This window comes from Schistocerca serialis, chromosome 2 (assembly GCF_023864345.2).
Source record: "Schistocerca serialis cubense isolate TAMUIC-IGC-003099 chromosome 2, iqSchSeri2.2, whole genome shotgun sequence".
NCBI classification, from domain to species: Eukaryota; Metazoa; Arthropoda; class Insecta; order Orthoptera; family Acrididae; genus Schistocerca; species Schistocerca serialis.
In genome coordinates, this window is record NC_064639.1 from 565,975,692 (window position 1) to 566,119,870 (window position 144,179).

Consider the following 144,179-nt stretch of genomic DNA (forward strand, 5'->3'; position numbering starts at 1 on the left):
GTAATTGTATTTTCATGTTGTAAATTTATAATTGTATAGACACCAGTTCTTCAAATTAAGTTACATTTCACTGCACACGTTTCTGTTGGTCATAGTATATGGACAATATGTGAGAAGTAGGGACTGTTAGTGTTTGCACGTGTGTTAATAATTCAGCAAGGGACTGGATAACAGCATTGCTGGTTCTAAGGACAATTCCAAACACTTTGTGAGTGCACAAGTGGTGGTTTATGGACTTGCTATATTCTCTGCAAGACTCTTCGATGGTGATTGTGCACCTGCACGGTCGCAACAGATGGCTGCTGGCCATTTCTACAAGGACTACAGTGGGTCTACACCTTTGCTGACTCACCAGTACCATTATTTCTACAAGGACTGCAGTGGGTCTGCACCTCTGGTGGCCCACCAGTACCGTAATCTCTACCAGGACTACAGTGGGTCTGCTCTGTGATGATCTAACTACCAATGTTCTTCAAAACTTCGACTGACTCTGCGGTGGGTTTGCTCTGTTGTGGCCCATTACCTGTCAGCATGTCAAGAGTCAGCACTGTCTTTCCGTTGGAAGGACAACACCACTTCTTCAAGATTGCATGGAAATCCACTAATTCGGTGTGCATTTTCTTTTACTGCTCAGACTTTGAGAAAAACACTGCAACATTACTGTGATGAATGATCAGGACTGTCTTTATGGACTGTGAGAAAATTTTAGCTTTTGACCAACAATGTATCAATAAGTGTGTGCAATTGATATCTTTGTTATTGTAATCATGAAAAATTTTATCAAATCATTATTGGCCACTGCCCAAAACAATTTGTAAAATTTTTTGTGGGGAGCTTGGGGGCTATGTAAGTAGGCTGTTAAGGTTTTTTATTGGTAACGCCACCTCTGTATGAAAATCAATGGCTGTGCTGTGTGCAGTCTGTGGCTGCTTTGCATTGTTGTAATACTCGCCATTGTAGTGTTAGGCAGCTGGCTGTGAACAGCGCGTAGCATTGCGCAGTTGGAGGTGAGCCGCCAGCAGTGATGGATGTGGGGAGAGAGATGGCGGAGTTTTGAAATTTGTCATGAACTGCTATATATATATATAGTTCGAGTAATGAAGATTTTTGTGAGGTAAGTGATTTCTGAAAGGTATAGTTTAATGTTACTCAGGGCCATTCTTTCGTAGGGATTTTTTGAAAGTCAGATTGCGTTGCGCTAAAAATATTGTGTGTCAGTTTAAGCACAGTCATGTATAATTGTAAAAAGGGGACGTTTCAATACATCATTTGAAGAGAGCAGGCTTTTTTGTGTACAAAGTCCAGAATCAATATCTATGATAAAGAATGGAATCATGCGTGAATCTACAGCGACAATGTAATATGTAATTATCGCCATTCAACGAGTATTTCTGAATGTGGTACAATTTTTATCATGTTCAATAATTTCCGAAAATTTTATTATTATTATTGTTTTAATTTTTCAAACTACTCCAATAAATTTCACAGTTTCTTAGCAGCAAATTGTGTGCATATACTATGTATTCTATCGTAAATAATTTGTTAGAACGTAGTGATTCAGGTAGTTGAATAACTTTAGTAGCACATCAGTTCTAAGAGAACTGAATGAAAGCTTACAGACTTTATATGCACACTAACAACATTTGTAATGTACACCATTTCATATGTTGTCATAATTTTCACAACATAACACCTCATTAACGAATGCTTTGCTTCCATTGAATATTTTTAAGCATATGTCCTAACTAATCATATTACATGGCAAAGGTGCAACCCCCGCTCTCCCATTTTATTATCGAGTAACTCTGTTTAATTACATTTCATGACCGCCATCAATCAAGAGCATGAAGGAAATGTTCTGAGCATTGCTGGTCCTTTGCCCCATAGTGAGACTAACTTTCGACTGGATATCCACAATCACTGCCATTCCGCACTTGTTAATACGTTTTGTACATTAGATCTGCTGTTATTACTTCATGACAGCTTCAGTACAGTATTAATTTAAATTACTTTAGGTTCTCTCATGTTTGTGTTGAGCTTCACATCCTTTGAAGATTTACCTGGTCATACAACCACACCAATTTTAATGATTTTGTGTGGACAATTTACTCATACTGTTTCGACTTCATAAATTCTGGTTGTTTATGAATTTGTAGAATGGTAATGGATGTAACTCGCAACAAATTGTAAAAAAATTTGTCACCTCAGTCGTATCCTGCTCTATTCTAGTTCAGTATTAATACTTGAAATAATTTCCTACCTTAGTTGATTATTTGAAAACTAGCTGTTTCCTCTGCCTGTGCTTGCAAATCAGTAGTTTTGTTAGGATGAGTGATGGAGAGTAAGCTACTGTACATGAAATGACCTCAGCTGCCCTCACGTGTCTGCTTGTTGGGGTAAGTTTAGCTCAGGATGTGTGCCATACACGCCGCCCCCCCCCCTCCGCCCCCTTCCCCTCCATCACATCCGCTACTCCAGTTCACAACAAGGCTGCACGCATACAACGTTGTTGCTGAGTGGTGCAAGCGTGTTCTATCCGTTATTTCATGATATTAGGTGCAGCCTTTTTAATTTTCTAAAATATCGTATGTTCTTCCTCGTGATTAAAGCTGTCACTATATCACATTTTATGGTTCAGCAGTTTAGTTGTCAAACCATAACTCAGATACTTTCGTGCATATTATGGTACAGCACGGATTAAAAACATTGAGGATTGTGTAAGCACGTTACATTGAATCGTATTTCGTAAAACATACCAACCAAAAAAAGCATTTTCTCAAGTACGATTAAGTTCATAAGTCAAAAAATAAACAGCTTTTTCAAAGAGCAAATATTTTCTCCTAATTCGCTTAATATTCTTCAAATCAATAAATTTCTTAAATTAAACACTTTTTTATAGTATCCTGCGTTCTTCCAAAGCGTTCAAACTATCTCTATACCAAATATCATCAAAATCGATTAATGGAAAAGTAACAGACAAACACCCTTTCGCATTTACAGAACCTTAAATTACGATATTTTTTCTTGATCCGATTTGACAGAACATGGCTGTATGTTGCCGCAGTCTACGCTCAAGTTACCTGTGAAAACCCCACTAAAATTCGTCTTTAAATAGAGAGACAGCCACAACGGTTTTACAGCATCTTTATTAGTATAGATACAGATATTAAATTACGATATTTTTTTTATCCGATTTGACAGAACATGGCCTATATGTTGCCGCAGTCTACGCTCAAGTTACCTGTGAAAACCCCCACTAAAATTCCTCTTAAAATAGAGAGACAGCCACAACGGTTTTACAGCATCATTATTAGTATAGTTACAGATATTAAATTACGATATTTTTTATTGATCCGATTTGACAGAACATAGCCTGTATGTTGCCCCAGTCTACGCTCAAGTTACCTGTGAAAACCCCACTAAAATTCGTCATTAAAATAGACAGACAGTCACAACGGTTTTACAGCATCATTATTAGTATAGATACATATATAGAAGATGACGTATTTTCGACGTATAGTTTTGCTGAACGCGATATCAACACAAATGTATAAAATTCCTTTGTTGACAGACGCTGCCCCAGTATGCGACGCTACAGCGCAATCTTACACCTATGGTGAAGACAAAGCCACTTGTGCGTAAGTATTTCTATAATGTACGAGTACCAGAGAAAAATTATATTTCACAGCAGTATTTAATTCATTCTTACTTAATCCTCGAATCCGTGACATTTTATAACTGGTTGTTTACTTATTGGCGACCTTTAAATCGGCTTATCACAGAATACGCATTTCTCGTAGCAGCAGAGTCATACGTCGCAAATTGTGTGCCATTGCTTATCGCCATAGTTCTGTCTATCACTATTTAGCTCTTGTACATACACTAGTTCAGTACATAAAATCTCCTTTAAGTCTTTTCTGCATGGTCATTCTAGCAAACGTTCTTTGCATATGTGATATTCATGTCCAAGGTATTATATAAAGTGCCCATGAAATAACTGTAGAATCTTTGCATGGTGCTACCTGCCTCTCTACATTCTCGATCAGTTGTTATTTCCGCCAAGTCCTCTGAACGGGAAACACAGTGTGTCAAACGTCTGTGGCACATGTGTAATATCCTGGCGCCTATAGTACTATAAGTAAAAGCTGGGGGCTCTAACTTCACAACAACCGTCATATGGTATGATGACAAGCCCTTGGTGGAAACAAAAGTACAAAAGTGAACACAATGTGGAGCAAGGATTTTCTGCGACATCTGTAAGAAGCAACTGACAAAAAGAAAACAAACTCTGGACAACGCTAACAACGTGATAATATAAGAAGTGAAGGGGACTGGATAAGTGGTACTATTGTTTTACAACGTACTTGACGCTGTGGTATGACGTAGTAAGCGAGTTCGCTTATTGAGAACGGAAAAAATCCGTCTCCTTCAGGAACTAGATCGTCTGATCTCTCAGAGAGTATTGATCAATTATCCACCATAAAGCGAAAACTCTGTGCTTATTTGGCTGTTAGGTTAAATGTTTCTATTAGTTACCGATTAATACAGGTGCCATCTTCGTCAACTCGGAATGCACCCTTCTTACATAACATACTGATAGCCCTGTATGAAGGCAAATGCAGTGTTTCTTGACTTCATAAATGCTTCTTGCTCATTACTACACAAACATTTACTAACGAAATTGCTATTGTGTAGGATATAAAGTGAAACTCGAATCTTGTTTGAGAATTTGTTGGTCTAAGGCGCGGCAGTCATGGACTGTGCGGCTGGTCACGGCGGAGGTTCGAGTCCTCCCTGGGGCATGGGTGTGTGTGTTTGTCCTTAGGATAATGTAGGTTAAGTAGTGTGTAAGCGTAGGGACTAATGAGGTTAGCAGTTAAGTCCCATAAGACTTCACACACATTTGAACATTTTTTGAGAATTTGTTAGTATGGAGGGCACAGCATCTTACCTTAACAGGACAGTCATCTATAGACGTAGAACTCCAAGCATGCCGCAGGGAAGTGCGTGGAGACCATTACTGTAAATATTGTTATATTAATTACCTGGCTGTCAAATTTAATAGTTATCTCAGATTTATGTAGATGATATACTTACCTTTAATGAAGTAAAGTGTTGGAAATGCCGCACAAAATCATGTCAGATATTAGTAAGACTTAAAAGCTGTGCTAAAATCGGATCCTTAAATGTTCAGAACGTTGAAATTGAGAGTTTCACAAAATGGGAACAGGTAGTATAAAAATAGGGTGCGGCAAAAAGACCTCCTGTTTTTGCAGAGGCCACTGTGTGAGTTGTCATGGGGTTACTGATGTGGACGGGGTATTGATCAGTAGCGTACATGCCATTTTCAGCAGGCGCCTTCTCTCTTCTTGAGGAGAAATCGCCTGCCCCCTACGTCACCTGATTTATTACCTCCTGGTTCTTTTTTTTTCTTTGTGGACACTTGGAGGCTGAAGTGCACAAACATATACCCACAACTCTGCAAGCACGGAAGGAGGCAATCACCCAGGAAGTAGCTGCCATTACACGGGAAATGACACGAAAATGGACAGCTCCTTAAGGCTTCCTTAATATGTCAGCAATGGAAGACGATACGTACTAACTTAAAATGGCATAGTATTTGTTGTTCACAAATAAAACTCCGTATCTTTCTATCTTTGTTTGTATCCACATTTGAAATACGGGAGGAGTTTTTACCAGATCCTGTGCAATATCAATGACTCATGATCGGAACCAATAAACTCATACAAATATGTGGGCGTAACAGTTTGCGAGTTGTTAAATAAAATCATCGTATAGGCTCAGTTGTAAGTAAAACAGGTGTCAGACTTCAGTTCATTGATAGAATATAGCGAAACCGCAGTTAGCCAACAAAGTATAGTACTTACAGAACACTCGTAATGCAACCCAACCTGCGATATCACTCATGTGTGTCGGACCAATATCACATAGGATTGAGAAGGAGTTTCTCTCACTTGGAATGCTCTACGGGTCGTATTTCCACAAAGCAACAGGAAGTTGTATACAACTAGAACTAAGTAATCGCCTCAAGATATGTAAGGCAGTTCAAGTAATTTCAATAACTGCTTAAATTAAATGTCATATAAGAAAGAAAAACACACAAAACTCTTAAAGGATGGTCCTTCATTTGTTGAACATATTGCAACAGATGACTTACTGGCAGTTTTTGATCTTTATCCCTAGGACAGCTCAGGGTTAAGGAAGTTTTGTACTTCAGGCAGCCGTTGTCGTGGAATTATATATCTTTGACCTACGGTAGTGAATCGCCACATTGCCAAATCTCTAGGACCGGAGTTCTGGGAAACCCATAGCAGTCCCTAACAATTCCGCATCCACGTGCGTCAGCCATTAGAATGGAGCACGGGCGAACTAGCTCCATGGTCAGCAGTCCCGGCAGAGATTAACCAGTGGGATTTAACGGATCCGCCAGCCCAGTCCCACAGCTTGCTCTTGGTAGGAGACTCATTCATTCTGCTGGTTCTGCCATATATGCCACGTTGTTACTACATATCGACGGTTTGTGGTCGTCTTCTGAGTAGGAATTAATTATTGTGTCAATGAATCAGCACTTGCACGTACACTTGGACATTCTCCTAATGTGTCTCTACAGTGAGGTGACTCATTCGATACCTCCTAATATCGTGTTACCCGGGATAGTGAAGCAACAAATCGTTGTAAGTTCAGTGAAGAAATATTGAGCTATATTGCCTCCATACCCGTTCATAATTGCGAAAGTGTTGACGGTATAGGATTTTATCCACTTACTGACCTCTCGGTTATACCATAAATATTGTATGAGGTTCATGTCGGGTTTTCTAAGTGGCCAAATCATTCGCCCGAGTTGTCCAGAATGTTCTTCACACCAGTCGCGAACAACTGTGGCCCGGTGACGTAGGGCATTGTCGTCCATGAAAATTCCATCGTTCATTGTTACCACTGGGCAGTGTACATTTTGTGTGACTTGTGCAAGTTTTATCTGAATGTAGAGATACGACCAGGACAAAAACTTCTCATATTCCCAAACCCCTCCTTCAGTGTTTAATTAAACTGCCAATCAAGACCAGTTTCCGCCTGTTTCAGCTGGACACCCAAAGGCTGAAAAGGCTGCTGGCCGCATTGTAAATGGCGCCCCAGCCTCACTCAGCCAGTTCCCATACCAGGCGTCCATGGTCATGGACTACTCCTACATGTGTGGTGGGTCGCTGATCTCCGCCTCTGTCGTCCTAACAGCGGGGCACTGCGCCTCCGGGTGAGTAAAACCAATGTACCAACGCCAAGATCCAGAAGGTGGTCTCATGTTTATTCGAAAAAAGACTACGTTCATTTGCTATTGTAAGATTTGACGTCGAATTGCACTGGCGAAATCTTCCTGTGTTACTACCTTAAAACAATAGTGCCTTGAAGCAACGTTTCGACAAGCTTCCTAATTATCAACCTCAGTAGACGGACTGGTATCCTGTATGAAGTCATCTTCAATATACACTCCTGGAAATGGAAAAAAGAACACATTGACACCGGTGTGTCAGACCCACCATACTTGCTCCGGACACTGCGAGAGGGCTGTACAAGCAATGATCACACGCACGGCACAGCGGAACACCAGGAACCGCGGTGTTGGCCGTCGAATGGCGCTAGCTGCGCAGCATTTGTGCACCGCCGCCGTCAGTGTCAGCCAGTTTGCCGTGGCATACGGAGCTCCATCGCAGTCTTTAACACTGGTAGCATGCCGCGACAGCGTGGACGTGAACCGTATGTGCAGTTGACGGACTTTGAGCGAGGGCGTATAGTGGGCATGCGGGAGGCCGGGTGGAGGTACCGCCGAATTGCTCAACACGTGGGGCGTGAGGTCTCCACAGTACATCGATGTTGTCGCCAGTGGTCGGCGGAAGGTGCACGTGCCCGTCGACCTGGGACCGGACCGCAGCGACGCACGGATGCACGCCAAGACCGTAGGATCCTACGCAGTGCCGTAGGGGTCCGCACCGCCACTTCCCAGCAAATTAGGGACACTGTTGCTCCTGGGGTATCGGCGAGGACCATTCGCAACCGTCTCCATGAAGCTGGGCTACGGTCCCGCACACCGTTAGTCCGTCTTCCGCTCACGCCCCAACATCGTGCAGCCCGCCTCCAGTGGTGTCGCGACAGGCGTGAATGGAGGGACGAATGGAGACGTGTCGTCTTCAGCGATGAGAGTCGCTTCTGCCTTGGTGCCAATGATGGTCGTATGCGTGTTTGGCGCCGTGCAGGTGAGCGCCACAATCAGGACTGCATACGACAGAGGCACACAGGGCCAACACCTGGCATCATGGTGTGGGGAGCGATCTCCTACACTGACCGTACACCACTGGTGATCGTCGAGGGGACACTGAATAATGCACGGTACATCCAAACCGTCATCGAACCCATCGTTCTACCATTCCTAGACCGGCAAGGGAACTTGCTGTTCCAACAGGATAATGCACGTCCTCGTGTATCCCGTGCCACCCAACGTGCTCTAGAAGGTGTAAGTCAACTACCCTGGCCAGCAAGATCTCCGGATCTGTCCCCCATTGAGCATGTTTGGGACTGGATGAAGCGTCGTCTCACGCGGTCTGCACGTCCAGCACGAACGCTGGTCCAACTGAGGCGCCAGGTGGAAATGGCATGGCAAGCCGTTCCACAGGACTACATCCAGCATCTCTACGATCGTCTCCATGGGAGAATAGCAGCCTGCATTGCTGCGAAAGGTGGATATACACTGTACTAGTGCGGACATTGTGCATGCTCTGTTGCCTGTGTCTATGTGCCTGTGGTTCTGTCAGTGTAATCATGTGATGTATCTGACCCCAGGAATGTGTCAATAAAGTTTCCCCTTCCTGGGACAATGAATTCACGGTGTTCTTATTTCAATTTCCAGGAGTGTATTATGAATTGCACTCTTCTTGCCTTGAGGGACCGGCAGTTGACCACATCTGACACAGTGCAACACGATCCACCGCGTTAGCCTATTGATCATTTATCTGTCTTCTGCGTTCTAACTTCTCTCTCTCTTCTGTAATCTATCTATCCACTTACAAAATGAAGTGCTTAGTAGCTGATCTATCAGGATCTACTGTAGGGAGGTGGGGGGGATACTGATATAGTTTTCACTGATAGATAGACTGACTTATGAGGAAGGAATGGGTATATAATTTTTAAATACTTCATTCAACAACGACGAATTAAACACCACCGCTGCAATGAAAAGCATGTTGAATGTCATTGACATCTAGTGGTGAATGGAAGAACTCTTTGGAAGCACAGTTCTGCAAAGTGCGAAGCACTCCACTCAAACTGAGTGCATGCGTTCTGCTTTCTTTGATGTGCCACCATGCGGAAAGATTGGCGCAGAATGCTTGGTGTGGATGTGAATTCACGCATTAAGTGAAAGAAAAAGTGATGTAAGTCTCTGACGATCTCTCTCTCTGTCTCTCTGACTCTCTCTCTCTCTCTCTCTCTCTCTCACACACACTCACACTCACACACACACACACACACACACACACACACACACACACACACACGGTATTTTAGCTACATTTTGTGGATCGCCATATGTAATCCAAAGTGCACCAACTGAAAAGTTCATAAACATTGATGGCGCCTTATAGAAGGAAACAGACATGGGCATGATCTTCTTGATACGTTAAACATAGTGGACGGAATAGGATTCAGAAAACCTTGCAGATGATTATACAGGGTGTTACAAAAAGGTACGGCCAAACTTTCAGGAAACATTCCTCACACACAAAGAAAGAAAATATGTTATGTGTCCAGAAACGCTTACTTTCCATGTTAGAGCTCATTTTATTACTTATCTTCAAATCACATTAATCAGAGAATGGAAACACACAGCAACAGTACGTACCAGCGTGACTTCAAACACTTTGTTACAGGAAATGCTGAAAATGTCCTCCGTTAGCGATGATACATGCATCCACCCTCCGTCGCATGGAATCCCTGATGCGCTGATGCAGCCCTGGAGAATGGCGTATGGTATCACAGCCGTCCACAATACGAGCACGAAGAGTCTCTACATTTGGTAGACAAGAGCTTTCAAATGCCCCCATAAATGAAAGTCAAGAGGGTTGATGTCAGGAGAGCGTGGAGGCCATGGAATTGGTCCGCCTCTACCAATCCATCGGTCACCGAATCTGTTGTTGAGAAGCGTACGAACACTTCGACTGAAATGTGCAGGAGCTCCATCGTGCGTGAACCACATGTTGTGTCGTACTTGTAAAGGCACATGTTCTAGCAACACAGGTAGAGTATCCCGTATGAAATCATGATAACGTGCCACTGAGCGTAGGTGGAAGAACACGGGGCCCAATCAAGACATCACCAACAATGCCTGCCCAAACGTTCACAGAAAATCTGTGTTGATGACGTGATTGCACAATTGCGTGCGGATTCTCGTCAGCTCACACATGTTGATTGTGAAAATTTACAATGTGATCACGTTGGAATGAAGCCTCATCCGTAAAGAGAACATTTGCACTGAAATGAGGATTGACACATTGTTGGATGAACCATTCGCAGAAGTGTACCCGTGGAGGCCAATCAGCTGCTGATAGTGCCTGCACACGCTGTACATGGTACGGAAACAACTGGTTCTCCCGTAGCACTCTCCATACAGTGACGTGGTCAACGTTACCTTGTATAGCAGCAACTTCTCTGACGCTGACATTAGGGTTATCGTCAATTGCCTCGTCCATTGGCGGTGTCCTCGTCGTTCTAGGTCTTCCCCAGTCGCGAGTCATAGGCTGAAATGTTCCGTGCTCCCTAAGACGCCGATCAATTGCTTCGAACGTCTTCCTGTAGGGACACCTTCGTTCTGGAAATCTGTCTCGATACAAACGTACGCGCCACGGCTATTGCCCCGTGCTAATCCATACATCAAATGGGCATCTGCCAACTCCGCATTTGTAAATATTGCACTGACTGCAAAACCACGTTCGTGATGAATACTAACCTGTTGATGCTACGTACTGATGTGCTTGATGATGGTACTGTAGAGCAATGAGTAGCATGTCAACACAAGCACCGAAGTCAACATTACCTTCCTTCAATTGGGCCAACTGGCGGTGAATCGAGGAAGTACAGTACATACTGACGAAACTAAAATGAGCTCTATCATGCTAATTAAACGTTTCCGGACACATGTCCACATAATATCTTTTCTCTATTTGTGTGTGAAGAATGTTTCCTGAAAGTTTGGCCGTACCTTTTTGTAACACCCTGTAGAATATTTCTATAGATAGTCGGGGACGCATTTAGTAAAAATGAGAGCAGTTCGAACTGCCAGTTTGTGCTTACCTCAGATTGGCAATCGAAATTCGCTCTTATAGTTCACTGCAGATTCTTTGAAGAACGAACATTGAGTTATATGACTTCAAAGTATCACAATAAACATAGGGAATAACGAAAACAGAATCACTTAACCATCAAGCTACGATGTAAGAATATAAAATGCGGGCGAATCAAATAATTTTACTAAGTAGTTTCCCTGAAATAGTCTGAGAACAATTGCATAGAAAAAAAACCGAGAATCCTAAAAATCTGTTTTTTAATTTTTGGAGCTAAATGTAAAACTTTTCCAAAAAACTACTTCAGCCACAAATTCAGCTTTGGTTCGTTTACTTCGATTGTTTCAGTGGAGCTGTAAACGCGCTTTCAGCCGTTACGGGCTACACATGTACTTTGGGCAAGCTACCTTTTATTTTACTTCATTTGTCGCCTTAAGGCATAATCCGCCCAGCCACATCCAATCACAAACACATACATACATACACACACACACACACACACACACACACACACACACACATATACATATATATATATATATATATATATATATATATATATATATATATCCTATTAGAATTGGTTATAAACATTTCAAACAAACCATGATGTTCTCCCTTCATTTCCCTGAGAAATCACTCCAAACGCCATTAACTACGGAACAGACAATATTCAGGCCTCCTCAGAACTTCCCTGGCGTGCACTGCTTAAATGGTCTAAGTTGTTCTCTGATTTTTATTCATTGTCACGCGCGGTGGCGGCATTACCGCTAACCCCGACAACTCGTCCGTCGTAAATAACCGTATGAAGCCGGAATGTGTCGCTAGTTCACTTATAAAAACAAATCGTTTTCGACACCGTATAAGAACGTGCGAGAAACTGTAGCAAATTCCTGGAACTCTCCACTGAAATCAACACATTACTATTCTGAACAAGCTTCTGGTAGATGTTTTACTCCACTGCTGAAGTCGAGGAATGTTGTGCGCTACACACATCCCTGAACGACAAAGTACCTCATACGGAGACAGTGGACAGCAATATGGCAGGAGTAAGGGTCCGGTCTTTATCCTTAAATCATTACATGTGAATTCTGGAACTAAATCGTTCCTTGACAATGCCATTACACATTTACTGTCTCATTAAAGCTTGTGCTCAGACTCTGACGACATCGCCATAGACGAGATGTCTAGTCTACCTACTTCGTATTTGTTTCTATGTATCTCGCTTTTTATGAGGGGGTGGAAATTGGTGTAACGTATATAAGGTTTATTTCCAAATTATCACACCACAGAGTAATTCTGGAGCTGTAGGACTTTGCCAAATTAAAGCTTCGTGCTACCCATCCTGATGTATAGGTCGAGTATCTGAGAGAAACAGCTATCTATCGAACTACCGAACTATAACTCCACCTCGATACCTCCGGAAAAAAGCCTATCTAGAGGTGTAAACGAACCGTGTTTTCCCTAATAATAGCAGAATTAAAAATATGGTGCCGTCCATTAAAACCGACTAGGCGTTGCAATGTTAGTTGTGGATAGACCAAACACTCTGCATTATCTTGTGGCACTGGGTGCAGCGTACAAAAAGAGTTCCTTTAGATGAAATTTGCAGAACACAAAAACAATGACGGACACACCTTATGACAACTTCGAACAGGTCATAGTGCTGTACTGTACCAAAGGGATCTGAGAGTCTGTAATCAAAGAGGCGGTGGAAATAACGACAGATAATCACGAATTTTGTATTTGAGGGCAGTGTGGAGGGTAAGAGTCGTAGAGGCAGACCAAGACATGAATACACTAAGCAGATTCAGAAGGATTAGGTTGCAGTAGGTGCTGGGAGATGAAGAAGCTTGCACAGGATAGAGTAGCATGGAGAGCTGCATCAAACCAGTCTCAGGACTGAAGACCACAATAACAACAACGCCCTTGTCAAGCGAGACAACAGTTTTCATCCAGGTTTCCCACAGTCATTCAGCAAGAACTGCCTCGACAGAGCGGCGCTGGCAGCAGGCTTCTTGGACTACCAGCCCCTAGCTCTACGTCCAGTCCCCTACTATCTCATTCTAAAAAACCAGTCGCAAGTTTCATTATTTGCTATCCTTCCCGGTGTTGCTATTCTAGTTGCCACTATTTAGATATGGATACGTAGCATTTCAAAGGCGTTGGATTAGGACTGGGGGTTGTGCATGCTTGAGTTCAGCTTAACAAGTATATATAAAATTTCTTGTAATAGATCAATAACAGTTAAACGGAATTTAGTTTTTACCCCATTTTAGTTCTACAAGCAAAGCTCAAACAAGAAATTAACAATTAAAAGCCGGCCGCGGTGGCCGTGCGGTTCTAGGCGCTTCAGTCCGGAACCGCGTGACTGCTACGGTCGCAGGTTCGAATCTTGCCTCAGGCATGAATGTGTGTGATGTACTTAGGTTAGTTAGGTTTAAGTAGTTCTAAGTTCTAGGGCCTCCCTATGAACCATGGACCTTGACGTTGATGGGGAGGCTTACGTGCCTCAGCGATACAGATAGCCGTACCGTAGGTACAACCACAACGGAGGGGTATCTGTTGAGAGGCCAGACAAACGTGTGGTTCCTAAAGAGGGGCAGCAGCCTTTTCAGTAGTTGCAAGGGCAACAGTCTGGATGATTGACTGATCTGGCCTTGTAACAATAACCAAAACGGCCTTGCTGTGCTGGTACTGCGAACGGCTGAAAGCAAGGGGAAACTACGGTCGTAATTTTTCCCGAGGGCATGCAGCTTTACTGTATGATTAAATGATGATGGCGTCCTCTTGGGTAAAATATTCCGGAGGTAAAATAGTCCCCCATTCGGATCTCCGGGCGGGGACTACTCAAGAGGATGTCGTTATCAGGAGAAAGAAAACTGGCGTTCTACGGATCGGAGCGTGGAATATCATATCCCGTAATCGGGCAGGTAGGTTAGAAAATTTTAAAAGGGAAATGGATAGGTTAAAGTTAGATGTAGTGGGAATTAGTGAAGTTCGGTGGCAGGAGGAACAAGACTTCTGGTCAGGTGACTACAGGGTTATAAACACAAAGTCAAATACGGGTAATGCAGGAGTAGGTTTAATAATGAATAGGAAAATAGGAACGCGGGTAAGCTACTACAAACAGCTTAGTGAACGCATTATTGTGGCCAAGATAGATACGAAGCCCACACCTACTACAGTAGTACAAGTTTATATGCCAACTAGCTCTGCAGATGACGAAGAAATTGAAGAAATGTATGATGAAATAAAAGAAATTATTAAGATAGTGAAGGGAGACGAAAATTTAATAGTCATGGGTGACTGGAATTCGAGTGTAGGAAAAGGGAGAGAAGGAAATGTAGTAGGTGAATATGGATTGGGGCTAAGAAATGAAAGAGGAAGCCGCCTGGTAGAATTTTGCACAGAGCACAACTTAATCATAGCTAACACTTGGTTTAAGAATCAAGATAGAAGGTTGTATACATGGAAGAACCCTGGAGATACTAAAAGGTAGCAGATAGATTATATAATGGTAAGACAGATATTTAGGAACCAGGTTTTACATTGTAAGACTTTTCCAGGGGCAGATGCGGACTCTGACCACAATCTATTGGTTATGACCTGTAGATTAAAACTGAAGAAACTGCAAAAAGGTGGGAATTTAAGGAGATGGGACCTGGATAAACTGAAAGAACCAGAGGTTGTACAGAGTTTCAGGGAGAGCATAAGGGAACAATTGACAGGAATGGGGGAAAGGAATACAGTAGAAGAAGAATGGGTAGCTTTGAGGGATGAAGTAGTGAAGGCAGCAGAGGATCAAGTAGGTAAAAAGACGAGGGCTAGTAGAAATCCTTGGGTAACAGAAGAAATATTGAATTTAATTGATGAAAGGAGAAAATATAAAAATGCAGTAAATGAAGCAGGCAAAAAGGAATACAAACGTCTAAAAAATGAGATCGACAGGAAGTGCAAAATGGCTAAGCAGGGATGGCTAGAGGTCAAGTGTAAGGATGTAGAAGCATATCTCACTAGGGGTAAGATAGATACTGCCTACAGGAAAATTAAAGAGACCTTTGGAGATAAGAGAACCACTTGTATGAACATCAAGAGCTCAGATGGAAACCCAGTTCTAAGCAAAGAAGGGAAAGCAGAAAGTTGGAAGGAGTATATAGAGGGTCTATACAAGGGCGATGCACTTGAGGACAATATTATGGAAATGGAAGAGGATGTAGATGAAGATGAAATGGGAGATACGATACTGCGTGAAGAGTTTGACAGAGCACTGAAAGACCTGAGTCGAAACAAGGCCCCCAGAGTAGACAACATTCCATTGGAACTACTGACGGCCTTGGGAGAGCCAGTCCTGACAAAACTCTACCATCTGGTGAGCAAGATGTATGAAACAGACGAAATACCCTCAGATTTCAAGAAGAATATAATAATTCCAGTCCTAAAGAAAGCAGGTGTTGACAGATGTGAGAATTACCGAACAATCAGTTTAATAAGCCACAGCTGCAAAATACCAACACGAATTCTTTACAGACGAATGGAAAAACTAGTAGAACCCGACCTCGGGGAAGATCAGTTTGGATTCCGTAGAAATACTGGAACACGTGAGGCAATACTGACCTTACGACTTATCTTAGAAGAATGATTAAGGAAAGGCAAACCTACGTTTCTAGCATTTGTAGACTTAGAGAAAGCTTTTGACAATGTTGACTGGAATACTCTCTTTCAAATTCTAAAGGTGGCAGGGGTAAAATAGAGGGAACGAAAGGCTATTTACAATTTGTACAGAAACCAGATGGCAGTTATAAGAGTCGAGGGACATGAAAGGGAAGCAGTGGTTGGGAAGGGAGTGAGACAAGGTTGTAGCCTCTCCCTGATGTTATTCAATCTGTATATTGAGCAAGCAGTAAAGGAAACAAAAGAAAAATTCGGAGTAGGTATTAAAATCCATGGAGAAGAAATAAAAACTTTGAGGTTGGCCGATGACATTGTAATTCTGTCAGAGACAGCAAAGGACTTGGAAGAGCAGTTGAACGGAATGGATGGTGTCTTGAAGGGAGGATATAAGATGAACATCAACAAAGGCAAAACGAGGATAATGGAATGTAATCGAATTAAGTCGGGTGATGTTGAGGGTATTAGATTAGGAAATGAGACACTTGAAGTAGTAAAGGAGTTTTGCTATTTGGGGAGCAAAATAACTGATGATGGTCGAAGTAGAGAGGATATAAAATGTAGACTGGCAATGGCAAGGAAAGCGTTTCTGAAGAAGAGAAATTTTTTAACATCGAGTATAGATTTAAGTGTGAGGAAGTCATTTCTGAAGGTATTTGTATGGAGTGTAGCCATGTATGGAAGTGAAACATGGACGGTAAATAGTTTGGACGAGAAGAGAATAGAAGCTTTCGAAATGTGGTGCTACAGAAGAATGCTGAAGATTAGATGGGTAGATCACATAACTAATGAGGAGGTACTGAATAGGATTGGGGAGAAGAGGAGTTTGTGGCACAACTTGACCAGAAGAAGGGATCGGTTGGTAGGACAATTTAGTATTGGAGGGCAGCGTGGAGGGTACAAATCGTAGGGGGAGACCAAGAGATGAATAGACTAAGTAGATTCAGAAGGATGTAGGTTGCAGTAGGTACTGGGAGATGAAGAAGCTTGCACAGGATAGAATAGCATGGAGAGTTGCATCAAACCAGTCTCAGGACTGAAGACCACAACAACAAGAACAACAACAAGTTCTAGGGGACTGATGACCTAAGATGTTAAGTCCCATAGTGCTCAGAGCCATTTGAACCATTTGAACAATTAAATGGTTTCGACACAATCAAACGTAACTAAAATCTGGGAGACACAATAATAATTACAATGCATGGCACTACAGATTTATAGTTTCTGTATAGATTTGTAGCCCCAGGGGCTTCAGCTAGCAGTACGCGGGTGGCGACCGCGGGGACCCGAGCTGAGTCTGACATTGCTTCCACTTACTTGTGTCAGAGTCCTTCTTTCTCCTTCCCTGTCGGCCTCCCTTGGCCAACTCTTGCTTTTTCGACCCCAACGGTATTAGGATTCGAGGCCCGAGGGCGTCTTTCCAATATTCTTATCCCTTCTTATAACCCAACTCCTGAGGGAGGCACACCCCTTAAGAAAAGCCAGCAGTCCTGTGAGCTGTGAGGGTAACACCGCAGGTTGGACGGGAGGCCAGCACCCTCTCTCCGTAAAAAATTAAACACGCTTTCAAGACTACAAGTAAGCCTCGGAACATTAACTGACAAAAATAGACGACGTCAATGGCAAAGAAACGGTATACGATTTGGAACGTGGAATGTAAGGAGTCTGTACAAGACAGGAGCTGCAATCAGTGTGGTCAAGGAAATTCAGAGGTACGAACTAGACCTAGTTGCACTGCAAGAAATCCGGTGGGAAGATGCTGGGAGCACTGATGTTGAAAACTGTACAATTCTGTATGGAGCCTGTGAACGAGGTCATCTGTTAGGCACTGGTTTCTGCGTCAGTAAGACGTTGGCCACTAATGTTTCAGAATTCGTTTCAGTCAACCCAAGAATATCTGTTCTAACACTGGAAGTAAAGCATATTAAGGCGACTTTTGTGAACTGTCATGCTCCCACGGAGGAGAGCGAATGTGAAGTGAAAGGCGAGTTCTATGTACAGCTAGAGACAGTGATGGACGCTATACCAAATGGACACCTGAGGAACCTCCTTGGTGATATGAATGCCAAGGTTGGGAAAGAACAAATATTCCAAGACACGACAGGTAGGCACAGTCTACACAACCTAAGCAATGACAATGGAGTTAGGTTCATCAGCTTCGCCACATCATTAGGGTTGTTCATCTCCAGCACAAACTTCCAGTGGAAAAACATACATAAAGGAACCTGGGTATCACCAGATGGGAGAACTGTAAATCAAATAGACCATGTTGCCATTGATCTCAGAGCCAAGAGATGGATGTTAGACGTTAAGACAGCGCGGGGTGCCGAAAGTGGGAGTGATCATTTCCTGATCAGAGGCCGTTTAAACATACAGTGTAAAGGAAGAACGGGGCCTAAGTTAAAAGGAGTGGAAAGGTACCCTGTGGAGAAACTGAAAGATGAGGCAACGAAGACCAGATACCAGTTGCAACTTAGTAACCGCTTTGAAGCACTCAGTGAAGTGGACGCGAATCAGGACCTCGAACTAATGTGGGGAAACATCCAGAGCTCAGTTAGGGATACAGCAAAGCAAACACTCATGGGAAACCCAGTGGGCAAGAAGACCTGGTTTGGAAAGGAATGTGCAGATGCCCTGGAAAGGAAAAAGGAAGCCGGGAACAAATGGCTGAAGGGGACAAATCTGGCACAGGCCAAAGCACAATTTGAGGAGGTCCGAAAGACTACACAAGCAATCCTGAGAAGAGCAAAGAGGAAATACGTAAGGAATATCATCACTGAAGCAGAAACAGACTTCAGAGGACAAAAGACGGGGGAAATGTTTCAGAGGGTGAAGTACCTCTGCAAAGGTCACCAGGCCAAGCAGAAATTTGTCAAAGATTCCCGTGATAAGACCCTGACGAACGACAGGGACATAGCTGAGAGATGGAAAGAGTACTTTCGACAGCTGCTAAATTGTGATGAACCCGAACTGCAGTATGATTTCCAGTACCCATTTACAGCTGATGCAGACTATCCCCCACCTACCCTGGATGAGATAAAAATCAGAATCAGACACCTTAAACAGAATAAGAGTCCAGGTGAAGATGGAATACATGCTGAAATGATTCTGGCAGGAGGAGAGAAACTTGCAGAAAAAATACACCGACTGATACAGGCAATATGGACCAAAGAAGAACTACCAGGAGAATGGAAAACAGCTCTGATTTGTCCAATACATAAGAAGGGCGACAAACTAAAATGTGACAACTATCGACGAATCGCCCTGCTTAACGTCTGCTATAAGATCCTGTCCAATTGCCTCATACATAGAATTCAGCCAGTGGCAGAATCGGTGATTGGGGAGTACCAGGGAGGTTTCCGGCCAGGACGGTCAACAGTAGATCACATCTTCAGTCTCCGGCAGCTCACTGAGAAACTGGGTGAATATGGTAAAAATTTGCATATTTTATTCGTTGATTTTAAGAAGGCCTATGATTGCATACATCGCAAAAGCCTGCTCAACTGTTAAAGGGAGTTTGGCATAGCAGAGAAACTCATCAATCTGATAAAGATCTGTCTGAACGAAACACATGCAAAGGTCAAGATGGGAAATCGCATAACTAAGGAATTTGAAATTGTGACAGGACTCAGGCAAGGAGATGGATTGTCCCCTATCCTGTTCAACTTTGCCCTCGAGAAGATCGTACGCAAGACCTTCCAAGAGAACGAAGGGATTGAAATCGAAGGAAAGAGACTGGCATACTTAGCCTATGCAGACGACATCTGTTTACTCTCTAGGTCGGAAGAGGAGTTGGAGCAAATGACCAAAGCACTAAAGGAGGCTGCCAGCAAATTTGGGCTAAACGTAAACGAAGCTAAGACAGAGTACCTGGTTATGACGCGTGGTCATTGTCAGACTGCCGATCATCTACAATCACTGCTGGTTGGGGACCATCCCTACAAGAGAGTGCAAGAATTCAAATACCTAGGGCACTTTTCACTGAGAACTCGTCATGTGAAGCAGAGTTCAATGCCAGAATACAAGCAGGAAACCGATCTTACCACAGCCTAGCACAACTGCTCCGGTCCAAATCTCTCTCCAGACAGTTCAAGATTCGACTGTACAAAACCCTGATCCAGCCTGTTGTTCTATATGGCTGTGAGACATGGAGTATCCGGAAACAGGACTTCCATAAGCTCCTTGTTTTTGAGAGAAAAGTGCTTCGGAAGACCTTCGGTCTGGTTCTGGATGCAGATACAGGGGAATGGAGGATCAGATACAACCAAGAGCTTGAGGAACTACACCAGCAGCCCAACATAGCAGGAACTGTCAAAGCCAAACGAATGCAGTGGGCTGGCCAGGTGGCCTGGAGGAGGATCACAGATGGCCTCGGAAGCTCCTGGATTTCACACCTACAGGAAAGAGACCGCCAGGGAGACCCAAGAAGCGTTGGAGGGATGGACTCCATGAAGATTTAAAACAAATGTCAATAGATTTGGACGAATGCGAATAGCAGCTATGGACAGAATACGGTGGAGGAGGAAACTTGTAGATGCCTGCGGTCCACTGGGCCTGATCACGTAGTAGTAGTAGTAGTAGTAGTAGTAGTAATAGATTTGTAGTTTCTGTACATAACCACAGGACACTGCGACAACTTTCAGACTTAATTAAGGTTACTCACCTAGCACGCAGCTCAGCCTTGGTTCACCATTTCCTGTTACCATCATCGAATAATAGCATCGCTCCTATTCGAATGTCGAACAATGCGTCGATTACTCCAACCGTCTTCTTTGAGCCCATCTATCAGCCCTTTTAAAATGGTGACATGTGGCTATGATGTTCTCGTATCTGTGTACGAAGCGTATTTACCATCCAATCGAGTACACTGAATGCAATTCACAAAGCCTTTATGTCCTGGTATCGAAATGTCTCTTGTTTACTACCCTTGCCGCCTGTGCGATGAAATTGCGCTTCAGCGTTGCACATCATCCAAAGTTCACAATTTTAGAGATCCACTGATCCATCTATTTCCTGTCGGTGGCGATAAGCCACGTCTGTCAGTTCTTACAGTGATTTCAACTACCTCAGACATGTCCTCCACTATTTCCGTTTACTTAGATGTTCAGTGCTATTTATAGCGCTCGTTTTGTGTTTTCCTCCACGCTGTCTATACACAGTGTTCAGACTCTGTTCCCCCGACAGATAGCTCACATGTCGAATTTTCATTCCTTCTTCTGGGGTTTGAGGTTGCGGGATTTGTAATCGTCTAGTATAGTTTGTAACAATTTGTGGCGAGTGTGGCGGTTTTGCGGAGGTGTCACCACTGTGCTGATGGAAAAGTGGAGAGGTACGATATTGTTATGCGTGTGACGCTTTTCCTTTTCTTTCTTTTGTAGTTTTAATCGGCAGCCATCACGGCGATGGCATTTTTGCAGTGCTAGTAAGAGCAGTTGCGCCTCCAGGAACAGCAACAAAAGCTGCAGCACGAGCAGATGCAGAAACTGCTCAAACAGAATGCGGAGTAGCTCTGCTCTCACACTCCGCTCTGAAGGCGGACCAAGTGCCTAGGGAGAAGCCTCCCTTCCACACGTGCCCGCCCCCTCCACAGAGCCCTCAACTGCTCTTGCTTCGCATAAATGGGTTTACATGTCAGCAGGGCGACTGCGTCGGTCATGGCATATTTCTACCCGTAGACTAAATTGATACAGCGTGCATACCGCCCTCACCGTTTCCTTTGCCATCCTTTCATCCACAAAATAGGGCAGTGTGGTGTTGATCCCGCGACTCCCACTTCGGACTGCATGGAATTGGAACCAGCGCCTTCCTTTTGCCGCTCGCCCGTGGAGCAGACGGACCGTCCGTCACTCCAGCCTGCACCTTCTCCCGCCGCTCCGTGGATTTTTCAGGGGTGACAGAATTAGCATTCCCGCCTGTGGACATCGATGTGGACGCAGATATGGCGTAGGTTTCACTGCAGAATAGTGCGCCACGCTGCCACTGAAGGCGCACTCAAAGCATTTTATAGGCAGAGTCACTGACCCAGGAGTTTACCTGTCGGCAGCGATAGACCGGCGCTGCGTTTTTAAGCTGATTTACACTTCCTTGGCTGGGGCGTTCACCTCGCACCGTGCTTTGTTTCTGGTGCTTGGTTGTTCAGTTCCTCGCGCTGGAGACGTTTTGTGTTTTTCTCTATGCTTATCTCTACGCATTGTTCAGACTCTTTGCATTACCGGTAGATCGACTCGAATGTCGAGTTTCCTTTCCCTCTTCCGAGGTTCAGCTCCCCGGATATGTAGTCGAGCCACCGCCAGCTACCACAGTTTACATTTGTGCCGACAGTGACGGTTCGCTGCGTTTTTACGCCCTGTGCAGACACAAAATACACGATCCACAGACAAGATGAGCACACGACTCCCTCCCTGAGGTAACAAACAACTTCGGCGACAGGAAGAGTATCTGGCCACAAAAGTAAAACAGACATAAAGTTGCCAAAGTTTGAGTACAGCAGAGCCTGTAATAGTATAGATTAACGCTCTCTAAAAGAAGAAGAAGGAAGAAAATTCTCCTGAATACTACTAAGTCAGCATATTCTTACTTCGTCACGCTAACCTGTGCTGTAACCTTCTTTTGCTGCGACAGGTTCAGCATGTGGGAGGTGAGACTTGGACTCACCAGTCTAAGCATTATTGAGCCTAGCCGCGTGACCACCGTCACCAGGTCGGCGACGGTGCACTCCGAATACAACCCCAACAACCTCTACAACGACATCGCCGTCGTCTTCCTGGGTACCAACGTCCCAATGAACAGTAAGTCTCACACGAATGTGGATACATTATCATATAGACAAATAGTTTCCTACACTATCTAAAAATTTACCATTGTATACACTGTATGAATAGAATAGTCGTGGCGGACTGGAAAAGGAAGAGAAGGAATAGTAGTAGGAGTGAAAGAGGAAGCTGCCTGGTAGAATTTTGCGCAGAGCATAATTGAATCATAGGTAACACATGGTTTAAGAATCGTGAAAGAAGGCTGTATACGTGGAAGAGACCTGTAGACACCGGAAGGGTTCAGACAGATTATGTAATGGTAAGACAGAGATTTAGGAACCAGGTTTTCAATTGTAAGACATTCCCAGGGACAGATGAGCACTCTGACCACAATTTATTGGTCATTAACTGTTGATTAAAAATGAAGAAACTGCAAAAAGGTAGGAATTCAAGGAGATCGGACCTAGATAAACTGAAAGAAGCAGAGGTTGTAAGGAGGTTCAGAGGAAGCATGAGGGAAAGATCGACAAGAACAGGAGAAAGGAATACAATAAAAGAAGAATGGTTAGTTCTGAGAGATTAAATAGTGAAGGCAGCAGAGGATCAAGTAGGTAAAAAAACGAGAGCTAGTAGAAAACCTTCGGTAACAGAAGAGATATTGAATTTAATTGACGAAAGGAGAAAATATAAAAATTCAGTAAATGAACAGGCGAAAAGAAACACAAACGCCTCAAAAATGAGATAGACATGAAGTGCAAAATGCATATGCAGCAATGCTTAGAGGACAAATTTAAGAATGTGGGAGCATATATCATAGGCATAAGGTAGACACCGCATAGAGGAAAATTAAAGAGACCTTTGGAGAAAAGAGAACCACCTATATGAATATCTAGAGATCAGATGGAAAACAAGTCCTAAGTAAAGAAGGGAAAGCAGAAAGGTGGAAGGAGTATGTAGAAAGTCTACACAAGAGAGACGTAAGTGGAGCTGGAACGATGAAAATGACAGAATCGGGGTTTCTTGGTTTTTTCATTATAAAATGATTTGGAGTTTTCTGAATAAAACAAATCAAGTTTCACCCACCTAAGTGAATTCTAAGTGTGTTTTTTATCGCTGCACAGTTGACGAGCCGCGTAAACTGTTGTAGCGACTTGGTGTGTCACCTCCGACGGCGCCGCTCGCTGGCTGCAAGCTGGGTATCTTTGCGGAATTAGACAGTGTTTCGTTTTCCAACGTTGTACGGCTTTATCTCTGTGACAAGTGACTGTTCATATCACTAAATATAAATGCTATACCGTGTGCGTTGACTTGTGGAGATTCCTTCGTGTTGTTTAGCTGTTCAATTTTGCGTATTTGACGAATTTTGCTCGTACCTGTTTTACGTATTTGGTTTGTGGATATCAATATGCCCCGTTTGAGCAATCGAGTGTTTAAGAAAATGAGTGGAAGAAGAAATATTTTGTTGTTTCGAAGGGAGATGCTGCTCAGACTGCTTCACCGACTACTCCAAATGAATGTGACAGAACTTCTTCCAGCAAGAAACTTTGCGACAGCAAAGAAAAATTAGAAAACAATGAAAGTGACAGAAATGATGTGAATGAAATAATTAACATTTCCTTGCTCTCAAATATTTTGAAACGTAACGAATTACGCCAAGTTTGCAAAGAAAGTGGACTGGAATTGAAAATAACTTCACACATTGGCTTGGCATGTAAAATGTTATTGAAGTGTAAGAAATGTGCTGCAAAAGTTTCGTTTTCTAATTCTAACAGTATTCCTCGGAGTGTTAATAGTGGAAAGAAGGTGTATGATATAAATGTTAGGCAAGTGTATGGCTTGCATTGTATTGGCAAGGGCAGTGCTGCAGGTACAATGTTACGTGGAATTATGAACTTGCCACAACCACCAACCAAGTTTGGATTTTATAATGAATTGGTGGAATCTTCTGCTGAAGATATTGCTCAAGCAGCAATGAAGAAAGCAGTTGAAGAAGCTGTGACAGATAATAGGAATTGTAGATGTTTAACTCTTGCTTTAGATGGATCATGGCAATGTAGAGGTCATAAATCTCTAAATGGAGTTGTGACAGCTAGCAGTGGAGACAGTTGCAAAGTAATTGATGTTGCTATTCTCTCAAAACGTTGTAGATGTAAGGGCAATAGCAAGGACGAACATAGTGAAAGTTGTGAAGCAAATTTTCATTGCACAAGTAGTGCAATGGAAGTAGAGAGAGTGAAAGCAAATTTTTCCAGATCACAGGAGTGGTATAATGTATGATTCACTAACTATCTAGGAGATGGTGATTCTCAGGGATGTAAAGCTGTAGAGGAACTCAAACCTTATGGCTATGAAATTCACATTAAAAACAGGAGTGCACTGGACATGTGTAGAAGTGCATGGGGGTTCGCTTGTGCAAGCTAAAGCAGACATTAGGATCCCAGAAGCTTAGTGATGGTAAGACCCTTGGAGGAAAAGGAAGATTGTCAGGTGAAGCAATTTATAAATTGCAGAGGTATAATGGGTGTGCTATTAGACAAAATGCAAGAAGCATTGAGCATATGAGGAGAGCAGTATGGGCGTTATTTTTTCATACTGCATCAACAAATGAGCACCAACAACATGCACTGTGCGCCACCGGTGATGACTCATGGTGTAAGTACCAATCAGGAAAGGAATATGTCAATAAAAACAGTTTGACAAATGCTGTAATTGATGCAATTAAGCCCATATTCAGAGATTTATCGAAGCCAAGATTATTGGAAAAGTGTTTGCAAGGGAAAACACAAAATCCAAATGAAAGTATAAATAATTTAATTTCTATTTGGATTTCCAAAAGAGTGTTTGTTCAGATAAAAACATCGCATTTTGGAGTGTATGATGCAGTGGCAACATACAATGAAGGAAACATTATCAAATATGATGTGCTGACACGTTTAGGTTTCCAACTGCGCCTAATTGATGAAGATATACTAAGAGGTGCAGGAAGACGAGCCACAAGCCTACAACATGAAGCAAAAGGGAAGAAAAGACCAGTGAAAGGAAATTAACACTGGAAAAAGACGAGGGTACTGATAATCCATCATTTGGGGCAGGAATGTATTACAAAACTGTGGAAGCTAGTTCCTGTAACTTACAAATTTTCATCTTTGAGGAACATCTTCTCAAAAACTGCAAACACTATATCAATGAAATTTATAACAATATTGTTTGCTTCCTTTCCTTCATTTTTATATCAAATTGTAAAAAAAATATTGTATAATATAAGAGCTATAGAAGGAAAAGTGCAAAATTTTAGAGAAAAAAATAAGCGTCTGTTAAAAAAATTGTAAAACAAAAAGCAATAAATATTTCTTAACATGGCATTATAACTTTGTAGAGAAACAGTCACTAAACATGTAGTCCAAATTTCAGAGCAATGTGTTTAATGGTTTTAGAAAAAATGTTCCTTCTATTTGATAAAATTAACATGGAGGAAATTGATCGTTCTGGCTCCCCTTAAGTGACGCCAATATTATAGAAATGGAAGAGGACGTAGATAGCGATGAGATGGGAGATAGGATACTGCGTGAACAAATTGATAGAGCACTGAAAGACCCAGGTCGAAACAAAGCTACGGTAGCAGACAACATTCCGCTGGAACTACTGATAGCCTTGGGAGAGCAAGCCATAGCAAAACTCTTCCATATGGCGAGGAAAATGTATGAGACATGTAAAATACCCTCAAACTTCAAGAAAAATATAATAATTCCAATTCCAAAGAAAGGAGTTGCTGACGGGTGTGAAATTACCGAGCTATTAAATTAATAAGTTTACAGAACGATGGAAAAATTGGTAGAAGCGAGAATCAGTTTGGATTCCGTAGAAATACTGGAACATGTGAGGCAGTACTGACCCTACGACTTATCTTAGAAGATAGATTAAGGAAAGGCAAACCTACGTTTCTAGCATTTGTAGACTTATGTTGCCTGGAATACTCTCTTTCAAATTCTGAAGGTGGCTGGGGTAAAATACAGGGAGCGAAAGGCTATTTACTATTTGTTCAGGAACCATATGCCAGTTATAAGAGTCGAGGGGCATGAAAGGGAAGCAGTGGCTGAGAAGGGAGTGAGGCAGGGTTGTAGCTTATCCCCAATGTTACTCAATCTGTATACTTGGGGGGAACCTCCCCCGTCACTTATCGACCTTAATGACAGTGAAAAATTAAACCATGTGTACCTAATGGAAATTTGGGAAAAGCAATCGTCACCAATGTTAATCTGTCGATAAAGAGGGAGGAAGGGTTACATCTAAATGAAAGGAAAAATGCGAATGAAATTGGTGGAAATTAATTTTGAAAAAGGGTAAAGTTAATAAAGAAAGTAAATGTGCGGTCGTTACGTTAACAATTAACTGGCGTTAATGAGTTATTTGAGATTTGGGGGAAATTGCGGTCGCCAGTCCTATGGACAACTACTATAATAACTGAAAAAGAAAGGTTAAGCCACACATAATTAGCACTAAAAGCGTGACAAGTAAAGGTTGACACGTGTCGTGTGAAAACTTAATGTTTGTCAGAAGTAATAAATTTCGCTACACTCTCACTTAATTTAGCAAAAGAATTAATAAAACCGGAAAATTGAAAGCTCATTTAGTGTCTGAAATTAATAGAGAACTTTCTTTCTGAAGCACTACGAAATTACCAGAATGAGATTTTCACTCTGCAGCGGAGTGTGCGCTGATATGGAACTTCCTGGCAGATTAAAACTGTGTGCCCGACCGAGACTCGAACTCGGGACCTTTGCCTTTCGCGGGCAAGTGCTCTACCAACTGAGCTACCGAAGCACGACTCACGTCTGGTACTCACAGCTCTACTTCTGCCAGTACCTCGTCTCCTACCTTCCAAACTTTACAGAAGCTCTCCTGCATGTTTCGCAGGTTAGTGTTAGGAGTGAGAGGGCTGGGGATATACGCATGACTAGCGTCGTATTTGCGCGACTAACAGTAGGAAAACAAGGTCCTCATTGACTGCAACAAATTCGCCCGGTAAAATAAGTATCGTATGCTATTTTTAGTTGTGACATCCCAGGGAGTGGGTAGAGCCGTTGTCGGAAAGGGTGTTCTTCGGCGCACTTTAGCCCCTTCTCTTGAGGAAATGTTGGGGGTGTGTTGTTGTGTATTTATAGAGTATAGGTGAGTGTAATAGTGATTGTGTGTAACCGTCCGATAATGTAAAAACTTTCCCAAACATTTCATTAAATGCCATTGGCGTCACTAACTTCCATACAGATCGCAACGTCCGTAATCTCAACTTATGTAATGCATCTAAAAGACTGGGGAGAAATCCCCGCGTGCTTCTATTTGCTACGATTGCAAGTAAGTTCTTTTGATAGTGAAATTTCAAGCTTTGTGTGATACTTCAATCTCACGGTTGCAATACATTTGTGGTGTTCGTAGGGAAATTTGTATGCTTTATAGATTTTAATTTATTATTGCGGGGTAGCGGAAAACAATCAAGAATAACTACGCTTAATGCTTTTCTCGTAATCTGAATTTGAGAATCCAGTCGGTAAACATATCAGTCAGCAGCCACGTTTATTTCGTGGCCGTACATTTTTAAAACATAATGGCTTTAAATTCGTCCCGATGACAAATAAGGATCGCTCATGAGATCCATCTGACATGTACCCTACCAATGGCATAAATCTTTCCTTAGAGGTTATCCTCCCTGAAAACAATTGACCCCTAAGCGATACAGTTTTATTGGGTATGCAGGCCCAAATTAACGTAGCTTCGTTGGTGCTGAAAGCATCTGCTGCGTCATATCTGTAGTCGTAATCGATAAACCTTGGTTAGCTTCACACCAAACATTTTTTAACTCTATGCTGTTCGTTTTCATGTACGTGATAACCAGCCTTTATTTGTAGAAAATTCGATATTCATTTGTTTTTCTCCAGTTCAACAGTTTTTCCACGCAAAACGCTCCTGGTACAGGAGCATTCTGGGACCTAGCTCATTTGAACCAACAAGCAACGCAGTCTACAATTCATACATGTCTCAGGCTCGAAATTGTGCGCTCAAAAATTGCTGTAATTTGATCTCTATTTTTAATTAACGTCGACAATGTACAGTCAGAAAATCAATCTCTTCACTCATTTGCTTTTTCGATTTCCTTTGTAAAATTGCATAATACACAAATGATGACTTTATTTATATTTTATTCCGACCGGTTTCGGAAAAAAAACCATGTTCATGGTCGTCGAAAATTTTATCTGTAGTCAGCATTACATATTAAAACGGCAGATTAATTTGTCGACGACCGTGAACGTAGTTTATTTCCGAAACCGTTCGGAATAAAATATAAATAAAGTCAACATTTGTGTGTCATGCATTTTATGAAGTTTTTACAAGCTAAGAACTGACTTAACAAGACGTTTTCGATTTCCGTTTTCTTATCAAGTGCCTTAAGCAGCCCCATCTTTATTTTAAGCGAAATATCAATTTATTTCGTCCCGATTTATTTCGAACTGCACGCAGAAAACAAATTTACAGTGCCTGCATCCAAAAACAGAAAGCACAAACGATTTCAAAATCCACCGATTTCGACTCACAATTTACCGACATAAACACAGTAATAGCGAATTTGAAATCAGAGTGAAATGTTTTGATAATGGCGCTAACAGCAAAAACAGATGCGATCATTGTTTACTTTGTTCACCCTTATGAAAAGAAAAAGTCAATCTGGGTCTCACGATTGCAGAAAAAGAGTCTGTCAGCATATCACAAAAATTTCCCTTTCAGAGTTAAGAGAATGTGTGAAATTATTTCGTACTTTGTCGTCAACGCAGTATTAGTTTATGCTAACTAAACTGATTTTCCGGGGTCAGCATTTTCTCATCATTGTATTTTAAACTCTTCAAAGACAGGCCCACTACTGTGAAATGCAGGTGATCTTATTTACAGTCTTAGTCACAACACTACCAGCGCCGCCGTGTGCTATTAATGGCGCTTTCTTAAATCTACAGGGTGTTACAAAAAGGTACGGCCAAACTTTCAGGAAACATTCCTCACACACAAATAAAGGAAAAATGTTATGTGGACATGTGTCCGGAAACGCTTAAGTTCCATGTTAGAGCTCATTTTAGTTTCGTCAGTATGTACTGTACCTCCTCGATTCACCGCCATGATTTCATACGAGTTACTCTACCTGTGCTGCTAGAACATGTACCTTTACAAGTACGACACAACATGTGGTTCATGCACGATGGAGCTCCTGCACATTTCAGTAGAAGTGTTCGTACGCTTCTCAACAACAGATTCGGTGACCGATGGATTGGTAGAAGCGGACCAATTCCATGGCCTCCACGCTCTCCTGACCTCAACCCTCTTGACTTTCATTTATGGGGGCATTTGAAAGCTCTTGTCTACGCAACCCCGGTACCAAATGTAGAGACTCTTCGTGCTCGTATTGTGGACGGCTGTGATACAATACGCCATTCTCCAGGGCTGCATCAGCGCATCATGGATTCCATGCGACGGAGGGTGGATGCATGTATCCTCGCTAACGGAGGACATTTTCAACATTTCCTGTAACAAAGTGTTTGAAGTCACGCTGGTACGTTCTGTTGCTGTGTGTTTCCATTCTTTGATTAATGTGATTTGAAGATAAGTAATAGAATGAGCTCTAACATGGAAAGTAAGCGTTTCCGGACACATGTCCACATAACATATTTTCTTTCTTTGTGTGTGAGGAATGTTTCCTGAAAGTTTGGCCGTACCTTTTTGTAACACCCTGTATAGCGGTAAATTTTATTGTTGTGAGCCTGTTGCTGGATAATGCAAACTCTGCCTGACGACAAAACTTGGATTAAATAAACATCAAGTGGCTCATGTCTGAGAGACAATCACAAACTTAATTGGTGCTCAGTTGACTGCAGACAGATACATATTTCAAGCGTGACATCTTACAGAAAATAGTTACTGCCGTGAGCAGGAAAGAGAAGAAAAGGCTATTCGAATTTACCCAGCAGTCAGGCAGTCACTTAGGTGCGCAGTTCTCGATTCCACCACGATTATATGAAAACCTTTGTTTTTGCATTTAGAGGGAGTTCTCAGCCAAATCGCTGGGGCACCGCCTCCGTGCCGCTCGTACCCAGCCTCGGTAAGCTCCGACATGTCTGTTTCTCTCACTTGGAGTGCTGCTCTCAAGTTTGTACTTGCCGTGCTGCTAGTGTTCTCTAGTTGCGTTAGCATCACCCCTCCTTCTGTTGTGCAAATAAATTCCTCCTTTGCTTTTCTAATCTGTAGAATTAGTCTTCGGTGTAGTAGTTAGTATGATCGCAAATAAACAGTGCTAATAAGACCCCTGAATTCCATGAGTCTCCGGCTGCAAGTATACTGTGAGGCTATAAAATCGGCGTCTCTCGTAGATGCCCTGTGATAATGTTTGGCGCTGATCCAAAGCATCAACCTGCCTTCACTGGGAATTTGTCTTACTGCATACGCTGGGAAATTGCAGACTGACCCTAGACCCCCTGCCTTCCCTCTGTCCTGTGTCAGGACACGACAATTATAAATGAAATAACGCATTACACTGATGTGATATTCTATACTATTTATCACACTGTCTGACGAAAAACTTGAAGCACCCAGAAGGAGAGCAGCAAACGAAATGAAACTTCACGGATCGAGAGAGTATGTGACGGTATTTCGGTGATTACAAAATAGTAAAAAAGTACGAGCCTACGTAACAGTATGACGCTGCACCCACCCTGGCCTGGTTGCACGCACTCATTCATTTGGGAAGCCATTGTACCCTCCCCTGGGGTACGCTGCCCCATAATTGATGTACACTATGTGATCAAAAGTATCCGGACATCTGGCTGAAAATGGCTTCGTGGCGTCTTCCATAGGTAATGCTGGAATCCAATGTGGTGTTCGCCCACACTCAGCCTTGATGACAGCTTCCATTCTCGCAGGCATACGTTCAGTCAGGTACTGGAAGGTATCTTGGAGAATGGCAGCCCATTCTTCACGGAGTGCTGCACTGACTAGAGGTATCGATGTCAGTCGGTGTGGCCTGGCATGAAGTCGGCGTTCCAAAACATCCCCAAGGGTCAGGATCCTGCGCAGGCCTGTCCATTAGAGGGAGGTTATTGTCGTGTAACCACTCTGCCACAGGCCGTGCACTATGAAGAGGTACTCGGTAGTGTTGAAAGATGCAATCGCCATCCCCGAATCGCTCTTCAACAGTGGGAAGCAAGAATGTGAAGGTGCTTAAAACATCAATGTAGGCCTGTGCTGTAATAGTGCCACGCAAAACAAGAAGGGGTGCAAGCCCCTCCATGAAAAACACGACCACGTCATGACAAAACCGCTTCCAAATTTTACTATTGGCACTACACACGGTGGCAGATGACGTTCACCGGGCATTCGCCATTCCCACACCCTGCCATAGGATCGCTACATTGTGTACCGTAGTTCGTCACTCGACACTATGTTTTTACCCCTTGTCAATCGTCCAATGTTTACGCTCCTTACACCAAGTGAGGCGTCGTTTGGCATTTACCGGCGTGATGTGTGGCTTATGAGCAGCCGCTCGACCATCAAATCCAAGTTTTCTCACATCCTGCTTAACTGCCATAGTACTTGCAGTGGATCCTGATGTAGTTTGGAATTCCTATGTGAAGGTCTGGATAGATGTCTGCCTATTACATGTTACTATCCTCTTCGCCGCACGATCTTGTGCTGTACATGTGCCTTCACGTTTCCACTTCACTATCACATCGGAAACCTAGGGATGTTTAGGAGTGTGGAAATCTCCGGTACAGACGTATGACACAAGTGACACCCACATTCGAACTCCGTGAGTTCCGCGGAGCGTCCCATTCTGCTTTCTCACGATGTCTACTAACTACTGAGGTCGCTGATATGGAGTACCTGGCAGTATGTGGCAGCACAATGCATCGGATACTTTTGATCACATAGTGTGACTCGTTCTTGATATCCACTGGGTCGGAGTGGACGTCCGAGATCGTCCCATACCTGTTCTATCGGGGGAAGATCTGGGGATATTGGTGGTCGCAGGAGTACCCCAACATCACTGAGATAGTTCATACAGATACGGGCTATGCATGAACGAGCATTGTCCTGTTGCAAGAAAGGGTATCACGATAAGGTCGCATGAGCGGTAACACATGTCCATGACGTACCGTTGTGCCGCCAGAGTTCCCTCGATCTCTACCATCTGAGTCCTGAAATCATACGTGATTGCTCCCCGCATCATGACGCCAGAAATAAAACCACTGTGTTCCCCAGTATGCTGGAAGAATGGGTCCCCTGCCCAGGTCAAAATCATACTCACCACAAGGCGACGCTGAACATAATGAGGCGTTACTCATCAGCAGTCCATGATACCAGGTCACGTCACCACTCAAAAACTGAGCCGTCTGTATTGTGGTGTTAATGGCAGCCTACACATGGGACAAGAATTCCCTAGTGCGACTGCTGCCAGTCGCCGACCAATGGAGTGGGATGAGACTGAACGTTGCTGCGGGTCCATTGCTTGCTCTCTGATCGCAGTATTTAACGAAAAGTATTCTGAAGTATAAAGTAATTACGGATAATATATTTTGTGCAGCTAATTTTTGTCTTAGAACAATTGTTGTAATTTTTCATGTAGTTTATCATTTCATTTGTCACATATTTTACCTAAGTTAAATAGTTTTACATGGTATTTTACGGAAAAACTTCTCTGTTTTTAGTGCTAAATCACATATTACCAACTGTCATCTTTGAAAACAAACTTAGATACTCGCTAGATACACCACACTTCAAATATTTGACCTTGCACACCACACGTATTTACGCATGTACCTGACAATAGAGTAACAGCCGAAAATCGATTTGTATAACAATAAATACTATGGAATATTACACCATTGTCGTCGATTTCTCATTCATCATGTTTGATAATTATTACCTACAGTTATAGAGAGCATAATGTATATTTCAGCCGATTTTAATGGCTCGTTTTCAGTATAATTGAACAGTACGATTAGTTTCGACTTCCCTACTTCAGCAGTTCCTCCACGGCAATTTTTAGCTTAATGTCTTGCTTGTTGGAATGCTTTTCCATGCATAGATTTCTGCATTATTTGTGTGAGCCAAGTCATTTGTACAAAATTTCTCTAAACATGAAGTTACTTGTTTTAACGAAATATTAATGTTGTTTTTTAGCAGTAAGATCGGTCACAAGGAGTACCAAAACGAATGTCTGTTGGGGGCATCATTTGTCTTTGTTGATAATATTCTGCGATTCACTGATAATATCTGAGTAAATGCCACGGTAAATTTTCGGCAAAAGCAGTTCTCTACAATCAGATAGGGACCACACACGGTGGTTCGCACATAACTGTCTTAATTTTACCGCCAAGTACACTTGGTTTCTCAGAAACCGTAGGTCGAGTGCTCATATTTTCGAAGTCATCTTAATTATCCCGATCAACTATGTTATAGAGATGTCCGTTCATTTTCGTACTAAATGCGTCCATATGTATCTTGATTACTAGAATCGTAGTTCAGAGAGTATTTTCATTGCTTCTGGGGCTTCATTTTTCGAGAGAGTCCTACGTCTTGATTGTTTCAGGGATATAACAAGAAATATGAAAATATATGTTTCTATTTTTACAGATTACATCGGACTGGTGAACCTGCCTTCTCGCTCACAGGCGAGCAACAGCTTCGAGGGCCAGACCGCTACGGTCAGCGGCTGGGGCCTCAATACCGACAGTAAGTACACGCGTTCTACGTAGGTGGTGACTACTTTTTAAACTTTTTATTGATTCCGTCCCATCCTGAAAGTTGGTGTAAGGGAATCGAACGTTGTTAGCGGTAATACGTTTGAAAATGTGAGTCTGCATTTATTGTATAGGTTGTCTCATGTCATACAATACGTCAAATTTTGCACGATCTGAGTAAATTTAATGTAAACTGAGTACTGTCCTCAACGCAACACATTTCATGGAAGTATCTTCTGGATCACTAAAATCAGTGGCGTATGCGATATTAAACGCGCCGTCAGGCTTCCAGGAAAGCAATGTACTCATACTGCGGCAGAAATTAAAAGCAGATAACGCTAATAGCTACCACATGATCAACAAGGCATGGCAATTTCATACGTTGCTCACTGGATGCACCCAGTGAAGAATAGAAAAGAATATCCGTCAGGTAGTGATAGATAGTCACGAGCTATTCGAAATTTACATTTGAATATCTATCTTTAAAAAATCGTCATATGTGTCAGCTGGAATATGACCTTCAGAATTATGTAGATAACCAAATGTAATACAGGAGAGACGCTTTAGTGTAATATCTATCGAAACCGCATAAAGCTAACTGAAGTTAGTTTGTAAAAGAGTGCTACAGCTCATTAACATTGCAGCATAAATTTTTTGTGGATAAGGGAAAGACGAATCTCAATGCAAGTTCCAATTAAGAATATATAGGTGTCATTTATGAGGTTCGTGGATGAAAGTCTAGTCCTACGTGCGTATGTATCCTGTTCGAGCATAGCTCTGGAAGGCCTGCTGTGCTTTATAAAGACTTGATACATATCAGTTAGTACAACGGGACAACTACCGTCTGAATATGAAGACACATGCTTAGCACTGGATCGCCTGCAAAAAGTTCGAACCAGATTTGCTACGTGTGATTTATCATTTAGTTGAATTTGCTGTGGGGTAAGACACCCCTAGGGCAGAGCCGTAGGTGGTTGAGGGAAGGACGTTAAAAGTCCCGAAAATGATCTATATTATTATCAAGTCCATAGTTTTCGGGATTTCCGAATGGTGACACTTCCAGTGACAGTTGACTCCTAGAGGTAGAGGTGGCACTAGGCAAAATTGACATGTAATGCTTAACTTCGAAACGCTTCGAGAAAATTCCAGAAAATGTGACTTATTGTTGTTGTAATCTTCAGTGGCAACACTGCTTTGATGCAGCTCTCCATGCTGCTCTATACTCTGCAAGAATCTTCTTCTCGGAATAACTGCTGCAACCTACATCCTTCTGAATGTGCTTACTCTATCCATCATTTGGTCTCTCTCTACGATTTTTATCCTCTACACTCCCCTGCAATAAGAAACTAGTGATCCCTTGATGTCTCAGAACCTGTACTCTCAACCGATCTCGTCTATTAGTCAAGTTGTGTCAAAAATTTCTCGTCTCCCCAGTTATATTCAGTATCTACTCATTAGCTACGTTATCTACCCATCCAATATCCAATAATTTTCTGTAGCGCCACATTTAGAAAACTTCTATTCTTTCTTTGTCTAAACTGCTTATCGTCCATGATTCACTTCCACACATGGCAACACTCAAGGCAAATACTTTCAGAAAAGGCTTCCTGATGTTTAAATCTATACTCGATGTTAATAAACTTCTCTTCTTCAGAAATCCTGTCCTTGGTATTTCCAGGCTATACTTTATATCCTCTCTACTCCTGCATTCCTCAGTTATTTTGCTTCCCAAATAGCAAAACTCATCTACTAGTCTAATTTCCTTAGCATTACGTGATTTAGTTCGACTACATTTCATTAACCTTGTTTTGCTTTTCTTGATGTTCATTTCATATTCTCCTTTCAAGACCATGTCCACTCCATTCAACTGGTCAAGTAATTTGCTGTCTCTGACAGAATTACAACATTAATGGCAGACTTCAAGGTTTTTATTTCTGCTGCCTGGATATTAATTCCTACTCCAAATTTTTCTTTTATTTCCTTTACTGCTTGCTCAATATACAAATTGAATAACGTCGGGGATAGGCTAAAAATCTGTCTCACTCCCTTCTCAACCACTGCTACCCTTTCATGCTCCTCTACTCTTATTACTGCCTTCTGTTTTCTTTTGTAAATAGCCTTTCGCTACCAGTATTTTGTCCCTGCTACCTTCAGAATTTTAGGGAGACTATTCCAGTCAATATCGTCAAAAACTTTGCCTTAGTCTACAAATACTATAATCGTAGGTTCGTCTTTCCTTAACCTTTCTTGTAAGTCATAGGGTCAGCACTGCCTCGCGTGTTCCTACATTTCTCCAGGATCCAAACTGATCTTTACCGAGGTCGGTTTCTTCCAGTTTTTCCATTATTGTGTAAGGAATTCGTGTTAGTATTCTGCAGCCATGACATGAAACTGATAGGTCGGTTATTTTCACGCCTGTCAGTGACTGCTTTCTTTCAAATTATTACATTCTTCTTGAAGTCTGACGGTATTTCATCTGTCTCATGCATCTTTAACACTAGATGGAAGAGTTTTTTAATGGATGACTGTCCCAAGGCTATCAGAAGTTCTGACGGAATATCCTCTACTCCCGGGGTCTTGTTTCGACTTACATCTTTCAGAGCTGTGTCAAATTCTCGCAGTATCATATCTCCCATCTCAACTTCAACTACGTCCACTTCCATTTCTGTAACATTGCTTTCACGTTTATCTCCCTTGACCTTCTATGTACCCCATCAAACTTCCAGCTTTCCCTTTTACGCTTAGCACTGGTTTCGCATCTGAGCTCTTTATATTCGTACAGATGCTTCTTTTTATCTGTAATGGCCTCTTTAACTTTCCTGTAGACGGTATCTATTATTCCCGTAATGAAATAGGCTTCTAAATACTTACATTTGTCCTCTAGCCATACCTGCTTAGCCATTTTGCACTTCTTGCCAATCTGATATGTTAGACTTTTGTATTCCCTTTCGCCTTCTGCATTTTCCGTATTTTTATATTTTCTTCTTCATTAATTATATTCAATATCTCTTGTGTTATCCATGGATTTCACTAGGGTTTGTCTTTTTACGCATTTGATTCTCTGCTGCTATTTCATCTCTTAAAGTTATCCATTCGTCTTCTACTGTATTCCTTTCCCTTGATCTAGTCATCCGTCGCCTAATACTCCCTCTGAAACTCTCAGCAACCTTTGGTTTTTTCAACTTATTCAGGTCCCATATCCTTACTTTCCTACCTTTTTCCAATACCTTCAGTTTTAATCTACAGTTCGTAGCCAATAAATTGTGGTCAGAGTCTACATCTACGCCTGGAAATGTTTTACAGATTAAAACCTGATTCCTAAATCTGTCTTGTCATTACATACTCAATCTGAAACCTCCCGGTGTCTCCAGGGCTCTTCCACGTAAGCACTCTTCTTTTGTGATTCTTAAACCAAGTGTTAGCGACGAATAAATTATGCTCTGTACAAAACTCCACCAAACGGCTTCCTCTTTCATTCCTTTTCCCCAGTCCATATTCACCTGCTGTTTTTCCTTCTCTTCCTGCTTTCGAATTCAAGTACCTCAACACTATTAAATTTTCGTCTGAATTTTCGTCTGAATAACTTCTTTTATCTCGTCATACATTTCTTCAATTTCTCCTTCTTCTGCTGAGCTAGTCGATATATAAACAACTTCTACAGTGGTGGGTGTGGGCTTCGTGTCTATCTTGGATACAATAATGCGTTCACTATGCTGCTCATAGGAGCTTACCCGAATTCCTACTATCTTATTCACTGTGAAACCCACTCCTGCATTCCCCTTATTTCACTTTTTATTTATAACCCCGTATACAACGCACCAGAATTCTTGTGCCTCCTGTCACTGTACTTCACTATTTTCCGGTATATCTAACTTCAACCGATCCATTTCCCTTTTTAAATTTTCTAACATACCTGACCGATTCAGCGCTCTGACATTCCACGCACCGATTCGTACAATATTCTCCTGATGGTGACATCCTCCTGAGTAGTCTTCGCCCGGAGATCTGAATGGCGGACTATTTTACCTCCGAAATATTTTACCGAAGCTGTATGAGCACGGGAAAAATTACAGCACGACTGTTTAGGTTGATGTTACAATGCCAGATCGGCCAATCATCCAGACTGTTGCCCCTCCAACTACTGAAAAGGCTACTGCCACTCTTCAGGAACCAAACATTTATGTGGCCTCTCAACAGATACCCCTCCGTTGTGGTCTCACCTGCGCTACGGCTTTCTGAATCGCTGAGGCATGCAAGCCTCCCCACCGATGCCAAGGTCCATGGGTGATATGACTTATTATCCCGATAAAACTGTGGAACCAGGACGCTTCTAGTGATCCTTTGGGTGGGGTGACACGCTTTTTCCTACCTTTTTTAGGGTTTCATTCATCAGTCCGTAAAAGTGGAGCCCTTATAGCATTGTTTTCTTGTCCGTCTGTCGTTCCGACTCCTAAGACACCTTTTTGTCTGGAATGGATAGATGTACCAAGTTGAAATTTATGTCACATACTAAGATCTACGGTCCGTCGGCGGTGTAAAATATTTACACTTGCAAGTTAAAGAAATCAGAATATGCGGCCATTTATGTCATAGATTTAATATTCGTAGACTCACTCATCAAAACCTTAGGGCTACTTCCCGTTGACCTAGAAACATGAAATTTGGCAAGAAGCAAGGTTTCACAGTACAAATAAAGGAAAAATCCTAAAATTGTTAAACTGTAGTTATATCACATACAAAATATCTTTTTGTCCTTAGAACTTACATTGTATTCATCATCCTTTGAAAATATAATAGAAAAATATTACTGCATTCAATATAAGATGTGGGTCGTTTGTTTTCTTTCTGAAAAGTTGTTACAAGTTGACCTCTTGTGTAGGTTATTTTGCAAGATGCCATCAATGGCGTTAGTAGTGCATTCATAGCTATCTGACTCTGGCTTTGTTTTTCGCGACAACACTGAGGTATTCTTGGCATGAAAAATTAATTTAATCGACCGTTCCATTTATATCTATTCCTTGTCTAGTGTATTCAGAGTGAGAATAAGGACAAAATCCAGTTTAAGAGAATTCTATTAATGAATGTTTAACTGTAAAATAAAAATGAAAGTGCAAAACACACAACATGAAATCCTAACAAATATACAATTATAAATCCTACTATTTACCCTATCCAAGACTGGCACAACACCTAGCGGTCAATACGCGTCCCCTGTTATGTTCGTTAAGAACACTGCAAAGGTTGATATTGTAACCCTTTTGTTAGTTCTAACCACCACCTAAGCTGGCGTAGACAACGAATTAGTGGGACTGCATGTATGTGAATTTACTCTTCTCTCTTGTTCGATGCGCAAATGTTACCCGAGTGATCAGCAAAGTGTCGATCTTCCGCGTCGTAGAAGACTGGTGGCGCCTTGGAGATTCAGTGTGACGTCCAGAAAATAGATACGGCTACACTATAGACGTATTATTGAGTCGGAAAACTCCTATGATTGAAGATACTCAGTTATCGCAAACGTTTACGAGACTCTGCAGTCTGCTTGCCTACTCTGGCCAGGAACAGAAGTATGTCTCTAGTGCTCGAACATAAATGAACACTTCTCAATACGAACAGCGCCGCAATAAAGTACCAAACCGTTCCTCTGTTAACACATTAAGAACATCTCCCTAAAATCTGGGGAAACAAGGTGGACAGATTACAAAACCTTAGAACTCTAACCAAATTCGTTTCAATGTCACTTAAAACAGAGGGCAGAACTACTGGTAAATTTTCCGTTGCCCTCTGTCCCGAAGATAAAACACAGTCTAACAGAATGTGGCGTACAGTGATCTGTACAGGAGAAGCTCACCCCGTCTTCGTGGCTGAAACGCTGCCGCGTAGTGCGCTTTACTAGATGCAGCATATTAGCTGTCACATCCAGTTACTCCCATCGCGGCATGACTCTGTACCTCAACAGCGAGGCGACAGTGTGCAAGGGGACGGCACAGTGAAATAACTGAGGATCACGACATGCCTCTTTCGCTGCTACATCTGCGCTTTCGTTGCCCGCAATATTCATGTGCCTTGGTACCAAGAAAAAAGACCTCCCGCCACAGCCATTGTACTTAGAGGTAGGAGTCTTGTATATTCTGTCCTACTTTCTCTGCTGGGTACAAGCATTATAGAGAATGACGATCGCTCAGAGAAACTGAATAGACAAGGAATTTTGCACTTGAAGCAACACCTCATCTGCTCCAGTGCCCGCAAGATCGTATGAAATTCCACGTCGAAGGCAGTTAAGTCCCGAGGCTGCCGGACGTAGAGAACTCGATCAACAGGGCAACCAACGGAGTCCTGTTTCGACGAATCCGCAAAGACAGCTGTAGAGTTGCGTTGCCCAGTTGCAATGTCATAAAATAATGTGGTTAAAAACATAAGCAGTAATGCAAACAGTCCTGTATGGCACTAAATCTAATATTGTTGTGGGCCTCTGCAGTAACCGTGGTGGCAATCGGTTAAAATCCTGGATTTGTGGTTGTACATGCTCCATACTTATTGACTGCAGCACAAGCCGTGCACGGATGCCAAATGGTCATTGCGCTTGTGGGCGATGGGAGAGAAGGTGTAATCAGTAACCAAAAGTCGCCAAAACATCACTACAATTGCAAAGGCAATCATGTTCTGTATATCTGGTTCCAAACTTCCTGCACGTTTGACCCACATGTGCAGATTGATTGTAATTGTAATCGATACATACTAGACCGACTATATTTATCAGCGTCGGTATTATGTCTTCCAAGTCTCTTCTGTATTGTGTTGTTTTTACGGTATCTTTAGCATACTGCCTAGTCAATTGCTGTAAGACATTAAGTGCCTTTTGTTACTTAATATTTGCTGACAGTATGTGAGTAATGTTGCCTATCTCCCTCTCCCCCTCCCCCCACACCCTCCCTCTCTCTCTCTCTCTCTCTCTCTCTCTCTCTCTCTCCCTCTCTCTCTTTGTCTTTCTCTGTTTGCGTTTGTGTGTGTGTTTTACGTCTGTTGTGTTACGTGTTCGCTGTTTTTGTATTTTCTTGTTTATTTTTTCTGCTGGCTTTGCATCGTACCGATTCTCCTGTGCAGTTCATTTTATCACGTTCAGTTCTTCTGTGTAGTCACGTTTGTTCGTAGATGTACTGTTCAGTCTGTGTAATAATTATTTGAAACTGGCTTCTTTGTAAGTTATGGAGTGATTCGATTGGTTTTGAAGGCTTGCGCTGGTGCTTATAGATTTCATATAAATATCGACCTCAGCCTTATTGTTTCTCTTGTGTATGGAGAGGTTTAAGACATTAAGCTTTTGATTTGTTTGCGTTTCAATGGTGATTCGCATTTGTGGGTGGATAGTGTTTATGTCATTATAAAGTTCTTTCCTACGAGAGTGTGATTCATCTTGTAGGCAAATTATATCATACATAAACGCTCACCCTGTAAAATTAAATTCTCTTCCCCACACTCAAGACCATTCACTCTACTAGCTACCCATAACTCTCTCACTTCCACCTCGCTCTCTCTCTCTCTCTCTCTCTCTCTCTGTCTGTCTTTGTGTCTGTCTCTGTCTCGTTTCGCACGCGCGTGCTCACACGCACACACACACACACACACACACACACACACACACACACACACACACACACACATGACATAAGAATCACGAACGTCAACGAAGCACGTCACGCCCAAATAAATGAGCACTACACAGCCACAAAACGTGAAATGGCGGTAGAAACTCTGAGCTTGGCAAACGAATCATACAAAACGCATGTGTAACGACAGCAGCAAAGAACATCACGCAGAATCCGTAGTTTTGAAGCATTATATCAAAATAAAGGGGGATCAGTGGATCACTGTTGTCAGCTGCAGCGGGATGTTAGCGGAATCAGCGCCGACGAGCGAAAGTAAAACGACACTTATCGCCGCTGATTCCGCGCAACGTCTCGCTGCAACTGACAACAGTGATCCCCCTTTAATTTAAGAAATAACTTCGTTTATACGACACAAACGAGATACAAAACTCTTTAACATTAAAAACCGTAACACGCCAAATAACTCGATATATATCGATTTCCCAGTCGGAATAAACAACAAACAAAGAAAATAAAAAGCCGTTTCGTTGTTTGCAGATGAAAGTTGTAGATTCTATAGTAGATTTAAAGCTACCGCCATACGCAATTAATAGCTTCGCGTGAGGTATGTAAACACATGTACATATTTATGTTATTTCCAAATTTACTGTCCACAGCTCGTGGTCGTGCGGTAGCGTTCTCGCTTCCCGCGCCCGGGTTCCCGGGTTCGATTCCCGGCGGGGTCAGGGATTTTCTCTGCCTCGTGATGACTGGGTGTTGTGTGCTGTCCTTAGGTTAGTTGGGTTGAAGTTGTTCTAAGTTCTAGGGCACTGATGGCCATAGCTGTGAAGTCCCATAGTGCTCAGAGCCATTTGAACCAAATTTACTACAAAACTAAAATCTTTATGCATACGGTAAATGAACAACTCCTAAAGTCTCAATTCTGTGATATACACACATCAAAAAAAAAAGTTTTGCATCACCTCGATTCCGAGAGTTCCGGAACCTGTACAGAAGACTGGAATAGTGCTCGACATAAACAACATTTCTGACCTTGTTATTGTTCATGAAAATCACACACTGCATGTTGTACCACCATGCAGCGCGACCTGCAGAGGTGGTGGTCCAGATTCCTGCACACACCAGTACCTATAATACATAGTAGGACGACCACTTGCATTGATGCGTGCCAGTATTCGTTATGGCATACTATCGACATGTTCATCAAGGCACTGTTGGTCCAGATTGTCCCACTCCTCAACGGCGATTCGGCGTAGATCCCTTAGAGCGGTTGGTGGGTCACGTCGTCCATAAACAGCCATTTTTAATCTATACCTGGCATGTTCGATAGGTTTCATACCTGGAGAACATGCTGGCCACTCTACTCGAGCGATGTCGTTAACGCGAAGGAAGTTATTCACAAGATGTGCATGATGCGGGCGCCAATTGTCGTCCATGAAGACGAATGCCTCGCCAATATGCTGCCGATGTGGTTGCACTATCTGAGGATGGCATTCACGTAACGTACAAACCGTTACGGCACTTTCCATGACCACCAGCGGCGTACGTCGACCCCACATAATGCCACCCCAAAACAGCAGCGAAATTCCACCTTGCATGCACTCGCTAGATAGTGTGTCTAAGGCATTCAGCCTGACCGCGTTGTCTCCAAACGCGTCTCCGACGATTGTCTGGCTGAAGGCATTTGCGACAGTCATCGATGAAGAGAACGTGATGCCTATCCTGAGCGGTCCATTCGGCATGTTGCTGAGCCCATCTGTACCGCGCTGTATGGTGTCGTGGTTACAAAGATGGACATCACCACGGACGTCGGGAGTGAAGCTGTGCATCATGCAGCCATTTGCGCAAAGTTTGAGTCTAACATTACGTCCTGTGGCTGCACAAAAAGCATTATTCAACTAGGTGGCGTTGCTGTCAGGGTTTCTCAAAGCCATAATCCGTAGGTAGCGGTCATCCACTGCAGTAGTAGGCCTTGGGCGACCTGAGCGAGGCATGTCATCAACAGTTCCTGTCTCTCTGCATCTCCTCCATGTCCGAACAACATCGTTTTCGTTCACTCTGAGACGCCTGGACACTTCCCTTGTTGAGGCCCCTTCCTGGCACAAAGTAACAATGCGGACCCGATCGAACTACGGTATTGACCGACTAGCCATGGTTGAACTACAGACAACACGCGCCGTGTACCTCCTTCCTGGTGGAATGACTGGAACATATCGGCTGTCGAGCCTCCTCCGTCTTATAGGTGCTGCTGATGCATGGTTGTTTACATCTTTGGGTGGGTTTAGAGCCGTCTCTGAACAGTTAAAGGGACTGTGTCTGTGATACAATATCCACAGTCAACGTCTGCCTTCAGGAGTTCTATGAACCGGGGTGATGCAAAAATTTTTCGATGTGTGTATGTCTCAACTCTGTGCTGTATGCAAACTAATGAAAAACGATTGACACTTAACAATCGCTCCTTTTACAAATCTAAATACATTTGTACCAGAAGTTCAAATAATCCACTTGAGAGGTTAATATGAAACAATACTTTTTCAGAAAGAAAATTAACAATAACCCACTGAAGATATTACAAAAGTGCTGAAACATTTTTGGGTAAAAAAACTATAAAGCAGTGTCTTGAATAACGCGGAATTCGTCTCCAGTTTTTCGTCCAGCACCCAAATAACAACTGCAACATCCACAAGATCACTACACAGCCAACGTCTTACAGTTTTCTTAATTCTTCACTGCCACATTAACATTGCCCTCTTGAACTTTTGGCTTTACGGAGGATTTTTGCTGTCCGCTTCAGCATTTCTTCGTATTCTGAGAGCTTATCTCTTGTTTTGTCAATGTACAATGTCTTACAAGCTACTTTTATTCGGCAGACTGCCTTATCACAGTCTTCAGTCCACCAAGCATGTTTACATCTCCTTTGTAACGCTGTTATTTCCTTTTCTGTAGGTACGTATTTTTTCAGGTATCTAGCGCTGTTTCAGTTAACTTGTGATATTTGTCTCAATATTATTACAAGTTAAAATCAGGTTACACTTTTAAGGACACCCTGTATTTATATGGTTAGAAACGTTATCGTGGACTGTCATAAGAGTGCGTATATTAATCTGCAAAAGCAATCCAGCGGTGGCAAAACTCATTGTGAACGTGCACTAACTTCAAATGTTAATTCGAACTTGGTTGGCTCCACACAAACTTAGGAAATGTATTACTTGCGAAACCAATAAATGAAGGAAAATGGTGTATACCGTTATCCTCTGAAAGCATCATTTTTCCACTTTACTATGCAGCCACAGTTACAGTATGTGCTGAAGAGCCGGCCGCCGTGGCCGAGCGGTTCTAGGCGCTACAGTCTGGAACCGCGTGACCGTTACGGTCGCAGGTTCGAATCCTGCCTCGGGCATGGATGTGTCTGATGTCCTTAGGTTTAAGTAGTTCTAAGTTCTAGGGGACTGATGACCTCAGACGTTAAGTCCCATACTGCTCAGAGCCATTTGAACCATTTTTTTTTGTGCTGTAATTGTTTCCACGTGCCTCAACGTATGCGTCTACGTGTCGTAGCATGTTCTGTCTGACACGTTCTCATCGGCCAGGCTGCATCTGAACAGTCCCAGGCAGCATGAATACGCTACTCCATTGTATCCACATCTGAAATGGGCTCTGCATACAGGATACTTTTGAGATGGCCCGATAACCAGAAATCGCACGGGTTGTGAATGAGCAGGCCATGCCTGGACCCCCTCGCCCTACCCATCGGCCAGGGAAGACACGACTGAGATGCGTCTAGGCGTTAACGGCGAAGTGGGTTGGACCACCACCATGCAGCAGTTCCACATCCCTTCGAATCATCAGTGGCACATCTTTCAGCAGGAGAGGCAAAGTCACCCGCCAGGAACACCGATATTTCCGGCCTGTTAGGAAACTTAAAAGGAAGTCTTGTCCCAAAATACGACCGCCAGTCATCCCAGTCCACACATTCCGGCTGGACTGATGCTGTTTCACTGTCACCATACCATGAGAGTTCTGCATACTATCCCACCGATGACTGTTATGAAAGTTGAAGATACTTCTCCGCGTAAAGGAGGCCTCATCTGTGACTAGGATGGATGACACCAATCCAGGAATCGCCTGGTGAAGAAACCAGTGACGAAACTGCTTCCCATATGGAAATTCTGTCACTAGTAAACTCTGTACACGCTGTAACTGATAAGGGTAGTAACAACTATCACGTACAGTGTTCCACACGGTCGTCTGGATTGCCCTGTACAGGTGGTCCAACTGCCTGGTATTGACAAGGCGGTCGCACGTCCACAATGTTAATCCATTTTCCTAGAAGTCTGGTGGCCGAACTTTTGGGGTACGTCCTTTATGATTTCCTGCTTCCTGAAACGACCCTATCTCAGACGAACGGCGAAACACTAGTGCGAACATGAATGCTTTCGTTGTTGTCGGCGGGGATAGATCTCCTGATACAATCCTGCTGCCCGCCGCCCGCTGCCATTTGCCTTTCCGTAAGTATACTTCAAGTCGGCAAGCTCTCGATTAGAATAGGGAGCCATTGTGTGTAACGCTGTATCACATCCACAAGGTGAATCAGAAAGAGAAGTGAACGGGACACACCGCTTGGCAGCTAGCGGAGTATATATGTAGATGTAAAACATTGCTAATTACTAAGCAGGAGAGGGCGCTAGGGCATGAAGAATAAGGAACAGTACCGCCCTCTAGAAGGAAACCGTGCATACTATAACTGCGGGTGCATGGCACAGCGCATATTAGACCGCAGTCTGTGTAACAAAGTATGATTGAATAAATGGTCTCTAGCGTGGAAACTATGCATTTCCAGTCGTAAGTTCATTAGACCTTTTTTGTTCCGTAACCTTTCATCGATCAACCCCTAGAGTTTGTGGAAAAAATCACCCTGTATATTAAACATGGAAAGCTGAAAATTTGTATGGAGCCTCAGTTTCATGTAAAGACATTAAATATGTGTCACCAATGAGCTACCTCTATTAGTTTTCAAGTTATTTACTAAAAACCAAGCTTGGAACGTAAAAGAGGTTGGTGATGGGTAGATTAGTTACCATTTGCATTTGTAATAGAATGTTCTATGTACAGCAGTCGATTACATTCATGCAATAACACAGCTGTACCAAGGTTCAAGACTGTATTGTAAATAACAATGTTTACAAGGATCGTTACACGGGCAGTTCAGAGGTCATGTTCTATTACCGTTTCCATTCTAAAAATTGTAGCCGGCAATGCTGCCAAGCAACAGCTTTTTCAGTAACTAGGGCAAACGTAGGTCTATTTACATAAATATTAAGAAGATTGCAAATTGCTAAATGATAGAGCTATTAATTAATGTGTCCGAGAAAGGGGCATTTAGATAATGCTGCCTGTGTCTAGGGTGGTTAACAGCAGATGTTCCATTTGGCGGTCCGCTGCGTATGAACTTTTGCATATTATATACATTAATAAGTTAAATCTAAACTTTTATTTATAGTCATGATTCTTGATCCTTCATAGTAAATAGCTAGTAGGACCATTTTCTTTCGGTGAGCACAAAGAGTAATGTGGAATTCCTGAATGGAAATTATCGTCAGTTAGTTCTCCATCGCTTTCTAGCTGCAGCAAAAACAATCTAAAGTTCTCGTATTTGTCGAAGTTTGGTGGAAAGCTGACACAGTCTTTTCATTATAACATAATGAAGTAATGATCATTTAGTTATGACGCACATCCCCACAATCCATTACTCACGTCCGATCGCCACAAGCAACTGCTGAAATGAAGCAAGAGTAAAAACCATAGGCGAAGGGAGGCTGCAACATGTCTCATCGATTGGAAACATCATGTCATACACTGAGGTGATGAAAGTCGTGGGATACCTCGCAGTATCGTGTCGGACCACCTTTTGCTGGCGTAGTACAACAAATCGACCTGGCGAGGACTCGACAAGTCCCCTACGGAAATACTGAGCCATGCCGTCTCTGTATCCTTCCACAATTGCATATGTGTTGCCAGTGCATGGTTTTCGGCACAAACTGACCTCTCAATTATGTCCCGTGAATGTTCGATGGGAGACATGTCGGTCGATCCAGGTGGCCAGATCATTCACTAGAACTACCCAGAATGTTCTTCAAACAAACGGGGAACAATTGTGACCCGGTGACATGGCGTATTGTCATCCATAAATATTCCATCGTTGTTTGGCTGCAAATGGCTTCCAAGTAGTCAAACATAATCTTTTCCAGTCAATGATCGGTTCGGTTGGACCAGAAGACCCATTCCGTTCCACGCAAACACACCCCACACCGTTATGGAGCCACCACCACCAGCTTGCACATTGCCTTGTTGACAACTTGGGTCCATAGCTTGCACCACACTCAGAACCTTCCATCATCTCTTACCAATTGAAATTGGCACTCATCTAATCACACCACGGTTTCCCAGTGGTGTAGGGTCAAACCAATATCGTGACGAGCCCAAGAGATACGCTGCATGCGATGTCGTGCTGTTAGCAAAGGCCCTCGCGTCGGTCCTCTGCTGCCATAGCCCATTAACGCAAATTTCGCCGCTCTGCCCTAAAGGATAAGTTCCTCTTACGTGCCACATTAATTTTTGTGGTTATTTCATACAGTTTTCCTTGTCTGCTAGCTCTGATAACTCTACGCAAACACCGCTGCTCTCGGTCGTTAATTGATGGCCGTCGGCCAATGGATTGTCCGTGGTGAGAGGTAATGTCTGAAATTTGGCACTCTCGGCACACTCTTGAGGCTGTGGATCTCAGAATATTGAATTCCCAAATGCGTCTAGCTCCAACTACCATTCCGCGGTTAAAGTCAGTTAATTCCTGTCGTACGTGTATAATCACGTCGGAAACCTATTCACATGAATCACCTGTGTACAAATAACAGCTCCACCAATGCTGCCCTTTTATACCTTGTGTACGCGATACCGCCGCCATCTGTAGAAGCGCGTATCGCTATCCCACGACTTCTGTCGCCTCAGTGCACATCGCCGACAGAGCGGCATGCCACCACTCGCCAGTCACCATGAGACATGGACTCTCTAGCACAGATTTCAAGCAGCACGGATTGATGGACCAGTATATGTACTCCCGATGTTAGTAAAGCCTTCGGGCTTATTTATCATGACGTTTACTTGCGTAAGTTAAATAAATATGGAATAGAGCCCAACGAAAAGGGTTGACCTGCATATACCTTGACGGGCGCCAACAGGTCACAGAAGTAAAATACAAAGACAGTGAAACACAGAATTTCTAGATATACAATAATGAGAAAAAAAAGTGTGGCGGTCCATAAGTGTCACTTCTGATGTCAGCCATTTTTACTATGTGTAAAATAGTTGTGCGAAAATCTAACTGACGGAACCAAGGTACTATTTGCAGATGTCACTAATTATCAAATTATATCAAACAGTGAAGGAAATCTGCAGGAAATTTCAGCATCGGTAAAGCATAGTTTAGCTCAGAACCAACGGCCTCATCACAAAATTTGAAAAAAAAAATACGACACTTAACTTCCGCACCACGTAAAACCTCCATCCTGCAGATCCTGTTATCGTTGAGGAAGAAATTGCCTCAAATGTGAGTGCATATAATTTAACACGATTTGCGGTGGGAGATGCAGCTTAACAATCCAGGTGGAAAGCTCAATAAACTTAGGTACGGTGTTAGAAATATCATTGAAAGTACAAGCTACTCTTCACTAGTGAAAATATACGGTGGCAGTGAACAGACGCAACTGATGTGCGGAAATATTACTTTGGGGAATCCTACAATTAAAAAAAATCTCTTCATATTATAACCTGTCGTTGAGAACAAATGGCACATCAACAAAACGTTAACATTAGTGCTACGAAACTGATGTAGGTACCATAAGTCATTATTGGTTCTGAGCATGAAAGATATCAAATTAATATCAAATTAATTCTAAGCTGAGAGTGTAAGGGTAACATTTATCATTTATCGAAAGAAACTGTCGAGATATTAACAGGCTTTTCAGTCGTATTATTTCGCAGACATTCACACACTTGTCACATCAAAATTAAATTAATTTATTGTCAAATGGGGTTATGTAGTTTGCTGGGCAGTTGTGAGTTACTAGAATTTCAAGCTGAGCTGCTGTAGTGATTTAATTGCGTTTTTACTTTCCCTGTAATACATTTTTCAATTCATCTAACCAACAATGTCTTAAATTCTGACTGTAAACATTATCTGTCACAAAGCAAAATAAGTGGTCCAACTAAAACATTCATATTTCCTTACTTACTACACAAATATGTAATAAAAAATGGGGGTTCCTATTTAAAAAAGCGCAGTTGATATCCGTTTGACATATGGCAGTGTCATCTAGTGGGCCAACCATAGCACCATCAGATTTCCCCCTTCAAGCTAGACAAGTTTCGTTCTTTGTAGTTCGTTCGTTTGATGCTTATTTCGTGAGATATTTGGCCCGATCACTATCAATATATATATGGTATCTGTTCTAAGAGTTGTTTGCTTGCTCTCGTGTTTCGCCAGATATCTGCAGTTTCGTTTTTTACAACGTCTAACTGGAGTCAGCCCAACAAATGCTGCTCATCACGTCTCTCTTACGACGCCCAGCTTCGACAAAATGCGTCGGCTTTTTTAAACTGGAATTGTACGTGCTCATTCGATAGTGCGCTACTAGATTAGTCTAGTGCAATATTCGTTTTGCTGGTTAAGTATTAACAGGAACAGTTCCACACGAAGAATAATCAGTACTCTAGCAGCAACTGAGCAGCGCGCTTCTGCATGGCCGTGGTAACCAGCGCCGGCCAGGGCGGTGCAGTTCAAATGGTTCAAATGGCTCTGAGCACTACGGGACTTAACTTCTTAGGTCATCAGTCCCCTAACTAACCTAAAGACATCACACACATCCATGCCCCAGGCAGGATTCGAACCTGCGACCGTAGCAGTCGCGCGGTTCCGGACTGCGGTGCAGTTGCTGCTAGAGTTCTGGTTGTTCTTTGTGTAGAACTGTTCTTGTTAATACTTACCGGTAAAACAAATATAGCGCTAGACTAATGCAATAGCGCACTATCGAATGAGCACGTAAAATTCCAGTTTAAAAATCGCTTTGTTTGTCACTGGAAACAAACAGACGCTTTCCGTCAACGCTGGACGTTACATGAAATGCGTGATGGGCAGCACTTGTTTGGGCTGACTCCAGCTGCACTATGAAAAAACAAAATGGCAAATATCTGCCGAAATACCAGTGAAAGTGCTCCTGACGGCTCTTAGGAGAGACACCCTACTCATACAATCTCGTGTGTAACGTTGGAAGTTGCATGTTGCTATTCGCAGGTGGCGCAATAGCTCACGTGAATACTAAAATGCCGCAAAACGGTAGCAGATTTCATAAAGACTTTCGGGGGACCGACGACTGGTGCACAGACTGGCCGTTGATCGTGGACGTAAATAAAAGTAACGTGTTGCGCCCAAAGAGGAGAATCGCGCAAACGAAGTAGACACTTGGCGCAGTGGCTGATGGGAGCAACTGTAAATGGGAAACGACGTTACGGTCGCTCCCATCAGGCACCGCGCCGAGTGTCACCTTTGTTTGCGTGTGTGCAGTTACTGTACCATAACGTTGTTGTCGATAAACCACTGGAACAGTATCAACTGTAAACAGTGTCCTGTTCCGCCCCTTTGCTCTTGCATGCGAATAGATTTCAAACTATATATTTCTTTTTCTTCTTCTTGTGTTTCCAGAAGATGCGGACTTACATTACAAAAACTTATATACAGCAATGGGATGTCAGATTAATGGAAATGTCAGATTCAGCAATTTCATCTTCTGAAATGGAATTTTTAGAACCATCTAAGGAGTTTGTTGACGTAACCAAATCTGTAGTGGAAAGATATGTTCTTAAATTTAAGAATAATCCTGACTACAGGCCTAACTAATCAGATGGGAAATTGAAAAATGTCTTCACTGTAGACTGCAGAACTGGTCACAAAAGCTGGCAACGGCCAGCAGAGCGGTGTGATTACCACATGGCCCTCCAGATCTGCATCCTGTGATGCCTATAACTGGGATGTCGGTTGGTACTGTTGAGCCTTCCGAATTCTGTTCGGACGGAATTTAGCTTTTAGTTCACTGCAGAAGATATGTCTTATTAACAGATTCTCGTTATACGAATGAACTACAGAATGCTGTTGCAAACACAGAAAAGAAAGAAAGAATATGCATAAAAGGTCAAAAATTCCAATACTGAGAAATCAGCTACAAAGAACTCTTTGAGAAAATTAGAGCTTAATGATCAAGATGAACACAAAAACCAGTATAGTGCAGACTAAATGACGTATTAACACATTCTCGTCACGATAATAAAGCACGGAAAAGAAATAAAGAGGGCAAAAAGAGGTGAAAAATACCAGGACAGGGAAGTCAGACGAGAAAAAACCTTTAAGACAGTTAAAGCTTGTAATTTCAACGTTTATGCAGTATTTTCGACGTTTACGATACAATTTAACAAAAAATTTCCTTATCCCACTCTGCCCTGTAAGTGCAGCATGTAGCCTGTCGTTACATATCTGGTCTTTTTTTAAATTAAACTTTATCCCAACTGGCTTGAACAATTCCCAAAATTCATTCAAAATAATGAATTCCAGTATAAACGTAGGAAAAATTAAATAAAAGAACGATAAGAGCCAACTGAAAAGAGTATTACGCGCAAAGTAACAAGGGGCTCTATTCACAGAGTTTCTAATGAACGTCCCTTTTGTTTCACAACTACTACATAAACCCCACGCACGTACTGTTAACATCTTTAGCATCTGGGAGTCTTAAGCGTCTGAGGATCTTTAGAATTTGGGGGTCTTTAGAATCTGAGAGTCTTTGTGTTCGAGATTTTAGTGTCCGAGCTTCTAGCATCAGTATTCGTGTCTCTTATGTTCATGCGCCACTGTGTGAGATAGCTAACACTATTGGAAGCCAGGTTAATTAAAAGTAAGCCGGCCGGAGTGCCCGTGCGGTTCTAGGCGCTGCAGTCTGGAACCGCTAGACCGCTACGGTCGCCGGTTCGAATCCTGCCTCGGGCATGCATGTGTGTGATGTCCTTACACTAGTTAGGTTTAACTAGTTCTAAATTCTAGGGGACTAATGACCTCAGAAGTTGAGTCCCATAGTGCTCAGAGCCATTTTTTAATTAAAAGTAAACGACGTTTGTCATATCGAAGGAACTATGTTAATAAAAGCCAAGTTAAGGAAAAACTACAGTCTGCTACGATTTCGAAGAGAGTATCAAGAGAATTGATTCCTGTATTGGATTATCTCTGGACAACAATAATAATAATAATACTTAATTCTACATTAATATTAAGGAGAATAAAATTCAACGGATAAAACATCGTGCTTTGTTAAATGAAATCTGTGTCTTTCGTAGGAATTAATTCGGTGTACATCTGCTAAGCTAATCAAAGATATCAGTTCATCTGGAAACGCGAATCGGCTGCCTAGTAACTGTTAATGTGCATCTTTGGTGGCAACCGCTAAACAACATAGCTAGACGACAGTGACAATTAGAATCTAAGTTTATTAACGAAAGAGACTTTAAAAGATTTGTGCAACCCCGAATATAGATTCCAGTTGGTACAAAAAGCGGACGTTACCAACAAATATTGACTGCAATAACATATAGCATTGTGTCACTTCGCTTTCACGTATCTCGATGAAGTGAAGAACACTGGCTGGGCACAGAAAATGGACATTCACTTCCGCTGATAGTGGAAGGGCCAGTAGGTAACAATGGGAGACGTCACAAATACTAGGTTCTTCAATACGGACTAAAGTATTTCAAAGTATTATCTCAATCTCAGATATTTCTATTTTTCCTAACATTAATTAAATATTTCATTCATTTAATGTCCATACTGAATGCGTCTGTTCAAAGGAAGCTATAAATTTCATTTTAGATACTAGACACAAGTTAAATATTCACTCTATGTCTGTTACTGGAATATGTCCTCCTGCCTCAATCGTTTTCGCCTGACTCATTAAATAATCTTCAATATACTTTTAACTTCTTAAATGTAGGCTTCTTATTTGATCGGCAGATCATCTATTCATCCGACACGATAGATTGCTCTTAACGTATCTATTCCACATCCTTCTGTAAAGTACTAATCGATCCTTGTAAAGTAGCACGTTTACTATTTGCTGAATTTAAGTCCAGTCTCAGTTTCTCGAGTTCCTTAGCCAGTCTATCTTCTCTTTCCTTAGTTTGAGCCTCTAACGATTCAATCGCTTGTTTGATTTTCCCCTTAAATTCTAGGTCTTTCTGATACCTTTCTTCCCTGTATTCTCGGTCTTTTTGATCCCGTTGAAGATTAGCTTCTAATATTTCCTCCTAGAATTTAATTAAATAGTCAAACAATACACCCGCACCCATTTCATTTGTAGGTTTAACCATTCTACTAGGTCCTACAGTTGTGTTGGAATTGTGTGAACAATACATTTCGCGTGTGACGGCGCAAAGTGCACTGTGTAAAATAGACCTCTTTGGCATTGTCTAACACTCTTTGTGTGCGCTAATTATTCTGTTGTGTTCGCTGCAAATTCTTATTTATTCTTGAATGTGCAAATATAGTTATTAGTAAAATGTCCTTTTTTCTCCTTAATACTTATTCAGCTGCGCAAATTCCAATAGGTTATGGGCCCAGGCTGCGTTTGGAATAAGTATATCAATAAAATAGTAGGGAGAAAGTATTGGAAAAGTTCCAATTTACGTGAAGTGCGAGTTATCCTTACAAGACGATCGCAATTTTTTTTCCGCATTATTTTTCGGTGTTCTTTACGGCAATAAAAAGCAAGTTACCGTTAAGAATGAGTGCGGCACAAATTCCAATAGGTTATGGGCCCAGAGAGAAGGACCAATAACAAAGGTAAGGCACTCTCATGTTTTTATTCTTTTGGTGGGATGAGTAATCGTGTTATGGAATGGATTTTAGACTCAGGTGCATCTGTGCGTATTGTTAAAGATAAATCACTTCTTTATGACATTAAAGATAAGACTCATATGGGAATATCTACTGTTGATGGCAACAAGCTCCAGTGTCACCTGGCTGGGAAACTAGATCCATATGTAAGTGTAAATGGTGAATCAGATATGGTTACAGCACACAATGTTCATTATGTGATAAATGTGGCAACTAACCTGCTGTCTGTAGGGGAAATTGTCAAGAAAGGAAATACAGTCACTTTTGACATGCAGGGTGCAAGAGTAATCAGTGAAAGTGGTGAAGTTATAGCTACAGCAAGTAACGAATGGGGCATTTTTAAGTAGGATAGCATTGACAGTAAACATAAAAATGTTAGTGATTCAGTATATTCAGCAGAAGGTTTTTTATGGCACCGGAGGCTTGGACATCTAAATAGAAAGAGTATGTCTATAATAAAGGATATGGTAAAAGGAATACAGAATTTTAGTGTGTCCAAGGATCCTTGTGAGACATGTATAAAGGGAAAACAAGCAAGGTTACCCTTCAAGACTAGTAAGAGTAAATCCACAGAAGTCTTACAGTTAATCCACACAGATGGAGTGTGAATTCGTAGGTGGGAGTAATTATTTTCTTACGTTTATTGATGATTACTCACGATATACCCATGTTTATTTTCTTAGTTCTAAAGACAAAGTGAGAGATATCTTTGAGGAATATTGCAATATGGTTGAAAGGTGGACGGGAAAGAAGATCAAGATCATCAGGTCTGATAATGGGAGAGAATATATTAACCAGAAATTGAAGAAACTTCTGGCAGAAAAGGGAATCAGGCATCAAACTACCATAAGGTACAGCCCATCTCAAAATGGGGTTGCTGAGAGGGCTAATAGGACCATTGTTGAGAAAGCAAGGAGCATGATTACTGACGCTGAATTATCCAAAGATTTTTGGGCAGAGGCAGTGTCAACAGCTGTATATTTGAACAATAGATCACCTACAAAAGCATTAAAGAATAGAATCCCTTATGAGATATGGATAGGAAAGAAACCTGATCTAAGCAATATAAGGGTTTTTGGGTGAGATGCAATGGCACATATTCCAAAACAGCTAAGAGGAAAATGGGATCCGAAAGCTAAAAAGTATATTTTTGTAGGCTATTGTGAAAATTCAAAGGGCTACCGATTAATGAATCTATTGACTAAAAAGATTGTCATAAGTAGAGATGTAATATTCTTTGAAAATAGAAAGGACTCAAAAGAGAGCAAAACCACTAAGGCAACTGCACCTAGTTCAGAAGGTGAAACCTTGAGTGAGGAAATAGAAAGTGAAGAAGAGGAAGACGACAGCCAAGGACAAATGGATACAATTTATGACGACAATGAGTTAGAGGATGAAAAAAATGAAGAAAACAATGTAAGGCGTTCTTCTCGTGTACCATAACCGAAGGAATATCCGGATTTTGAGATGTATACAGCACAGTCTTTTAATGATGAGCCAAGAACAGCAGAAGAAGCAATGAGTGGGCCAAATTCTCAAGAATGTAAAGAAGCGATGAAGAGAGAATTAGAATCTTTATATCAGAACGAAACCTTTGAATGGGTAGATATGCCAGGAGATAAGAAACCACTGCAGGCAAGATGGGTTTTCAATTTGAAGAACCCTGAAAGGTCAACACCAAAATACAAAGCAAGACTTGTGGTAAAAGGATATTCACAAAAATAAGGGGTAGATTACGAAGAAACTTTTTCACCTGTAGTCAAGTATGCATCATTGAGATATCTTTTAGCCTTGGCAGTAAAACGAAATTTAATAATTCATCATATGGATGTTAAAACGGCATATTTAAATGGGAAATTGGAGGAGGAGATATATGTCATTCCACCAAGGGAAGCCATAAAAACCAGATCAGAAAGTAAAAAGATTTGGCGTTTCAGAAAAGTATTTATGGACTTAAACAAAGTGGACGTTGCTGGAATCGATGTCTACATGAAACTCTAATAAATACGAATATGAAGCAATCCAAGGCAGATCCCAGCATTTACTATAAGGGGAGAAAAGAAGAAATAATAATAATGGCGATATGGGTGGACGATTTCTTTATCCTGACTGAAAGTGAAGGCCAAATGGGAATTTTCAAGAAACAGCTGCAAACCAAGTTTAAGGTGCATGATTTGGGAGAAGTCAAACGTTATTTAGGTATGCAGATTACTAAGGATGAAGAAAGACAAAAATTGAGCATAAGTCAATCATCATACACGGAAAAATATTAAAGAAATTTGGCATGAGTGATTGAAATCCCATAAGTACTCCAATGGAAGTAGGAGTGAAGTTAAGTGTAAATGAGACTGATGTGGAATGTGACAAGAATGTTCCTTATTTAGAAGCAGTAGGGAGTCTGTTATATTTGTCTCAAACGTCACGACCCGACATTGCTTTTGCCGCCAATGCAGTGAGCAGATATTGCAGAGACCCAAAGGAAAAGCACTGGAAAGCTGTAAAGAGGATATTCCGATACCTAAGAGGAACCTCAAACTATGAGTTAAAGTACCATAGAGATGGTAACGCAAAACTAGAGGGATATAGCGATGCGGACTGGGGGAGTGAATTTGGAGACAGATACTCCACCACTGGCTGCTGTTTTAAATTAATGGGGGGCCTCACATCATGGTCCTGTCAAAAGCAAAAAAAATGTTGCATTGAGCACCGTAGAGGCCGAGTATATGGCACTATCTTACACCACACAGGAAGCATTATGGCTACGAACATTAATAAGTGAAATAGAAGACATGTTAGCTGGCCTTCTGACCAAACCCTTGGAAAGGGAGAAGTTTGAGAAGATTGTGGGACTATTTGCTTTATCTTGTGGAAGCAACACACAAAATATAAGTTCAAGGAGGGGTGTTGGAATTGTGTGAACAATACATTTCGTGTGTGACGGCGCAAAGTGCACTGCGTAAAATAGACCTCTTTGGCATTGTCTAACACTCTTTGTGTGCGCTAATTATTCTGTTGTGTTCGCTGTAAATTCTTATTTGTTCTTGAATGTGCAAACATAGTAATTAGTAAAATGTCCTTTTTTTATCCTTAATACTTATTCAGCTGCGCGAATTCCAATAAGTTGAATCACTATTGGGTATCGACATTCCGACATTATTACTTTCAGTCGTTTCTGTCGCAAAGAGTCGCGTACGATAATTCTAATTCTCCTACCCTACTATCATCCATTTCTGTTCCCTCCTCCCTATTCATGTCTTCGTTCACATCCTCTACATTAGATCTCAACCTTAGGACTTCTTTGAGATGGTCAAATACTACAAATTACAACTAACCAACACTAACACAACTACAGATACACAACACACAAATACTGTCTAAGCTACGAAATCAATTCAACAACGCGACGAACTTGCCGCAGTGGTTCGCCAGCTACAATATATTTAACTGAAGCACAATGAGCTATGACTCAAACTTTAAATATCGTCGTATCAATTATTTCTATAGGTACTTCGGTTTTCTGTCTTTTATAACACCTGTATGTGTGCCTCCCACAGGCACGACGTCTATCGCTTTCAGTTTGTTGTAGTACTTCCTTCCTGTCACTCCTGGCGTAGTTTGTCGAAGACAGTGAACGTGTAACACGAGCAAGTTAACACGAGGGGTTATTTCGTTCGTATACAGTCAGTAAATAATTCACAAATTAGCATGAATGAAGTATATATTGTTAATTTATTACCTTCGAAACCCACGTTGGGCGCCATTTGTGACGCCTCCTATTTCTGCCTACTGGCACTTCCACGACCATCGGAAGTATAACGTCCTTCTTCTACGCCCAGCCATTATTCTTCAGCTCGTCGATATATGTGAAAGCGAGGTGACACAACACTATCTGTTAGCAGTCAATATTTGTTGCTAATGTCCGATCTTTGCGCTAACTGAGGTTTCACAAAATCTTTTAATGTCTCTTTCGTTGATAAACTTACTGTCGCCTAGCTACGTTGTTTAGCGGTTGCCACCAAAGATCCTTATTAACTGTTACAAGGCGACCGATTCGCGTTTCCAGATGAACTGATATCTTCGATTAGCGTAGCGCATGTACACCGAATTAATTCCTTCAAAAGACACAGGTTTCATTTAACAAAGCACAACGTTTTATCTGTTTAAAATTATTCCGTTTTATATGAATGTGGAATAAACTATTGTTATTATTATTATTGTCCAGAGATAATCCAATACACGGATCAATTCTCTTGATACTCTGTTCGAAATGGTAGCAGACTGTAGTTTTTCCTTAAATTGGCTTTTATTAACATAATTCCTTCGATATTATTCGCTACTATGAATGGTCACACTTCAGGTCGATAATAAATGTCAAAACAGGTTGTACAATGAAAACTCAAGTTTCGACGCGCTGTTTGAATAGTAGCTTCGGCAACAACTGATGTTCTTAAACTGAGGTTAATGATATCGGCTGGTTCGAATGGCTCTGAGCACTATGGGACTTATCATCTGAGGTCACCAGTCCCCTAGAACGTAGAACTACCTAAACCTAACTAACCTAAGGACATCACACAGATCCATGCCCAAGGCAGGATTCAAACCTGCGACGGAGGCGGTCACGCGGTTCCAAACTGAAGCGCCTAGAACCGCACGGCCACATCGGCCGGCAATGACATCGATCTTTTATCGACTGAGATGTTCGCTGTATGTTAGCTTTATCTCATTTCTGTCAGTTTTCGTACCTTTGACAATAAATTAAACGAACAGACATTTACTTTCAATTAGCCCGGATTCCAATAAACTTAGCTATCTGACACAGTGGCGCACGAACATGAGAGCCACGAATACTCAGGACTCAAATGCTAGAAGCTCGGACACTAAAATCTCGAACACAAAGACTTTCAGATTCAAAAGACCCCCAAACGCCAGAGACCCTCAGACGCTTAAGACTCGCAGACGCTAAAGACGTTAACGATAAGTGCGCTGGGTTTATGTAGTAATTGTAAAACCAAAGGGACGTTCATTAGAAACTCTTTCAATAGAGCCCCTTGCTATTTTGCGTGTAATACTCAATTCAATTGGCTCTTATTATTCGTTTGTTTAATTTTCTCTATGTTAAAACTGGAATTCATGATTTTGTATGAAATTTTGGAATTGTTCATGCCAGTTCGAATAAATTTTAGTTTAAAAAAAGACCGGTTATTATAGCGAGTGGTTATAGGAAGAACGGGAAATGTGTAAGCATTCCTTGGAAAACATGTTAAAATTAGGAAACGTAGAGTTTTACGTATGTGTCGTGTAAGGTACGCTGGGTTATACTACAAGCTGTTATTATACCTTAAAGTAGTGTTTTCTTACGTCCCCTTATTTAGAAAAACTTTAAACAGTTAGGATCCCTTTCCGTGTCGAGTTCACATACAAATTCCTTCGACCTATCCCACTGACACACTGTTCGTTGACAGTCAAACGGACGAGTGCTGACAGATGTTGCACTTCATGTAGAGAATACAGTGTCCACGGGAGAGGATACTTGGAGTATCTTTGGTACACGTATGTCGCTAGCCATCCCATTACGCCCTGTCACTGCGTATGCTGATCGATTGACAGCAATCAGAGCTATATTCAGCAACTTACCAACTGTGAGTCACATTCTTTTCTACGTACAAAAATCTGTCACTTCGTTTCTTTATAGAATCTCCTGTGTCTTGTTTCAAGAATGTGGTCTACTTGCGTCTGCAACAGTAGAGAATTAAAAGCATGCGCTTCAGGTCTATGTTTGTAGGCAGACGGTGCAGGTCAGAGTGAGTTCCTCTCGTCACTAGGTTCACAGCCCAAAAAACATAGATAACATTCAGAGAAAAGATGGAGACTCTAGAGCAAATCCTACTTGATCGAAACGACGCTGCTCGAACTATCTCATGCACCATATAGCGCACAAGTAGAGTTCAAGGTCGAAGTTAACATGCTGTGGCTGTGGCCCCAGTTCTACATTTCTCTCTCGTTATCCCTCAGGACTACAGCAAGGCAATTCTTTCTGTTTCATTTGCCGATCCGTTTTCTAACCTAAATAAGATTGATCTAGAGAGCTAATAAAGAACACACAAATGACAAATTTTCTTAATATCGGAATCAGGGTCTCTTTCACCTGATCTAATCCACGACTAAGCTGCAGCGTTGCTCGCGGAACGCAGGGTCCTTTGGAACCGAGACAGAAGGAGCTGTTAGTTTGACCGAGAAAAGCACTCTTAAATACAATCCAAGACGAAAAGAATAGAGGCACCACAAAGTAGTTATGCAAATTGCTCATAAACTGATGTTCATACACGTATGTTGTAAACTTTGGTGGTCGATGGATGAATGTGTGAGCTCAGTTTCACCGTACAGCTGGCAAAGATAGTAAACAGGGGACATGTCGATACCATGCCATAAAGTCTCGGTAAACATCGTTCCTTGTACTCGGTTGGTCAGTAACTATGCCTCGCAGACGGTCTGATGTCAGAATTTGAGAAACGATGTGTAGTTGGACTCATAGAAGCCGGGTGGAGTAATCAGCGAATCGCTCGACATTTGAATGGGAGCGATGCCAATATTCGATGATGTTGGAAGTAGTTGGTAAACCATGGCCGAACACGGTGCAAGAAGGAAGCAATCGACTTAGACAGACGACTGAACATGAAGATCGAGAAATCATCATCTCAGCTGAGCGTTCATTTGTGGCAAGTAGTAAACAACTGTTTATCACAAGAGATTAGGAGTTTGGTGATGGAGGAGAGCCGCCGGCGTCAGTGTGAATCACTTAAACGGCTTGCTTATCCCACGGTGGGAGCCAGCAGCAGGACATATAACGCCTTTAGCTATAGGTGTCGTCCACTTTAGATTAGATTACATTTGCAGACTAATCAAGATTACTTAGGTTGTTCAGTTTATCTGTGAGATCGAAATAAATTTGTTGTAAAGAAAAGCAGTGAAGCGAGTGACAGCTATTTAATTACTTGCTGATTATACGTATTATCTGAGAAAAACAATGACGCACTTCGAAGACAAGGACAAAGAGTGTAATTTTTACATTTGCACACCATCTGCTGATATGTAAATAATTAGAGCTGCAACTCTTCGTACAGGAGAACTGCTGCCAGAAGGAGTGTTGTATGAGTTTAGCGTTGTAGCCAGGCCTGGTAGCGCACATAAGAGGCGTGAACAGAGTCAGACGTTGGTTGACAACTACGAAGAACGTGGAGGTGCAGCGTGCTCATTTGAGACAAAGTTAACAGCACCTGACAGAGTCTGAAAGGGACCTGATTGCAGTGCCGCGATCGGGAAGAATGGACTGCTAATGACTGGCGCAACTGCATTGCGCGGCTCCAAAGCGTTCGGCGACGAATCACTGCTCTGCACATCCGTGGACGAACATTCGAGGAGGTCCCATTCTTGCGATGCTTTGGAAAAGCACAGCGGTGTTACACCTGGTGTCACGGTGTGAGGAGGCATCGGGTATGACTTCACGTTGCAGCTGGTATTGATTGAGAGAACTCTGAAGACAAAATAGTATATCACACGGACATACTGCGCCCTCAGGTGTTACCTCCCACGCAATAGTACTGCCACACAATTTTTTAACTCGACAATGCTCGTCCACACATATTATAACACGCCCGTGGGTACAATGGCGGAGGGGTCTCCTTACCTGGTAGTCGTTTTTCGTTTTGTGACCGCGCGCCCTGTCCTCACCACGTACCTGATAATCCCGCGACGGTCGTATTGTTCTGCTCCACACTGCCGCTGGCTTGCCTGACATTATGTATTTAAATATGCAAGCGGATTTAGGAGAGCCACTTAACGTTAAGCACAACACTGTCCTACGTGTGGTATGAACATCTACACTGCTGGCCATTAAAATTTCTACACCATGAAGATGACGTGCTACAGACGCGAAATGTAACCGACAGGAAGCAGATGCTGTGATATGCAAATGATTTGCGTTTTAAAGCACTCACACAAGGTTGGCGCCGGTGGCGACACCTACAACGTGCTGACAAGAGGAAAGCTTCCAAACGATTTTTCATGCACAAAACAGCAGTTGACCGGCGTTGCCTGGTGAAACGTTGTTGTGATGCTTCGTGTAAGGAGGAGAGATGCGTACCATCACGTTTCCGACTTTCATAAAGGTCGGATTGTAGCCTATCGCGATTGCGGTTTATCGTATCGCGACATTGCTGATCGCGTTGGTCGAGATCCAATGACTGTTAGCAGAATATGGAATCGGTGGGTTCAGGAGGGTAATACAGAACACCGTGCTGGACCCCAACGGCCTTGTATCGCTAACAGTGGAGATGACAGGCATCTTATCCGCATGGCTGTAACGGATCGTGCAGCCACGTCTCGATCCCTGAGTCAACAGATGGGGACGTTTGCAAGACAACAACCATCTGCACGAACAGTTCGACAACGTTTGCAGCAGCATGGACTATCAGCTTGGAGACCATGGCTGCGATTACCCTTGACGCTACATCACAGACAGGAGCGCCTTCGATGGTGTACTCAACGGCGCACCTGGGTGCACGAATGGCAAAACTTCATTTTTTCGGATGAATCCAGGTTCTGTTTACAGCATTGTGATGGTCGCATCCGTGTATGGCGACATCGAGATGAACGCACATTGGAAGCGTGTATACGCCCTCGCCATACTGGCGCATCACCCGGCGTGATGGTATGGGGTGCCATTGGTTACACGTCTCGGTCACCTCTACTTCGCATTGACGGCACTTTGAACAGTGGACGTTACATTTCAGAAGTGTTACCACCCGTGGCTCTACTCTTTATTCGATCCGTGCGAAACCCTACATTTCAGCAGGATAATGCACGACCGCAAGATGCAGGTCCTAGACGGGCCTTTCTGGATACAGAAAATCCTCGACCGCTGCCCTGGCCACCACATTCTCCAAATCTCTCACCAATTGAAAAGTGTGGTCAATGGCGGTCGAGCAACTGGCTCTTCATAATAAGCCAGTCAATACACTTGAAGAACTGTGGTATCGTGTTGAAGCTGCATGGGCAGCTGTACCTGTACACGCCACCCAAGCTCTGTTTGACTCAATGCCCAGGTGTATCAAGGCCGTTATTACGGCCAGAGGTGGTTGTTCTGGGTACTGATTTCTCAGTATCTATGCACCCAAATTGCGTGAAAATGTAATCACCTGTCAGTTTTAGAATAATATTATTGTCCAATGAATACCCGTTTATCATCTGCATTTCTTCTTGATGTAGTAATTTTAATGGCCAGTAGTGTATATTCTGAGACGATATGAAAATCACAGGTTGCACTGTTTACATTCTGAGTCATAACTGCTTAACCCAATTAACGGTCTTGATGTTTATCTGTCCACAATATCACTTGGACGAGCGTACGCGAAACCGACGGGAAGCGTGTGACTGTTAATGATGCGGAAGCCTTATGATCGAACGTTAGTTCTTACGCTCGTCACGCACTTTCGGTTCCAGTCTTCCTTGTCACTAGTAATGATATAACACTGCTCATAAAGTTAAACTACTGTTCACAGTTCACAATCGTACGAGCGTGAGCGTAACCGTCGCGGCGCGGCTGATTGTTGGTTCAAATGGCTCTGAGCACTATGGGACTTAACATCTATGGTCATCAGTCCCCTAGAACTTAGAACTACTTAAACCTAACTAACCTAAGGACATCACACAACACCCAGCCATCACGAGGCAGAGAAAATCCCTGACCCCGCCGGGAATCGAACCCGGGAACCCGGGCGTAGGAAGCGAGAACGCTACCGCACGACCACGAGATGCGGGCAGGGCTGATTGTTGATGATGCGGAAACGCGATGACCGAACCCACGTTGTCACACTCGCTGCAAGACACTGGCACTTGATTGCACTCTTTTATGGTAACTAATTTTTACAGATTCACATTAGATCATTGTCAGAGCCCGGAAACGGCGCGGATGATTGATGCTGTGCGACACGCAACGGGAGGATACTCAAATACGTTATCGGCTGCACTGCTCATTTTGTATTACGTCATTACGCACTTTCCTCTGAGTCACATCCATATTTCATCACCTTACTGTAATAGCACTTGTAGTAACACTTGAACTCCCATAATGACTATGCCTCTCACATGCAGAGTTACCCCAACACAACAGTTCCGTGTCCCGTGCTCGACTCTGCAATCGCGCTGCCCGCAAAGATACTCCGCAACTAAGCCAGCAATATGACAATACGCCTACAGTGTCATGTGTCTCTTTTTTTTTTAAAAAAAAAAATCTTTATTTCATCATTATCATGTTACAATGTAACCTACTACCTAATACATTAGTAGGTCCTATATTTAACTATTTCTAAGTTCTATCTGCAGCTATAATATTTAACACTACAGGTTTATTTACTACACTCCATCACCACTATGGGGTTAATCTACCTACTCACTATTCTATGTTACTGTTAGTCTAATATTCCTAGATTTTAGCTTGTTTTCCTAGTTTGTTATGTTACTACTTGCTAATAGTTGTTGTTTATTACGACTACTCTACCTGCAGCGTAACAAGTGTGCCAGAATAGATACAAACCTACTTGTTGGCCTTTCCCACTGAGCTAATCCCAGTGGGAGTGCCCCTGGCACTGGGCTGGCCGGTGACATGTTCGCTGCAGTTCTATACTATTTCTATTACCCTAGTTTGATCTTATAACTAACCTTATGTCTAATGTCATGTTCGGTGCATAGTCAAGTCCGATTTAGATGTACTACCCCCCAACCTATTCCGAAAACCTGGCGGATTCCAGCCGTGAGGCGGCTGGCCTAGTCCACGTCCCGGCGGAACAGGGGGGCGTACGCGACAAATCCGGTGTGTGTTTATTTATCTATTATTACCAAGATATTCTCTGAGGACTTTGCTCGAGATTTTGTTTGTCAAGTGGTTCAGGACGTTAAATGTATTTTCGTGCCTGAGCAAGTGGTACGTGTCGTTGTTCGGCAATTGTTCCCTAAGTTGTTGTGCATCATCGTCGAAGAGGGGACACTCGTACACCACATGGTCTGGAGTGCCCAGCACTGCTCCACAGTCACACGCTGGTGTTGCCCTTTTCCCGAACCGACAAAGATATGTCGGGTAGGGTCCGTGCCCAGTAAGAAAGTGCAGCAATCCCCTTGTTGGTTTGAAGTAGGTGAGTTCTAGCCGTTCCTTTATGTCGGGTAGCAATTCATATGTTCTTCGGCCAGTTTCGTCGCTGTCGCAGAGATTTTGCCATAATTCCATGCCTCTTCTTTTGATACTTTGTTTGTCCCCCACATATATCCCCATAATTTCTTCTATTTTTTCCCTTCGATTTTTCTTTATCCAGTACCAGGCGGCCTGTTCCCTGATTTTTATGTCCAGTGGACATAGCCCCATCAGTACTGAAAGTGCCCCTCCTGGAGTTGTTCTATATGCGCCCACTGAACGTAGGAGCATGTTACGCTGCACTCTTCTTACGGCCACGGCAGGCATGACCCTCGTGAGCCTGTGTGCCCAGACCGCTGACCCGTAACCTACTATGGATGTGAGGATGCTATTATGGTATAATTTAATAAGATCAGGTGGGAGGTGGAATCTTTTATGTCCTATTCCTATTAGGTTGTGTAATACTGTGAGAGATCTTTGTGTTGCTGTATCTATGTGCGATGCATAGTTCCACCTCTCGTCGACGATGACACCAAGGTACCGGGCTTCACGGCGCCTAAGGACTGGTAGACCATTTATTCTTACAGTTGGATTTCTTGTGAGTTGGTCTTTGAGCAGCAGGTAAGTTGACTTACTGGGTGCGATAGTCATTTTAGTTTTGTGACACCATGTGGTCAGTATTGTAATAGCTCTTTCTATTTTTGGTTCCAGATCTTCGCGGCTGCGGCCGCCGACCAGCAGGAGGAGGTCATCTGCGTAGGCTATGACCTCTAGCACATCTTCACTGTTCTTCAGTTCTTCCAAGAGTGGTTCCATGTTTATATCCCAAAAGAGTGGCCCCAGGACAGATCCCTGAGGACACCCCTTGGTGATTTTCTTACTGACTTTACCGCTAGGGGCCGATAGCCAGACCTCCCTGTCATCACAATAGCTCCTCAGACAGCCATATAGCGGCCCTGGGCATTCTTTCTCCCGCAAGCAGGAGAAGAGCGAAGGCCACCACAGGTTGTCAAAGGCGCCACTAATGTCCACCATGATGCCGACTATGTACTTGTGCGAGGCAGAGTCACAGACATCCGCAGCCAGGGCGATTGCGTCAGACGCCGATCGCCCCGCCCGAAAACCGAACTGCCTGTCACTCATCCCGCACAGGACTCGGTGTGCAGCCAACCTGTCTGCTAGCAGCCTCTCAAAGAGCTTGCCCAGCAAGTCCAGCAGACATATAGGTCTGTATGACTTGGCTTCTTTGGGGTCTTTATCCGGGCCTTTCTTGATTATGACAACATTCGCCCGCTTCCATATGGAGGGGAAGGTTCGAAGCCGTAAGCACTCATTGTACAGCTGAGTGAGAGGTGCCACCAGCTGGGGGGCGAGGTACTGTATCACCTCCGCAGTAATACCGTCTGGGCCGGGAGCTTTGCCTTTTTTGAGCGCTTTTATTTGGGAGTTTACCTCTTCTTCAGAGAAGGGGTAGACCGCACGATTGTTTTCATAGACCCGTTGGTTCTCTCTTCTTATTCTCTGTTGTTCTTCTGTATCATCTTCCTCTCTATCGTCCGGCAGTAGGGCATGGAGTAGGACACCCGCAGTTTCCTGCCAGGTCTCCGTCATCCGGTCCCCACTCCTTACGGTAGACAGCACCATGGGTGATTTAATTTTTTCCCTTACTATTTTGTAAGGTAGTCCCCAAGGGTCTGTAGCCAATTGGCTATGCACATACTTCTCCCAGCTCCTCATCCTGACAGCCTTAAGTTCCTGTTGGAACTGTTCCTTGGCTTCTCTGTATATCTGCAGCCATCGCTGCTTCTCGTGCCAGACGACACACCGCTGGTAATACTTCCTCGCCCTCCGTACTGCTAGGCGCATTTGCCCCAGTTCGGCTGACCATGGTGAAGGGGAGGCCGCGACAGCCCTCCTCCTGGTTGGTACGGCTGCCTTAACTGCTCTGGTTATCGCACTTGTGAGATCTCGGGCGTATTCTTCTACGTTGACATCACCCTCCAGCAATGCAGGGATGTCACACTCCCTAGCCAGCCGGTCCCAGTCGGTTTTGTTGTAATTAAGTTGCGTCTCCCACCCTATGTCCCAGTGGCACTCTCTGTCTCCAATAGTGAATGTTATGAGGTTATGGTCACTTGTGGTAATCTGGTCCCAAACTGTCCAGCAATATGACAATACGCCTACAGTGTCATGTGTCTCTTTGAACTATCTGTTTGTTGTTGAGGTATTACTATGGCCAGCGAGTTCCGAAAATCCGTCCCCGATAGAACATGTGGGAGACCGCCTTGCGGGTCTACATTGTCCTAGTGCCAAGAACCTCCATATCAAGAAGAAGTTACAACAGTTGAGGGCCAACTTGTCTCAGGAAAGGATAAAAAGGCTTTATGACACTTTCCCCAGTCGAATCTTTTTCTTACATCCAGGCAAGAGAGAGGTCCAGTGTCAAGCTGATTATTAGTCTCACACTCCCACATGTTTTGTAAACTTCTCTAGCGTTTGTAATCACTAACATAACATCACATACTCTGTCACATACCCTCATTCTTATGCTCCTGCCACTCTTGCCAACTTCACTTCATTGTTAGGTAATGTAAATGGTTTCTACACGTAGATTCGGCTGCTTAATGCATTGTTTTCTTATTAGGGAGGAGCCGGTTTCAAGTCCCCATCGGGCTGCCCCGATCAGGATGCTCCACGGTTTCTCTCAATCATAGCAAATGCATATCAAATAACAATGCTGTCGACTGTGTGCTAAACCAGTAAATCACTCCTTGTTCTTTCGATCCTGTACCACGACCTGTTATTTGGAAATCACTGTTATCTTTCCAATTTTACAGATATCAGAGCTCTCTGAGCGTTTCAAAGTCCGTTTTGTTAGCTTTATCTTGAATTCTGAATCTGAATTTGATAACTCATTTGTCAACAAGTCTGCACAATATCGAGTATAAAACGGAGCGACGCGTCTGATACTCATAGGTGCGGGTGGAAGACAACAATGAACGCGTTGGCTATATTGCTTTTTGCCGTGGCCGCTGCCGTTCAGGTAAAATGTGTTGCAGTCACGTTAGCACATATACTATAAGTGCAGCAAACAGACTGAGTCATTAAATGGCGATTTTGAACATTGTGTAGATTATTCTGAGGCTACCGTCAATGCATTCACTACGTTTAAGCAATCTTACCACCCGACTTACATCAGAGCTTATGTAGACTGGTTCAAACAATTACACAATAGAACATTGCACTTCTAAGGGATGTCAGTGTGCATCGTAGAGCGGAACTGTAGTCGAAAAGCCAGTTGTGTACTGATCAGCTGTGCTGAAATACGTCGATTTGACTATGGTTAAGGTTATACCTGGTATATTTTTTATAACAGGGTTTGATTTATACTGCCAAGTTATTTAGTAGCTATCCTAATTGATAATCTCATGGAATTTTAATAGAACTACATTGAGGTTCATTGGTTAATATCACATAAATCATACTTACATGATAATCATAATAAGAATCTCCAGAATGAGATTTTCACTCTGCAGCGGAGTGTGCGCTGATATGAAACTTCCTGCCAGATTAAAACTGTGCGCCCGACCGAGACTCGAACTCGGGACCTTTGCCTTTCGCGGGCAAGTGCTCTACCAACTGAGCTACCGAAGCACGACTCACGCCCGGTACTCACAGCTTTACTTCTGTCAAAAATCTGCAAAATACGCAGTTCCATAGAAACACAGAGTTCAAAGAGACACAGAGCATCAAATGATATAAATTTGTCAAATGCTAGTGTGCTTGCTAGGAAACATCTATGACTATAGAATTTTGTTCATCTAAGCCGGAACTACAAATTCTGATCTATACTTTACGAATTTAATCCACGAGTAAGAGAAAATGTAGCTTATCTTACGAAAGTATTGTCTTTTTTCTAGTTTGGTGACATATAATGCAATTTTTTTATCTTTTTTCTCCAACTTCCTGAAGTAACTCACATTCTAAATATTAAAATACCACATCATATGAAGAGAGCAGACTTTGTTGTGTACAAAGTCCAGAATCAATATCTATGATAAAGAATGGAAACAAGGGTGAATCTGCAGCGGCAATGTAATATGTAATTATCGCCATTCAACGAGTTTTTCTGAATGTGGTACAATTTTTAACATGTTCAATAATTTCCGAAAATTTTATTATTATTATTGTTTCAATTTTTCAAATTTCTCCAATAAATTTCACTGTTTCTTAGGAGCAAATTGTGTGAATACACTATGTATTCTATCTTAAATAATTTGTTAGAATATAGTGATTCAGGTAGTTGAATAACTTTAGTAGCACATCAGTTCTAAGAGAACTGAATGAAAGCTTACAGACTTTATATGCATACTAACAACATTTGTAATGTAAACCATTTCATATATTGCCATAATTTTCACAACAGAACACCTGATTAACGAATGCTTTGTTTCTATTGAAGCATGTGTCCTAACTGGCAAAAGTGCAACCCCCACTCTCCCATTTTATTATCGAGTAATTCTGTTTAATTACATTTCATGACCGCCATCAATCAAGAGCCTGAAGGAAATGATCTGAGCATTGCAGATCCTTTGCACCATAGTGAGACAAAGTTTCGACTGGATATCCACAGTCACTGCGATTCCGCACTTGTTAATACCTTTTGTACATTAGATCTGCTGTTATTACTTCAAGACAGGTTCAGTACGGTATTAATTTCACTTAATTTAGGTTCCCTCATGTTTGTGTTGAGCTTCACATCCTTTAAAGATTTACCTGGTCATACAACCACATCAATTTTAATGATTTTGCGTAAACAATTTACTCATAGTGTTTTGACTTCATAAATTCTGGTTGTTTATGAATATGTAGAGTGGTAATGCATGTAACTCGCAACAATTTGTAAAACAATTTGTCACCACAGACGCTATCCTGCTCTATTCTAGTTCAGTATTAATATACCAAATAATTTTCTACCTTAGTTGATTGTTTGTAAACTAGCTGTTTCCTCTGCCCGTGCTTGCATATCAGTAGTTCTGTTAGGATGAGTGATGGAGAGTAAGCTACTGTACATGAAATAACCTCAGTTGCCCTCACGTGTCTGCTTGTTTGGGTAAGTTTAGCTCAGGATGTGTGCCATACACGCCGCACACCCTCCCCCTCCCTCCATCACATCCCCTACTCCAGTTCACAACAAGGCTGCACGCACACAACGTTGATGCTAAGTGGTGCAAGCGTGTTCCATCTGTTATTTCCCGTTATTTCATGATTTTAGGTGCAGAAAATTTTTTAATTCCTTAAATATCCTATGTTCTTCCTCGGAATTAAAGCTATCTCTATATCACATTTTATGGTTCAGCAGTTTAGTCGTAAAACCATAACTCAGACACTTTTGCTCATATTATGGTACAGCACGGATTAAAAACATTGAGGATTCTGTAAGCATTGTCTACGTTATATTGAATCGTATTTCGTAAAACATACCAACCAAAAAAACATTTTCTCTAGTACGATGAAGTTCATAAGTCAAAGAATAAACAGCTTTTTCAAAGAGCAAATATTTTCTCCTAATTTGCTTAATATTTTTCAAATCAATAAATTTCTTAAATTACACAGTTTTTATAGTATCCTGCGTTCTTCCATAGCGTTCAAGCTATCTCTATACCAAATATCATCAAAATCGATTCAGCGCTTAAGTTGTGGAAAAGTAACAGACAAACACCCTTTCGCATTTACAGAACCTTAAATTACGATATTTTTTATTGATCCGATTTGACAGAACACAGCCTGTATGTTGCCACAGTCTACGCTCAAGTTACCTGTGAAAACCCCACTAAAATTCGTCTTTGAAGTAGAGAGACAACCACAACGGTCTTACAGCGTCATTATTAGTATAGACAAAGATATAGAAGATGACGTATTTTCGTCGTATGGTTTTGCTGAACACGATATCAACAAAAATGTATAAAATTCCTTTGTTGACAGGCGCTGCCCCAGTATGCGACGCTACACCGCAATCTTACACCTATGGTGAAGACAAAGCCACTTGTGCGTAAGTATTTCTATAATGTACGAGTACCAGAGAAAACTTATGTTTCACAGCAGTATTTAAATCACTCTTACTTAATCCTCGAATCCGTGACATTTTATAACTAGTTGCTTGCTTATTGGCGACCTTTAAATCGGCTTATCACAGAATACGCATTTCTAGTAGCAGCAGAGTCATACGTCGCAAATTGTGTGCCATTGCGTATCGCCATAGTTCTGTCTATCACTATTTAGCTCTTGTACATCTTTCTGTTCTGAAATGATACGTTGTTCTAAATCATATTTATTGAAACTAACATAAATTTTGAAATTAACTGCACATACACTAGTTCAGTACATAAAATCTCCTTTAAGTCTTTTCTGCCTGGTCATTCTAGCAAACATTCTTTGCATATGTGATATTCATGTCCAAGGTATTATACAAAGTACCCGTGAAATAACTGTAGAATCTTCGCATGGTGCTACCTACCTCCCTACGTTATCGATCAATTGTTATTTCCGCCAAGTCCTCTGAGCGGGAAACACAGTGTGTCATACCTCTGTGGCATGTGTGTAGTATCCTGGTGCCTATAGTACTATAAGTAAAAGCTGGGGGCTCTAACCTCACAACAACAGTCATATGGTATGATGACAGGCCCTTGATGGAAACAAAAGTACAAAAGTGAACACAATGTGGAGCAAGGATTTTCTGCGACATATGTAAGAAGCATCTGACAAAAAGAAAACAAACTCTGGACAACGCTAACAACATGATAATGTAAGAAGTGAAGGGGACTGGATAAGTGGTACTATTGTTTTACAACGTACTTGACGCTGTGGTATGACGTAGTAAGCGAGTTCGCTTATTGATAACGGAAAAAATCCATCTCCATCAGGAACTAGATCGTCTGATCCCTCCGAGAGTATTGATCTATTATCCACCACAAAGCGAAAACTCTGTGCTTATTTGGCTGTTAGGTTAAATGTTTCTATTAGTTACCGATTAATACAGGTGCCATCTTCGTCAACTCGGAGTGCGCTCTTCTTACATAACACACTGATAGCCATGTATGGAGGCAAATGCAGTGTTTCTTGACTTCAGAAATGGTTCTTGCTCATTACTACACAAACAGTTACTAACGAAATTGCTATTGTATAGGATATAAAGTGAAACTCGTATCTTGTTTGAGAATTTGTTGGTCTAAGGCGCGGCAGTCATGGACTGTGCGGCTGGTCACGGCGGAGGTTCGAGTCCTCCCTGGGGCATGGGTGTATGTGTTTGTGTATTTGTCCTTAGGATAATGTAGGTTAAGTAGTGTGTAAGCGTAGGGACTAATGACGTTAGCAGTTAAGTCCCATAAGACTTCACACACATTTGAACATTTTTTGAGAATTTGTTAGTATGGAGGGCACAGCATCTTACCTTAACAGGACAGTCATTAATAGGCGTAGAACTCCAAGCATGCCGCAGGGAAGTGCGTGGAGACCATTACTGTTAATATTGTTATATTAATTACCTGGCTGTCAAATTTAATAGTTATCTCAGATTTCTGTAGATGATATACTTACCTTTAATGAAGTACAGTGTGGAAAATGTCGCACACAATCATGTCAGATATTAATAAGACTCCAAAGCTGTGCTAAAATCGGAACCTTAAATGTTCAGAACGTTGAAATTGGGAATTTCACAAAATGGGAACAGGTAGTATAAATATAGAGTGCGGCAAAAAGACCTCCTGTTTTTTCAGAGGCCACTGTGTGAGTTGTCATGGGGTTACTGATGTGGACGAGGTATCGATCAGTAGCGTACATGCCATTTTCAGCAGGCGCCTTCTCTCTTCTTGAGGAGAAATCGCCTGCCCCCAACGTCACCTGATTTATTACGTTCTGATTCTTTTTTTTTTTCTTTGTGGACAAACATATACCCACAACTCTGCAAGCACAGTAGGAGGCAATAACCCAGGAAGTGGCTACCATTACACCGGAAATGACACGAAAACGGACAGCTCCTGAAAAAGGCTTCCTCAATGTGTCAGCAATGGAAGACAACACGTACTAACTTCTTTCTTTATTTGTAGCTACCTTTTAAAATACGGGAGGACTTTTTAACAGATCCTGTACAATGGCTCATGATCGGAACCAATAAACTCATGCAAATATATGGGCGTAACAGTTTGCGAATTGTTAAATAAAATCATCGTATAGGCTCAGTTGTAAGTAAAACAGGTATCAGACTTTAGTTCATTGATAGAATATAGGGAAACTGCAATTAGCCCACGAAGTATATTACTTGCAGAACACCCGTAATGCAACCCATCCTGCGATATCACTCATGTGTGTCGGACCAATATCAGATAGGATTGAGAAGGAGTATCTGCCACTTGTAATGCACTGCGGGTCGTATTTTCACAAAGCAACAGGAAGCTGTATTCAACTGGAACTAAGTATTGGCCTCAAGATATGTAAGGCAGTTCAAGTATTTTCAATAACTGCTTAAATTAAATGTCATATAAGAAAGAAAAACACTCAAAACTCTTACAGGATGGTCCTTCATTTGTTGATCATCTACACTAGTCTCGCAACAGATGACTTATTGGCAGTTTTTGATCTTTACCACTAGGGCAGCTAAGGGTTAAGGAAGTTATGTACTTCTGGCTGGCCCTGTCGCAGAATTATAGGTCTATGACCTACGGTAGTGAAGCGCGACACCGCCACTTCTCTAGGACCGGAGTTCTAGGCAACCCATAGCAGCCCCTAACTATTCCGCATCCACGTGCGTCAGCCATTAGAATGGATGACGGGCGAGCTAGCGCCATCATCAGCAACCCCTCTGAGATTATCCAGTGGGATTCAACGGATCCGCCAGCCCAGTCCCATAGCTTGCTCTTGGTGGGAGACTCACATTGTTCTCAAAGCTATCATTCATTCTGCTGGTTCTGCCATAGATGCCACGTTGTTACTACATATCGACGGTTTGTGGTCGTCTTCTGAGCAGGAATTAATTATTGTGTCGATGAATCAGCACATGCACGTACAACACTTGGACATTCTCTTAATGTGTCTCTACAGTGAGGTGACTCATTCGGTACCTCCTAATATCGTGTTACCCGGGATAGTGAAGCAACAAATCGTTGTAAGTCCAATGAATAAATATTGAGCTATACTGCCTCTATAGCCATTCATAATTGCGAAAGAGTTGACAGTGTAGGATTTTGTCCGCGTACTGACCTCTCTATTATGGTATAAATATTCTATGGGGTTCATGTCGGGAATTCTAAGTGGCCAAATCATTCGCCCGAGTTGTCCAGAATGTTCTTCACACCAGTCGTGAACAACTGTGGCCCAGTGACGTAGGGCATTGTCGTCCATGAAAATTCCATCGTTCTTTGGGAACGTGAAGTATATGTATGGCTGCAAGTGGTCTCCAAGTAGGGGAATATAACCATTTATAGTCAATGATAGATTCAGTTGCGGCAGAGGACGCAGTCCACTCCATGCAAACACAGCCTATACCACTATGGAACCACCATCGCTTCCACTGTGCCTTACTGACAACCTGGGTCCATGGTTTCGTCGAGCCTGTACCATACTCGAACCGCACCAACCTATATGATGACGAGCCCATGAGAGGCGCTGCAGGCGATGTCACACTGTTGGAGAAGGCACTCGAATCGGTCGACTGCTGCCATAACCCAATGACGCCATTTTTCGCCGCACTGTACTAACAGACACGTTCTTCGTGCGCCCCACATTGATTTCTGCGCTTATTTCACACATTGTTGCTTGTCTGCTAGCACTGACCACTCTATGCAAACGCTACTGCTCTCGGTCCTTAAGTGAAGGCCGTCAGCCACTGCGCTGTCAGTGGTGAGAGCCAATGCCTGAAGTTTGGTATTCTCGTCACACTTTAACACTGTGGATCTCGGAATATTTACTTCCCTGACGTTTTCAGGAATGGAAAGTCCGATGCGTCTAGCTGCAACTAACATTCCTCTTTCGAAGTTTGTTACTTCTGTCATGCGGCCATAATCACGTCGGGAGCCTTTTCACATGAATCGCTTGAGTGTAAATGACATCTCCCCCAATACCTTCTGCACGCTGTACTACCGCCATCTGTATATATGTGCACATCGCTGTCGCATGACTTGTATCACCTCGCTGCACTTCCTAATGGCCGAGTGGTTGTAGGTGCTTCAATCCGGAACCGCGCTGCTGCTACGGTCGCAGGTTCGAATCCTGCCTCTGGCATTAATGTACGAATGCCTGTTGGTTGTGTCGGATAGAGAATCAAGTCTGTATTGGATTTGTTTGACGACTAAAAGCACATCTGCAGTTGCATGGTTGCCTTACTTCAAATGCACGACCAGTTTCATAACGTTAGTTACATCATCAGGTGTAACGCCTATACTGCGTTCACCTTGATTGAACCTGATGCAAACATTGCAGTATGTATTCTTCCGAGTTTGCCGGCATCTCATTAGATTTCATTTCACGTGGAGGGGAAGCCAAGCTGTCTGCAGTACAGTCAGACACGATAATAAGGATATGTACGCTTTATGCTGTACATTATGCGAACATCGACTCAGCGATAAAACGGGACATCAGTTTTGCCTGTACATTTAAAGCCGGCCGAAGTGGCCGTGCAGTTCTGGCGCTGCAGTCTGGAACCGCGAGACCGCTACGGTCACAGGTTCGAATCCTGCCTGGGGCATGGGTGTATGTGATGTCCTTAGGTTAGTTAGGTTTAAGTTGTTCTAAGTTCTAGGGGACTGGTGACCTCAGAAGATAAGTCCCATAGTGCTTAGGGCCATTTGAACCATTTTGAACGAAGTGGTGTTCCTGGGCATGGTTCGCCTCCAGACGCAAATGACTATGTTGTGGTCATCGCTGGTCACTGACCAAACCTCTGGGATGACACAGAATGTTGGAGGAGGTCTATTACCTGTGCTTGGATGGCAGGCGCTGATACGAAGGCGTTTCAATAAGCTCGGTTCACAAGTTGGTCCTCGCTTGAGATGGTCAGATGTCGTCGACCAGAGGACTGAAGACAAGTATGCCTACCCTTACATTTCCTTTGCAGGCCAATTTCGGGTCACTGTCATACCTCAATGCCCCACAAATTTAGACATTACACGATTCGACCAGCCGGCCAAATGGAGACCAACAATGACGCCCCTTTCAAACTCTTTCAGCTGTTCATAATGGCGTCTCACGCGAGTAGACAGCATCTCAGTGTTCTTCTTAGTGATCACTCAGCATCTGATGCTGATCCCGATTCTTGTATACCCTACCAACAATACCAAACACGAAGAATATTAATTCACTTCATTCCACTTGTCATTTACATACATGCCGATAGTTTCTATGTGTATGAAGCTATATTGTCATCCCACCACCTCTTCATGATATTTCATTTTTTAAGTTGGGCAATGTACATTTTGTGTGACTTGTGTAAGTTTGATCTGAATATATAGATACGACCAGGACAAAAATTTGTCATATTCCCAAATCCCTCCTTCAGTGTTTAACTAAACTGCCAATCAATGACCAGTTTCCGCCTGTTTCAGCTGGACACCCAAAGGTTGAAAAGGCTGCTGGCCGCATTGTAAATGGCGCCCCAGCCTCACTCGGCCAGTTCCCACACCAGGCGTCCTTGATCATTGACTACGGCGCCATGTGTGGTGGGTCGCTGATCTCCGCCTCTGTCGTCCTAACAGCGGGGCACTGCGCCTCCGGGTGAGTAAAACCAATATACCAACACCAAGATCCAGAAAGTGGTCTCATGCTTATTCGAAAAAAGACTACGTTTATTTACTATTGTAAGACTTGAAGTCGAATTGCACTGACGAAATATTCCTGTGTTATTATCTAAAAAACAATACTGCCTTGAAGCTATGTTTCGACAAGCTTCCTACTTATCAACTTCAGGACAGGGACTGGTATCCTGTATGAAGTCATCTTCAATATACTATTAATTGCACTCTTCCTGCCTTGAGGGACCGGCAGTTGTCCTCATCTGACACAGCGCAACACGATCTACCGTATTAGCCTACTTATCATTTATCCGTCTTCTGCGTTCTATCTTCTCTCTCTCTTCTGCCTATCGACATACAAAATGAAGTGCTTAGTCGCTGTTCTATCAGGATCTACTGTAGGGGAGGGAGGATATTGATATGGTTTTCACTGATAGATAGACTGACTTATGAGGAAGGAATGCGTATATAATTTTTAAATACTTCATTCAACTACGACGAATTAAATACCTCCGCTGCTGTGAAAAGCATGTTGAATGTCATTGACATCTAGTGGTGAATGGAAGAACTCTTTGGAAGCACAGTTCTGCAAAGTGCGAAGCACTGCACTCAAACAGAGTGCATGCGTTCCCCTCTCTTTGATGTACCACCATGCGGAGAGATTAGCGCAGAATGCTTAGTGTGGATGTGCATTAACGCAATAAGAGAAAGAAAAAGAGATGTAAGTCTCTGACGATCTCTCTCTCTCTCTCTCTCTCTCTCTCTCTCTCTCTTTCAGGTAGATCCTATTACATTGGTTATAAACATTTTAATTAAACCATGATGTTCTCTCTTCATTACCCTGAGAAATCACTCCAAACGCCATTAACTACGGAACAGACAACATTCAGGCCTCCCGAGAACTTCCCCGCTTAAATCGTCAAAGTTGTTCTCTGATTTTTATTCATCGTCATGCGCGGTGGCGGCATTACCGCTAACCCCGACAACTCGTCCGTCGTAAATAACCGTATGAAGCCGGAATGTGTCGCTAGTTCACTTATAAAAACAAATCGTTTTCGACACCGTATAAGAACGTGCGAGAAACTGTAGCAAATTCCTAGAACTCTCCACTGAAATCAACACATTACTATTCTGAACAAGCTTCTGGTAGATGTTTTACTCCACTGCTGAAGTCGAGGAATGTTGTGCGCTACACACATCCCTGATCGAGAAAGTACCTCATACGGAGACAGTGGACAGCAATTTGGCAGGAGTAAGGGTCTGGTCTTTATCCTTAAGTCGTTACATGTCAAGTCTGGAACTAAATCGTTCCTTCACAATGCCATTACACATTTACTGTCTCATCAAAGCTTGTGTTCAGACTCTGACGACATCGCCATAGACGAGATGTCTAGTCTACCTACTTCGTATTTGTTTCTACGTATCTCGCATTTTGGGAGGGATGGAACTTGGGGTAACGTATATAACGTTTATTTCCAAATTATCACACCACAGAGTAATTCTGGAGCTGTAGGACTTTGCCAAATTAAAGCTTCGTGCTACCCATCCTGATGTACAGGTCGAGTATCTGAGAGAAACAGCCTATCTATTGAACTACCGAACTATAACTCCTGCTCGATACCTCCGGAAAAAAGGCTATCTAGAGGGGTAAATGAACCATGTTTTTCCGAATAATAGCAGAATTAAAATTACGGTGCCGTCCATTAAAACCGACTAGGCGTTGCAGTGTCAGTTGTAGATAGACCAAACACTCTGCATTATCATGCGGCACTGGGTGCAACGTACAAAAAGAGTTCCTTTAAATGAAATTTGCAGAACAGAGAAACAATGACGGACACACCTTACGACAACTTCGAACAGGTCATAGTGCAGTACAGTGCCAAAGGGATCTGAGAGTCTGTGATCAAAGAGGCGGTGGAAATAACGACAGATAATCACGAATTTATTATTGGAGGGCAGCGTAGAGGGTAAAAATTTTAGAGGCAGACCAAGACATGAATACACTAAGCAGATTCAGAAGGATGTAGGTTGCAGTAGGTACTGGGAGATGAAGAAGCTTTCACAGGATAGAGTAGCATGGAGAGCTGCATCAAACCAGTCTCAGGACTGAACACCACAATAACTAGAATGCTCTTGTCAAGCGAGACAACAGTTTTCATCCAGGTTTCCCACAGTCATTCGGCAAGAACTGCCTCGACAGAGCGGCGATGGCAGCAGGCTTCTTGGACTACCAGCCCATAGCTCTACATCCAGTCCCCTACTATCTCATACTCGAAAACCTGTCGGAAGTTTCATTATTTTCTATCCTTCCCGGTGTTGCTATTCTAGTTGCCACTATTTATATATGGATACATAGCATTTCAGTGTCATTGGATTAGGACTGGGGGTTGTGCATTCATGAGTTCAGCTTAACAAATATACATAAAATTTCTTGCAATAGGTCAAGAACAGTTAAACAGAACTTAGTTTTTACCCCAATTTAGTTCTACAAGCAGAGCTCAAACAAGAAATTAACAATTAAATGATTTCGACACAAACAAACATAAATCAATCTGGGAGATACAATAATAATTACAATACACGGCACTATAGTTTTATAGTTTCTGTACTTAACCACAGGACACTAAGACAACTTACAGACTTAAGGTTACCCACCTAGCATGCAGTTCAACCTTGGTTCACCAATTCCTGTTACCATCATCGAATAATAGCATCGCTCCTACTCAAATGTCGAACAATGCTTCGATTGGGTTAGATAGAGCAGCAATCAGCCGTGGAATTAAGTTGTTTTAATATGACATTTATAGTCACAACGCAGATCAGATTTTGACCTATGTCAGGTCATTATCAATGCAGTGCGGAATTGTAGCAGTTGTTCGTACTCAAGTGAATTCTTACACAGTTAAACACATGGTTGAACTGTGTAAGCATTCACTTGAGCACGAACAACTGCTACAATTCCGCACTGCATTGATAATGACCTGACACAGGTCGAAATCTGATCTGCGTTGTGACTATAAATGTTATATTAAAACAACTTAATTCCACGACTGATTGCTGCTCTATCTAACACAATATAACCACAGTCGTTGCGTGCACCCACCCCATGGAGGGCAACCTGCTGAATGCTTCGATTACTCCAACCGTCTTTTTTGAGCCCATCTACGCGCCCTTTCTCAAATGCTGACATGTGGATATGATGTTCTCGTGTCTGTGTGCGAGGCGTATTTACGGTCCAATTGAGTACACGGAATGAAATTCACAAAGACCTTTATGTCCTGGTAACGAAATGTCTCATGTTTACTACCCTTGCCGTTTGTAAGATGAAACTGCGCTTCAGCGATGCCTGAGCTCCCAGTTCGTGCACATCAACAGCGCAGAAATATACGTATATAGCTTCTTTTCTGCGTTTACTTCGTATATTATTATTTAAATTGCGTGTGAGTTTCATATAGGAGGTGTAATTTCGAGTTTTAGTTACTGTAATCGTAAATTCAGGCAGATTGTAGCACAGTCGTTAGGCATTTATTTGTTTTGGTACGTCAGTGGCACTTGTCTGTCTAGTAGGCTTTCAGAGACCAGTGTGGCCTGAGCTCCCAGTTGGTGCACATCGACAGCGCAGAAAGATACGTATATAGCTTCTTTTCTGTGTTTACTTCGTAGATTCTTACTTAAATTGCGTGTGAGTTTGGTATAGGAGGTATAATTTCGAGTTTTAGTTACTGTAATCGTAAATTCAGGCAGATTGTAGCGCAGTCGTTAGGCATTTGTACAGGTTAGTTCATACATTCTTTGGGTGTTTCCCTTGCGTTATTTAGGCACGGACTCGTGTTTCAGTAACTGTTGTTCAACATCGATTAGAATGGACGTCCCTGTCCATTCTGTGTTCGGATGAGGGCTCAGTTGGCATCCCTTCGCTCACAGCTGCAGGCGGCGCTGACTTCGGTCGCGCAGCTTGAGGCTATTGCCAATGGGCACCACTGTGGGGAGCCAGACTTGGGTATCATGGGGATGTCAAACTTGTCCCTTCTGTCCCCAGATTGGTCTGCTGCTGTGGTTGCGCCGGTTGCTGCCCGCAGTGGGGCTGAGCCCTCGTCTGTGGTTGATTGGGAGGTTGTTCCAAGGTGTGGCAGGCAGCGAAAGACGTCCCCGCAGGCTGATCAGAAAGCCTCCCCGGTGCGTCTGACAAACAGGTTTCAGGTACTGTCTCTGGCTGAGCCAGATGCACCTGCCTGCCCTGTTTCACAGGACGATTCTCAGCCTTCAAGGTCTGGGCAATCGCAGAGGGTGGGCTTATTGGTAGTTGGGAGCTCCAATGTCAGGCGTGTAATGGGGCCCCTTAGGGATATGGCGGCTAAGGAGGGGAATAATCCAGTGTGCACTCCATGTGCATTCCATGTGGAGTCATTCCTGATGTGGAAAGGGTCCTTCCGGACGCCATGAAGAGCACAGGCTGCAGCCAGCTGCAGGTGGTGGCTCATGTCGGCACTAATGACGTGTGTCGCTTTGGATCTGACGAAATTCTCTCTGGATTCCAGCGGCTATCTGATTTGGTGAAGGCTGCCGGTCTTGCTTACGAGATGAAGGCAGAGCTCACTACCTGCAGCATCGCTGACAGAACCGACTGCGGACCTTTGGTGCAGAGCCAGGTGGAGGGTCTGAATCAGAGGCTCAGACGGTTTTGCGACCGTGTTGGCTGCAGATTCCTAGACTTGCGCCATAGGGTGGTGGGGTTTCGGGTTCCGCTGAATAGGTCAGGAGTTCACTACACTCAGCTGGCGGCTACATGGGTAGCGGAGGCTGTGTGGCGTGGACTGGGCGGTTTTTTAGTTTAGAAGGCCTCGGGAAAGTACAGGGTGAGCTGCAATCTCAAAGGGTGCATGGCAAATACAGGACGTGCTTGGATCAAGGAACAGTCGGAATTGTAGTTGTAAATTGTTGTAGTTGTGCTGGGAAAGTCCCTGAGCTTCAAGCGCTAATAGAAAGCACAGTAGCTGAAATCGTTATAGGTACAGAAAGCTGAAATAAGTTCTGCCGAAATTTTTACGAAGTCTCAGACGGTGTTCAGGAAAGATGGATTAGGCAGAATTGGTGGTGGAGTGTTTGTGTCTGTCAGTAGGGGTTTATCTTGTAGTGAAGCCTAAGTAGATACTCCATGCGAATTGGTATGGGGGAGGTTATACTTACCAGCTGAACTAAGTTAATAATTGGCTCCTTCTACCGACACCCAGACTCCGATGATATAGTTGGTGAACAGTTCAGAGAAAATTTGAGTCTCGTAACAAATAAATACCCCACTCATACGGTTATAGTTGGCGGGGACTTCAACCTTCCCTCGATATGTTGGCAAAAATACTCGTTCAAAACCGGTGGTAGGCAGAAAACACCATCCTAGATTGTCCTAAATGCTTTCTCCGAAAATTATTTCGAGCAGTTAGTCCACGAACCCACGCGAATTGTATATGGTTGTGAAAACACACATGACCTCTTAGCCACAAACAATCCAGAGCTAATATATGCCGGCCGAAGTGGCCGTGCGGTTAAAGGTGCTGCAGTCTGGAACCGCAAGACCGCTACAGTCGCAGGTTCGAATCCTGCCTCGGGCATGAATGTTTGTGATGTCCTTAGGTTAGTTAGGTTTAACTAGTTCTAAGTTCTAGGGGACTAATGACCTCAGCAGTTGAGTCCCATAGTGCTCAGAGCCAATCCAGAGCTAATAGAAAGCATCATTGACTGATACAGGGATTAGTGATCACAAGGTCGTTGTAGCTAGGCTCAATACCGTTTCTTCCAAATCCACCAGAAACAAACGCAAAATAATTTTATTTAAAAAAGTGGATAAAGTGTCACTAGAAGCCTTCCTAAGAGACAATCTCCATTCCTTCCGAACCGACTATGCAAATGTAGACGAGATGTGGCTCAAATTCAAAGATATAGTAGCAACCGCAATTGAGAGATTCATACCTCATAAATTGGTAAGAGATAGAACTGATCCCCCATGGAACACAAAACAGACCCGAACACTGTTGCAGAGGCAACGGAAAAAGCATGCGAAGTTCAGAAGAACACGAAATCCCGAAGATTGGCTAAAATTTACAGACGCGCGTGATTTGGCACGGACTTCAATGCGAGATGCCTTTAATAGGTTACACAACGAAACATTGTCTCGAAATTTGGTAGAAAATCCGAAAAAATTCTGGTAACATGTAAAGTACACAAGCGGCAAGACGCAGTCAATACCTTCGCTGCGCAGTGCCGATGGTACTGTTACCGACGGCTGTGGCGCTAAAGCAGAGTTATTGAACGCAGTTTACCGAAATTCCTTCACCAGGGAAGACGAATGGAATATTCCAGAATTTGAAACATGAACAGCTGCTGGCATGAGTTTCTTAGAAGTAGATACCTTAGGGGTTGCGAAGCAACTCAAATCAAATGGGCAAATCTTCAGGTCCAGATTGTATACCGATTAGGTTCCTTTCAGATTACGCTGATACAATAGCTCCCTACTTAGCAATCATATACAACCGCTCGCTCACCGATAGATCTGTACCTACAGATTGGAAAATTGCGCAGGTCGCACCAGTGTTTAAGAAGGGTAGTAGGAGTAATCCATCGAACTACAGACCTATATCATTGACGTCGGTTTGCAGTAGGGTTTTGCAGCATATACTGTATTCAAACATTATGAATCACCTCGAAGGGAACGACCTATTGATACGTAATCAGCATGGTTTCAGAAAACATCGTTCTTGTGCAATGCAGCTAGCTCTTTATTCGCACGAAGTAATGGCCGCTATCGACAGGGGATCTCAAGTTGATTCCATATTTCCAGATTTCCGGAAAGCTTTTGACACCGTTCCTCACAAGCGACTTCTAATCAAGCTGCGGGCCTATGGGGTATCGTCTCAGTTGTGCGACTGGATTCGTGATTTCCTGTCAGGAAGGTCGCAGTTCGTAGTAATAGACGGCAGATCATCGAGTAAAACTGAAGTGATATCAGGTGTTCCCCAGGGAAGCCTCCTGGGACCTCTGCTGTTCCTGATCTATGTAAATGACCTGGGTGACAATCTGAGCAGTTCTCTTAGGTTGTTCGCAGATGATGCTGTAATTTACCGTCTAGTAAGGTCATCCGAAGACCAATATCAGTTGCAAAGCGATTTAGAAAAGATTGATGTATGGTGTGGCAGGTGGCAGTTGACGCTAAATAACGAAAAGAGTGAGGTTATCCACATGAGTTCCAAAAGAAATCCGTTGGAATTCGATTACTCGATAAATAGTACAATTCTCAAGGCTGTCAACTCAACTAAGTACCTGGGTGTTAAAATTACGAACAACTTCAGTTGGAAAGACCACATAGATAATATTGTGGGGAAGGTGAGCCAAAGGTTGCGTTTCATTGGCAGCACACTTAGAAGATGCAACAAGTCTACTAACGAGACAGCTTACACTACACTCGTTCGTCCTCTGTTAGGATATTGCTGCGCAGTGTGGGATCCTTACCAGGTGGGATTGACAGAGAACATGGAAAGGGTGCAAAAAAAGGGCAGCTCGTTTTGTATTATCACGTAATAGGGGGGAGAGTGTGGCAGATATGATACACGAGTTGGGATGGAAGTCATTAAAGCAAAGACGTTTTTCGTCGCGGCGAGATATATTTACGAAATTTCAGTCACCAACTTTCTCTTCCGAATGCAAAAATATTTTGTTGAGCCCAACCTACATAGGTAGGAATGATCATCGAAATAAAATAAGAGAAATCAGAGCTCGAACAGAAAGGTTTAGGTGTTCATTTTTCCTGCACGCTGTCCGGGAGTGGAATGGTAGAGATAGTATGATTGTGGTTCGATGAACCCTCTGCCAAGCACTTAAATGTGAATTGAAGAGTAATCATGTAGATGTAGATGTAGATCATCCAAAGTTCACAATTTTACAGATACACTGATCCATGTGTTTTCCTGTCGGTGGCGATAAGCCATGTCCGTCAGTTCTTACAGTGATATCAACTACCTTGGACCTGTCCTCCATTATTTCCGTTTACTTATATGTTCAGTGCTATTTACATCACGCGCTTTGTGTTTTCCTCCACGCTTGTCTATACGCAGTGTTCAGACTCTGTTCACCCAATAGATCAACTCACATGTCAAATTTTCATTCCTTCTCTTGGGGATTCAGGTCAAGGGCTTTCTAGTCGGCTAGTGTAGTTTGCAACAATTTGTGCTGTGCGTGGTGGTTTTGCAGATCTGTCACCCCTGTGCAGATGCAAAAGTGGAGAGGTACGATATTGTTATGCATGTGACGCTCTTCCATTTCTTTCTTTTGTAGTTTTAATTGGTGGCCATCATGGAGATGGCATTTTTGCAGTGCTAGTAGGAGCAGTTGCGCCTCCAGGAACAGCAGCAAAAGCTGCAGCACGAGCAGACGCAAAAACTGCTCAAACAGAATGCGCAGTAACTCTGCTCTCACACTCTGCTCTGAAGACGGCCCAAGTGCCTAGGGAGAAGCCTCCCCTCCACCTTTGCCCGCCCACTCCACAGAGCCCTCAAAAGCTCTTGCTTCGCATAAATCAGTTTACGTGTCAGCAGGGCGACGGTGTCAGTCATGGCATATTCCTACCAGTAGACTAAATTGTTACAGTGTGCATACCGCCCTCACCGTTTCCTTTGCCATCCTTTCACCCACAGAATAGGGTAGTGTGGTGTTGCTCCCGTGACTCCCACTTCGGACTACATGGAATTGGAACCAGCGCCTTCCTTTTGCCGCTCTCCCGTGGATTTGTTCTCATCCCCACTGATGCAGACGGACCATCCGTTACTCCAGCCTACACTTCTCCCGCCGCTCCGTGGCCTTTTCAGGGGTGACGGAATTAGTATTCCCGCCTGTGGACATCGATGTGGTCGCAGATATGGCGTAGGTTTCGCTACAGAATAGTGCACCACACTGCCACTGAAGGCGCGCTCAAAGCATTTTATAGGCAGAGTCACTGACCCAGGAGTTTACCTGTCGGCAGCGATAGACCGGCGCTGCGTTTTTAAGCTGATTTACACTTCCTTGACTGGGGCGTTCACCTCGCAATGTGCTTTGTTTCTGGTGCTTGGTTGTTCAGTACCTCGTGCTGGTCACGTTTTGTGTTTTTTCCTATGCTTATCTCTACGCATTGTTCAGACTCTTTGCATCCCCAGTAGATCCACACGAATGTCGAGTTTCCTTTCCCTCTTCCGAGGTTCAGCTCCCCGGATATGTAGTCGAGCCACCGCCAGCTAGCACAGTTTACATTTGTGCCGACAGTGACGGTTCGCTGCGTTTTTACGCCCTGTGCAGATACAAAATACATGATCCATAGACAAGTTGGGCACACGTCTTCCCTCCCTGAGGTAACAAACAACTTCGGCGACAGGAAGAGTATCTGGCCACAAAAGTAAAACAGACATAAAGTTGCCAAAGTTTGGGTACAGCAGAGCCTATAATAGTATAGATTAACGCTGTCTAAAAGAAGAATAAGGAAGAAAATTCTCCTGAATGCTATTAAGTCAGCATATTCTTACTTCGTCACGCTAACCTGTGCTGTAACCTTCTTTTGCTGCGACAGGTTCAGCACGTGGGAGGTGAGGCTTGGACTCACCAGTCTCAGCATTATTGAGCCTAGCCGCGTGACCATCTACACCACGTCTGCGACGGTGCACCCTGAATACGACGTCGCCGTCCTCTTCCTGGGTACCAACGTCCCGCTAAACAGTAAGTCCAACACATATGTGGATACATTATCATATAGACAAATAGTTTCCAACACTACCTAAAAATTTACCACTGTATACACTGCATAAATAGAATAGTCGTGGCGGACTTGAATTCGACATTAGGAATAGGAAGACAAGGAAAAATAGTAGGTGTATATGGACTGGAGGTAAGGAATTAAATAGGAAGCCACCTGGTAGAATTTTGCGCAGAGCATAACTGAATCATAGCTAACAATTGGTTTAATAATCATGCAAGAAGGCTGTATACGTGGAAGAGACCTGTAAACAACAGAAGGCTTCAGACAGAGTATATAATGGTAAGACAGAGATTTAGGAACCAGGTTTTAAATTGTAAGACATTCCGAGGGACAGATGGGCATTCTGACCACAATTTATTGGTCATCAACTGTTGATTAAAAATGAAGGAACTGCAAAAAGATAGTAATTCAAGGAGATCGGACCTAGATAAACTGAAAGAAGCAGAGGTTGTAAGGAGGTTCAGAGGAAGCATGAGGGAATGATCGACAAGAACAGGGGAAAGGAATTCAGTAAAAGAAGAATGGGGAGCTCTGAGAGATTAAATAGTGATGGCAGCAGAGGATCAGGTAGGTAAAAAGACGAGAGCTAGTAGAGAACCTTCGGTAACAGAAGAGATATTAAATTTAATTGACGAAAGGAGAAAATATAAAAATTCAGTGAATGAACAGGCGAAAAGAAACACAAAACCCTAAAAAATGAGATCGACATAAAGTGCAAAATGGATATGCAGCAATGCTTAGAGGATATATTTAAGAATGTAGGAGCATGTATCATAGGGATAAAGTAGATACCGCATACAAGAAAACTAAAGAGACCTTTGGAGAAAAGAGAACCACCTATATGAATATCTAGAGATCAGATGGAAAACAAGTCATAAGTAAAGAAGGGAAAGCAGAAAGCTGGAAGGCGTATGTAGAAGATCTACACGAGGGAGACGTAAGGGGAGCCGGAACGTTGAAAATGACAAAACTGACGTTTTTTGGTTTTTTCATTATAAAATGATTTGGAGTTTTCTGAATAAAACAAATCAAGTTTCACCCTTATAAGTGAATTCTAAGTGTGTTTTTTATAGCTGGAAAGTTGACGCGCCGCGTAAACGGTTGTAGCGACTTGGTGTGCCACCTCTGACGGCGCCGCTCGCTGGCTGCAAGCAGGGTAACTTTGCGGAATTAGACAGTGTTTTGTTTTCCAACGTTGTATGGATTTGTCTCTGTGACAAGTGACTCTTCATATCACCAAACATAAACGCTATACTGTGTGCATTGACTTGTGGAGTTTGCTTCTTGTTGTTTAGCTGTTCAATTTTGCGTATTTGATGAATTTTGCTCGTACTTGTTTTACGTATTTGGATTGTGGATATCAATATGCCACGTTTCAGCAATCGAGTGTTGTTGTTTCGAAGGGAGATGCTGCTCAGACTGCTTCACCGACTACTCCAAATGAATGTGATATAACTTCTTCCAGAAAGAACTTTGTGACAGTAAAGAAAAATTTGAGAACTATGAAAGTGACAGTAATGATGTGAATGAAATAATTTACAATTTCTTGCTCTCTAATTTTTGAAACATAACTTATTATGCCAAGTTTGCAAAGAAAGAGGACTGGAATTGAAAATAACTTCACACATTGGTTTTGCATGTAAAATGTTATTGAAGTGTAACGAATGTGCTGCAGAAGTTTCGTTTTCTAATTCTAACAGTATTCCTCGGAGTGGTAATAGTGGAAAGAAGGTGTATGATATAAATGTTAAGCTAGTGCATGGCTTGCGTTGCATTGGTAAGGGCAGTGCTGCAGGTACAATGTTATGTGGAATTATGAACTTGCCAAAATCCCCAACCAAGTGTCGATTTTCTAATGAATTGATAGAATCTTCTGCTGAAGATATTGCTCAGGCAACAATAAAGAAAGCAGTTGAAGAAGTTGTGACAGACAATGGGAATTGCAGAGATTTAACTGTTGCTTTAGCTGGATCATGGCAATGTAGATGTCATAAATTTCTAAATAGAGTTGTGACAGCTACCAGTGGAGACAGCTGCAAAGTAATTGATGTTGCTGTTCTCTCAAAACATTGTAGATGTAAGGGCAATACCAAGGCCGAAGAGAGTGAATGTCGTGAAGCAAATTTTCATGGCACAAGTGGTGCAATGGAAGTGGAGGGAGTGAAAGCAATTTTTTCCAGATCACAGGAGAGGTACAATGTATGATACAGTAACTATCTAGGAGATGGTGATTCTAAGGGATATAAAGCTGTAGAGGAACTCAAACCTTATGGCAATGAAATTCACGTTAAAAAACAGGAGTGCACTCGACATGTGCAGAAGTGCCTGGGGGTTCACTTGTTCAAACTAAAGCAGACATTAGGATCCCAGAAGCTTAGTGATGGTAAGACCCTTGGAGGAAGAGGAAGATTGACAGATGAAGCAATTGATAGATTGCAGAGGTATTATGAGTGTCCTATTAGGAAAATACAAGAAGCATTGAGCATATGAGGAGAGCAGTATGGGCATTATTTTTTCGTACTGCATCAACAAATGAGCACCCATAACATGCACTGTGCCCCACAGGTGATGACTCATGGTGTAAGTACCAATCAGGAAAGGAATATGCCCATAAAAACAGTTTCACAAATGCTGTAATTGATGTAATTAAGCCCATATTCAGAGATTTATCACAGCCGAGTTTATTGGAAAAGTGTTTGCAAGGGAAAACACAAAATCCAAATGAAAGGGTAAGTAATTTAATTTCTATTTGGACTCCCAAAAAGTGTTTCTACAGATAAAAACATTGCCCTTTGGAGTGTATGATGCAGTGACAACATACAATGAATGAAACATTGTCAAATGTGATGTGTTGAAACATTCAGATTTACAACCATGACACAACACCATTTACACAATGCGCCTAATTGATGAAGAAAGACTAAGAGGTGGAGGAAGAAGAGACAAAAGCCCACAACATGAAGCAAAAGGGAAGAAAGGCCCAATGAAAGGAAATTAACACTGGAAAAAGACGAGGATACTGATAATCCATCATATGGGGCAGGAATGTATTAAAAAACTTTGGAAGCCATTTCCTGTAACTTTAAAATTTTCATCTTTGAGGAACATTTTCTCAAAAACTGCAAACACTATATCAATAAAATATATAACAATAATGTTTGCTTCCTTTACTTCATTTTTATATCAAATTGTAAAAAAATATTGTATAATTCAAGAGTTATAGAAGAAAAAGTGCAAAATTTTAGAGAAAAAATAAGCATCTGCTTAAAAAATTGTAAAACAAAAACCAATAAATATTTCTTAACATGGCATTACAAGTTTGTAGAGAAATAGTCACTGAACATGTAGTCCAAATTTCAGAGCAATATGTTTAATGGTTTTAGAAAAAATGTTCCTTCTATTTGCTAAAATTAACATGGAGGAGATGCATCGTTCCGGCTCCCTGTAAGTGATGGCAATATTACAGAAATAGAAGAGGACGCAGATAACGATGAGATGGGAGATATGATACCGCGTGAAGAATTTGATAGAACACTGAAAGGCCTGAGTCGAAACAAAGCCATGGGAGCAGACAACATCCTGTTAGAACTACTGATAGCCTCGGGAGAGCAAGCCATAGCAAAACTCTTCCATATGGCGAGCATGATGTATGAGACAGGCAAAATACCATCATACATCAAGTAAAATATGATAATTCCAATTCCAAAGGAAGGAGGATCTGACGGGTGTGAAATCACCGAACTATTAGTTTAATAAGTCACAGTTGCAAAATACTAACACGAATTCTTTAGAGAACAATGGTAAAATTGTTAGAAGGGAAAATCAGTTTGGATTCCGTAGAAATGCTTGAACACCTGAGGCAATACTGACCCTACGACTTATCTTACAAGATAGATTAAGGAAAGGCCAACCTATGTTTCTAGCATTTGTAGACTTATGGAAGGTTTTTAACAATGTTGCCTGGAATACTCTCTTTCAAATTCTGAATGTGGCTGGGGTAAAATACAGGCAGCGAAAGGCTATTTTCTATTTGTTCAGGAACCATATGCCAGTTATAAGAGTCGAGGGGCATGAAAGGGAAGCAGTGGCTGAGAAGGGAGTGAGGCAGGGTTGTAGCTTATCCCCAATGTTACTCAATCTGTGTACTTGTAACCTCCCCCGTCACTTATCGACCTTAATGACAGTGAAAAATTAAACCATGTGTACCTAATGGAAATTTGGGAAAAGCAATCGTCACCAATGTTAATCTGTCGATAAAGAGGGAGGAAGGGTTACATCTAAATGAAATGAAAAATGCGAATGAAATTGGTGGAAATTAATTTTGAAAAAGGGTAAAGTTAATAAAGAAAGTAAATGTGCGGTCGTTACGTTAACAATTAACTGGCGTTAATGAGATATTTGAGATTTGGGGAAAATTGCGGTCGCCAGTCCTATGGACAACTACTATAATAACTGAAAAAGAAGGGTTAAGCCACACATAATTAGCACTAAAAGCGTGGCAAGTAAAGGTTGACACGTGTCGTGTGAAAACTTGATGTTTGTCAGAAGTAATAAATTTCGCTACACTCTCACTTAATTTAGCAAAAGAATTAATAAAACCGGAAAATTGAAAGTTCATTTAGTGTCTGAAATTAATAGATAACTTTCTTTCTCAAGCACTACGAAATTAAATAAAATAAAGGTTAGTCTTGGGCTACCTCAACAATCATCTCAAAATCAACTTGAATCTACACAATTTAGAAATAAGAGATTTAACTTTGAGCTTGAATTAAATGATTTTGAACAATTAACAATAATAAAATTTAGTATGCACCAAGCTGAGCTGCAGTCACAGGTAAGCTAAAACATGGTAACAAAATCCGCACTCTTAATTTGTGCTTGTGTAATCTAAATATAGTTCTGTTTGGTTATTGTAGCCAGCTATGAGTACCTTAACTGATCTTTGAAATTAAAACAGTGAAATGGAATGATATTACTTTAATGCTGGCGTTTGAATTTCAACGACACTCGGGTTCATTTCGGAAAAGAAAGGGACCCTGCTTGGTAATGCAGTTGGGACAGTGAGCAACAAAGGTTCACGCTAAGTTGCTGTATTTTAGTGATGCAATGGAACAGTTTCAAAAGCTGAGGTCTGCCATACAGTTCTAAAACTTTACGTGCTTTCAGTCTTCTTTGTTGGTTGATTGAATGTTTGAAGTCGTCAATCGAGGAGGTGGCGACGATCACTTATTGTCGTCCGTCGCTGTTGCAGAAGCTGGATGTTGGCGCGCCTTCTTATCGACACGGTAACCAGGCGAAACGGGCTCTTGATGTGTGCCAGCTAATGTGTTCCGTCCGCGACACCGTACCAGAAACTATCATAGCAAGTCGAGCGCAATTACGTGCTGCCAAACCCCGAAAGCGCGGGAACTCGCGCGAGCGTCACTCAACACACCTGCTCCAACCGCCCTACTCCAACCAGACTCTGCTCTGCCCGCGCTCCACGCGCCAGAGATAACACTCTCCAAAATCCTAAACACTTTGGTTCTCCACCCGACCTATCGATGTAATCATTCGATAGCATAGTTTTCCCTAGGCAAGATCCAGCGTAAAAATACAAATAATATTTACAAACCAAACCAATTATACATCGACATCAATGCATAAGTATATATATACAAATTTTAAAACAATTACAATATGTAAAAACACAGAAATGTCTTATCCTCAGATAACAAAATAAGGAAAAAATTTACAGTACAATAGATGGAAATAGGAGGATATGCATTCCCGGCATTACATACTGAGCAAGCAGTAAAGGAAACAAAGTGGGAATTAAAATCCAGGCAGAAGAAATAAAATCTTTGAGATTTGCTGACGACACTGTAATTCTGTCAGAGACAGCAAAGGACATGGAAGAGCAGTTGAACGGAATGGACAGTGTCTTGAAGGTAGGATACTAGATGAAGATCAACGAAAGCAAGATGAGGATAATGGAATGTAGTCGAATTAAATCAGGTGATGCTGGGGGAATTAGATTAAGAAATGAGACACTTTTAAAATAGTAGATGAGTTTTGCTATTTGGACAGAAAAATAATTGATGATGGTCGAAGTAGAGAGGATACAAAACGTAGACTGGCGATGGCAAGTTAAGCGTTTCTGAAGAAGAGAAATTTGTAAACATCGAGTACAGATTTAAGTGTGGGGAGGTTTTTTGTGCTAGTATTTGTATCGAGTGCATCCACGTATGGAAGTGAAAGATGGACGATAAAAATAGTGACTGCGACTCAAATTCACGAATCATGTCTGAGCCACTACCTCCCCTATTTCGCGATAATACAAAACGAGCTGCCCTTCTTTGAGGTTTTTCGATGTCATCCGTCAGTGCCACCCGATGCGGATCCCACACCGTACAGCATACTCCAAAATAAGGTGGACGAGCATGGTGTAAACAGTCTCTTTAGTAGACCTGTTGCACCTTCTAAGTGTTCTGCCATGGAATCGCAGTCTTTGGTTTGCTCTACCCACAACATTATCTATGTGATCGTTCCAATTTAGTTTACTTGTAATTGTAATCCCTAAGAATTTAACTGAATTTACAGCCTTCAGATTTGTGTGGCTTATCGCGTAATCGAAATTTAGCTGATTTCTTTTAGCACTCTTCGCACCATAAAAATATCTAAACAACAGAGGGCCTATAACACTTCCTTGATTAAAGCCGGATATTACTTCTCTTTTACTTGATGACTTTCCGTCTATTACTACGAACTGTGACCTTTCTGACAGGAAACAACGGATCCAGCCGCACAAGAGGCATTATTCCATAGGCACGCAATTTGGTTAGAAGACGCTTGTGAGGAACGGTGTCCGAAGCCTTATGGAAATCTAAAAATATAGAATCAGTTTGACATCTCCTGTCGATAGTACTCATTACTTCATGAGTATGAAGAGCTAGTTGTGTTTCACAAGAATAATGTTTTCTGAATCCGTGCTTTGTGTCAATAAATCGTTTTCTTCGAGATACTTCATAATGTTCGAACACAGTATATGTTCTAAAACCCTACTGCGAATCGACGTTAGTGATATGGTCCTGTAATTCAGTGGATTATTCCTTCTTCCTTTTTTCTTGTTGGTGTGACTTGAGAATTTTCTAGTCTTTAGATACGGATTTTTCTGTGAGCCAGCGGTTGTATATAATTTCTAAATATGGAGATATTGCATCAGCATACTCTGAAAGGAACCTGACTGGCATACAATTTGGAACGGAGGCCTTGCCTTTATTAAGTGATTTAAGCAGTTTTTCTACACCGAGGATATCTACTTCTATGTTTCTCATCTTGGCAGCTGTTCTTGATTATAATCTTTGGACTGAGGACCACAAAAGCAACAATAAATACAACGTCCGAAAAACATTAACGCATTCCAGTCAAAAAATCTCCGGTTACTGATCTGAAGAAGCTATTGGCGGTGTTTCAGTTCACTCATGGAATCAAGGAATGTTGATTAGTGCACACATCTTTCAGCGAGGAAGATTCTCATATGGAGGCAATGGACGGGCAAGTTCCTCCTATGGAGGCAATGGCCTGGGATTCGGGAGGATCGAGGATCTAACCTCAATCCTTTAATCAAATCATTAAACGCTAACTTGGGAATGTTATGAATCATTGACAATGCCATTGCAGGTTTTCTGAGATATCGGAGCTTGTGTTCCGACTAACGCCATCATACGAGGAGAGATTGAGGGGGGGGGGGGGTTCGGTGGTTGCGGTGTGTGGAGGGGGGGGGGTGAGGGTGAATAGTGAGTCTTTGCAAATTAACACATCAGGACGTAACTTCACAACCTGGACTGTATGACATTGCCAAAATAACGCCTTATGCGCTAATTGTATGTCATTGGAAAAGAGGATACATGGGGTGTTAAAAATATTTTGAGAGGTGGTATATGAACGAAAACAAGACAAAAAGTCCACCAAATACAGGCTCCAAAATGCGTACCTTAAGAGCTATGACCATTTGCTTTTCTTCGCTAGTGCGAAACACATCTCTTGTATTGCAAGCTCTTTGTTACTACGAATAATGTATAGAACGCAGTGAACAAATGAGGAGACGCTCCTATGTTACTGTCCTGGATACAGTGTGCAGTAAACATTTGTTAGTGTTGTTACTGTAAACAGTATTCAGGGTTCTGGGTAAATGCAGAGCATAGATTAGTTCTGCTGGAACCAGGCTGTGTTGTGATTAGACTGTCAAATACTTTTATTACATTGCAGTTTTACCTTTAATTTCCTTTTCCATCATTCTGTATATTATCATATGGGACGACATACGTGTCGGTGATAAAACGTGAGGATGTGTTAGATGACGACCAGTTTGGCTTTAGGAAAGATAAAGGCATGAGAGAAGCAGTTCTGACGTTGCAGTTGATCATGAAAGCAAGACTAAAGAAAAATCAAGAAACCTACATAGGATTTTTCAACCTGTAAAAAGCTTTCAACAATATGAAATGGTGCAAGATGTTCGAAATTAAGAAAAAAATAGTGATAAGCTATAGAGAAAAACGAGTAATGTACAACTTGTACAACAGCCAAGAGAGAATAATAAGAATCGAGGACCAAGAACGAGGTGCTCGGATTAAAAAGGGTGTATCCTAGGGATCTAGTCTTTCGCCCTACTGTTCAATCTATACATCGAAGAAGCAGTGATGGAAAGAAAAGAAAGTTTCAAGAGTGGAACTGAAATTCAAGGTGAAAGGATATGATGATACGATTTGCTGATGACATTGTAATCCTGTGTGAAAGTGAAGAAGAATTACATGATCTGTTGAATGGAATCACAGTCTAACGAGTACAGAATATGGATTGCGAGTAAATCGAAGAAAGTAGCAAAAATAAGAACTGCAAGAAACTAAGCATGATAATTGATGGTCACGAAGTAGATGGGGTAAAGGAATTCTGCTATCTAGGCAGCAAAACAGCCCATGACGGACGGAGCAAGGAGAATATCAAAACAGATTTACAATGGCGAAAATAGCATTCCAGGCCAACAGAAGTTTGCTAGTATCTACCATTAGCCTTACTTTTAGGAAGAAATTTGTGAGAATGTACGTTTGGAGCACAGCATAGTGTGGTAGTGAAACATGGGCTGTAGGAAAACTGGAACAGAAGAAAATCGAAGCATTAGACATGTGGTGCTACAGACGAATGTTGGTAATTAGGTGCACCGATGAAATGAGGGATGAAGAGATTCTGCGCAGAATCGGAGAGGAAAGGAATATGTGGAAAACACTGGCAAGGAGAAGGGGTAGGATGATAGAACATCTGTTAAGACATCTGGGAATGACTTCCATGGTACTAGAGGAAGCTGTAGAGGGTAAAAACTGTAGAGGAAGACAGAGATTGGAAACATCCAGCAAATAATTAAGAACGTAGGTTGCATGTGCTACGCTAAGATGAAGAGTTTGGGACAGGAGAGGATTTCGTTGCGGGCAGCATCAAACCAGTTAAAAGACTGATGACTAAGAAAAAAGAAAAAAAAGTTTCATTTTCGCACTTGCCATCACAATGTAAGCTTGCACCCTCAACAGCACATACAAAAATTATTTTCCCAGTGAGCTAATATTTTAAATGGTGCGAAAATAGAGCTGTGACCAAGTGCTGAAAACAGAAAGTAACTGCTAAACTGAACTTTTACGAATAAAACAAAAAATTAAACTTCAAACCAAAAATTGATTTCTCGGTTGAAATGCGCATTCACACAATACACATTATGCGCTGAATGAGTGTCGGTAAACGAAAATTATTTACTTGTGCCAGGCAACGTATGATAAATGCAACTAGTTCTGTGCATTTTAGAAAGCACAAGGACACTTTCTAAGAAGAGTATGATGATAAATTCATACCACGAAACTGAGAGGACCGAAATTGTTTTTAGTGTTAATAGAATTCCGTGTCAATGGTGCACGCAGAAAAGTCCAATAATGCTGTAGTTTCGATCTCGTCAAATTTTGTTAGAGAATTCGATCTCCTGCTGACATTTATCCTTGTACATAAAAACTGAAGACCGGAAGTCCGTAAGCAATATGTTTTCGTTCTTTTTCAGAAAAAATCTGTTGTTGTATTTTGCAAAGTCTTTCTAAACAAATAATTTTCGACCAACTGCTCGATATCGTCCACCATTTTATTCACGTCACCACTCGAATGAGCATTTCAATAGCTGCGAGTGTTTTGAATGGTGTTTCGCATCTAGGGACAGAAACTGCAGTGTCTATTCAATCGCCATATTCGTCGTCGCCCATTTAAAATCCATTTTGTTTGCACTGCCGCGTTGTATTATAAAATTCTTAAAGAATACTAAATGTGGGAGGTGTGTCGTGTATTTATAGAGTGTAGGTGAGTGTAATAATGACGGTGTAAAACCACCCAATAATGTAAAAACTTTCCAAACATTTCATTAAATGTCACTGGCGTCACTAACTTCCATGGAGATCGCAACGTCCGTAATCTCAACATATGTAATGCATCCAAAAGACTGGGGAGAAATCCCCGCGTGCTTCTATTTGCTACGATTGCAAGTAAGTTCTTTTGATAGTGAAATTTCAAGCTTTGTGTGATACTTCAATCTCACGGTTGCAATACATTTGTGGTGTTCGTATGGAAATTTGTATGCTTTATAGATTTTAATTTATTATTGCGGGGTAGCGGAAAACTATCAAGAATAACAACGCTTAATGCTTTTCTCGTAATCTGAATTTGAGAATCCAGTCGGTAAACATATCAGTCATCAACCACGTTTATTTCGTGGCCGTATATTTTTAAAACATAATGGCTTTAAACTTGTCCCGATGACAAATAAGGATCGTTAATGAGATCCATCTGACATGTACGTTGCCATTGACGTAAATCTCTCCTAACAGGTTAGCCTACCTGAAAATGATTGACCCCTAAGCGATACAGTTTTATTGGGTATGCAGGCGCAAATTGACGTAGTTTCGTTGGTGTTGAAAACATCTGCCGCGTCATATCTGTAGTCGTAGTCGATAAACCTTGGTTAGCTTCACTCCAGACATTGTAAACTCTATGCTGTTCGTTTTCATGAACGTTATAATCAGACTTTATTCGCGGAAAATTCGATATCCATTTGTTTTTCTCCAGTTCAACAGTTTTTCCACTCAAAACGATCCTGGTACAGGAGCATTCTGCGACCTAGCTTATTTGAACCAACAAGCAACGCAGTCTACACTTCATACATGTCTCTGACTCGAAATTGTGCGCTCAACCGGAAAAAAACCAAGTTCATGGTCGTCGAAAAATTAATCTGTACTCAATATTACATATAAAAACTGCAGATTAATTTTTCGACGACTGTGAACGTAGTTTATGTTCGAAACCGTTGGAGTAAAATATAAATAAGCCAACATTTGTGTGTCATGCATTTTATTAAGGTTTTACAAGCTGATAACTACCTTAACAAGACGTTTTCGAATTCCGTTCTTCATCAACTGCCTTAAGCAGCCCCATCTTTATTTTAAGAGTCAATTAATTTGGGTCTCATGATTGCAGGAAGACAGTCTGTCAGCATATCATAAAAATTTAACTTTTCGAGTTAAGAAAGTGTATGAAATTATTTCGTACTTTGTCGCCAACTCAGTGTCAGTTTATGCTACCTAAGCTGATTTTCCGGTTTAAGCATTTTCGCATCATTGTATCTGAACTTTTCAAATACATTCACACTACTGTGAAATGCAGCTGATCGTATTTGCAGTCTTCCAAATAATTTTTCATAGTCACAACACTACCAGCGACGCCGTGTGCTTTTAATGGCGCTGTGTCAAGTCTATAGCGGTAAATTTTATTATTGTGAGACTGTTGATGGATTATGCAAACTCTGACTGATGACAAAACAAGGATTTCATAAACAACAAGTGGTTCATATCTGAAAGATAATCACAGAAGTAATAGGTGCTCGGATGACTGCAAACAGATACATATTTCCAGATGACTAAAAGCGTGACATTTTACAGAAAATGGCTACTAAGCAGCAAAGAGAAGAAAAGGCTATTTTGAATTTTTACAGATGTCAGGCAGTTACATCGGCGCTCAGTTCTCGATTCGCGCTTTTCGGCGCTCATCGTTTGCCTGTACCGGAGCACATATGATTTACACATCCACGTCTCCCTTTCTCGAACGTTAACACAACAGTTCTGCCACTCTGGCAGCGTCCACAGTTGGATGAAACTTAAGCGTACTCCCATTTCCGTTTTGTAAGTATCAGCAGGACATGTAGCTTTCGTGTATAATTTCCCAGTGTTTAAAACGTGAAGATTGTTAAAGACAGAGGTTATTGTGTTTTTACTGTGTAAAAATTCCAAAAGCACTCTTTGAAGAAAAATTCTGGCATTTTTGTTCCCGTCGTTCTGTATAACCAGTGAAATGCAACGTTTGAGGTATAATCCTTTTATTTTTGATGGTCTGGTAATGCATTGGCTTGGACAACATTTATAGTTTCTGAGAAATTGCATTAACTGACCGTTCTTTGTTCTCGGTAGACTATTTTGCCATATATTGACGACATAATGACTTGTACACTGTTACGCTTAAGGCTGTATGGAGACATCAAGGGCATTCTAAGATAGGAAATCAAAGATACAAAGTGGAGAACAATCAAAAGTGGTAGCATTTAGGTTTCCGGAGATAAATAGTAACACTATGGCAAATTGCAACTGTTTCAGGGGAGAAGTTTCACTTCAGAGAATTAAGAGGTAACTTCATCCACGACCTCAAGGTCGCTGTCGTAAGGCGCCACTGTAGCAGATCGCCACGAAAAGGCACTGAGCCGTGCGTGGCTGGTGTTCGTGCCGTTTCTTATTTTACATCTTGTTTTTTCCGTACTGCCACCTCGTTATGTTACTTTTCAATTACTGGTGTCACCGAGGTGCTGTCTTGCTTGCCCGTGAGCGGCAGCAGCAGCGCTTATCAATATAGGCCCTGCCGTATTATCTTTGCTGGACTGCTATTACTTCCCGGTCGTCGTGTGTTTTGAGTTAGTTCGGACATGGCAGTGTTTGAGTTGGCACGCGGCACAAGTTCAGTCGGGGTGCGGCAGCAGTGAGGTCCGGACCACCAGGACTCGACCGACATTTGCCAACACACATGATTGGAGTGGGGACGACTTTGGTGGGTCGACGGTGGGTCGTCTTGCCGGACGACGTGTATTTGGCCGGCGATAGCTTATTGGTTGGCTGTGTGTGCCGACTCGTGTTTCGTCCATGTTACTGTACAGTCACTGCCGTTAGCATTGTCTAGTTCATCGTGCAAGTGTTCGTGAAACCGTGTGTAGTTGGTGTGATTTTGACTGACAAGTTACTTTAAATGCTTTCAACGTACTGGCTCTGAGGAGTCGGTCGCTTTGCGTGGACCATGTGAGGAATTCTCGGCGGGGCGTAGTTTGGCCGGGGCCCGCTGGCGGTCTCTACGCGGTGTCGGAGAGTGTGGCGCGGTTCCCATTGCTACGAGGTCCGTGGCTCATCGAACCTAAACACGGAAGTTGAGTTTTGATTTAACGTACTAGCAAGTCAAGATTGTCCACATTGTGTCGTTTGGAGGTCGTTGTCGGCTGTTGGGATATTCCCGCGAGCAACAACGTGGTTTTCAAGTAGGAGAATTCTAGCCACCTTCCTGTGGAGTTTCACTGTATTCGGTTATTTGAACTGAAGTGCACCAGCGGTTACCTGCCCTGGGCGTTGACATAAATTTCAAGCAGTTTAGTTTCCTCATCGTGTTATTGCTGTCCAGCACGTGAGTAGTTTGTAGCTCTGTGGATGATTGGTTGTGGGCGTCAATATCTTCCACGTTGTTCCGTTCAACTCCCTGTTGTGCCCTGGTCGGGTGAAGTGGAAGTTATCTTGTCGTTGGGCCCGCTGACTTTCAGTCTTGTAATGTTTGATCAAATAATATAGTTGTATGTTCGAGTGTAACTGACAGCTCCTTAGTTTGGCCCCTTTCCACAATTTATTGTATATATCCTTTCCTGCGGGTTAAGCAGGGCATTTCAGGCACATCTTACCAGAGGCAGCAAGCTTGATATTTTCTCCTGAGAACTGCAACGTCAGAGGGTTTACACAGGTTAGATAGCTACTACAGCAGTCACCACCCAAAGAATGGCGGGGGGCGGGGCCAAGTAACGTAAAACAGCGTAGTTGCTGGATTTAATAGGGTGGCAATGACGTTTAGCTGTCAGCTGAACGCTGTTGACACCAAACTTGGAGTATGTTAATGTAAAATCCAGAAGCATCCCTACCTACCGAGTAGGAGAAAGGGAGGAATCTAAAAGTGGTTGGCCAGAGGCATCCTGGAGGTGCCGAACGACTCACCAGACTGACCAAAGCTTGTTAAGTGCTGGTGAACTGGTAGGTCGACTACAGGAAGGAAGAAATGCGCTCCTCCACGATTCTTTTAAAAGCTTCGTTTTTGTATTTAGAGGGAGTTCTCAGTCAAATCGCTGGGGCGCCGACTCCGTGCCACTCGAGGCCAGCCTCGGTAAGCTCTGACATGTCTTTCTCTCACTTGTAGTGCTGCTCTCGAGTTTGTACTTGCCGTGCTGCTACTATTCCATAGCTGTGTTAGTACTCTCCCCTCCCCCACACCCCCACCCCACGTTTCACCCCCGTGAGCTTCAGACACTGACTGTGCTGTGCAACAAATTTCCTTCTTCGCTTTTTCTAATCTTTGGAATTAGTCTTCGGTGAAGTAGTTAGTATGACAGCAAATAAATAGTGGTAATAAGACCCCTGAATTCCATGAGTCTCCCGCTGTAAGTATCCTGTCGAGCTACAACACAAGCGTCTCTCGTAGATACTCTGCGATAGTGTTTGGCGCTGATCCAAGGCATCAACCTGCCTTCACAGGTAATTTGTCTTACTGCATTAGCTCGGAAATTGCAGACCGACCTCAAACCCCCGCCTTCCCACTATCCTGTATCAGGACACGACAATTTTACACATTATAAATGGAATAACGCACTACAGTGATGTGATGTTCTATAGCATTTATTACAATGTCTGACAAAAAAAGTGATGCATCCAGAAGGGGAGCATCAAACGAAATGAATCATCACGGGTCGAGAGAGTGTGTGACGTTATTTCGGTGATTACAAAATAGTCATGACTTCAAGAAACTTAGAAGTGCGAGGCTACGCAACAGTATGACGCTGCACCTACTTTGTCCTTGTTGCACACATTCATTCATTTGGGAAGTCGTTGTATCCCCCCGTGGGGTAAGCTGGCCCATAACTGATGTACACTATGTGATAATAAGTATCCGGACACCTGGCTGAAAATGACTTAAAAGTTCGTGGCGCCCTCCATCGGTAATGCTGGAATTCAGTATGGTGTTGGCCCACTCTTAGCCTTGATGACAGCTTCCATTCTCGTAGGCATACGTTCAGTCAGGTGCTGGAGGGTTTCTTGGGGAATGGCAGCCCATTCCTCACTGAGTGCTGCACTGACTAGAGGTATCGATGTCGGTCGGTATGGCATGGCAGGAAGTCGGCGTTCCAAAACATCCCCAAGGGTCAGGATCCTGCGCAGGCCTGTCCATTACAGGGAGGTTATTGTCGTGTAACCACTCTGCCACAGGCCGTGCACTATGAAGAGGTACTCGGTAGTGTTGAAAGATGCAATCGCCATCCCCGAAACGCTCTTCAACAGTGGGAAGCAAGAATGTGAAGGTGCTCAAAACATCAATGTAGGCCTGTGCTGTGATAGTGCCACGCAAAACAAGAAGGGGTGCAAGCCCCCTCCATGAAAAACACGACCACGTCATGACAAAACCGCCTCCAAATTTTACTATTGGCACTACACACGTTGGCAGATGACGTTCACCGGGCATTCGCCATACCCACACCCTGCCATAGGATCGCTACATTGTGTACCGTAGTTCGTCACTCGACACTATGTTTTTACCCCTTGTCAATCGTCCAATGTTTACGCTCCTTACACCAAGTGAGGCGTCGTTTGGCATTTACCGGCGTGATGTGTGGCTTATGAGCAGCCGCTCGACCATCAAATGCAAGTTTTCTCACTTCCTGCCTAACTGCCATAGTACTTGCAGTGGATCCTGATGTAGTTTGGAATTCCTGTGTGAAGGTCTGGATAGATGTCTGCCTATTACACGTTACTATCCTCTTCGCCCGCACGATCTTGTGCTGTACATGTGCCTTCACGTTTCCACTTCACTATCACATCGGAAACCTAGGGATGTTTAGGAGTGTGGAAATCTCCGGTACAGACGTATGACACAAGTGACACCCACATTCGAACTCCGTGAGTTCCGCGGAGCGTCCCATTCTGCTTTCTCACGATGTCTACTAACTACTGAGGTCGCTGATATGGAGTACCTGGCAGTATGTGGCAGCACAATGCATCGGATACTTTTGATCACATAGTGTGACTCGTTCTTGATATCCACTGGGTCGGAGTGGACGTCCGAGCTGGTCCCATACCCGTTCTATCGGGGGAAGATCTGGGGATATTGCTTGTCGCGGTAGTACCTCAACATCACGGAGATAGTTCATAGAGATACGGGCTATGCATGAACGAGCATTGTCCTGTTGCAGGAAAGGGTATCACGATAAGGTCGCATGAGCGGTAACACATGTCCATGACGTACCGTTGTGCCGCCAGAGTTCCCTCGATCTGTACCATCTGAGTCCTGAAATCATACGTGATTGCTCCCCGCATCATGACGCCAGAAATAAAACCACTGTGTTCCCCAGTATGCTGGAAGAATGGGTCCCCTGCCCAGGTCAAAATCATACTCACCACAAGGCGACGCTGAACATAATGAGGCGTTACTCATCAGCAGTCCATGATACCAGGTCACGTCACCACTCAAAAACTGAGCCGTCTGTATTGTGGTGTTAATGGCAGCCTACACATGGGACAAGAATTCCCTAGTGCGACTGCTGCCAGTCGCCGACCAATGGAGTGGGATGAGACTGAACGTTGCTGCGGGTCCATTGCTTGCTCTCTGATCGCAGTATTTAACGAAAAGTATTCTGAAGTATAAAGTAATTACGGATAATATATTTTGTGCAGCTAATTTTTGTCTTAGAACAATTGTTGTAATTTATCGTGTAGTTTATCATTTCATTTGTCACATATTTTACCTAAGCTAAATAGTTTTACATTGCATTTTACTGAAAAACTCTGTTTTTAGTGATAAAGCACATATTACCAACTGTCATCTTTGAAAACAAACTTAGATACTCGCTAGATACACCAAGCTTCAAATATTTGACCGCGCAGTAATTTCACAACCACACGTATTTACGCGTGTACCTGGCGTTAGAGTAACAGCCGAAAATCGATTTCACTACAATCTTGTGGAATATTGAACCAATGTCGTGAATTGCTCATTCATCATGTTCTGATAATTATTAACTACAGTTACAGAGAGCATAATGTATATTTCAGACGATTTTAACGGCTCGTTTTCAATATAATTGAACAGTACGATTAGTTTCGGCTTCCCTGCTTGAGCACTTCCTCCACGGCTATTTTTAGCATAATGTCTTGCTTATTGGAATTCTTTTCTATGCGCAGATTTCTGAATTATTTGACTGACCAAAGTCATTTATACAAAATTTCTCTAAACATGAAGCTACTTTTTAGAACAGAATATTCATGTTGATTTTGAGCAGTGAGATCGGTCATATGGAATACCAAAACGAATGTCCCTTGGGGGCATCATTTGTCTTTGTTGATAATATTCTGTGATTCACTGATAATATCTGAGTAAATGCCTTGGTAAATTTTCGGCAAAAGCAGTTCTCTACAAACGGATAGGGACCGCACAGAGTGGTTCGCACGTAACTGTCTTAATTTTACCTCCAAGTACACTTGGTTTCTCAGAAACCGTAGGTCGAGTGCTCATATTTTCGAAGTCATCTTAATTATCCCGATCAACTATGTTATAGAGACGTCCGTTCATTTACGTACTAAATGCGTCCATATGTATCTTGATTACTAGAATCGTAGTTCAGAGAGTATTTTCATTGCTTCTGTGACTTCATTCTTCGAGAGAGTCCCACGTCTTGATTGTTCCCGGGATATAACGAGAAATATAAAAATATATGTTTCTATTTTTACAGATTACATCGGACTGGTGAACCTGCCTTCTCGCTCACAGGCGAGCAACAGCTTCGAAGGCCAGACCGCTACGGTCAGCGGCTGGGGCCTCAATACCGACAGTAAGTACACGCGTTCTACGTAGGTGGTGACTACTTTTTATGCTTTTTATTGATTCCGTCCCATCCTGAAAGTTGGTGTAAGGGAATCGAATGTTGTTAGCGGTAATACGTTTGAAAATGTGAGTCTGCATTTATTGTATAGGTTGTCTCGTCATACAAATTTTGCACGATCTGAATAAATTTAATGCAAACTGAGTAATCTTCTCAACGCAACAGTTTTATGGAAGTATCTTCTGGATCACTAAAATCAGTGGCGTATGAGATATGAAACGCGCCGTCAGGCTTCCAGGAAAGCAATGTACTCATACTGCGGCAGAAATTAAAAGCAGATAACGCTAAGAGCTATCACATGATCAACAAGGCATGGGAAACTTATAAATTGCTCACTGGATGCACCCAGTGAAGAATAGAAAAGAATGTCCATCACGTAGCGCTAGATAGTCACGAGCTATTCGGAATTTACATTTGAATATCTATCTTTAAAAAATCGTCATATGTGTCAGCTGGAATATGACCTTGAGAATTATATAGATAACCAAATGTAATACAGGAGAGACGCTTTAGTGTAATATTTATCGAAACCGCATAAAGCTAACTGAAGTTAGTTTGTAAAAGAGTGCTACAGCTCATTAACATTGCAGCATAAATTTTTTGTGGATAAGGGAAAGACGAACCTCAATGCAAGTTCCAATTAAGAATATATAGGTGTCATTTATGAGGTTCGTGGATGACAGTCTTGTCCTACGAGATATTTCACATACTGCGTCTGTGTCCTGTTCGAGCATAGCTCTGGAAGGCCTGCAGTGCTTTATAAAGACTTAATACATATGAGTTAGTATAACGGGACAACTACCGTCTGAATATGAAGACATATGCTTAGCACTGGATCTTCTGCAAAAAGTTCGAACCAGATTTGCTACATGTGATTTATCATTTAGAAGAATTTGCTGTGGGGTAAGACACCCCTAGGGCAGAGCCGTAGGTGGTTAACGGAAGGACATTAAAAAAAACCCGAAAATGATCTATATTAGTATCTAGTCCATACTTTTCGGGATTTCCGAACTTCACTAATTTCCACTGTATCTAACTTTAACCTATCCATTTCCCTTTTTTAATTTTCTAACCTACCTGCCCGATTAAGGGATCTGACATTCCACGCTCCGATCCGTAGAAGGCCAGTTTTCTTTCTCCTGATAACAACGTCCTCCCGAGTAGTCCCCGCCCGGAGATTCGAATATGGGACTATTTTAACTCTGGAATATTTTACCCAAGAGGACGCCATCATCATTGAACCACACAGTAAAGCTGCATGCCCTCGGGAAAAATTACGGCTGTAGTTTCCCCTTGCTTTCAGCCGTTCGCAGTACCAGCACAGCAAGGCCGTTTTGGTTAGTGTTAAAAGGCCAGATGAGTCAATCATCCAGACTTGCCTCTGCTACTACAGAAAAGATTGCTGCCCCTCTTCAGAAACCACACGTTTGCATGGCCTCTCAACAAATACCCTTCCGTTGTGGTTGCACCTACGGTACAGCTATCTGTATCACTGAGGCACGCAAGCCACCCTGCCCACGGGAAGGTCAATGGGACATGGTTTCTTTCATATAGTTCAATAACTGTCACCCTGTACATGCCTCAATAAAAGCACATATTATGTGGCACTTGTTACCCTAATAAAAGTTTACAACGAAGAGAGAAGAGAAACATGTAATACAAAATACACAGAATATGTTTAATGTTCGGCCTACTAGTTGCATTACATTATCTGTGTAATTCCGCAACATATCATGATAAAGAACATTATTGGAAACTGAATATCAGCACATCTAGTAAAGCTGTCACTCATGGAAGTATTGAGGGGTACACGAGGCCGTGTTGCTTGTTTCCAGACGGTGTCATCCCAGACACGCTGCAGTACACGACACTGAACGTCATGTCCAACACGCAGTGCAGCCAGTACTTCGGCGGTCCCATCTACGACTTCACACTCTGCGCCATCGGATCCAGCGGACAGAGCACCTGCGGCGTAAGTACCTACCGTCATTTTCGCTGCTACAGATTTTGATTCCACACGGTAACTGAAGTGACGGAGTAGTCTGACCACCAAGAGTACCATGTCCAGTCGGGACAGTGCGTGGATTCTGGGACAGAAATCAAAAGAACTAGTGAACACCATCACTCAGCGTAATATTGTAATGCACTTAACTTTGGAACAAAGTGTCCTTGTTGAAATCCATATAAAAGTCTTTAGCAAAGCAGGGACAAGTTATCACGTTAATAGTTCACTACACAGAAACATACGTACTGAAAGTCTTGGTGCCAGTTTGATGCACTACTTTCGTAGAGAAAGTTACGACTGCATTGTAACTGTCCTCGACAGCTGCTAACCCGAGCTATTCGACAACTGGGTGACAACTATGCCAGAACTGGACTACAACCCAGCAGGAAGTGGCTAGAGCTACGGTCGGGCAGTCTCTCACTAAGGTGATCTTCGGCGCCGGTGCCGCCTAAGCTCAGGGTGCGTGGCACTCGTGCGTCCGGTGGCTGGGCGGCGAAGGTTGCGTCGCTGTCGCTGCCAGCAACCTCGATGCCTCTCTTTGTGAGGGCGCATGCTTCAATGGCGAAATTTTTATTGTTGGTAGAACTCAGCACCGTTTCGAACTTTGTTCGTAGTCTTCTATCCATCGAATTATCCCTGGACATTATGCTATATAGGTGCGGGAAACCGTCCACAAACTGTAGCTGATGATGTCCTAGTCTCACAATCGCGTGATGCTCGTCTACATTGAATGCTGTCGCCTCTGCCTTGATCTCGCTGATATGAGGGTATTCTAGGAGCTGATTTCCACACGTTGAATCTGTTCTGAACTCCTTCTTCTGATTTGCCTCAGATCATGATATCATCTACAAACCCAATTGCATTAATTTCAATAAAACTTTTCTGGTTGTTCATTATTCCATCGCCCATAAAAGTGATGAACAGTAGTGGAGACAGTGCACTGCGTATCTGTACTATACTCATGGTCTGAAATCATGAAGATCGTTCCTCTCCACCGAATGATTCACAATACCGAATTACTAACGATCCTCGGAATACTTCACAACATTCATCGTTCATGAAAAGCTGATGCTGCGCCCTCGGTGTCCAAAGATATTAACAACATTTCCGAATCTGATACACTTTTGTTCGCATGATGCCGAGCTAATATTACTCACGGTAGGAGTTTGCCCTGCCTTATGGGCTACACTGTGTGTGAAGCTAAACGTACTGCAGATCTTCCATAATAATAAGCTCATCTAAGGGTTAACGATAGGGAAGGTTGTATTTCTTTGATGAGGATGCGTACTGTTAGCTGTGGTAAAGAAAGAGAAATGTATCAATTTCAGGTATTGGAGTTCGGTACGGAAACAACTAAGGAAAAAGGCGTAAGTGTAAATGCCAAATTTCATTTTACCGATTATGGTCTGCTGACGATGATAACAATTTGGGGTCTCCCAGATTCTGTGCTGGCATCACTTTGTTGCACAAAGAAGCGAGTATTCTTACATATCCTCTTCACAGGTAATCTGTACCATCATCACAGTCAGAACCTGTAGAGGGTATTTACAGACTTCCAAAACACTTCACAATAAGGAATGAGTATCTAGCACAAGCAAAGGCATTCAGGTACAAGGAGACAAACGATTGTCATTGTGAACGCGGTTTGATATGACAGCGGTGCGAAAAGGGAAATGAGATATTTGCTTGGGCAACCTTGACTCGGCGCAGTTCCACATCATCAGATGACAATTATCCGGACACCCCTCCGTAATGCGGGACTGACTGCTGGATGTCAGGTGGATGCGAGTGTATAAAAGGAGGTGGAGAGTATCGTGTTGCCAGCAGAGAAACAATGACAGACGAATGGGTTAGTCAGAATACCTCTGTTACATCGAGCATGGAATAGTCATTGGATGTTGCCTGAGAAGATCCATTGGAGATACTGAACGCTTCTCCAGTTGCCCAAGTCGAGTTTCGTTGACGTCATTGTAAAGTGGAAGCGTGACGGTAGATCCACAACTGAACTAAACCAGGTAGATCTACTGAACTGACGGACAGGAACGGTCGAGCATTGTGGAGGATGTAAAAAATTGCACGAACTCAGAGCACACAATTATCGAGCAGCTCCTCAGAAGCGACACATTTCTGTAGTTATTGCTAACCAACGCTTGTGGAGGTGCATACAGCGATGCCACTGGGCAGTGTACGAGTGGAAACGAGTGCTTGAATCACTTTGTACCCTGGAGCAAACAGATGAAAGAGGATTTTAGTTTGAGAAATGCGTGGAGAATGTTACCTGTCTGCGCCGACAGTGGGAGTGCGGAGAAGGTGGCGTTATGGTATTGGAGTCTTGTTAGGGTGTGATGCCCGTATTGTGCTTAAGGAAACACTAGATAGGAAGGATATGAACATAGGCTGACAAGAAAAAAATCGCAACACCAACAAATAATGTAGTGTACTGAAATTTTTCTAGTACACTTGTCTAGGTAGTATATGTAAGAGATTAATACTGCAAGATTGCAGGTTAATGTAAGCACAAGATAAGCCATTGTAAATGTGAAATTCTGGAGCATTAATAACCGGTCTAACTGCCACAATGTTGAATGCAAGCATGGAAACGTGTATGCGTTGTGTTGTACTGGTGCTGCACGTCAGATTGTGGGATGGAGTTCCATGCCTGCTGCACTTGTTCGTCCAATTCCAGGATGTTAGTGCTGTTAGTAGATGTCGCTGGAGTTGTCGTCTGATGATGTTCCACATGTGCACTATTGGAAACAGATCTATTGATCCAGTAGACCAAGGTAGCATGTCGACACTCTGCAGAGCGTGTTCAGTTTCAACGCCGGAATGTGCGTGATGGTTATCTTGTCGGGAAACACACTCTGGAATGCTGTTCTTGAATGACAGCACAACAGGCCAAATCACCAAACTAATCTTCAAATTTGCAGTCAGGGAGCTTGGGATAACGACTGTCATACGAAATCGTACCCCAGACCATAATTCTAAGTGTAGGTCCAGTGTATCTAGCACACAGACAGGTTGGTTGCAGGCACTTAACACGCCTCCTCCAATCCAACACAGGGCCATCACCGGCACCAAGGCAGAACTGGCTTTCACCAGAAAACACAACATACCTCACCCTGCCTTCCAATGAGCTCTCGCTTGATACCAATGAAGTTGCAAATGGCAGCGGTTTGTGGTCAGTGGAACGCACGCTACAAGGCGTCTTGCTCGGGGCTGTTCTTGAAGTAACTGATGTGTAACAGTTCGTAGAGTCACTGTGGTGCCAACTGCTGCTCAGTTTGCTGCTGTATGAGCAGTACGATGAGCCAGAGCAATACGCCGAAGACGATGGTCTTCCTTCCCGGTAGTGCCACGTGGCCGTCCCAAGTCCGGTCTTCTCGCGACTGTACATTCTCGTGATCACCGCTGACAGGAATCATGCACAGTGGCTACATTTTTACCAACTCTTTCTACAGTATCGCAGAAGCAACGTTCAGCTTATCGCAGCCCTATTATACGACCCTGTTCAATATGGCGTCTTTATCGCCTTAAAGGCATCCCTGACTGCAATCAACTCACATTCAATCTCAAAGGTAACTAAGTCTCACGACCTTTACAGCGTGTAATTAAAGCAAACCTGAATTGCATGCTCACAGTGACGCTACTAGCGGCGCTCTTATACGAATAGATCGAAATTTGAGTAGACATCGTTTTTCAGATGTAGAAACACGACTACCAGTTTTCGTGTATGTCGCAGGACACCTTCGTGTTGCAGTATTTCTTTCGTCAGTGTATTTTATAGCATCGTGTACTTCATAGAGTAGAAGAACAGTTAGCTGACGATGAGTGTCTCAGCATGACGATGGACCTTATAATAAAGGTGTATCTGTGAGGCAATAGATTGTGGACAGTAGCATTCCTGAAACTGATTAGCCTGCACAGAGTCCCGACCTAAACACAATGGAACACTTATTGGTCGACTTCCATTACTTCAAACTGCAGCGTCCTACAGCACAATCTACTATAGTTATGGGCTAGCATTCCTCCACATACGTTCAGACACCTGACTGAAAGTGTGCCAGCACAGTTTCAAGCCATGGCGGACACGCTCGGGTACTTTTGAACAGATAGCGAATATCCGCCACAATGGCAGTTGCATTCGAGGAAAAGGATTTCAAGAACTTATGGAGTTACTATTTTAGAATGTATGTGTTTACCTTCAGCGCTACATCTTGTGTGAGTGACACTTTACTATGTTGGGGAATACCTGATTGGGGCTCCCACCAGCCAGAGATTATACTGTGGTAACGTTTCAGGGCGACAGCGGCGGCGCGCTGGTGGTCGGCTCACAGGGAAGCTACACACAGATCGGGATCGTCAGCTGGGGTTCGGGCAATGGCTGTGCGAGCGGAGACCCGGCCGGCTTCACCAGGGTCACCTACTTCCTCGACTGGATCTCAAGTACCGCTGGCATTACCATTCCGTAAAGGCAGCACATTCATCGCCAGCTATTTCCAAATTCCTCGACAGAAGAAACTGTGAACAATACAGAGCCCCAAATAAATAATTCAGTATATGAAGTGCCTTATTTATTAATTTCTTGATCCTTAATTAACCAGAGTGTGAATGCGTCAATTACACACACAGTTCATCTGTAAACTTCTTTATGAGTTCCATTATTTCAGTTACATGTACGAAACATATAGATAACGGCACTTAAGAAGGCAGCCATGTTGTTTCAAAGCTGCAAATTATGCCAAAAAAAATGAGTCCTTACGCTATTCGTCATTACCAATCACACACAGCTAATCTTGGAAGCAGGCAGAAGTAACTCGATTGTAATACTTCCCTGCTAGTTTCGTAAATGAAGTACGTACTGTGAAACTGTTTTGTTTGTTGCTGTTGTACGAGAGCATTTCGAAAAGTAAAGATTCAATGACTCGCAGTCCTTAAATAGAAAATTTATTTAGAAAACGTCAGTGACATCTTATTAACTGGATTATTTGTTATTTTTCGACATAATCACCCCCGTTATCCAAACATTTGTTAAGTCGGTGCACAAGCTTTTGTATCCCACAGTCATAGAAGGTTGTCGCCTGTTGTCGGAACCACATTTCAACTTCACCTTTGATCTCTTCATCGTCGTGGAATGATTTTCCACCAGGATGTGACTTCAGGTAACGGAAGACATGGAAGTTGGAGAGCGTAAGGTTCGGGCTGTATGGCAGATGGTCCAATACGTCCCATTTGAATTGTTTGAGTAGTGCTTTGGTTACGAGCGCTGTGTGAGGCCGAGCGTTATCATGAAGCAAGCGCACTGCACATGTCAGCATTTCCCTGCATTTGTTTTGAATTGCCCTTCGAAGACGTTTCAAAGCCTGGCAATATGCAGCGGCATTAATTGTCGTTCCATGAGGCATAATTTCCAACAGAAGAATGCCTTGTCTGTCCCAAAAAACAGAAGCCATGACTTTCTTCGCTGAAATCGACGTTTTGCATTTCTTGGCTTTTGGTGAACTCGAAGGGCGCCATTGCATTGATTGTTGCTTGGCTTAAGGTGTATGGTGATAAACCCACGCCTCGTCACCTGTCACAATGTGATCAAGGAACTCGTCACCTGCTTCAGCATAGCGTGTGAGGAAGTCGAGTGCAAATCCCATCCTTTTCTTTTTGTGTTCTTCCGTTAAAAGTTTGGAACCCAGCGGGCACACAATTTCCTGTACTCTAACTTGACAGTCACAACGTCATAAAGAGTTGTCATTGACACATCTGGTATGATCTGATGCTATTCTTTCAATGTGAGACGTCCATTCGCACGAATTGCTTCCTTCGTTCTCCAAAGAACGGTATCAGGTATCACAGATGGCCGACTTGTTCTTTGTTCGTCATGAACATTGGTCCTACCTTCAGAGAAATGACGACACCTTTTCGTTACATTTTGTCGATCCATAATGTTCCCATAAACAGAAACAATTTCTTTGTGAATATCCACTGGTCGCTAACCTTTTGCATGAAGAAAACATATGACGGAGCGCACTTTGCATTTGGCGGGATTCTGAATCGGCGCAGCCATTTTAAACACCACGTACTCTAACCAGAAGAAAACGTTCAACTGCCAAACGACCGCGAGGAGAAAGCTAACGGTTCAAGGTTAACACCAGAGTTGCCAACTTGCTCGCCAAAACTCTTCTTTTCCTCTGGTGTACGGTGTATCTTTACTTTCTGAAATACCCTCGTATATGTTGTAACGTCCCCTTAGAAAAATTATACATGACTGTGCTTAAACTGACACACAATATTTTGAGCGCAACGCAATCTGACTTTCAAAAATCTCTACAAAAGAATGGCCCTGACTAACATTAACCTATACCTTTCACAATTCACTTACCACACCAAAAATTTTTGTTACTAGAACTACTGCAATACAGTGAGCGCCACTATTGCCAGCTTAATAGTGTTCAAAAGTCATAAATATATAGCAGTTCATGACATCCAGTCTTACAAATTTCAAAACTCCGCCATTTCTCTCCCCACATCCAGCAGTGCTGGTGGCTCACCTCCAACCGTGCAATGCTACGCGCTGTTAACATCCAGCTGCCCAACACTACAATAGCCAACAACAACGCAAACCAGCCACAGACAGCACACAGCACAGCCAGTGATTTTCATACAGAGCGCTATGTGGCATTACCAATATAAAAACCTAAACAGCCTACTTACATAGCCCCCATGCTCCCCACAAAAAATTTTACAAATTGTTTTGGGCAGTGGCCAATAATGATTTGATAAAATTTTTCATAATTACAATAACAAAGAAATCAAATGCACACACTTATTGATACAATGTTGGTCAAAAGCTAAAATTTTCTTACAGTCCATAAAGACAGTGCTGATCATTCATCACAGTAAAATTGCAGTGTTTTTTTTTCTCAAAGTCTGAGCAGTAAAAGAAAATACACACAGAAGTAGTGGATTTCCATGCAGTCTTGAAGAAGTAGTGTTGTCCTTCAAACGGAAAGACAGTGCTGACTCTTGACATGCAGACAGGTAATGGGCCACAACAGAGCAAACCCACAGCAGAGTCAGTCGAAGTTTTGAAGAATATTGGTAGGTAGGTCATCAAAGAGCAGACCGACTGTAGTTCTGGTAGAGAGTATGGTATTGGTGAGTCATCAAAGGTGCAGCCCCAGTGCAGTCCTTGTAGAAATAATGGTATTGGTGAGTCATCAAAGACGCAGACTCACTGTAGTCCTTGTAGAGACGGCCAGCAGCTAACTGTTGCGACTGTGCAGCTGCACAATCACCATCAAAGAGTCTTGCAGAGAATATAGTAAGTCCATAAACCACCACTTGTGTACTCACAAAGTTTTTGGAATTGTCCTTAGAACCAGCAATGCTGTCAACCAGTCCCTTGCTGACTTATCAACACACATGGGAGCACTAACAGTCCTCTTTTTTTTTTTTTTTTTTTACATATTGTGCATATACTATGACCAACAGAAATGTGTGCAGTGAAATGAATGCTTACAAGTTACTTAATTTGCTGAACTGGTGTCAATTACAATATTATAACATGAGAATACAATAACAAAGGTACAAAATATATCATTAAAGAACATAACCATACAGATAACATTTGTGGTAATACGGGCTCTACAAAAGAATTGAACTAACATATACATCAGTGTTACAGGAATTATGACATAAGTACATACATAAAGATCAGAATAACTTTTGAAACATCACCTTCACATATGAGCAACAAAACAGAATAAATAATGTCTAAACATCTTGACAAAGTAAATAACATATTATCAGAAAAATTCCACAATGTAGCTCTCATCAGATAAACACATAAAGACAGGAAGAACACAAATACCTAATGGTACACAAACACATAGTGGGATAACACAAGAGGAAAGGGCAGGGTTTGTTTTCAGTGTAACATTTGGTACTGCAGTCCACCCCAAAACTCCATTCCATATATCTTTCCTCTTATTTCGTCATTTGTTTCCACCAAAAAAATTCTATCTAAGCGTGCTTTCTGTATTAACATGTTCACACATTTCTTACCTCATTATTTATTTTCCATTATCTTACCTCATCATTTATTTCCAAGAAAATCCTACCTAAACCTGTTGTCCCTAAACCCTACTTTTTTGTTCATATCCTCTTTTAAATTCTTCTTTGGCCAAACCATTTTCTTATAGCTTCTCAATGCATTTCTTTCCATTCATCACAACTCTTTCTCTTATATAGCCTACCCCATCTTAGGCTAACTTAAAACTACTGAGCTCAGATGCTAAACTAAGGAACGAGGTAATGCAGCAGTGCAAAACAATTCACACAAACAGCAATGATAAAAAATGCAAATTGGCAAAGCAAGCAGCATAAATTAGCAAAGCAAATGCAATATTACAACTAATCTAAGGCAATGTTCAGCAAAGAAGGAAAATAAATCCGTAGTAAAACTGGCTTAACAGAGTAATACAAAGTCAAATTCAGTAACATTATGCCTGGCAAACAGCAGCAGCAAATGCAATAACTTATATCTAAACATGACAAAGCTCAAGCAGAAAAAATATTACAGTAAAAATTACCATGTTTAATACCTATGTCACATCTTAACACTAGGGTGATGCATCACAAAAACTTACTCTGCAAAAAAGTTACCAAGTCATTAAAAAAATTAATTATGCAATTCCTGTGAAGGGAATTGTCTATTTGTGCTCTCTTTTCTGCGAAAGTACATCATAAAATTATTCTTTACTGGGTCTGTAGACAGAAAATAGTGATTTTAGTACATCTATTAAATTTCATTTTAACCAATGCTGCAGTACAGCTAGAAACTAGATATTAAAGAAAATGAGCAATTATGTACAAAGGAAGGCATGAAACATCATTCATTAGCCATATGGCATTTCATAAGGTTGCAAAAAAATCTCTCAACTAGAAAGACAGTAGTCATAATCAGGTGTATAGACATAAAAATATTTCTCGTCATTTCAATGGCATTTCAGTAAATATCATAAATTAAGAGCTCCACAGTGTAATCATGTGTTTTCAAGTTTCATCATGTCGTATTTATGATGCTTTCTACAAAGAAATGTCAATAGCGAGGAAAATGGCCTCTTTTTTTTCTCCACCTGTGCCTCTGAAAGGCACACACTAATGGCTTTTTTCCGAGGCGACTGTCGTGCAGCTGGGTGCTTACAGTGACCTACCTTCCTTACCGAAATATTTACGACATCAGTTTCCACTACAGTGACAGTCTCATATAAAAAATTTCACAGGTAGAGAATTTGCGTTGCAAATGTGTAGAAACAAAATCCTATAAATATAACAGCATCCAAAAAAATTTCGACAGCATTGTAATACATTCATGCATGTACACACACTTCATAATTCTTAAAGTACGATTCTTGGTTTCCAACATCTTTTTCGACAAATCAGTGTCCCTAACCACTACTCATTATTCCTTACCTTATTATTCATATACATATTCGTCGACACTTCTTCAATATTTCATCATAAGAAATACGTAGCATAATCAAATTCCTCATATATAGTTGCATCATCTTATTGATCATAAACATATCTCAACAGCATAATACACATTGCCGTTGTAATAATATCATAACATCTCAGTCAATTCTCAAAATCGTCGTAGCTTCCTCCAACAATTTTAAAACTAAAAAAAATTCTCTGCTCATTTCAATATTGTTATCTACCTCAAACGTACTTTAAAAATCATGATCCCATACCAAATACATCATTCAAAGCTCTCATAGTGTCACAATGGTTCCGTAAAATATGAAGGGTTCACACAGTACAGACAAAATACAATTTCATAAGTGTGAAGTTATCCAGCTGTGTAATTACGTAAACATTTGTCACTGATGTAGTAAAAAAAAATGTTTGTCTCTCTCAGTTAAATGATCAGATAGCTGTGTAATTTATGTGATAGAGAAATATGGTACCGATGTGTAAAGTTGTATAAGCAAATACCATATTAGCTAGGGCTCCTTGTGTTTGCCAGACACATGGTACACAAAGTAAACTTGTACCCCCCTGAGGATTAATGTAATTATACCCTCAGGTGTTACAGATTACAGCAATGGAATGAAATGTATCACGGAAAACCTTTGTATCATTGTACTTCAAATATCTTTAAAAATAAATGTTTTAAGTACAAAATTAATCACTCATATACGCGTACTGTAGCGCTAAACTGTGCGTCTTGTTGTAAGATAATCTCTGTCAATACTTAACGATAAAAATGTGCCAAGTGCAGTAATTATTGTCGTCCGTAACCAAAGTTCTGTAGAAGTCAATGTACTTACATCGTAATAACCAAAAGTGAAATGCTATGCGTAGAGATATCTTAGTTATTACGTGATCAAGAAAGTACTATACTGTAACTTATTGCTGTGCTAGGAAAAAGGCTGTCTCATTGTAGCTATACCATAAAAGTTACTACTAAAACATGTTTTACTTTCCAGAAGAATTGAGAAAAACTGTGCCGATATGAAACAGAAACACCGCAAAAGCAACATTGTAAATTGTCGCTCATTAGTAGCATCGTGATAAAATCGTGTAGCTGTCACATAAACTAACCACTGTGTCATCTGGTATCTCACAGAAAGTACTTTAAATCCAGAATGTATTTTCAAGTAAACCAAAATGTTGCATTAAAATCTCATTAGCAGTACTGGTAAATGTTCTAAGTATGTGAGCCTTATAGTCGTTACGTAATCGTGCAACTAACAAGTAAGAATGTACACACACAATAACACTGTGTGGTCTGTTCACAATAACAATGCATTCGTAATTTCTGTTTAAATAAGTTCTCTTGGTTCTTGACTGGATATTTAACTTCAAACATTGTTGCATGTTAACAGATTCTAAGTCTGACAAAGCATACTAGTAATGTAAAGTGAAAAGTTATATGGCAAAGACAAAGTTAAAAATCAGATTACCTTCAATAAACGGTTTTACATGTGAAATGTGGTGCAATCCTTTACTCTTCATAGTACTCACAGTTTGAACTTGAATGCAATTATCATGCGGTATACATCGGTAAGGAATGCTAAAATTTTTCTCAGGGTTAGCATCTATGTTATTTTTCTCTGAGCCAGCCGGAGCACGTGGCTGCCTGTGGTGTGAGTCATTGTCTGTCTCTTTGTTGGCGCGCATCGTTACTGGGATTAGAAGACCTAACTTCTACAAATTCACCTTGTCGAGAGGGCCCTGCCCTGTCTGAATTCCGCCAGTTATGATAAATTTCCGGTCTGTCGTTACGATTATATCGTCTGTCGTCATGTCGGTAGATTCCACAGTTTCTTTCTTGTCGGTCACGTGGTGGAGAATTTCTCCCTGAATCGTAACTGCATGGTAGACTGTTGCGTCTGAAGTTATTCTGTCTCCCTTGATAATAATAGTTTTGGTTCCCATATTGTCTGTTTCTATGGTTGTCTCTGTCACATTCATTACTACGGAAATGCGATCTTTCTCTGTAACTATTTTTTCTCTGCCAACGGTTGTCATACGTGTGGTGTCTGTTTTGGTCACGATTTGCGTTGTAAGAATAGCCTTGTCGTGTCCATTTATTATTTCTGTCATCACGGAACTGTGACGGATGTGACCTGTAATTGTTATGTTCCTGTTTTCGCGTTCCACGATTGTCAGTGTCAATTTCTAATTCTTGTAAGAGTCCCTGAAAAGCTTCAATGTCGTCTTTGCAACGTCCTGCCAAAATAATATGTCGTAAATATTCAGGTAATTTGATTAAGCAAATGCGGATGAGTTCTGAGGGGCTGTATGGGTTTGACAGGTACTGATTCTTGTGCAACATGTCTTCAAAATATTTCACAAGACTGGAAAATACAGATTGTTCGAAATGTTTCATCATTATGATGCTATGTTTTACTCGGTCTTGTGTAGCTTGAGACCAATATGCTGAGAGGAAGGCATGATAAAATTCTCCTTCACTGTGACAATCGTGAATGACCGATTGCATTCTTTAAGCTGGTTCATTCTCTAAATAGCCACACATAAATTCTAATCTGTGCTCTAATGACAAGTTGGGAGGAAAACAATGAGAGAATTGATGGAGCCACGCTTGTGGATGAATGTCGTTGCCAGAATTATTAAATGTTTTGAATTTACATGTAGTAATGAACAGCTTATAGTCAAAATCATCATGTCAGCAAGTCGCATATCGGTCATTGTTACTTCGTTTCGTCGGTTCCATCTCAAAATTCGGTGTACCTTGCCAATTTCTTTCATAATTTCCGAAGTGACTCGTGTTATTATTTTGTGGCTGTTCCGTATTTCTATGTCCCTCTTCCTGTATTGGAGCGCGAGACTCCTCTGAAATATGTAATTCTTTTATTACCTGCGTCAACTGATCTTGTACTTCCCGGATTTCTCTTTTGTACTGTGTATTGATTTGATTTTGATTTTGTTTGAATTTTCTAATTTGTTCATACTCTTCTGTGTCAGTGAAGGTTACGGGTCTTGTGTCATTCAGATCATCATCTACCTTTGTAGATAAGTTAGTGAACTGATCCGAAAGTTCGACTACTTTCCCCGATAGTGAACACATTTCCTCAGTGTGTTTTTCTGAACCAAGTTTCAGAGTGTCCATTTGTGTTGAAATCGAATCTACTGTGTCCTTTAAGTTTTCCTGAGTTTTTGCAAGTTGCGTAACCGAATCGGTAGATGCAACTGAGTCAATTTTAGCCCACAAGGTCTCATGATTTTCATGGACAATGGTTTGCAGTTCTTTTATGGCTGCTTCGTGATTCTGTAATGCATTTTCATGCCGCGAAAAAATTGGTTGAAAATGCTCACAAATTTGTGTTTTTACACCATTACAGACTTATTGACATTTCGATTCAATGTTATGTAACTCAGTAGTTAAATCTTTACGTGTTTGTTCAAGTGTGGTGTCTAACTTCCGAAGATTTTGTTCCACTGTGTCTAACTTTTGAAGCTTTTGCTGTGTTTGTCTCTGATTTTGTTCCATTGTGTCTAACTGTTGCTGTGTTTGTCTCTGGTGTTGTTCCATTGTGTCTAACTTTTGAAGCTTTTGTCCCATTTGTTGCATTAATTGTAATAACAATGCACTGGTGTCTGAAACATGTTCCTCAGTGCTATTCGGCAATACATTTGAACCGGCAATATTCGCATTTTGAAAAGCAGAAAATGTGTCTTGACTTATTTGAGAAAACGGCGAGGACGCAAAACCTGAGTCTACAGTATTTGCAAGATTGTGACCTGTCATTTCGGATTCCTGAGGCGAGCTGTTGCCAACCGATCGATCGATAATGCTTCCCTGTCCACTAATTGTTTCACTGCCTACACCATTATTTGCAGCCCGCTCCATTTCCCTATGCACAATTACCAAATTACTACTTTGAGCATTAGTTAATTCATTACTCGGCGGCGCTAACACACTGCTTTCGTCTTCGCTGTCATTTCTCAGTTTACTTTGGAGCCTAGTATTACGTTTTTCACACGTCATTATTGTCACAATATTTCACACGACAACACAGAAAAGCACAATTTGAAGAGCAAAATAAGAAAAAACATTAACATAGCATTGAAAATAACATCTCGTTAATCGCAAGCGCAGCTGCGAAATACTTGGTGCAAATCTACATACATGCCACAACTGTTTTACTATACAAGAATGAAAAACCACAACTACAAAGGAAATTCTCTCTACAATTACGCGCTAGCAATAAACAAAGGCTGCACTAATTACACAAACTACAAGAAAAAATCAGAAGATTCCAGTGAGATATCCTCGGCTAAGGGTCGACGTATGAAACGTCCCCTTAGAACAATTATACATGATTGTGCTTAAACTGACACACAATATTTTTAGCGCAACGCAATCTGACTTTCAAGAATCCCTACAAAAGAATGGCCCTGACTAACATTAACCTATACCTTTCACAAATCACTTACCTCACCAAAAATCTTCGTTACTCGAACTACTGCAATACAGCGAGCGCCACTACTGCCAGCTAAATAAAAGATTCAAACTACTGAAGGCCCTAACTACTGATAGGCATAGTTAGCAAATGAAAGATTTTGATAGAGAACAAACAATGTATTTACCTTAATAGTGTTCAAAGGTCATAATATATATAGCAGTTCATGACATCCAGTCTTACAAATTTACTGTCTCTGTCCAGATCATCCGCTCTCAAAAATCCGCCATCTCACTTCCCCACATCCACCACTGCTGGCGGCTCACCTCCAACTGCGCAACGCTACGCGCTGTTAACATTCAGCTGCCCAACACTACAATGGCAGACAACAATGCAAACTAGCCACAGACTGCACACAGCACAGCCAGTGATTTTCATACAGAACGCTACGTGGCGTTACCAATAAGAAAACCTAAACAGCCTACTTACACTGTTCTTTATGTCTGATGAAGCCTGGTCTCACCCGAGTGATTATAACTCACAGAATCAGAGATTCCGGGCAGCAGAGTATCCACGTAACTTCCACGATACGCCACTGCATAACCAGAAGGTTGGAGTTTAGAGTGCAGTGTCTGCACGTCGCATTTTTGGTCCCATCATCTTTCATCAGACGTCAGCGCTTTGCACTGCCAACATTTTGAAACCATTTGTGGCAGTGTTAACGGAGGAGAAAACACCTACAGTTACTTCCAACAGGATGGAGCAACTGCCCATACAGCCAGCCAATTTTTTGAGAACATTTACACAATCGTCACGCCTGACAGAGTCTTTAGCAGAGGGCAGTCTGATCTCGGCCGTAGCTGGCCACCCAGGTCACCTGATCTGTCAGTGTGCTATTATTTTGTGTGGGGAGCCCTCAAATCTAGGGTCACAGCAAGAACCCTCGGTCTTCAAGAACTGCTGCAGAATATTTCGGATGAGACTGCAGCAATTCCACCAGTCCATCTTCGATCCGCCTGCAGCAACTTGCTGACTAGGGCCTAAAAGAGCTAAGAGATGAATGGTGATCACTTTCAGCATCTGCTATAGTCAGTTTAGTACTGTATTTCCTTTGTACCTTGGAATTCTGTGCTTCGGGCCACTTTTATTTGCCCCACCCTGTACTAAGAAAGTGAAAATGGAGCAAATTGGCGCTCAACAATGACTTCGTTAAAATTACGAATTGATACCGTTTATGAAAACGGCCTCATGTACATTTATTCAGAAAATCATTCTAGTGACGTGGAGGGTAACTTTAAATCAGTAACACGATACATATTTAACAAGTCGATTATTATTTCAATAGTATTAATTACTTGCACAAAGTACAACGCCAAAGACAATACAGGAGGCCAATCAGCTTCAGACTTAGGATTGGCTCAATGTTAATAATGTTATCGCTTTCATAGACCAAAAACAAACCTCACTTGTCGCGTTTTAGTCACATGTACTTTGCTTTTCTGTTATCACCTTGAGTTTATTATACTGATTACTGACGTATGATATTGCAAAATGTATACGTTCTGTTCGAAAAAAGGAAAACTAGGCATACCTGAAAAGTTGGCGTTTGAAAATTATCTATCAGCTGACAAACTACATGTTGTAACCTATTCGATCTTCTCTCTCGTATTTTACGTGATTGTTTTCTTTTTCGTGAAACGAAACATCAACTTGTGGTGGGAGGAAACAGTGACGAAGCAAACTCTAACTAGCCACACGTTTCACGTCGACTGCCTGTATCAGGACGCTATAGTCTAACACAGCTTCTTGGATGAACTACTTAGCAGACTTACCGATGTCGTCCTGCAAATTTTAAGTCCAAAAGCACCATCTACAGGGGTCAAACGTACCTGCATTAGCCACAGGCTAACTGCACGTTGCACACCAGCCTGTGAATTCTGAATACGAATGTACAACGAGAATAATACTCTGGGGATGTAGTTAACCTCGTAAATAAACGACGGGCAAATTTGGTAAAGTCTTGATATTATGTCGGGGTCCAGTGTCATCCAATTTCGCATGGGTACATACGCAAAAGCGGTGGAACTCAGTTCCAGCTGCTTCTATCAGAATTCACCGTACTGTTGCAAAGGTAGCTTTTGCCTGTAGGCAGACATTACCGATACACAAGAGAAGTTACCGAAACCACAACACACAGTAACTGCCTCCCACCCATTCTACTCTGTTTGGAAAAACGCGAGTCTTGCCATCTGATACACACCTCCAGCACAGTTTTGGTAATGCTGGCACTTTCACAACGAACACAAAGTGACTGAAATATCTTCCTGCCACAACCAAATGGTCATCAGCGATAAGAATTTCACCACACTAAGATGGCACTCATCGGAACAGTAAGGACAACGAATTTAGATTGTAGCAACTCACTGTCTCGACTGGCATAAGCTTTCCACATAGTCTGACTTTTCTAGGTCTGTCCATGTCACGAAGCGGAAACACTTGTAATCAGCAAACAAATTCAGTCCCTACGCGACTTGACTTTCGACAACATTCTTTATGTAATGTGTGCCAAAACAAAGCTTATTTTGCCATAACTGCGGAACCGGCTCTATACGTATATGAGCTCCAGGCTCGAGTCACGTTCTCCTGGAACAATGGCGCGTCCTCCTCTCTGCTGCCCAACTGGGTTGATATTAGAATACATCCCATCGATACCCCAAGTTAGATGCTTGCAGAATGATATCCACAAGAATTTTACCTCTCTCCTAACTATTACGCTCCACAACATTTTCAAACATTCCTTTTACAAAGAATTGCCTCAATTTAATCTTCGTACCAATAAAAATATGACTGAAACAAGTATTAATGTCAGTGGTGTTGAGAACCAACTGAATTTGTTAAAATTGAACAAAGCTACAGGGTCCGATTGCATCGCTATCAGATTCAGAACTGAACTTGCGGCTGAGTTAGTCCCTCTTGTAGCCATAATCTATCGCAGATCGCTCGAACAAAAACCTATGCCCAGTTGTTGGGAAAAAGTACAGGTAGCAGTCGCCTACAAGATTGTTAGTAGAAGTGACCCACAAAACTACCGTCCAATGTTCCTGACGTGAACTCGTAGAATCTTAGAATTGATTCTGAGATCAAACATAATGAGGTATGTCGATCAGAACGACCTCCTCCATGTCAACAAGCATGGATTCCGAAAACAACGACCGTATGAAACCCAACTCGTATTTCTCTCACATGACATACTGAAAGCTTTGGATCAAGGCAGTAAGTCAGATGCAGTCTTTCTTGATTTCCGGAACGTGTCAGAGACTCAGTACCACCTTTACGCTTATTGTCAAAAATAAGACCATTGGACTATCAAGAGAAATTTGCGTCTGGATTGAGGATTTTTGATATGGCGGATGCAGCGTGTTATCTTGGATGGAGATTTAACGTCAGATGGAGAGGTAACTTCTTGTGTGCCCGAGGGAAGTGTGTGGGACGCTTACTGTTCATGTTGTAGCCTATGCTAATGACCTTGCAGAATGTATTAACAATAAACTCAGTCTTGGAAGATGATGCAATTATCTATAATGAACTACTGCCTGAAAGAAACTGCATAAATATTCAGTCAGATTTTGAGAAGATTTCCAAATGGTGAAAAGTTTGGTAACTTGCTTTAAATGTTCATAAAATAGACTTGCGCACTTCGCCAAACGAAAAAACACAGCATCCTATGATTACAGTATTAATGAGTCACAGCTGGATTCGGTTAGCAAACTTCTTGGTGCAACACTTTGTAGGGGTATGAAATGGAATGACCAGATTGTTTCAGTTGTGGGTACAAAAGGTGGTAGACCTTGGTTTATAGGTAGAATACTGCCGGAATGAAATCAGTCTTCAAAAGAGATTGCCTGCAAAGCACTTATGCAACCCGTCCTAGAAAACTGCTCAACTGTGTCAGACATGTACCAAATAGGACTAACAGGTGATGTTGAACGTATACAGAGAATGGCAGCAGGAATTGTCATAGGTTTGTGTGATCCATGCGAGAGCGTCACAGAGATAATGAAGAAACTGAACTCGCAGATTCTTGATGATAGACGTAAACTAATGGCAAAGTTCCAAGAACCGGGTTTAGACAATGACTCTAGGAATGTACTGCAACCCTCTACGATCCGCTCACATACGAACTGTGAGAATAAGATTAGAGTAATTACAGAGGCATTCAACGAAGCATTCTACCCTGATCCATACGTGAATGGAACGCAAATAAACCCAAATAGCTGGCGCAGTGGGATGTACCCTCTGCCGTGCACATCACGGTGGTTTGCAGAGTACAGATGTGTAGATCATCAGGTGCTACTTTGTCTCTGACATTTTATGTTACTCTGAACTCGTCCAACCGTTGAGGAAGAAGGGGAGTCCACTGCTGTAAACTACGCAGTATTTTAGTTTGGGACACGTCTCTATCCATCCGCCATCCGCCAGACCCATGCAGAAGCCCTTTGGCTGCGACCGCGCCCACGCGACTTGCGATGGTCAGCCAACACTGGCCCGCTTTGCGACACTGCCGGAGCCTGCTTGCGTCGGCCACTCGTGAAAGATAGACCAGTTGCACTGAAACCTAAACATCTCACGATCCGTTACTTGGATCACGTTGCGGCTTTCGCCAGCTTTAACAAAGTTTTCTATAGTGCTAGGTATGCTTCTACCTGCTCAGCTCTTTATTTTGATGCCGGACGGTGTGGCCAAGCGGTTCTAGGCGCTTCAATCTGGAACTGCGGGACCACTGTGGCCACAGGTTCGAATCCTGCCTCAGGCATGGATGTGTGTGACGTCCTTAGGTTAGTTAGGTTTAAGTAGTTCTAAGTTCTAGGGCACTGATGACCTCAGATATTAAGTCCCATAGTGGTCAGAGCCATTTGGACCATTTATTTTAATTTACCCAGTGATAGACGATGAGCCCAAAGAGTGTGGACGGTGGAGAAGCATGCAATTGCCAGATCTCGAAGTAATACATATAAAACGTTTTTGGTGGTTGTCATTACCACTGCCAGAGAGCGTAGGCGAATGTAATATGTGCGACCTGACACATGATGAAGTGATCATGAATATGTAAATAGTTCATAACACCAGTTCAAAATTTGTATTTAAAATCAGACTTAACCAGCTTTGGTTATTTCAAAGAATCGTATTTAAATCCCTTATTATTTCACAAGTGTATGCTATATATTGCATTGTCAGAATTGGAGATGATATATCTACCTTTTGAAAAAGACATTATAAAACGTTAGTCTCGATGTTTAAAAGTACAAAATTAGATATACTGACAATCTTTAAGTGTTGTTTAAACTTATTTGTAGTATTCATGTCCAAAATTAGTTACATTTACAGAAAAACAAATTCATTTATTGTCCCAAAATAAATAAATAATCGTAAAACAATGAATGACATTAAACACCCCTTGCCAGCGCCATCAGCTTCGTAGAGATAGAAATTTCAAATAAAGTGAGTTTCACTAACACACGCCCTCGGTCTCTTTACTGTTGATACTGCGAATGAAAGTACGTTATTACCACTACTTAAAATTTAAACAACATTGTTAGTAGGAAAACAGCCATGGTAACGTAGAAACCAATATGGGAGCTCAGAAACCAAAGAAGTACGCATGGGGACGCCGACTGTAGTCATGGTAACGATCCAGGTCGATGTCTTCAACGACGATTGTGCGGACAACTCATAATATAGGTAGCTGGAAGAGCTGGAAATTATCGTTACCACATGGCGGCGTATGGCTGAAGAGTTGACGTAATAATGCGCATAAAATATAATGATAAAATAAGTACTAAAACGGAAATATACATATTACAGAACGCCGTGGAACTGGTACATACCATGTTGTAGTGATACTTGGAGCACTAGTCGGGATGCTGTTCCTGGGTTGCCACGGTGACAAAAAATGGCCGGTAGGAAGAAAAATAGAAAACTGCACTTAGTAATGCCGATTTTGGCCATGTTAACGACAGACAGTCGATATTCTCAATTACTTCTGAGTGGACGTTTTCATGGCATAGCTTGCTGGGAACCTAAATTCGGGTATGACGACGTGCCAGTAATCCATCTGATGATAAAAATAGCATAAAAATACAAAGACGAAACTAGTCTTAGTAGCATTAAGATATACTAACATTTTTAGTAGCTTACAGGAATGAAAAGACAAAAATTAAAACATTTAATATATGTACCAGTATATATCACTCTGGATGGTCCTAAGCCTAATCGTTTTGTTGGAACTTCCAGTAACTCATAAGTTGTGATAACGAAATTGGCCTTCACTGTGAAGTGGATGTGGCCTTCAGTGTGAAGTGGATGCGAGAGAGATATTTCGAGATAACACAAATAGAAACTCAGTGGTGCTCGAGATTACACAATCTTGCATTCGGAAAGAAAATTATAGAGTTGTATATGCATGGAGTAGGTTACCGATGCTCCTTGCTTTCGAATCCTTTTATGGGAAAGATATGTGAAACTGGACCACGAATTAGGATGTTACAGCTTGCATTGCTCATGCTCAGGCTTAGATATGAATGGATACTAGCGTGACAAGACCCACAAAAATTAATATTCATTGTAGGTTGTAGTTAGCAAAGTATTATAGATAGTTATCTTTTGATTTAAGGATTCATCTATTGATTTAAGGACAAATGAACAATTGCTTTTAATTTTAAGTTTTTTTTACAATATGTTACACATGTGTAACATTTTGATTCGAGGTAACAGTATCAGCATGGCAACAAACGTATAATAATATTTCTGCGTCCTGAATCAGTTTCTTACAAAAGTAAATTTAATAATGTGACAATTTCTTCGCAAACATTTCTTTTAATAGTGGAATCTTCTGAAGCACAGATAAAACAAGAGTGTTCTGTTTCTGCAAATTTTGCATATTTCTCTAGTCTTATTCCACTGAGGAAAGTGGTCAGTTTTGTCCTTTTGCCACTAGCAGTTACTTTGCCAGCAGGTTACTTGAATTTCTCGCAAACATCGTCAGTGCCTGGACGTCTCCCCTTTAATTTTTCACCAGTATCAATGTAATGCATAAGAGAAACGAGTCTGAGAGAAAGACCTTGCAGTCTTCGCTATATTTCATCCAGCGTCAACGTGTCTTTGAGTGCGAGAGTTCCCAGTAGTAGACACCTCAAGCAAGACATGAGCTGAGGAACTGTATTCTGCCTGTCACTAGTCTGACATTGATTTGGGAACATTCTAGAATAAGCTTGGCAGCTATGACTGTTGTTTTACTTCTAGGAGCGGTTCAGAATTATCCTGGCCAATTCCCTCAGTTTTGTTTTGTCATTTGAATTAAGTAACCTGAATGAGTCTTACTAAATGGTTGACGCAGATGTAGCATCTTCATGTTTTTGAATCCAACAAGTTTGATGCAATAGAATCTGCAGCTTACTTCATCATATACGAGCCCACCGTATTAGCCATTGTTTGATAACAAGGGAGTGATGTCGGCTATAGTTGTACGATAACTTAGCGATAAAGTGTTCGCTCTTCAAGGGAAACGTTGCGTTCGATTTCGGTTCTAGTCTCGCTGGTGACAAGATTTTTACCTCTTCTGTGAAAGAACTACCAGCAGGCAGATCGACTATCAGGAGAAAAATCTTAAAACAACTTCTTCTCTATAAGTTCCGACGCTACTTTGATTCTGAAACGGCAAGATCTACAGGTGAGAAAACTTGCAGGACAGCACACTTGTTAATGCCTGCCTTTTCTGCTTCTTGTCAGTTGTATTGACTTTATTGTGACTGTGAATGATTTTTTAACTATTTTGATATGTATCTACTCCTACTGCTACATTTTTCATACCTTTTGGCAGTTCTTCCTGTAACACTGCTTCAAACTGAACATATACACACCGTTTCATAGCGGAAAGTGTGTATTATCCTGCTAACTTGTAATAATTTGTTTTATTAAGAAACATTGTTTTTGTAGTGGTACGGAGCGGGCAGGGAGTGGTAAGATGGTGAGCCGAAATTAAATGATTCGTTTTGACAAAGATTTTATTACATTCAGTTTCCAAGTACAACAAAGAAATTACGGAAACTTATAAGGTGAGAGGTCTAAACATATGCATAAAATGATCAAAGACTTTGAAACCACTGACCTCAACATTAAAGTTATTTTCCGTACAAAGTTAAACTTGGACACTATTCTTAAGTAAGTAAGTTTTATAATTTTGAGCTTTTTCTCATTGTAGAGGCACATCTCCAACATAACAATTTACTTGGAAATTACAATACAAACAATCAACGTTCGTAAACTATATTTTCAAAATATTCTCCAGCTGTTTCGATCTTGTGTGTCCTCTTCCTCTGCGCCCATTCTCCTCATTGTGTGCTGTACATTTCGGAGCCAGGTGGTCATAGGTCGTCCTCTTCTTCTTCTCCCCTCCGGTTCCCACTCCAGTATCAGTTTTGGTATCCTGGTTTTCTCCATTCGTCGTACATGCCCGTACCACTGTAATTTCTTCCTATCCATTACGTCATATATTCTTTCTTTTATTTCCATCCTCCTTATTATTTCGGTGTTCCTTATCTTTTCTTTCCTGGAGATTCTTGCCGATCTTCTCCAGAAGTCCATCTCTAGAACTTGTAATTTTTTAATGTGGTTCATGTTAATTGTCCAGGTCTCCGTTCCATACAGAACCACACTCTCTAATATATATTTGTATATTAAATTTTTGGTTGTGCTCATTACATTCCTGCTCCATAAGACTGAGTTAAGCATCCCAATGACCCTCCGTCCGCTACTAATTCTTTTATTGATTTCTAACTCTGATTTTCCCTCGATTTCTAAAATGGATCCGAAATAACAGAAAGTGTTTATCTTTTTGATTTTCTTTCCTTCATTGTATAGCTCATCTGAATCATTAGTCAAGTATTCTGTTTTTTGGTAATTAATCTTCAAACTCCAAGTTTTGTATGCTGTTGCTAGTTGATTGCACATATAGTTAGCATCCTCCCCATCTTTTGCTACGACTACTTGATCATCAGCAAACAATAAATGATATAGGTAAACTCCATTTCTTATTTCTAATCCCATACTATGATATTTACGAGACCATGTTATAAGGCTAATATCTATATAGATTTTAAATAATGATGGTGACATGGGACAACCCTGTGAAAGGCCTTTACTTGTTCTAAATTTCTGTGAAAATTTATTACCAACTTTCACTTGGCAAATGCTATCTTTATACATCTGTTGTATTATTTTAATCAAGGAAGGGTTTATGTTTGCCATATGTAGTGCTCTCCAAAGTAATTTTCTTGGAACAGTATCATAAGCTTTTTCTAGATCTATGAAAATTAATTCTATATTTTCTTGATTTTTCCCTATGTTTCTCCAAAAGCTGCCGTAATGTGAAAATATGGTCTACACATGATGTCCCAGCTGTGAATCCACATTGTTCTTCTTGGGTTCTAAATTTTTTTTCCAGTTTTTTAATTACTTTCGCAAAAATTCTCATTAATGTGTTTGTAACACAAATTCCTCGATAGTTTGAACAAATTTTGCGATCCCCTTTCTTAAATATTGTATGTAACCTAGCTTTATCTCGTTGGGTATTGAATCTCTATGTATCATTTTGTTGAAGAGCTGTGTTATCAGTTTCACAATTTTGTCACCACCTTATTTCAGACACTCCAGATTGATATTGCCTGGTGCTGGTGATTTACCATTCTTTCCTGTTCTCAACGCCTGAAGTACTTCACTTTCTAAAATCTGGATCTGATCACCTTCATGTCCTTTTTCTTCCACTTTTCCTTGTTCTAGATATTCTTCTCTGTCCTCATTTAATAATTTTTGGAAATACTCTTCCCATTCCTTTCGTGTTATCAGTTGAAGATTAGTTTTGCTTCTTGTATCCTATCGAAGCCCTTTTAATACTGACCATGCTTCGTTTGCTCTCCCAAATCCTAATTTGCTATTCACCTTGGCACGTGTTCTTTCCCATGCTTCATTTTTTGCCATCCTTATTTTTTTCATCACTTCATTCTTCTTTTCCTTGTATATTGATCTTGTTTCGTCTGATTTATCATTCAACCACTCAAGGAACGCATTTCGTTTTTCTCTAATGAGGACCTCTAGTTCCTCTGACCATCACTCTGCTGCACCGATGTGGTAGCTATGTTTTTTACCCAACACCTCTGTTGCTATGATTTTCACATTAGTTTTTATGTAGTCATATATTTCCTCTGTACTTCCTTCAAATGATTCATCATTTTCCTTTCCATCATGGCCGCAAAGAGTGTTCTGATACTTTCGTCTTGTAGGCTGTCAATATTAAAAGGTAAATTTTCATCTTTCTCAGTCTGGTTCGTTTTATTTATGTTACTTGTATCATTCCTTGTATTCTTCCATGGCCAGAAAGACTTCAATTTTACTAGATAGTAGTCTGATCCACACTGGGATCCTCTATAAGATCTGACGTCTACTGCCTTGAAACTAATTGTTTGTCTAGTGATAATATACTCTATTATAGAACGAAGTTCTTCAGTGTTCTGTTGCCAAGTATATTTATGAATGTCCTTATGTTTGAAAAATGTGTTGGTAATTTTTACATCAAATTGTTCACAAATTGCAATCAATCGTTCCCCATTGTCATTATATTCGTCCTCTCCATGTTTTCCTACTATTCTACAGGATTCTCTAATTTCTACCCTTCCATTCAGATCTCCCATGATGATCAGCTCCTTTCTTCTTCGGTTTTTTTCAATAGTCTCCCTTAGGGTGGCCCAGAATGTATCTTTCTCCTTACCTTTTGTGTCGTTCGTGGGTGCATATATGCCAATAATCACAACTTCCCTAGCAAGTAATGTCATTTCAACAGTTATAATACGTTGATTGATGAATGTCCAATTTGTGATTCTTTCTTTCCATGTTTTCTTTATCATAATGGAGACTCGTGCTTTGGCTCTTACTGCTTTTGATACATCACTCCAGATATGTGCATAATTATCCAGTTCCTCTTTTCCTTGGCTTCTACTTTGTTTCAGAGAGTACGACAGCATCCATGTTGAACATGTCAAGTTCTGCAGGTAGTAAATCTCTTTTAGTGGAAATACCTTGCACATTCCAGCATCCAAACATCACATTCCGTTTCTCGTCGCCAGTTCGTCGTCCAAAGTTCCCAATTTTCCGAGGCATATTATTAGGTTTTCTAGCATTTTTATGTTTTTATGTGAGTGGGGAGCTAGCCCACTGCACAACCCCCAACCCGGAGGATCAGGTAATTTTTACTGAAAGTTTTCTTTTTTTAGCCTTTGATAAGCCAATATCATACTACAAGGCAGCAGTTGCTAGTTTTGGTCCACCCCAGGTATTTTATTTCCTCAGTACCCACCATATCTGCTGAGCATTCCCCTATCCGCCACCTGAGGAGGCGCCCGATGGGAGACCAGCAAACTCCACACGGAGTTTTCAGAAAGTAAATAAAAAATTAAAACCAATTTAATGTTACCAACCACAGAGTGGATCTTAAGACCACAGCATAGAAAACTAATGGACCATCAATAAAACATGAAATTCTCTTAAAACTTAAATGTGTTTCTATAAAATCAATCTTAATTTTAATTGTAGTTATGTAAAATTTCTAGATTTTACGATTTTTGATAAAAGCCTGAACTAACAATAATTCAAGAATGTGCTGTTCAGCTTCACCAAATTTAAATTTACACACTTAGCTTAAAACTCTGAAAGACATAAACTGCAGTAGAGAAAAGAAAAAGTGCTTTGTAGATGCTGCATATTAAGGTTTTTATGTATCTTGCGCACGCACATGCGTTTCAACTTTTTAACAAGGCATCTTCAGTGTAATATTTCAGTGTCCTGAAATATTATGGGACTTTTTTATTGTGCGTTACAGGTCTCCCTTTTGAACAAAAAGGTCATAAATTTAGAACAGCTCATCGATATTTTTATAATAAAATGGAAAAGTACTTCCAAGAGAGCGTCTGATTCATTATCATTAAGCTAAATAACTTTCTTTCATGTGACAAACTGGTTGAAAGTTTACAGTTTTCCTTTTGTGCACTGTTTTCAACATACACACATTTTCTGTGTGTATAGTGTCATTTGATTTTGTAAGTGATGCCAACCTTCTAAGGTTTTGCTTTCAATTGTTTTTTCTGTAACTATATGTGCGCTGATGTATGTTCTATCCCTCTCCCCCCTCTCTCCCCTCTTTGCCCCCCTCTCCCCCACCATCCCTCTTTCACACCACCTCTCGAACTGAGGCAGTTCGCAAGAGAATAAACGAACAAGAGAATAAACAAATTACTCAACTTACCCAGACGGTGTCGTATTCAGCCATTAGTAGTACAAGAGGCTTCCTCTGTCAAAGTGGCTACCATATGCGAGTCTGCCACTTTTGCTACAGCTCAGCCTAAATATGCAAAATTTTCAACAGAGAAAAACAGGTATATAACCAAACTTCTGTGACTTACATCAATTACTACAAGCAGATAGCTGTACACAAAAACATCCAAGGTGCATTGACAGAGCACACCAGTATTCGACCACCATTTGCACGAGTGAAGACTGCCCCTTCTATAACTGATATCTACATGCGTCTCCAGTTTTTAAAACAGGATCCTAAGTTATCTGTACTGCTGTATTCACAACTGTTATGTTTATAATAGAACAACAAATAACGTAACCGACAACCAAGTCACTATAAAATTATGCACTAGTTAGAACACTGGGCACTTATGTAAGTACTTAATGAACCTTTCGGAGATTTCACATAAATACTATTTAAGAGCGTGCTTAAGAGCTAGTTTGTCAATACAGACCAATTTCTCACTGCTTTTTGGTAGATCCGATTGGCGAGCATTGAGATCTGATGTGTATAACAGAACGATGGCTTAACCGCATAAATGCACCTCGCAGTGCTGCTACGGCACCAGCAGGATTCGACCACCACTCGCACGAGTGTAGAGTGACCTCCCTACAACAACTGATATCCGTAGACGTCTCCAATTACTTGACACACACACACACACACACACACGGCGGACCGACAGTAGCGGCACCTGTAGCAAACTTTGGGCCTTAACCGCCGGGAACACAACGTGGCGCCACTAGTCACCCGTGTGTGTCTCGACCGCAGCACAGAGACAGCAAGGCGCGGCAATATCGCCAAGGACCAGCGGAGGCAAAGATTGCTGACTCAGTTGGTATTAGGACAGTACAGCTAAACATCGTTTTTCGTTAGTTTTTTGAACACAACGGATAAATTTATCAGCAGTAATATAGTCTGTCAATCATCTATACAGTCCGACAATGCTAGGCAACATGTTGGTAGCAGTTGTATTTTCGCATGTCATGCTGTGTTACAGACAGTAAAGCTGTGCCGACAGGGTGAGGGGTCTCCCAAATTCTGTTACCGGCTGTACATTAGCAGCACTATTTTCACATTCCTCCTCACTCAAGTTCGAACGTGCAGCGACTGCTACGAATTCGTATACACTAATCTACGTTTCCTTTTATGAATTTGACGTGATTATCGAAGGTTGAATTTTTTGTCGCATGTTACTGATTCCGCTTGTCTGAACGTTATCATTAACTTCCTTACGTACGAGAGTGGCATTAAACATTTGCAGAATCATCTGTACCTCGTGTTCATCGTCCACCTTCCTATACTCTACAATTTAATTGTGGTGGTGTAGCGTCTGTCTTTCAAACTGCTCGCTCCTTTACTTTTACAAACTTCACATTTGTTGAGACACGCCATATTATGACCGCCGTCCCTACTAAATCTTCTCTCTTTATCTGTTATTCTAACCTTTCACGTAGCTGACCAAGTTATATTTTGCCACCCTCTAATTTCTGCCGATCCATCGTTATTTTTTGGCAGCTTACTCTGTCGCTATCTGATACTGTAATGTTATTGGCGTACCGGCACCATTTCTGTACGACAGGTTGGTGTTTGCGTTTACAACTCCTAAATCTGTCTTCGACACCACATCTAGACTTTCGATATACGAGATTTGTTATCTCTACACTAATCTTAATGTACATTTCCAAGTGAAGCTCTTCATGATTAAACCCATCATCTCTCTGGCTGCTAATTGTCGTATTGTTATCGCAGTTCATAACATTGGCCTTTTTGATGGGCCGCTCGCTTCTGTTTCCTCCAGTCCGCCCCGCAACTGCTGCGTATCTCCGTTTTCCAAACAGTTATCTTCTGAAATTGCCTGTTATAGTCTCTTCCTCCTTTTCTACCTACTCTTGCAAATCTGACACCATATCAGGTGTTTCTGTTGTTGTTAGGTATGATTGTCATTATTTTAATTATTCCTATTATGATATCGAATACCGTTTGCTCAATGTCAAACATTAAATGCGCCTATTCCCAGAAATCCAGAAATGTGGCTGTGCCGCATTCTCCTAAGTATGTATGTATTTAACCGGGGACCTAGAGACGACGGAGAGGCTTCGTCCTGCAATAGCCTTCAATGGTTCACAACACCGCAACAGGAGACAGCAGTCCACCAACCCCACCGCCACCCCACACAGTACCCAGGTTTTTTGTGCAGTTCGGCCCCCAGTGGGCCCCCCGCGCCCGCGAACGTATCATATCAGACGAGTGTAGCCCCAAATGATTACGTGGTAGAATAATTATCGTGTATGTGAACGTGGATATGGTGTTTGCGCAGCAATCGCCGACACAGTGTAACTGAGGCATTCGCCGATGTAGATGCAAAACAGCCGTAAAACTCTGGCGCATTGTCCTATACTATATAATCGTTCCAAGATAATTCCTTGTGCAGCAATTGTACCAGACGTTATTCTGCTAAGATGCCTTTTTTGTGATTAAAGTTTCTGCACATCCCCTCATAGTTGTCGTATGCTTATCTCTGCCCGGTCGGTAATATTTTGCACTGAAATATTTTGCTCTGCTTATTGTGTAATCAGAATTACTTTTCACAAACATTCAAAAATTCTTATAAAGTGTCTCAACGTTACGTGGAGCGACCTGCCCAAATATGTGCGACTCAGGTGAGTTTAGTTTTCGCAAAGAGCACATGGTTCTCCTCAGGGGGTTCCAGGAAATCACTTTTCTAAACGTGTACATGAACGTTACAGAACGGGTTTTTTCCATTCTGGTTGAACTTCTCCAATTCGGCAATCGCTTAGGTTATGTCATTCCCTCCTAATGTGAATGCAGCGGCCAACCTATTGACAGTTCCTAAACTTTTAACTTTCGTTAATTTCAATACGTTTGTTATTTTCAGTTCGTTGCGGATTTCGAGCTTGCTTTCTCTTTGTATCTAAGCTCCACGATTGGTTAGCTTATGTTAGTCTCCAAGCTTTTGTTTTCACTGTGAACATCTGCATTATTTGCTGTTAGAGCATCGATTAGTTTGTTACCAACTGCTTTTTCGAAATCTTGTAACAGCGTCTTTGTGTTAGTCTAACTTGCACAGTCTGCCCTTTTAGAATATCTCCAGATTAAATCAGTTCAGAACGAAATTCATTACTTACTTTGTTTAGTTTTCACTATCTATTAACTTCTCAAGGTTATGACAAACAGCTTCTTCTGGCTTTGTATATGACTAAGGTTTCTTGTTTGTCTCATTAACTTTACTGCCCACTGATTTCTTCAAAGAATCTAGCTTATTAGCCATTTCTTATTTATTATCCGAAGAATCTAATTTTACTATTCATCTCATTGTTCACCGATTTGTCCAGAGAATTGGTCTTAACATTAAGTTCACTACTCAATGAATTGTTAATCTTACATTTGCATATTTTCGGTCTGCTTCATTAAAGAATATGCCAATTCAGTATTCACCGTTTCAGATATCTACATTATCGTGCATCAACCACATACCTTATTGTCTAATGATTCAGTTTTTGCTTAAACCTCGCTTGTATAATCGGTAACTGTCTCTCCCAAATGTCCCCGATCGAAATCTGGGATGTCTTATTGTGACGTAATTTAGTCCTCCGCGACTATCGGATTATTTCTCTCGCAGTTACTGCCTTGCTGTCCGTTAAATATATGTAAGCTGGCTCCATAATCACCCCTGCTTTGGCGTACGGGACTACAAGTCCCACCGCCACACTTTCACCTGCCCATGATAGGCAAAATTCTTCTGCCTGACTCATGTAGCGCTGTCACCGTCAGAGGGCGGTACGGGACCACAAGTCCCACCGCCACACCTCCAAAGTGAATTGCAGTGACGGAGTCACTTACTTCCTCACCAACACAGTTAGACCGCAATAGACCGGTGATGCTGTAATGTAACATATCACCCCGGACTACAAGTCCATTAAAAAAAAAAATGTGTGCCTCGATTCAAAGTCATCTTTATTCTGAAGTATAACATACATTAGATTCAGGTAATAAGCATCCTATGTCAAGCCATACCTCCAGCGGAGTGAAGGCTTACAGGGCGTAACACCTCAGTTATACAAATAGAAACTAAACATAAGCAGCGACTGCTACGAATTCGTTTACACTAATCTTCGTTTCCTTTTATGAATTTGACGTGATTATCGAAGATTGAATTTTTTTGTCGCATGTTACTGATTCTGCCTGTCTGCACATTATCATTAACTTCCTTACGTACGAGAGTGGCATTAATCATTTGCAGAATCATCTGTACCTCGTGTTCATCCTCCACCTTCCTATACTCCACAATTTAATTGTGGTGGTGTAGCGTCTCTCTTTCAAACTTCTCCCTCCTTTACTTTTGCAAATTTCACATTTGTTGAGAAACGCCATATTTTGACCGCCGTCCCTACGAAATCCAATATTCTAGCCTTAATGTATCTGACCAAGTTATATTTTGCTACCCTCTAACTTCTAGCGATCCATCGTTATTTTTTGGCAGCTTACTCTGTCGCTATCTGATACTGTAATGTTATTGGCGTACCTGCAACATTTCTGCACCACAGTTCGGTGTTTGCTTCTACAACTCCTAAATCTGTCTTCGATACCACATCTAATCTTACGGTATACGAGATCTGTTATCTCTACACTGATCTTAACGTAAATTTATTTGCGCGTGAAGCTCTTCACGTGTAATCTCATCATCTCTCTTGTTGCTAATTGCCGCATTGTTATCGCAGTAACAACATTGCTGTTTTTGATGGGCCGCTAGTATCTGTCCGATCCAGTCCGGCCCCCAACTGCTGCGAATCTCCCTTTTCTGAACAGTTATCTTCTGAAATTGCCTGTTATGGTTTCCCCTTCTAGGGTCAGAGCCTCTTCCTCCTCCTCTATCTCTATCTACTATTGCAAATCTGACACCATATTAGGTCTTTCTGTTGTTGTTAAGTATGATTGCCATTATTATTATTATATCGGATATCGTTTGCTCGATGTCAGACATCGAATGCGCCTATTCTTCTCAGAAATGTGGCTCTGTCGCATTCTCCTATGTATGTATGTATTAAACAGAAGACCTAGAAACGACGGAGGGCCTTCGTCCCGTCATAGCCCTCAGTGATCCATAGCACCACAATAGGCCACAGCAGTCCACCCACCCCATCGCCGCCCCTCACCGAACCCAGGTTTATTGTGCGGTTCGGCTCATGGTGCCCCCCCCCCCCCCCCCCCCTCTGACCACCTCCCGGGAACGTCTCATATCAGACGAGTGTGACCCCAAATGTTTGCGTGGTAGAATAATTATGGTCTACGCGTACGTGGAAACGGTGCTTGCGCAGTAATCGCCGACACAGTGTAACTGAGGCGGAGTAAGGGGAACCATCTCGCATTCGCCGAAGTAGGTGGAACACCGCCTTAAAAACCATCCACAGACTGGCTGGCAGATTCGTGCCAGGCACTGGCACGCCTTCCTGTTCAGACGCGTTCTCCTATACTATATAACCGTTCCAAGAAGATTCCCTGTGCAACACGTGTACCAGATGTTCTTCTGGTAAGATACCTTTTATGTGATCATCTTTGCTGCACATCCCCTCATAGATCTCATACGCTTATTTCTGCCGGGTCGGTACGGGGAAGCGTTCAGAAATTTCTGAAACATTTTGCTCTGCTTACTGTGTAATCAGAATTAGTTTTCACATATATTCAAAAATTGTTATTGAGTGTTCAACCTTACGTGGAGTGACCTCCCAAAATATGTGCGGAGATGAGTTTTCTTTCCGCCATGAATACGTGGTTCTCCTCAGGTTCTCCTCACTTTTCGAAAAGTATACATGAACGTTACAGGACGGTTCATTCCTTTCTGGTTGAACTTCTCCAATTCGGCAATCACTTTTTTCATGTCATGCCCTCCTGATTTGAATGTAGCGGCCAACCTATTAACACTTCCTAAACTTTTAACTTTCGTTAATTTCAATACGTTCCTTATTTTCAGTTCGTTGCGGATTTCAAGCTGCTTTCTCTTTATAACTAAGCTCCGCGATTTTCTAGCTTATCTTAGTCTCCAAGCTTTTGTTTTCATTGTGAGAACTGCAATAATTGCTGTTAGAGTATCGACCAGCTTGTTACCTACTGCTTTTTCTAAATCTTGTAACAGCGTCTTTGTGTTAGTCTAACTTGCACAATCAGTCCATTTAGAATATCTACTGACTAATTAAGTTGAGAACTATTTTCATTACTTACTATTTTTAGTTTTTCACGATCTATTAACTTTTCAATGTTATGACAAACAGCTTCTTCGGGCTTTCTATATGACTACGCTTTCTTTTTTGTTTCTTTAACTTTACTGCCCACTAATTTGTTCAAAGAATCTAGTTTATTATCCACTAATTTCTTTAAATCGTCTGCTGCTTATTTATTTATCCAGAGACTCTAATTTTACTATTCATCTCATTGTTCACCAATTTGTCCTGAGAATCGGTGTTAACATTAAGTTAACTGCTCAATAAATTGTTTTACATGTTCATGTTTTCTGTCTGCTTCATTAAAGAATATGCCAATTCAGTTTTCACTGCTTCAAATATCTACATTATCGTGCATCAACCATATACCTTATTGTGTAATTATTCAGTTTTTGCTTAAACCTCGTTTGTATAATCGGTAACTGTCTCTCCCAAACGTTCCCTATCAAAATCTGCGATGTCTTATTGTGACGTAATTTACGTCCTCCGCGACTATCGGATTATTCTCTCGCAGCTACTATTTTGCTGTTCGTTAAACATACATTATGTAGGCTTGCTCCGTGTCTCTAATTTAACCGCCTCGCTTCTAATTTTGCATTCGACCTTCTTTACTGTTCTTCGATCAATGTCTTCGAATACTGAAAACAGAATATTAATTTTGAGAGGCTCGGAACAACTCATAAGAGAGGATAACAGAAAGACGCACCACGCCGAAACTATCCGAATGGGACGGAAATCGGTGATGTGATGTACATGTACAGAGAAACAAATGCTTCCAGTTTCAGAAATACTGGATGATTTAATTAAGAGAAAGAGCTTGCCATACTGAGAAAGCCAATAACGCATTGGTCCACCTGTGGCCCACATTCAAGCAATTATTCAGCTTGGCATTAATCGACAGAGTTTTTGGATGTCCTCCTGAGGGCTATCGTGCCATATTCTGTCCAACTGGAGCGTTGGATCGTCAAAATCCCAAACTGGCTGGAGGGCCTTGCATAATGCTCCTAATGTTATCAAGTGGGGACCTATCTGACCAATGTAGGGTTTGGCAGGCACTAAGGGAAGCAGTATAAGTTCCCGCCCTGTCCCAGGACTGGCATTAGCTTACTGACATGTAAGTCCTGGATGACTTGCCGTGAAACGGAACAAAACGGAAAGTAGAATACCGTCAACAAACCGATGCGCTTTAAGGGCGCCGCGGTGACACTGACAGGAGACCTTCTATGACATGAAATGCTTCCCAGACCATCGTCCCTGGTTGTCGAGCCGTACGGCGGGCGAATGTCAAGTTGGTATCCCATCACTGCCTGGGGCGTCTCACTTTTATATCAAAAAAATCTTTCTAGTACAATCTATCTAGAATGAGTGAGTAAGCATTTGCCTAACTGGATGAACGATATTGTTGTGGGTAAATCATAAGACATTTTGTGATTATCATTGACAGAAACACATTTATTTTGCTGTTTGTTCTATCTTGAGAAAGGTTAAAATGATGCCTCAATTATTTTGGAGTGGGATTTCTTGCGTATATGATTACCAAGCTTCTTTGATGAGATGAACACTACGTTTGGTTCATTAAGTGTTTGGTGTATAATGTAAAACATACATTCTGGTAGGCATATTGTTTACCTTTGGCACTGCACTGGGTTGCTTCTATTCATCTGTGTTAGTGTGCCTGTGTTTTTCTTCGCTGGCGTTACTTCATGTTCTTTGCGTGCTCGGAGTGTTACGAGATAAGAGCTCAATGGGAAGCAAGCATATACCACAATGCTGATGACACAGTGAAATGAACCAAGAACTTGTGTGTGTGTGCCAGACAAAACCTTTCAACGTACTGAGCGAAAAGAATAATAGAACGAATGGCTTTATCACTTTTGTCATATATTGTTGTTTATTGAAAGCATGAATGCTTTTTTTATTTCTTTCTTTTTCTTTTGATATATGTTACCGTTAAATAGCTGGTGTACAAAGAATGCGTGTAAATATTTAGAAATTTCAAATATTTTGTGGTGTTGCAGTGTAGTGTGACATGTCTTGTGCGGACTCTTTCCTTTTTTTTTTCATTGTAGGTTTGTTTCATGATACTTAGAGAATACTCTTTTTTAATGTATTGTAGTTCTGCCCGAAACTTAACGATGGAAATAACTTTCACTGTCACTGCCACTATCATTCACGGCCAAGTAACATAGCTCGATGAGGCTTGGACAGACGAACTTAGAAAGAAATGCTATATACAGTATAAAAGAAAACTCAAAGAAATACGCAATGCAATGAAGAAAAATTACACTTTTATTCAAAGATAGTAATTATGATGAAGTCTCGGTGATTTCTGAAGGGCAACAGGACATTACAAAAAGGTGAGATATGGTTCTTAATATGGTGTGTGATCACCATAGACAACAGAGCTCCCTTGCTGCCCACAAGCCTGGTATTTATTTCTCGTTGTAGGTCGTTGGATTCCTCTACTAGCGCTGTTGAAAACTGCTGGATGGTCTTTGGTACATACGGACGCGCTGGATCCACATCGCATCTCACACGTGATTTGGGGGTCAGTACGGGCATGCAACATTACGCCTCCCACACCATAACACCTGGACCACTAAAGCGATAATGTTCGACGATGTTGCTAGGTGCATTTACTGTTCCTACCTCTCGCTTTAAGTGTCCACATTCACTACTCGGACTGAATCTGCTCTCATCCGAAAAGAGTACACGCCCTCATCTTCGTTGGCCCAGTTCCTGTGCTTTTGGCATCATCACAAGCGGTGCCTCCGACGTGCGGGTGGCTCGCCATGTCACTGTGGAATGTGTGACTACGTGCCTTACAGTCCTCATAGTTACAATTGCACTGGGCTCAGTTCGAAGTGGGTCTTATCGCTGAAAACTATCCTACTTCGCTCATGAGATTCCATGCCGAAATGTGGCCACCACTAGTGCAAACTGGCTTGTTGGTGCATAGAGTTCAAAGGTAGTCGGCGGAAGGGGCGTCGTGATCTCAGCCCCTTTGTGTGAGCCGCCTATTAATGGTCCTCGTGCTCAGTCGGATCGATGACAATGATGAATCCAGGGCTCTGAATGTCTCTCTGCGGATCGCTCAGCGTTCGTGTTCAATGGTCTCTCTAGGTCGACTGCTTCCTTCTTGATGCTGTGTTCGGCTATGGTTTACTCATTTCTTCCAACATCGTTGAATAGTGTCGTCGCTCCTATGCAAATGTCGAGCGATTCGCCTATTACTCCAGCTGGCTTCTACGAGCCTAACTACACTTCCTCCCTCAAATGCTGACACCAGCATACATTGTTCACACTCCTGTCTGCGAGGCATAGTACTGTCCAGCTGGGTACATGCAATGAAATTCTCAAGGTCTTTATGGACTGATATCAAATTGTCTCCTGTTTACTATCTCTGCCAGCTGTGTGGTGAAACTGTCCCGCAACGCCACGCATTCATCCATCGGCCTCCAAAGTTCA

The 144,179-nt window shown here is 42.0% G+C and overlaps 1 protein-coding gene and 1 non-coding gene across 2 annotated transcripts; one reads left to right on the forward strand and one right to left on the reverse strand.

Annotated features, from left to right (window-relative positions):
• The first annotated feature begins 22,644 nt into the window (after nucleotides 1-22,644).
• LOC126456229 (brachyurin-like) lies at nucleotides 22,645-112,616 on the forward strand. Its single transcript, XM_050091981.1, has 7 exons — nucleotides 22,645-22,804; nucleotides 34,436-34,534; nucleotides 77,905-78,073; nucleotides 87,677-87,822; nucleotides 105,990-106,088; nucleotides 107,975-108,111; nucleotides 112,446-112,616. The coding sequence occupies exons 1-7, from the start codon at nucleotides 22,645-22,647 to the stop codon at nucleotides 112,614-112,616; spliced, it is 981 nt and encodes a 326-aa protein (XP_049947938.1).
• Nucleotides 69,890-69,964, reverse strand: Trnas-cga (transfer RNA serine (anticodon CGA)). The gene has a single exon. It is a non-coding gene; the product is annotated as a tRNA-Ser (tRNA).
• Nucleotides 112,617-144,179: the final 31,563 nt, after the last annotated feature.

What these genes read in the sequence shown, in the direction of transcription:
- LOC126456229 (XM_050091981.1), top strand. Translation starts at nt 22,645, where the DNA reads ATGTGGGAGGTGAGACTTGGACTCACCAGTCTAAGCATTATTGAGCCT. An exon ending in CTGGGGCCTCAATACCGACA is followed by an intron (nt 34,535 to 77,904) that starts GTAAGTACACGC and finishes CGCCTGTTTCAG; the next exon opens with CTGGACACCCAAAGGTTGAA. An exon ending in GCGGGGCACTGCGCCTCCGG is followed by an intron (nt 78,074 to 87,676) that starts GTGAGTAAAACC and finishes TTGCTGCGACAG; the next exon opens with GTTCAGCACGTGGGAGGTGA.